Source organism: Phoca vitulina, unplaced genomic scaffold, assembly GCF_004348235.1.
Source record: "Phoca vitulina isolate PV1807 unplaced genomic scaffold, GSC_HSeal_1.0 scaffold4, whole genome shotgun sequence".
Taxonomy (NCBI): Eukaryota; Metazoa; Chordata; class Mammalia; order Carnivora; family Phocidae; genus Phoca; species Phoca vitulina.
Genome location: NW_022589707.1, coordinates 29238779 through 29382957, shown reverse-complemented (window position 1 = coordinate 29382957; position 144179 = coordinate 29238779). Strand labels below are relative to the sequence as shown.

Genomic DNA, 144179 nt, shown 5'->3' with positions numbered 1-144179 from the left:
CCCACACCAAGTAAAATAAAAATTTACCTTAACAAAAAACCCTATGAATGTTTCTAGCAACTTTTATAATCACCAAAAACTAATTTCAACATCCGTCAATTGAGAAATGAATAAACTGTGAAATACCCATACAACGGAATACTGCTCTGCAATACAGAGGAATAAACATATACACAACATAGACGAATCTATATGAATTATGCTAAGTGAAAGAAGCCAGATTCCAACAGCTATATAATGTACAATTTCATGTATATGACATTCTGCAAAAGGAAAGTGTCTACGGACAGAAAACAGATCAGTGGTTGCCAACTACTGGGGGTTGACTATAAAGGAGCAGGAGGGAACTCTGGGGGGTAATGGAACTGCTCTATATTTTGACTGGTAGTGGTAGTCACACAACTATATGTATTTGTCAATACTGCAAAATTACACACAAAAAATGGGTGAATATTACTATATGCAAATTTTTCCTTAATAAAAAAATTTATATATTAAGCTAAGTAAAACTAACAAAACCCAAAATTAACATGCAAATAAGCTTAATTTAAAAAAAAATTTAAAAAGCTTAAAATAAAAAGTGGCTAAGCCCATTTTTGGAAATTAAAGTCCAAGCTACAGTTGTGCTCCACGAGGCAGGTTAATCTCATGCTTTTGCTTGGTTTTACTCCTCTGGTAGTAAAATAATAGTACATTGGACTCTTTAAAAATATACTTAAAAAAAAAAATCTATAAAATTTGTTCATTCCAAATGCCTGCTAGGTCATTAACTCAATGAAATCCATCATCCTACATTCCCAAGTGCTCTCTTTATTCTTTCAACATTTTTTTTTTTTACATTTTAAGACTATCCACCACGTCAGAACATTATTCAACTTTACATTTCAACAACTTATTGCAAGTTCTCTTTATATTATACTTCTCAACAAGACCTTAGGGAAAAATTGCTGTGCTAAGGGTAAGACTATCACCTTAGTCCAGGTCCTTATCTTTGCTCCTAGCTACACTTGATTCCAGGCTATCTCCACTTTCACTGATCCTATCTTTGGCTGACTGATCTGCTCAAAAGGTTTAATTCTTTTTTTTTTTTTCCTGCCACACTGGGTCTGCCCCCACCAATCAGTGGAACTATTTTTCCAGTGGAAATCCATTAAAGCAAATTTTAATGAGACAATGGAAAATATCAGTTTACACTTGAATATTACTCTCACAGAAATGTGAAGAAATGGGTTTAGAATATATTGTTAAAAAGCTAATCAGTATCTATATCATTTAGGAATGTTAAACATTGTTCAATTTCTACAAAACAAAATCTAATTTAAAGAATTTGAGACAGGGCTTAGAATTTACTTGGATTAACAATGATGGTATGCCAAAAATAGTCCTGGCCTTACAAAACTCTTAATTTTTTGCCTTTCACTATATAATTTTCTGATGCTTTCATCAGCCAAAAGGGTTGGGACTTTATATAAATCCAGTGGAGTGTTTCCTAAATTATGTTTCATAGGGAGGTTAATAGGTGTGGTGGGAGGAGGTGGTTAACGAAAAGTATAGGCAAGAATTTCATGGTAAGTTTGGGAACATTTCTCTTTCTTTGACACTTTTTCTCTGAGTATACTCATTAACATCTCACCCAACACCGGGTAGAACACAGTTCGAGAAATCTTTAAACAGAAGATTAATTCAATTAAAATTAAGTTGAAAAAATTTCATTGCATCAAAGACCATGCCTGCACCATAGGCAGCAGTTACCAAATAGCAACTAACTGGGGAATGCAGACAAAACTCAGGTAGATGCATGTTAATCTTAAATAGCTAAAGTAATACCTTGTTACTCAATGGGTATACTTTTGACCAGGAGTTTCTGCATCACCTTTCACTGTTCAAGCTGTCTCCCAAAATCAATTTCAATCTTCAAAAATTTAACAACATCCCCACATGATTTCAATGCATGTTAAAGGTTGAGGAGCACTGGCCTACAACAGGAGTTCGCAAACTTTCTGTAAAGAGCCAGAGAGTTAATATTTTAGGTTTTGTGAGCCATGAGGTCTCTGTCATAACTACTCAACTAGGCTATTATAATGATAAAAAGGTCTATATATTAAGAAGGTACAGTAATTAAAGATGTATATATGTACTTGGAACAGAATACCAAAATACATTGAACAAGAAAATAACAGAATTCAAAGGACAAAACCACAATTTAGCAACTTATAATGAAGGTTTTTAATATCCCTCTCTCAGTCCTAATGGAAATAGAAAATCTGCAAGGATATAGATTTAGGAAGAAAACCCACCAGCTTGACCTAGCTGGTATTTATAGAACACTCTACCCAACAACAGCAGAATGCTCATTCTTTTCAAGTGCACATGGTGTTTTCTCTAGAATAAAACACATGGCAGGCCACAGAACAAGTCTTAATAAAAGACTAAAGTCATATAAAGTATGTTCTCCAATCACATGTAATTAGAAATCAGTAACAAGGAAATGTGGGAAATCCCTCAAATATCACGTTATCAGACAACCAATTTTTAAGTAACCCAAAGGTCAAAGAAGAAATTTCAAGGGTAATTAGAAAATATCTTGTGAGACAGCATAGTACTGGTATAAGGTCAGACATATAGCTCAACGGAACAAAAGAGAGCTCAGCAATAAACCCTTATATTTATATTTCACTGACTTTGGACAAAGGTATCAAGGCAATTCAACAGGGGAAAGGAAAGTCTTTTCCTGGAACAATTAGAAAGCCATATTTTGCAATAGTTAGATCCTTACATCATACTATAGACAAAAATTTTTTCAAAATAGATCATATACCTAAATGTAAAAGTTGCAATAAAACCACTAGAAGAAAACTACTATAGAAGAAAATCTTTGTGACCTAGGGTTAAGCAAAGACTTCTTAGATATACTAAAAACACAGTACATAAAGAGTAAGTTGATAAACTGGTCTTCATGAAATTAAAAACCTGTACTCTTCAAAATGTGTCATGAGGAAAAAAAGATAATTCACAGACTGGGAGAAAACATTTCCAAATCATCTAATAAAGGGCTTGTATCCAGAATATAAAAAGAACCCTTAAAACTCAATCATAAGAAGAGAAGTAACTCAATTTAACAACGGGCAAAAGATGTGAATAGATATTTCAAAAACAAAGATAAGTGAATGACTAATACACACATTAAATGATGCTCAACATCATTAGTCATTGGAGACATACAAATTAAAACCACAATGAGATAGCACTCCACACCTAAATTGAGAGGCATTCTCAAGTAGATCAACTTTAAAAAAAAAAGTTGAATGGAAGGACAGAATCTGGAAATTGGTATTCTTAAAATTATTTTTGCTGTTGGTATTCTTAAAATTATTTTTGCTGACCTATTCTTTGGAAAGCTTTTGTGTACCGCCAGTGGTGCACATATCATATTTGAAGACCACTGGTATAAGAAAACAAGAAAGAAAAAAAAAAAGAAAAAAAAAAACAAGAAAGAAAAAAAAAAGAAAACAAGAAAGATACGGTGGCTTAGACAATAACGCTTAACAGGATTTGATGATCTGGAAAGGTGTCAAGCATGAATGAGGCTGATGTTAGGGGGGCGGGGGAGTAGTTAGGGCTGGAAAAGGAGCTAATAGGAAAAAGGTGAGGGAAAGAAGCAGAACTCTTTTAAGAGTTTCTGACAACATCCTCCATCATCATCATCATCATGATTCTGATAGTCCCCAGCACTAGCAAGTAAAGTGAGGAAGATAGCCTCAGGCAACACGCACAATGTTTTTATCATTTACTTGACTCCCCCACAGGCTCCCTGCCCTAGCCCACACTGACAAAAAGGCACCATGCCCAGGCAAGTCTCTACATTTCCCTTCAAACACTCACATCTAGAAATCACTCTGTAGCAAGTAACTGGACCAAAGCAGAAAACTGTACCAAGCACAGGTGATCTTCCCTTTTCCCCTACATCCTAATCTGATGTACTCAAATTACAGTATTTCTCACACTGTAATAATTGTTTACATGCTTGCCTCTTCCCTAGCCCATTAGAGACTGTGACTTCAGACAGACACTTCTTACTCATCTTGCAAGCTTCAGCAGCCAGTACAGTATCTCACCTACCCTGCATCAATAAATGTTCAAAGAATGGAAGACTAGGCTTGTTAATACTATAAACTCCAACCATGCAATTTAAATATCTTTGCCTACAAAAGAACTTTTTAATTTTTTTAATATATCATGGGCAGCAAATGTATTTTAAAACCCAATTTTTCTTTCTTAGGAGAGCCACTAATCTATAATTAAGAACCTGATATGTTATATATCTAATCACCTTTTACATACATGGGAAGCGGCTATATAAAAGAAATGTGTTGTAGGGAAAAGACCAGCGGACTAGATAGAAGCTAGGGAACCTGGTTAGGGCTAGTACCAGACACTCTGTGTCTTCTCAGGCATTCAGTTTCCACCTGTGTGAAATGAAAGGCTTAATGTGCAATCTCTAAGCACCCTTCAAATGTTAATACTTAAGAATCTTTAATCTGAGTGTTTAATGAAGGCAGGAGGCATGTCAGTCGCTGAGTATTCCTAACATTTTGGTACCTCTTTGCTAGAGATCAAACTAAATGATACTGTCAATATTCATTCAGTACTTCAACTCCATGAACAAAAGTAAAAAGAATCTCCTTTTGAAATCAGGAACGTGACTTTTTGATTCTAATAATTTAACTCTTAAAGCAAGCATTAAATCACACATCATAGGCATTGACATAATAAACAAACTAGACGCTTACCTGCCAGGAAACTGCTCCTAAAATCGCTGTTGCAAGAAGACTAAAAAAAACTAACTGCTCTGAAATTAAGCAAAAGTGACGCATCCCTTTGGATGCCATGATTCTATCAAGGCTATTGTTATCTACCCTGTGGGTGAAATATACTTTATGGCAGTCATTTAATTTGGTATGGAATCCCCAAAGAGTTAAGAGAAAAATAATATGGCAAATCATCCAGAAAATTCCAAAAATGGAAAAGCCTGGTATTACAAAATACCAGAGGTGAGTATCTCTAAGTTTAAATGCTGAAAGAATAAAAAAGGTAAGCTCAATCATTCCTGTGAAAACGACTGAAAGTCTTCTGCATATTCTTCCACGGTACAAAAAGGGTTTCCACCTTTCAGTCACTGAAAGTCCACTAAAATAAATGTCAAGGAAAGGGTCAGTTATCAGGCAGATAAAAAAACATGCAAAAGCAACTGGATTTTTGGGAGTTTCCAATGAGGAGAAAAACAGCAAGACTGCAAAAATAACTAAGTTTGGAATAGCTAAGAAAGACTTCATTCTCAGGTCAATAATCAGCATGGCCAAAGCTACAACAAGTAAAATGACACTCAGAGACTTCTCCACCAACATAGTTGTGCTGGCAATAGCAAATCCAACAAGTTCCAGAAATTCAACTGTGGTTAGTAAAGTGGGTCGATGGCGGACATACCCAGAAATTCTCTCCACCAAAGCGCATAATATCCTTAGTACTATGGAAGTTAGAAGCAAATATTTGGTTGACTCTTCTTTCACATCATTTTTAAAGGATGAATTGTCAAGAAAACATAGGAGGCCAAGCAAGAATCCAAACCAAAGATTGGAAAGACTTAAACTTGCTGCTTCCATTGAAAAATAATAATAGAGTATGCTGGCAATTCCAAGAACGAAAAGACCAAGAATAAAAATTACCAAAATTAAGGAATTTGCTGTTTTTTCCCATCTTACATAAAGACCTAAGCATATAGCAACCAATAAATTGATTCTGGCTAAATAGCCAAGATAACGCACTGAAGAATGCATATTCACTTCTCTGTTGACTTCTTCCAGTCTTGTCATTGCTAAATACAGACAATGACTAAAGCAGTAACGCAGTGATTTACACATGTAATCTGGCAATTTGGGCTTTCTCCCCGTGGTACAAAAATTAACTGCTTGTTTTTCATCCAGCAAATCCAACGTATCTGTAACTCCTATTTCAGCATTTCCTCTGGTGGAATTTTTGTTTATCGTGATCTAAAAAGAAGAAAAAATAAGTCAGTGTTAATTTTATATAATTTATATTTTATCTCTCTCTTCTTTGTAGAAAATAATAAATGAGAAATAAAGTTTCTTTTGAAACTCAGTTTTAAATTTTACTTGCATGTATCTTAATGGCAATTGTTTCTGGTTTAAAAACTCAGTTTATCCATATAAAAATGACAGTGCTTTCTACTTAACATATGCTAAGAAGTATGACTAAATCACCACCAGTGAAACTGTTTTTCCAAAGACTAAGCCATTCTTACTTCAATGGTTAGTTTTTCAACTACAGTGTGTAAATGTGAGATATTCAACCTAGCTTAGATTGTAGAAGATGGATCTGGCACAATCAAAAACTACTCAGCAGCTAAACCGAATGATGGGCTTCATCATTACATCTAATTTGAAAAGCACTAGTATCCAGTAATAGCAACCGTTCCTACCTAAAATCCTCTCCATCTTTTTACAAGGCAGCTCTAACAGGCTATAAAATCTTAGTCTTTACATTGTTTAACTAATAAACTTACCAGAAGTAAAGTTTAACTGCATTAAAGTTAGTCCCTAAAGTTAACCCATAATTTTCCCTATACTTTGATCTCTACTAAATTACTTGGATTATCAAACCTCCTTTCTAGATCTAAATACTATCTCTGTAGCAAACCAATTCCTGAACTTTCTAGTCAAAATTCTGAAGTTAGAATGCTAACCAATATTTACTGTAAGTTAAACTTTATATATGTATTTTTAAAGATTTTATTTGACAGAGAGAGAGACAGCAAGAGAGGGAACACAAGCAGGGGGAGTGGGAGAGGGAGAAGAGGCTTCCTGCCGAGCAGGGAGCCCGATGCGAGGCTCGATCCCAGGACCCTGGGACCATGACCTGAGCCGAAGGCAGACGCTTAATGACTGACCCACCCAGGTGCCCCTAAACTTTATACTTTTACTTTTAAAAAGTTAACAATTATTCGTCAAAGAACCCGGATAATTATTTTAGTCTTTGAGTGCCCCCACAAATTGCACTTAAAACATGACAATGGCCAAAAAATGCTTTAACTATCTACCAGATAATTCTTCAAAGTTTATGTTATACTGTTTCAGAACTGATCCATTCAACAGCTCATGGTCACAATAAATATCCATGGAGAACTCAACCAGACAAAAATTTAAAAAAATGACTTGTTTGCGATGAGCTTATTTATACTTTCTTAACAGTAGGACACATGAGAGGCACCTGGGTGGCTCAGTCGGTTAAGCGTCTGTCTGCCTTCGGCTCAGGTCATGATCCTAGAGCACTGGGATTGAGTCCTGCATTGGGCTTCTTGCTCAGCGGGGAGCCTGCTTCTCCCTCTGCCTGCTGCTCCCCCTGCTTGTGTACACTCTCTCTCTGACAAATAAAACCTTTAAAGAAAAAAAAAAAATAGTAGGACACTAAAAGAAAGACCCGACAGAAACATGATAACCTGGAATTAACCCTTAATTACTCATTTGGCTGGAGAAGAATTTTACTGAGCGACAATCTTACAGTCTCCGGGATGTTCCAAGTACTATTACTAATTCTACTTTGCACTAATTCTACTTCAGCAAGTGTATTTTTTACAGATAAACCTATTTAAGTATTCTGATTTTCCTCAATTACATTTTCATCCCATCATTTCTTAAGATACCATACACCGCTAAAAAAATGTCTTCCTTTGGTATATTTTGCCTTTACCTTTTTGCTTATATGTAAGACATTGATAAAATCTAGAGTGCTTTGCATTTTTTTTTAACATCACTCCTGTAATATAATCGTTCAACAAATAGGTTGGAATACAGATCCTCAAAGGGTTGATGGTACAGTCTGGGCTTAGACAACTGAACGCTGCTGAAGAAAAAAACAATCACACACCAGGCTCAATGGTTGCCACGCAATTCACGAGACATCCTTCTGTTTCTTTGGTCAACACTCTCCCATTTTGTGACTATCCAACCTCTCTCCCTTAGCCTCAAATCTCTGACACCCACTTCCCACTCACTGCACTCTCACTAGATGACTGCCTCCAACAGAGTTGTCAGAAGAGAGCTTACCTGAGTTGCCGACATGACAAACCCACCTCTACCGACATCTCCGGATACGGAGGATACGAAGGATGTCCCTTCCCTGTCTAAGGCTGAATCTTTCAGACATACTGGCTATCTTTTCCCCTCTACCTCTTCCAGAACTTCACAATCTCTTCGCTCTTCAAACTCCCACTCTTCTCTTATCCATTAGCACTTAAACACTTGCAAAGCTCTTTTTAAAAACAATACCAAAAAAACCCAGAAACAAAAACAATCTTCACACATCCCCATCTTCTCTTCCAAGTTCAATCTTCTGTCCTCTTTTGACAGCTATTCTACGATTGCTTCACTTCTCACACCACTCAACAATGGTTCCTACCATATAACAAACTGCTCTGCCAAATTCTAAAGTGACCTATAAGCTCCTAAAACCAATGCGTACTTTTCATTTATTATCCTGCACTTTCTTCAAACAACCTTTGACATTGTTGACTCCTCTCAATTTCTGAAACCTGCCCTTCCTTTAGCTTTCAAAGACCAACCTCCAGATTTTCTTCTAACTCAGTGACCTCTCCTTCTCCATCTTCTTGCAGACTCTTGATTCTCAATCCATCCTTTGGATGTTCAATCCCAGGCCTAGGCTTTTCTCTCACTGTACACTTTCTATGAGCAATCTCAACTATTTCCATGTCTTCAATTATTCTCTCTCCCTAATTATATACATATATTAATCTGTCTGATAGAAATAAAAGCACCAACTCTCTTAGAGGTAAAACCCTAGAAAAAAGGTAAACAAGGGCGCCTGGGTGGCTCAGTCGGTTAAGTGGCTGCTTCAGCTCAGGTCATGATTTCGGGGTTCTGCAATCAAGCCCCACGTGCAGCTCCTTGATCAGCGGGGAGTCTGCTTCTCCCTCTCCCTCTACTCCCACTGTGCTCGCTCTCTCTCAAATAAATACTTAAAAAAAAAAAAAGAAAAAAGGTAAACATGTAAATTATACCCATAACATCCATATCATAGAATATATGCAACCACACTGTCAAAATCAACATGCAGAATATTTTTAAATGGCTAATTTACAAGTCTTTCCACATTCTGAACTTCTTCAAAGGACAAACTGGCTGCATCAGAGTAAGACAACAAAGCAACAGAATCTTTTCAACTGGTCTGCCATTACTTGATTCAATGAGAAATTACCTGTGAGACAGATAAAAATGGAGCACAGAAGAGTCAATCCGCATAGGGGAACTCCCAGAGTCTGTTTTATAAAGCCCCACATACTACTCTAACCCTCCTCTCCTTCACCACCTGTATTTAGTCCTCACCAAGTCCTGTCCACTCTTCTTCCTATACACATCTTAAATGTTTCTATTTTCCATCCCCAAAGTCAAAATCCCAGGTTTGGCCACCATCGTCTCATGCTTCAATGTCTCCCTATATCTACCTGTGCCCTCTCCAAGAAGTGTCCCTTTTAAAATAAAAAATTTGTTAGTCCACTCTGTTCTGTAAAAACCCTCAAATGGCTTCCGAGCATCTTAAGCAATAAAGTCTAAACTCCTTAAAACGCCTTATAAGGCTCTCCATACCAAATGTGAATAACTTTCCTGCCGCATCTATTTTCCTCTTTTCCGCCTGAACTTCGTATTCCAGCCATACTGACCTTTTCAATTCTGAAGTGCATCACTGCTATTCCCTCTCCAGGTACACTTGTTCCCTCTTCCTAGACCCATCCCAGTCCTCACACCTGGCTCACTCCTACTCTTCAGGTCTCACTTAAATCATTTTCTTGGTGAGATTACCCCTGACTCATTTATATGATCCCTGCACTTCTTCTATAATAGCAAAATGCTGATTGTCATTTGCTTAAGGTCTGCATTCCCTACTAGATCACAAGGTCTCTGAAAGTTTGTCTTTAATACTGTGTACCCGTGTCTTAGCAGAAAATCTGGCACCAAGTAGATATTCAACAAATACCTGTGAAAGAAATAGGGACTAATACAGAAATAATTATATTTAATAACAATGCCAGTTATTGGACACTTAGTAATACATGAAGAGACTAAAGTTGTATAATATCCCACAGCGCATAAGTAATAGAACTAAGGGACAGTCCATGAATGTTTGGTTTCTCTTTTCGCCTTACTTCAGCCTTCACTTAATTCATCCAAATTCCTCCAAACCAGTGCGTTCTCTTCCATGTCCTACCTCTAGGGCTCAATAGAGCCACTACAGACACACTCTATCACTTGCATCAGCTTTGGACTCAGACACTATTTCCGTCCCATCTAGAAGCGTCAAAAGCTGAAAGAACCAGACTGAGCACCTAAGGTCGGGGAATTCCCGTGCTTTGATTCAATGAATTCACGTTAACTCTTTGGGCCCACCACATACGAGGAGAATGGCAACTTAAATATCCAATCTCTTAGTACTGGGGCACAACAGCAATTCTTCCAGAAAGAGCCTGCCTGTTCTCTACCACCCCTCTACTTTGGGAGACGGCAACGACAACTGGGGGCCCAACTGCCTGGGGAACCGCGGGGGATGTGGAGCACCCCACCTTCAGCCTCCAACCCCCACCGTCAACTACTCTCGGGGCAGGTCTCGCAATCTCGGCCCCGGGTGACCGGCTGTGCGGAGCTAGGGGCTCGAACTACGCAGAGACCGGGGCGGTGTCTGTGCTCAGGTCTTGCCACCCCGCTGTTCACCCCGACCTCCCTACCTGACTCGGCCGCCGCCACCAACGCTCTCTCAACCCCGGAGTCGGCTCTGGGGCCAACACAGTAAAGGGAGGGCCCTTGGGGCTGAGCTTGCGACTCGGATCTGGGAGGCGGCACGCCGGAGGAGGGGGGGGGGGGTGTCGAGGGCCCGAGGCCACAGGCACTAACACAGGCCAGTCTCGTTGGAAACTTTCTCCGTTACCGGCCCGACCGCGGCCGCCATGTTCCTGCCGCCGGATCCGCGACGGTACGGAACGCCGCCGGGGTCAAACCGCGCAGCGCTTCCTCCCTGAGGCCCGGCCCCCTCCCCGCCCAAACTCCCCGTGCGGCCGCCGCCCCAGGTGTGCCCGGCGCTGCGACAGCACGCAGAGCACCCCCCCCCCTCTCCGACCTAGGGTGCCGGCTGAGTCCGGCCTCCGTCGCCTTCTGGGACCTAGGATCGGCGGCGAACAGGGAGCGGGAAGACCACGAAGGATCACGTAGACCGTGCCCATGAAGCCTTTAGGCCGCCGCCTCGGGCTGGACGGAAAGTGGGACAGGACGGGCGGGATGGTCCACACGTGGGCTGCAAATACCGCAGGAGGCGTTGCTGTTCTTTAGTATCTATGGCATAATGCATGGCTTTGTGTCCGCTGACCAGCAGAAGCCCAAGTTCCTTAGGCTCGCCTTCAAAGCCCTTCTCGCCGCCTTTTCTAATTAAGACTCGTTTTAAGTCACTGCCTGGGTCTTTACCCCACCGACAGCGCTGAGCTCCCCAGGCCTGGCCTGTTCCATTCCCCTTCTTCCACCTATCCCTTACACGTTCACCAGCCTTTCTTTTTTTTTTTTTTAATTAACATATAAAGTATTATTTGCTTCAGAGGTACAGGTCTGTGATTCATCAGTCGCCCAGGCCTGATTCTCATTTGTACACTGAACTCCTTGAATAAACGTAGGGGGAGGCAGCACTTCACAACAGCTGAGTCCGGTGGTTTTGGAGTTTGGAACCTGGTTGCTCCTCTTTTCTATGTGCAACCTGTGTTTCTCTGAAAAACAAAACAAAAACAAAAACTAAAACTTTCTTGCAAAGATATTGTGTAAACTATTTTTTTTCTGGCAGAAGGTAGGCCTTCAAAAAGTATGAATTCCTTTCCCCTCTCTAAGAGGCCCTCCCTTTCTGCCTGCTTTCTATCCCTCCCATCATTTTCTGCTCCTTGTAGCTCTTAGGTCAGTTAATCTCTCTGAACCCCAGTTTCCTCATGTGTTAATTGGATACTAATAACACCCACCTTACAGGGTTGTTGTAGGGATTAAGTGAGATCATGTACGTAAACAAATACCTTAAAAACTAGATGTTTTATCCCCTTTAAAGCCCAAAATCCTTCAAGAGGTATGGACAAGTTCTGTAGCCTGGCCCTTTTTTACCTCCAGCGTGATCTCCCACAACACTCCCCCAATTGTCTGCACCCCAGTCTGCTTTCATTTCCTCAAATGCCAGGACATGTCCAGTTTTGCTCACCATTAAATCAGCCTGGTGTAGTACCGTAGTTGGTACTTAAATATTTGTTAAATAAAGTAATAGTACACAACAGGCCTTCAACAATCACTAGTTCTCTCCCATTTTCTGTATCATCTATACTATTCCTATCTTTGCTGATAGAATGTGAATTTCCTCATTTTCATTTAATAGGTGTTGGGGGTTTGGGGTGTGCCGCAGATCAATAGTGATAAAGCACTCTCAGACTCAGATTCCTCCTATGTAAATAAAAAGTGTGAGATTCTGTCCAGACTCCTGTCTTAACTCTAGAAGCAGTCACTAGCCAACTCCCAAATCCGTAACTCTGGCTCTTTGGGGGAACACGTGTCACATTGCCAACTACCTGCTAGATGTTTCTACTTGAATTGCCATCACTTCTAATTCGACTTACCTTTAATGGACATTTATTTATACATATATATTTTGTTGGTTGGTTGGTTGGTTTTGTATTCCCACCATATGAACCATCATTCTGTGTTTGGAGAATTCCCCACGTTAGGAGTCTAGTGGCTGAATCTGAAATGCCACATACTTGTTCTACCAATCATGTTCACCAGCTGGGAGCTGTCGACTCAAAAAAGCAAACACAAGCAAACACAGAAAGCCATGCTTCCTGGGTAACTGTAGGAGTATAGCAAGGTAGGCTCCTGGGGCAATAGTAAGAGTGGTTCTAGTGGTTTGCATCCAGCATCCAGAATTCGTAGTGTCTGTGACTCAGTATGCTTGCGCATGCCTACAGCAACCCTAGAGCCCTCTCCCATCAGTTCAGTGTGTGTTGTTACCGGTTGTACTCTCTGACCACGCAAGTCCAAGCTCCGTTTCCAGCTGTCCTCTGAGCTACCCACTAGCCTCCAATAAATTTTTCTGCTTAAATCAGCCACAGCTGTTTCCTGTTCCTTAGCATGAAGGTCCCTCATTAAAACAGTGCTTTTTCATCTTCCTCAAACATGATCCACAGCCTTGTGACCTTGAAACTATCTTTGATGCTTGCTATCTTGTCAGTATACTTTAAAATACTGCAGTGAGATGTGTATGTGTTTGAGAGTTAACTTTCATCTGCACACTCCAGGGTGGATAATTAGCATTTGAAAGACTAATCAGGAATCTTCACTATAAAGTTGGGTGCACAAGTGTTTCCACTATCACTGTTAATCTGCACTAGAGGTATGTTAATTAACATAAAAGATGATAAATAATTTTTCATTGTGGAAATAACAGGTGTTCAAGATACATGGCTCGCTAGGATATTGTACAGGCACTTCTGTTCTTGCCTAAATGGAGTATGTGGAAGAAGCTTCAGATTATGGCATACTGACAGCCTTCAGAATGGCTCCCTGAATCTAGAACGCTGTTCAGTGCTTTGGCACCAAATATTTTTTGTGTAGTGTTTTTTTGTGCCTGCTTGTTGATAAATATTTATCTGTGTAGTTGCATGAAGTCTGAGACTTGCTTTCACTGTAGGGCACTACCTAGTAGTAAAGGGAGAGGGTAGCTCTCATCAATCTTTAGTTGTTGAAGGCTGTCAGTATTTACTAAAAGAACTGGACAATTGTGAAGTCCAAGTGTTCGTCTTCATTTACTCCATTTCTTGCATTTATCATTTCTTTTCAAATCCCATTGCCACTACCCAGGTTGAGGTCCTAACCCATGAATTACTTCAGTAACTTCTGTGGTTTGTCATTTTGATGTCAGCCTCACCCCCATCTAATCCATCACACTGACTGATATTCTCAGAACACCATTCTGTGTCACTTATTAAATTAAAACCAATGACTTCTACAGGCTACAGAATAAAGTGCAAACCCCTTAGCCTGGTACCTGAGGCCCTCCAGAGATGAACCAAACCCCCCTCTGCCCAGTAACATTAATCCTGAAATTAGAAGTATTAGGGTCAGTTCCTGACATCTGACACATCCTCAGCCAAACACCTGGATATAAAACAGCCACTTGGGAACCGCCTCAGTGACAGATTATAAGCTGCATTACCGATGGCAGTGTAATGATCCTAATAGCAGGAACATCCATTCTTTAACACTTGCTTCCCACGCAGGCAAGGTCTGTGTGCTCCAGACCAAACAGTTCACCCAGAGGAATTATTTCAGACTAGGAACACCTGTGGAAATACCATTTTTTTTTAAATCAAGGGAAGGAGGGAAGGCAGCACCTGTGGTAGGAGAAATGGAGGATCCTATCTATTTCAGGCCTCTGTAGCCGGGAGTCACAGAGGAGTCCTACATTATTTCTCCCATCTTCTCTCTTGTTTTTCCTCCTACTTCTTTCAATTCTTCAATCCTGTTCCAGAGCTGAATGGACTCAGGGTCTCCATAGATGATCTGCTGGGTCTACTCCCTTGTTATTTCTGTGTAATACTTTGAGATTACAAAGTGCTTTCACCTATGTCCTATCATTCAATCTCTACAAAACCTGATGATGTAAATATTATCATCATCATTTTACAGGTAAAATAACCAAGGTCCAGAGAAACGGCACTGTACTGAGCAGTGGCTTAAACCTCAGTCTTTTGGCTTGAAGTCCTAGGTCCTCAAGTGCAGCTTTCTAAATATCATTCCCCTCTGTGGGGCAACACAGGTATTTCTGTCTCATTGCTGTAAACAGTAAGCAGGAAAGGGTTACTGTATCCTGTCCTGGCGTACTCCTTATAATCATCTTGAAGATTTTTAACCTACATCCATACCCAGGCCCAGCACAGATCAATTAAATCAGTCTCCTCTGGAGTGAGTCCCAGGTAGATGGTGTGTTTTATTAAAGACTCTCCCTGAGCCCCTCCTAGCCTCCTCCCTCCCCCAGTGATTCTAATGTAAAGCAAGTGTTGACAACAACTGGGTTATTATCTCCATCAGTGCAGTGGTTCTACAAGTGTGGTCCCTAGACCAGAGGTATCAGCATCATCTGGGAACTAGTTAGAAATGCAAATTAGATTTCAAGAATCTGTGCAATGAAAATGCATTATTTTTAAAATGTTAAATATTAGCAAAAAATAAAAAAAATTTAAAGACAAAGCTTTCTGCTGCCAAAAATGTAATTAACAGCAGGACCACAGAATGGGTTCTTTCTGGTAAGAAAATCAGCAGTATTTTCCCCCAGCCCCACCCCCAGATAAACTGAATCAGAAACTCTAAGGGTAGAGCCCAGATCTTAGGATTAAGTGCAGGTGTGTATATCAAAAAGCTCAACAACCGAGGCTTAATACCAGTTTATTTCTCACATAAAAAGTCTAGAGGTAGGTATTCTAGAGCAGATGTGGTGCTTCTTAGTGTTAAAGATCCTGATTCCTTCTCTCTTTTTCCCCTTCCACTCAGAACATGGCTTCCTCTTCATGGTGCAAGATGTCTGCTTAATTTCCAGCCATCACTTCTGAATTCCAATCAAGAGAAAGGAGGAAGTACAAGAGGCAAATGTACTCTCCTCATCCCTATTTTAATGACACTTCTTGGAAGTTACATGAAACACTTTAGCTTATATCAATTTGACCGGTATTTAGTATTTATAGAATCTGGGGAAAGTGGTAAGTTTGGGGGTAGCTATATGCCCATCTAAAAATCAAAGTTCTTGGAGTGCCTGGGTGGCTCAGTCAGTTAAGCATCTGACTTCAGCTCAGGTCATGATCCCAGGGTTCTAGGATGGCTCTCTGCTAAGTGCTCAGCGGGGAGTCTGCTTGTCCCTCTCCTTTCACCCCTCCCCCCCACTCATGCTCTCTCTCTCTCTCAAATCAATAAATAAAATCTTTAAAAAATCAGAGTTCTCTTTCTGAGAAAGAAGGAAGAAGAAATAAGGATGGCAGCAAGCCATGTTTACCAGAGCTTAACTACACTTTTTCCTTACATCCCAAATTCTTAAGTCAGATAATAGATGTTATTATTGTTTCAACCACTTTTGACTTGCCCTTTCACCTAATGCATCTTATCTCATTAGCATTTACTCCGTATTAACAATGGCTAATATTGCATCATATGGCTCAGCCATGATTTAGTTAACCTGTTCCTTAATTTGGAAAATTTAGGATGTTTTTGATTTTTGTTCTCAAATTCTACAATTTTGGCTCATTGCACTTGTGATATGTTACATTTCTGATCATCCTTTTGGAAGAGATTCCTAATAGGTTAGAGAATATGAACATTTTTAAGGCTCTTTATACTGCTGATTTTCTTACCAGAAAGAAACCATTCTGTGGTCCTGCTGTCAATTAACTACATTTTTGGCAGCAGAAAGCTTTGTCTTTAAATTTTTTTTATTTTTTGCTAATATTTAACATTTTAAAAATAATGCATTTTCATTGCATAGATTCTTGAAATCTAAAGATGCCAGTAAAAACTTTGGTGCCAATCTGATTCCCATTCCTTTGTAGGTAATATGTCTTTTTCTCTCTCTTAGCTTTTAGAAAACTGTCTAAATCTTCTGAAATTTCGTATTTGTAAGTTTAGAAAAACTCCTTTTATTTAGTAATCCTTTTTTATTGAAGGATTTTAATCATTCTTAAATTCTGGGAAAATGTTGGCATTATTTTTTTCAGCATTTCCTTTCTTTTTTCTCTATTCTCTTATCTGGAACTCTGATTTCTAAGATATGTTGGAACTGTGTCTAATCTTCATGTTTCTTTCATATTTTTACCTCTTTGTGCTCTTTTCTGGAGGAATTCTTCAGTTTAATCTTATAGCCAGTAATTTATTTCTTAGGCTAATTAAAAATTTTTTTCCTAGGCTTCTACTTTCTTTTTTCTTTTCCTTCCTTCCTTCTTTCCTTCCTTCCTTCCTCTTGAAGTATCTGCTATCCTTTAATCATCTTTGTTATTTTATGGCATTTTCCTCCTTTGAGGATACTAAACATACATGTTTTAACTTGTGTTCTGTATGCTCCTTTTATTCCATTTCATCAGCTTCCAAGTGCTTCCATTTGTTGGCTTTGTCATCTTTCATGGTGGTGACTTTCTTCAGGTATTAGGAGCTTCTTGCTTTGCCACTGCGGCTTCCCGGCTGGGGTCCCTGAGTCTTCCTGTTTTAGTCTTTTGGACTGAAAAAGTGTTGCTTGCTTTCCGTTCTTAAAGAGGGCTCACAGTTCTCTGGAGACTTACCTTCTAATTTTCATTGCAGCTATGTTTATATCAAATGATTTAAAACATGCTCTCTATTATTTCTCTGGAGTCAGTATAGGAAGGAGCTATTATTGCATATGCTGATTTTGCCTTCTTGAATTTTGTTTTATATTTTCTGAGTATTACTTTATAGAAAATATATTACATTTTAAAACATTTGGCCATCTCACTAAATTTTTTAATATTAAGCACTTTTTTTCTAAAAATAATAATCACTTATTTGCTTTCCATTTGTTATGCCTCTTACTTTTTTAATCCAGATTTAAAGCATTGTTTAATAGTTTTTGTTCAAGTAAGCAGTGAAAGCAGGTCCTGGCGTGTTCCTGACATTAATGGAAACACTTCTAGTATTTTCATCATTAAACATAATCTTGATAGTTAATTTAAAGGGAATATTTAAAGAATGTATTTTTTCATTCTTAAGAAATTTTTCATTGCGTGTTTTGTTTCAGATACTGGTTTTGAATTCAAATTCTTTTTAAGGATCTTTTGAGATGTTCATATGGTTTTCCCTCACTGATGCACTGATAGGTTAACCTCTCATACTAACTATTACGATTGATCTATCCTCGAGATTCTGGAATAAATCCTCATTGGTCTTTTAGTGAATTGTTAAATTAAGTATTGAAGATTTTATTTTTGATATCGCTAAGTTTTTAAGTGAGAAGCGTACATGGTTTTATTTTCTAGTATTATCTTTTTAGGTTTTGGTATAAGTGGTGTATTTGTTCTTTTGAACAAATTGGATAGCTTTCCCCTTTTTTCTATTTTGTGCAACAGGTTATTTGGTATGGAAATCATCTTTTCTTTAAGTGTGAAGGAACTAAATCCTGAAGCATGTGGATCTAGAGGTGGTGTCTTTTTGAGAGGCAATTCTTTGTTACTATAACATACGCTATGCGCATTGGTCTTTCAGATTTTTATTCCTCCTTGAGTTTATTTTACTAATGGACATGTTTTCAGAATATTGACCATTTAATCAAGATTTCCTAATTTGGTAGTTTAAAAAGTATCCCCTATCACTTCACATATTTCATTTATAAATTTGATTTTTGAGAACTTATTTGATACCTTTTATTTCTCTGTTCCCCATATACTTCCCCAAAATATCTTGTCCCAAGTGTTGCACTGGCTTCTTGGCCTCTCAGCCTCACTCCTTGGCTCAGCTGTTCGGTATTTCTTATGAGAAGCAGTACAGGGTAGTGGTTAAAAGTGAGCATTCTGGAGCTAGACTGTCTGAATTTGATTCTGTTTGAAACTCTGACTAGCTCCATGTGTAAAATGAAAGAAGTATTTATTCATGGGGTTGCTGTGAGGATTAAATGACTTAATACATGTCAGGTATTTGGAACAATGCCTGACACTGAGTAGGGTCTCAGTCGCTGAGCCATTTTCATTTTCATACAGATCACTATAGCCTCTCAGGGCTCCACTTAGTTTTCCCCTTCTCTAATTTTTCAGATAAGCTGCTTAATTAATACCCCAAGCTCAGCATGAGGCCACAGACCTTGTTAGGACACAGGGGGAAGGGAGAAGGCTACAAATACTCAAAATATAATATCCTTTCTTTTATCTTTGTCACATCTAATTATAAAAACAAAGACAAAACAGTAACTTTTGACTTCTTTAAGTGAAGAAATTTAGCTCAGCTTTGTCTTTCTCCTCCAATTATTACTTTCCCACATATCCTAAGAATATAATAGTTTTCTTTGAAATGTGTAACAATTTTTATGGAAGTTATTTATGCTTTACTTATGTGGGTTAATTTGGTTTCAGTGTTCACTACCTTTCCTTTCATACTATAACCCAAATTATATCTGGTTTAATGGCCCCCCAAACTGTAAGGGAACTTTTTAAATACACAGACTTTGAGATGCCGCATAAAACCTACTGAATAATAAGTTGTAGAGTTGCTGCCTCCATCATAGTGCTCTTTAATTTAACGTCCTCATTCCCAGGTGATTCTCATTAACTGCTATGTTTGGGAACCACTTTTCTAGCCAATAGAAAAATGAAACTAAAATTTCCAGACCAGCGGCACCTGGGTGGCTCAGTCGGTTAAGAATCTGCCTTCAGATCGGGTCATGATCCTGGGGTGTTGGGATCGAGCCCCGCATTGGGCTCCCTCCTCAGCAAGGAGCTTTCTTCTCCCTCTCCCTCTGCCTGCCGCTCCCCCTTATTGTGCTCTCTCTTTGTCAAATAAATGAAATCTTAATAAAAAATAAATAAAATAAAATTTCCAGACCAGTGAGGGTAGTGGTGGAGACGTGGTGGTGTGCTTGACCAAGATCCATGTTCTACTTCTCATCCTACATCTCTGACTACTTTTTCTTTCCTTTGTTTGAATTGTTTTAAAAACTGGTCTACTACCTCCTGAGTAGATTTTTCTCGAAAATCCATTTTGGTCCTCTTTTCCTTTCTCTGCCCCCTTAGCTAGATCCTGATGTTAATTTTGACTTCTCTGCAGCTGATCCCCAAGCCTATCCTTAAGCTCTTCTGAAATCCGGCCACGTTTTATACTTCCCTAAATGCAGAACCTCCCAGAGCGAACTCCCCTCTCCTCACCTCTCCCTCGTGTATTCTCTACTCAGAGCCCTGCCTCCTTCTGCCTTTGTCTCCAAGTCTCTGCCACAATTCGTGCTCATTTCGTCTGCAAAGGACTATAGCCTCCAGCTTCCAGTTTCTGCCCTTCAGTGCATCCTGGTATCCAATGAACCTTCCTAGAATATTAGTCTATCACACGATTCTTAGGCTTGAAACTTTCAGTTATTTTTCACTATTTGTAGAGTCAAAATCTTTAGCCCAATAACCAAGATTCTCCAAAAATACTGCCTTAACTATGAAACTCTTAATTCCTAATAATTTCTCTTCAGTGCCCTAAATTCTATGAAATGGAAATATTCCCTAATTCAAGGTCTTTATTTCCTCTTTTGTGTTCTTATCTCACTCCTCTACCCTCAATTTTACTTGTTCTAATCTTAGCTTTTCCTTCAAAGCTCATTTTAAATGCCACTTCCTCTAGGAACTTTCCTTGATTGCCCAGGTGACGATATTTTCTTCCCTTGATTTCTCATAGATTTTATGTGAGGTGACTAAAGACACCTCACTTTCTTTTTTGTATTTTCCTTGTTTTTGTTTTAATTGCTTTAAAATGTACAAACTGGGGAACCTGGGTAGCACAGTCGGTTGAGCGACCGACTCTTGGTTTTGGCTCTCGAAGTGATCTCAGGGTCGTGAGATCTAGCCTGGCGGCGGGCTCTGTGTTCAGCGTGGAGACTGCTTAAGATTCTCTCTCTCCCTCTGTCCCTCCCACTCATGCTCTTTCTTTCTCTAAAATAAATCTTAAAAAAAAAAAAGTGCAAACAACTTAAACTATACAGAGTAGTATAGTTTAGAATTTCCCCTTCAGTCCTTTGCCAAAGCCACTCAGGAGCCTGCAGGTAAATCGTATTACTCCTTGATAAACTCTATCTCTCTAAGTTGGGATTTCTCAAGATGCTGGCCAGACTCTCTAACTGAAATCACGTGGGAGCTTGTTAAAGATGGAGGTCACTGTGCATCAGCCCAGACCTACTGAATCACAATCTCAGGAAGTGTCACCTAGGAAGCTGCCCTCTTAATCATACTAAGTTTTGTGAGTCATTGATCTTATCCTCTTTCCATGTGTCAATAGGAGTTCTTATACAAATGTATAATTTCGCTTTTTGTTTGGTTATGTTTCTTCTGTTATTCAACTTGTTTTTTTTGTTGTTGTTTTTAGCAATTATCTTGGAGATGTTCTCAAGATAGGACACAGAGATCCCTGTGGGGTTTGGTTTAAAAAAAATTTTTTTTTAGAAAGATTTTATTTATTTTTTTAGAGAGAGAGAGAGAGGCAGAGAGAGAGAGAGAGCATGAGCAGGAGGGAGGAGGGGCAGAGGCAGAAGCAGGCTCCCTGAGGTAGGGTTCCATCCCAGGACCCTGGGATCATGACCTGAGCTGAAGGCAGATGCTTAACCAACTGAGCCACCCAGGTGCCCTAAAAAAATTTTTAAACAACTGTATGGGATGAATGTACTAAATTTCATGTTAACTGTTTTTTCTTTTGAAGGATTTTTAGACTTCCCAGTTTTTTGTTACTAGATCTATGCTTCAGTGAATATGTAAAGTTTGCAAACATTGTGATATGTTTATGGATTAGAAATTGCTGGATTAAGTGCATACTCAGAATGTTGATATTGCTATATTGTTCACCAAAAAGACTTTTTGAATATAACAAATTTCTACCAATAGTGAAAGAGAATATTCTTATGCCCATACCTGTTATCAGTAGTGCGTATTATCATTTTTTATTTCTCTTAGGCTGATGGATGAAAAATAGTATTTATTGCTTTCATTTGTTCTTTTTACCATTACTAGTAAGTTGAGCCCCTTGTCATTTTATATTTTCTCTTATGTTAACTGTTGCTCTTTTTTGTTCATATTATCATTTATTGAATTGTCTATTACCAGCACAAGTGAATTGCCCTTTTTTCTCTGCTGATGTGAAATGTCACATTTGTCCTGTACTGAATACCTATATGTACACTGGCGAGTTTCTGGACTTTTTATCCTGCTCGGTCAATCCTTTTGCACCTATGCCTTACTGTTTATATTATTATAGGTTGTATGTTTTTATACCAATACCTTCTCTATTCTTTTTCTAAAATTTTCTTCCCCCTTTTTTGTTGCATATGAAATAATTTCAGCTTATAAAATCCATAAAAAGATCTTATTTGGAAATCGATTGAGATTGCAGTGGATTATTGATTAATTTGGGGGAGATTTGACATTTTCCAAATCTTGACATCTTCTCAAATCACAGACTTATCTCTGAAATTTAGTCTTCCCGTCAGAACCTGGCTGTGTCTATAGCTACTTAGTCTTATGTTCTTTGGTAAAGTTTTAGTATATTATTTATAAAGGTCTTAATATATCTTATGTTTAATTTATTGCTAAATATTTGTCATGGTTTTTTGTGCTGTTTATTTTTACAACCACGAATGGGGTATATATTATATTAAAGCTAACCTACCAAACTTTGGTATTAAGTCTAGTAGTTTTTTGGTCATTTCTCTTATACTTTTTAGTCAATGATAGGTGTAGATAATGAGCTTTATCTCTTCTTCTCCAGTATTATACCTCATTTATTTATCTCATTTTACTTCATCAAATCTGTACATTGAATAGTCATGGTGCAACATGGTGCATACATCATTGTTATTCTTTTTGCCCTTAATGAAAGGCTTCTAGTGTTTCTTCATTATGAGGTTTCCTATAGGTTTCCGGTAGACTCTTTTGTCATGTTAAGAAGACTTTCTTCAATTAATCTAAGAGCTTATTTATGAAGGGGTATTGGATTTAATAAATGCTTTTCTCAACATCCAGATAATCATAGGGTTTTTCTCTTTAATTGGTGGATAGAGTGACTTACATTATTCCTTGCCTGAATTCATTCTTGGAAGAAAAAGAGCTCTCTTTGATATTACTGAATTGTGTCAATATATGACTTTTAATTGTTTTTTTCCTCAGTATTTTATTTACTAGTTTTGCACCCATAGTTTTAGCTGAAATGGCCTGTGAGGTTGGTGGAATAATGGTCTTCCAAAGATTTCCCATTTCATGAAACCTTGTGAACAGACAACTTCACTTGGTAAAAGGAAATTTGCACAAGTGCTTCAGGTTAAAGACCTTCTGATAGGGTGATTATCCTGGATTATTCTCATTGGCCCAATCTAATCACGAGTCCTTAAAAGGGGAAAACCTTTTCCAGCTGCAGTTAGACACAGAGAGAGGTAAGCTGATGATGGAAGGAGGTTCAGAGCTATGATATGAGCAGGACTTAAGCTGACATTGCTGGTTCTAAAGATGCAAGATGAGAGCTTCGAGCCGAGGAATTCAGGTAGTCTCTAGTTGGAAATGGCAAGGAAATGGATTCTTCCTTGAAACCTTCAGAGGGAACACAATACCTTGACTTTTGTCCAGTGAGACCCATGTCAGAGTTCTGACCTACAAAACTGTAAGATAATGTATTTTTTTAAGGCAGTTTGTGGTAATTTGTTATAGCAGCAGTAGATAATTAGTATAAAATGTAATTTTGTCTGTGTGCTCTCTAAATTTGAATCAGTTGGGCGCCTGGGTGGCTCAGTTGGTTAATCGGCTGCCTTCGGCTCAGGTCATGATCCCGGGGTTCTGGGATCGAGTCCCGCATCGGGCTCCCTGCTCCACGGGGAGCCTGCTTCTCCCTCTCCCTCTGCCTGCCTCTGTGCCTACTTGTGCTCTCTATCTCTCTGTCAAATAAATAAATAAAATCTTTAAAATAAATAAATTTGAATCAGTTATGGCTCAAAGTACCCTTTTTCTTTATGAATTTTTTTTTCAATGCTTTAGAACCGATTTTAGGGAAAAAACCTCACAGAAGTTTGATAAAACTTACCTGTAATATTGTGGTTTTTATGCTTTTTAAAAAAAGATTTATTTGGCGGGGAGGGGCAGAGGGAGAGAATCCTCAAGCAGACTCCCTGCTGAGCATGGAGCCTGATGCGGGGCTCAGTCTCACGACCCCTGAGATCATGACCTGAGCTGAAACCAAGAGTTGGACGCTCAACGGAGTGAACCACCCAGGAACCCCTCTCATGCCCGCCCCCCCCTTTTTTTTTTTAAGATTTTATTTATTTGACAGAGACAGAGATAGCGAGAGCAGGAACACAAGCAGCGCGAGTGGGAGAGGGAGAAGCAGGCTTCCCACTGAGCAGGGTTCCCGATGTGGGACTCGATCCCAGCGTCCTGGGATCATGACCTGAGCAGAAGGCAGACGCTTAACGACTGAGCCACCCAGGCGCCCCTGCTCTTGTGCCTTTTTAAAGGAGGAAGTATTTGACTCCCTTTTCAATTTCTTTGTGACATTCCTTTTACTCCCTTGTATTATAATTTTCATGTATATATTTTGTCTTTCTTACTAGATGGAAGGAAGCTTCTTGAAGGTGTAATCTAATTTATCTGGGTATCAGAACTCATTATGTAACAGAATTTTGTGCCCATTGTTTATGAAACAAGTTTCAAATACATGTTCTCATTCAGACAGCCACATTGATTAGGCAACTCCAGTAATGTGGTGAATGAGCATAAGCTTTGAAGTCAGACCCAAGTTGTATAGTGGCTAAGCCACTTTTCTAACTCTGTAACTTTAGACAATTGCTTAACGTTTCAAAGACTTACTGTCCTCACCAGTACCATAGTGATAATAGTACTTTGTAGGCTTGTTGAGAGAAGGAAAATGAGGCATTGTTTGCAGAGTGCTTAGCATAATATCTAATACAAAATAGTTGCTTAATAAATGATGCTTGTTATTATCATGACCATTGAAAGGACTTTATTTAGAACTGAATGGTATTTTTCAAAATGTCTTTTCTGTTGGTCTTGTAATTTTCTAGGCTATTATGTATTTTCTAGGCTGTCATACTAAGTCTCCAATCTGTTCTGTTTAAGGCCTCTGTAGTGCCATACGTTGGTTGGTGGATTCAGACAAGTATTCCCATGGATGGGGTTATATTCATAACTTTGAATGTAATAAAAGCAATAGTGGATGTGCTTTTGTGGAGCTAGAGAAGTCAGTCCTTTAGAAACTGAACTATGTTTCAAGGGTTTTCTTCCCACTTAATGATGAAATAACCCTAATCTCTTCCTACTCTTAAATAAATTGGTTACATTCCTGTTGGGGAAGGTCATCGAAAAGATGTGACTGCCAGTTCACCTATGAGCTGGAGCTGGGGGATCAGAGGCTCCTCACACCCTCCCCTGGCCTTGGAATGTGGGTTCTGCTTACCTTTCCCACTCCTTCAGGCTGCTCCAAGGACATACCTTGAGATAATGATGTGGTGTTGAGAACACCTGAACGATATGCATGACTGAACCCAGTTAAGGCCTTTTTATAAGCTTTTAAGATTTCACGAGCAGGTGTAGGGATCCATTCGTTTTGCTGCTGCCCAAGAGAAGCCTTGTGTAATAAGTTCCCTTTGCTTATTTAAACTGCCACCTACCAGGTTGGAGTGGCTTCTTTCTTTGGTCTCTCCCTGCCCTTCACATCAGGGCCTGTTTCAGATTACATTCAGGAAGCTCTTGAGAGGGTTGTGAACCAACTACTTCATATTAACTGCTGTCCTTTATATTTATGGAAACTCTTTCATGATTAATAGATAGTTGAATCAAACATACTGAGGAAGTGGTTACCCATCTTTATGAATTCATCTTATAAAGAGACAAGACGATCTTGTGTTGAGGTTTTGTAGTTTCCATTGAAATCTTGCAGGGTAGGTGGTAGTAGATGGGGTATCTTTTGTCATCTTCTGGGAATTCATAGGGGAGAAAATTGAACACTGACTATTTAACTTGCTCAGTAAGATTCTAAGGAGTGGATATCAGATTTTGAATTGGTGGTGGATGGTGGAGATGAAATGGTCAATGTGCATGGAAGGCACAGAATAGTCAGGACTAAGAGAAGAAGAATAGGGCTATTAATGGCTATTTGCTAAAATAAATAATAGAAACTGTGCTGATCATACCATGTGACAAGTTGGTATTATTTGCTTTACAGAAACTTGGTAAACTTACCAGTAACCCTGTAAATGAATTTTGTGGATTAAGAAACAGGTCCTATGAAGAAATTTGCCCCGAATTTCACAGTGTTCAGTGGTAAAACGTATCTGCAAAGTGGTTGGCATAATGTATCCCTTACATGAATTAAGAAACTGCTGGAGCACTACTTCTCTTGTGGAACCAAAGAGGTCAACTAGCTGAATCTTCCTTAGATGTAGCGAAGTTAATGATTGTATACAAACTTCAATTCTTTATTGTCAATGAGAGGGAGGTAGGGATTGGATAGCATTGACAGAGACATGGTGAGAAAGTATTATCTGAGATTAAGATGGAACGAATTTAAATGGGTAGGAGTGAGTAGAGGGGAGAAAAATTATATGGCTCCAAATCACTTACTATTGATCTAAGTGACATTTTCTACAAACCAATTCAGACTTTTTCTGAGGTATAAATTGACCTATCTCCTAATTTTGAGAATATATTTATAAACTAACAAAACCAGACCACCCTGCAAGATTCATAAACTAAGTATCAGCCATGGTCCTGTGTCCTCTCAGTTGGATTTTATAAGGGCAGATGAATTTATTTATAATAAATATACATATATATAAATTTATTTATACTTATTGATCACCTGCTTTGTTGCAAGGCACTTTGCTAGGCTGAAGATACAGAATAGATGAGGGCCTTGGCCATACATATAGACAAGGAAAAAGATAAACTTAAGACAGTTAAGCGGAGACTTTTAATGGTGATGTGAAGACTACTTGATTATGTGGACTGGGAAGCACCCCCTAGGAGGTGACCTGTAAGCTAAGACCTGAATAACAAAAATGAACTACTCCTACAAATCCAAAGAGGAAGAAATTCTAGGCAGAGGGACTAGCTGGTGCAAAGGTGGGCACAGGCTTGTTCCCTCCCCCGTATCCCAGGACTTGATCATAGAAGGTTAAGGAGAGCATGCTGGAGGTTGACTTGGAGAGGTGGGAAGGGGCATTATTGACGTTTGGCACTTGCATGATGAGGGATATCCATATTTGAGTAAATTGCATCTAGATTCGTTATGAACATAATGCCAAAAGGTCACGTGGACAGATTTCATTGCTCTGTACCACCAGATGCTGCAGCGCAATACGCTGTTCTGCAATTTTAAAGTTTTTGTTGCCTCGTATTAAAACTAATGCATTTTTTTTTAAAGTTACACTGTCAGCCCTGGAAAGCACAGCAGACATCCATTCCTTATAGTACCTACTCCAGTGTAATTGTGCAGTAATTAGGTCTCAGCTTATGACTCAGTATTGAGTGAATGGTAAAAACAACTTTGCTTTTAATCATTGCCACAAACTGTATCCCTAACTTGAATTACCTATTTCACCAATAATCCTCATGATTATTTGGGGACCATAAGGCCTAGTTGATCAGTGAAAATGCATCATTACTCAAAAACAACTCCAAGTATATTTGTTAAGTTATACTATATACAATCTAAAATGACCTGTTACAAGATCTATACTTGCTCTCTTCTGAATTTCATGCTTCACATTCTTTGGAAGGTGAAATTAACCTATAAGGGGATAATAATACTTCTATATTTGTCTAGAATACTATCTCTACACGAATTATGTTAAAATGGTGTTGCTTCTTCACACTTGAGAACTTTTAGAAAGAAAAACATGTGTTCATTAAAAAGGACTTGTTTTGACTATTTGAAGTATAACATTGGTATTAGCAGTTTTTTTATGTGTCCAGTCACAAGCAAGACTAAAGAGATGATCTGTGACATCCTAACTCCCATTCCATAGCTCCTCATTCCAACCGGCACCGTTCTCCATGCCACTGGGGTCCCCTCTGTCTTGGTGATACTTACGGTTACACAAGCTCCAAACGATCACATTTCTTCTTGATCAAAATGTTTTCTTCTTACTTTAAAATTCCCAGGTCCTTACTGTTTGCACAGTAACCTCTCTGGGACATTAATTGGTGCTAATGCTTCAGTGAGTTTAGAAAACAAAGCTCTGTTTTTATAGTCAAGCCATAGCCCCTCTTTCTGTCTTAGGTCTGTTTCCTTAAGCATTTCTTCTTGCAGGGAGGCTCTGGGAATTTGGTCTGCCTCTCTTCTTGCCAGCAATCACCTTATCATATTTTATTAAATATATTATATATATATTAAATATATAATTATATATTATATTATATATCTACCTTATTTCCAGAGAATGGTTCATCCATGCTTGGTTTTGGGAAACATGTTAGTTCTTGGATTCCTAATGAAAAGGCCTGTGTTAATTAGGAGACTGTTTTTTATTGTTGTTGTTGACTTTATCTTTTCTACATCTAACCTGTGTCTGCAAACTCATCAAAACAAGGATGTGTTACAGAAAAAGAGTTTGAAGAACTAAATTAATACTGGCCATGGCCATGTTTGTATCTTTTCTTGGGTACAAGGCAATAGGCATAGCTAAAGCCTGGCATTAGTTAGCTGTAAAAAAGATTTGTAGGTGTAGGGAACAAATACAAAGGGCTTAAATGTGGACTCTACAATAGCTTCATATAGAATACCTCTGGGCCCACAAATAATTTTCTTCTAGATATGTTTTCCCCATGGCAGCTCAAAGAACTATAGAATGTTATCAGGACACTACTGAATGATTTACTTGGTTGTGGCTGCCTTTAGTAGGTGAGACATATATGCAATAAAAGTATGCAAGTATATTCTCTTGACTTTTCTCCTTAAAGAACTGCAAAAAGGCTTGGGTTTAGGAAAACTATTGGCATTGTTTTATATTTTGAGCAATGCTCCTTACCACTTTTATGGTTTACACGGGCATTCTAATCTGGTAATATTAACAAATTTGTTTTACAGACTTTGCATTATTTATGACAAATTCAAGAAGCAATGCTGCAGTCAATATCTATGACCTAATTCTTTGGGTTTTCCTTTAATTTAAAAAAACATAGAAATAGGTAACCATCTTGGTACTACTGATGGACCCAATCTAAGAAATTTTTAAAATCTATGATATAAAGTAGTTGTATTTCTGATTACTAAAACTATGCAGTGACATTAATCACAAATGTTTTATATGGCAAAAGATAGAACAGCTTTCTATTAATAGAACAAAAGTGTTATGGTTAAAAAAATTCAAAATAAGTTGAACACTGCTGCTGTTGACCAAAAGTTACCACTCAACAGTGCTAGATGTAACGAGATTCTTAGTTGAAAAATGCATACTAAACTACTGAACTCATTCTTAAATTTAGGATGATAAAACATTCAAATCTAAGTTTAAGACAGTCTTTCCAGTTGTTGGGATATGAATTTCTCTAATAAGAAAAATAGGGTTTAGAAAACCCAATACTTCCCTCCTTTTATAATATTTACAGGTCCTTAATGAAATTGTTAGCTATTGTAGCTTCTTTGTTTATTGAGTATTGCATAATATAGGCTACCGCTAATCTTGGGGAACTTTTTGTTGGCAGTGGATCACGGACATGAAATTTTTGTGAACCATTATGGAGATTACTCCAATTCAGTTTTTTTGGGAAAAATCAAATTTTTAAAATATATTCTTTGTAATAAATGTTTTTTGTAAGTAAGAAAAATTTGTCTTCCACCTTTGCTATTACCTACGAATTTGTAACACCAAAAGGGAACCAAATGTTAGTGTGTGGACTCTTGAAGAGGAATACCATTCTAGCACTGTGCTCAGAAAAACGTGGAGAAAATGGACTGACAGCTTGATTTCCCCACTTTTTTTTTTTTTTTTACCTGCCTTTTACAATCAGAGAATAGGTTCGTAGCTCTTTTCTAGAGAGATGAACAATACATCCTTCTTACCCACAATGTGTTCGTAATTTGTTGAACAGTTGTGTTTAAAACTTTTTTGCATTCTGTTTCATTTTTGGTAAACAAATTAAGGGACTTGAGCAGAGGCAAACGTGTAAGGATCAGTAGGCAATCATTCCTAGATAGAGACGTTAACTTTATGTAGGATGCTTGTCTTCTCCGTTAGATCATCAGCTCCATGAAAGCAGGGGACTATGACCACTCCAATCCTAATGTTTCCCCAGCATACTGTATACAGTAAAGTTCAAACATTCGTTCAATGGATAAAGAACTGTTCGATGTCATGAGAAAGCCATCTGCTGCCGTAAAATAACTAATACACTTAATTATCTCAGATGTAAGTAACTTTCAAGGAAAGTAGACCTACAATGAACTAGAATTTATGTGGGCTGTTGTCCCTGGTTCTTTGATAAACAGCATAACAATACATAACAATATGGTAGTCACTTGAGCTCTCTGTATTTTGGTGAATCAATTTCTGAAATGAAGGAATCTGGAGTGAACCTAGCTTGAAAATTCTGGATGTCAATCAAATTCTAAACTGCGTCCCAATTTTGTTTTTGTTGTTTTTTAAAGATTTATTTATTTGACAGAGAGACAGTGAGAGAAGGAACACAAGAAGGGGGAGTGGGAGAGGGAGAAGCAGGCTTCCCGCTGAGCAGGGAGCCCGATGCGAGGCTCGATCCCAGGACCCTGGGATCATGACCTGAGCCGAAGGCAGACGCTTAACGACTGAGCCACCCAGGCGCCCCTTGAAATCACTCAGTATAGAAGTCAAAGAGCACAGAACTTTCAGGTTTTAAGTAATAGACAATGAATATTAGAAAATTTAAAATTTTTAATAAATGTGCTTTGTTCACAAAATGTGAAAAAATACAACAAACACAAACATACATTTTCAGGTATGCTATCTCCCACCATTTGGCAACTATGATATAAACCATTTTTGATCTAGTCATGATCCTGAAGAATCTAATCAAATGATCATTTAGTTTTGAAACTCCAAATTATTTTGGAGAATCCTGTTGTGAGACAGGGAGACCCCTTAAAACTTATTTATATCCAAATGAAATCATTCTCAAGAGTACCCATTCAATATTAGAAGGCTTTGTTAACTTCTCTTGTCATTACATATGTAATCTGGCACCAAGCCAAAGGACTGCTTATATTTTAACACTTAAATGTTAAATTTGCTTTGGTGGATATGTATTAGTTTAAATCCTGTACCAACCTAATATGAAGCTGAATTTACGGTAACAAATGATATTTATAAATCCAAACAAATTTATACTAAGTGGGAGCAGGTTTTATAAAGAGAATTTTCTTTAAAGTACTACTTAAAATACATCATGCACACTTTGGAGCATAAGCAGAATCAACATCTGTAAACAATCAGAAGAATTTATAGCACCAACATGTTAGCTATAACACAAAGGCTGACTCCAAGGTCATACTTACACCAGCCTCTCAAAAGCATGGTTTTCATTTACTTTCAAAGCACTTTAATTAGATACATTGTTTTCTTTGCCCTTAAGATCGTATTTGGCCAAATCAAAGGAAATGGGCAGTATGGGTAAAAGAGGTACTACCAAAACACAGTTTTGTGTTACCTGAACACAGTGGGTTTTTTTTTTTTTTCCCTTCTTCTGGGGGAGATAAAGATGTGACCTGTAGTGCTTAATTGGAAAGAAAAGTCAATCTTAATTATTAAGGGCTCTGAAGCTATTGAAAGTAAATGAAACATTTCAAGCTACTTTTGGCATATTTGAGCAACCAAAATTTATTGCATTCATTCAACTGACTTTTTAGGTTAATTACAATCCTGTTACTTTGATTAATTTAGAACGTGAAATTTAATTTGAAATATTGGGTATATATATACCCAAACATTGATATCTTAAAGGGTAATTTTGTCTTTCTAAAGTTTGACATTCAAAGTTAACTACAACAACTCACAATAAGCACAAAAACATCAGTTTTACCAGAGTAAAGAAGTGCAGTTTATGAAATTTAGGATCAACTATCGAAAATGCAAGTTTCCTTTAAAAACACACACGCACACACACGCACACATTAACCATGAATTCTGAAACTGTGATATTTCAGTGCAAAAACCTCAGTATGAGGTAATTTTAATGTAATAACCACTTGAAAAAAAAAATCCACACAGTGGCACTCTTAAAAATGACAGTTTACGTGACAATTGCTGGCTGACAAGACAATGTGGACCAAATGTTCTTAGCTATTTAAACTAATCTTGTCTTGTTTGGACATATTTTTCTCCTTAATCATCTGCTTCTGATTCAGAAACACAAAGTCATTTATCAATGTGGAAAGGGAAAATTCCCACAGCCAACTAATGGTTTATATATTCAAAGAAAATTTTCTGCTTGAATTTTGATAGAAATTAGAATACCGAAAGGTCAAAACCATTTTATGAGATCGCTAGCAGAGGGTTAATTTAAAATTTTTCTATATAATTCCAGACTTGTAGTGCAGCACACCTCCTTAATGGAAAGGTGAGAACCCTAACAAGGTTGGTCTAGACAGAACATAAACTCTTACAAGTGCAAACCCTTTCACAAAGGTGTTTCAGGTCAGGATCGAGTATTGTTCCTTGCTTAAATAGAAAATTTTGTAAATGAAACCTAATTTAAAAAAGGTAAGAGTGAACTCTCACAGTTAAATATACTTAACACCAAGGCCTAAATCAATATGAAAGATATGAACATTCTACTTTGGCAATGGTGTTTATTGTACTGTACTAATGAAATTAGAATACATACTTGGGGGAAATCTTTCCCCAAATGTCCGATGCTGCCAAATGAGCAAAAAAGAAAAAAAAAAATCAATTCCAAAAAGTTGAGGAAATGCTGGATCATCAGACAAAACTGAACAGAAAATGGCTTTCTGTAACAGATAACAATTTAGCTAGAAAAGAATAAGTGCATCACAAAACAACTAAACCAATCTAGCTCTGTGTCACATTTAACTTGTGAGTCATCAAAGTGCAAGCTACAGCTTTCTACATATCTTTCTCATTGCAATGGTTTAAAGTCAACACTGAAAAGATTAAAAAAGGAAAATACATAGCAAGTTATGCTTCATTTTCACAATAGCACTAAAGAAAAAAAGGTACCTTTCTATGATATCTTAGTGCTAAATGCTAAAGTAACAGTGGTTTCTGCTATGACAGGAGTCACTCTGCATGAAACTTTAAGCTTTCTATATAAGAATAAATTTTAAAATCCAGAAGTAGAAAAAAATAGCAAACTCTGTAAACCTTTGCATTTCTTCTATGCAAACCAGGTTTTAAGTACTGAGTTCATGTTAGTATTTCTGATTAGTGTAAGCAATTAGTTTAGAAGTCTGGACTGAAAGGGCCTTTTACTTTGATATTAACTTAAAAGTAATATGGGATCTTCTAGCTCATAGAAAGGAATAGAGCTGGCTTGACTTTCTCCAGAATCTGAGTCGTATGGAGCATCAGGGAGCTCTGTGAAACCATATGCTAGTTGTTCATCTTCTATATCTGATCGAACGTAGCAGGAAGGGTTAGAATATTCCTCCTCTTCTATACTGTTGAAATCTTGAGGAATATATAACATCCCTGGGTAGTTCCTACTAACCAAGTCACTTGTGGTTTTTAGGGAGATTTTTCTAAATGCCATCAAATGCATATGTGAAAATTTTGAATACTTGAAACGTTTAAAGCCCAGGGACTCTATAGCAATCTTCCAGCTTTTCATCATCATAGCATGACGGTTCTGATGGGAGGAATCAGGTGTGATGATAAGCAATAAACCATTTAACACTAACAGTTCATGGGCTTTCTTGCAGCAAATCCATCGTTGGTAAGGTGATGGAAAATAAGAAAGGAGGAGAGAGAAAACCACCACATGGAAAAGTTCTCCAGGAAGAGAATCAATAGGGTTTTTCAGCTGCTTCAAAAAGGCATCTATAGCATCCTGTGCAAGCTGGAGTGGCTGCTGAAGCTGCAAGTTCAGGAAGTCACATTTATATACACTCTGCAGAAAGGGAAAAACAAGGCATATTAAGAATATGAAGATTACTTCCACCTTATTACACAGATTTTTACACCAAACTGTGGCATAGCATTTCTACATCATCCAAGCTTTAATTCTGAATCTTTCCCTTCTACATTATTCTGCTTGCACAAACATTCAAACTAAACTTTTACTCACTAAAATCTTGAAGAGTAATCAAGCCCATAGAATTTCTACTCATTTAAAAAAATATTTCTGCCTAACAATTTGAAATTTAACTTGGGTAAGAGTTTACAGGAAAGATTTATCTAAACTTTGTCATATTTACTTATTTACTTTCACTTCAACATTTACAGTTAACAAAGATGGGCCAATATAAAGACTTTAAATAAGAAATACCATGAAATAAAGACGAATCAAAGAATATAATGAAAGGGGCATTATAAATTTGTAAAAGCAGAGCACCAAAACTTTAAGGTTATGAAAAATGTCTTTAAACCATTAGCTTGAACCATCTTAAAAATAATTTTAGTATTACATTTATTCTATTAAAAAGTTAATACCTGATTTAAAACTATGTATTAAAGTTAACTTAGATGACATAGGAACTACCACGACAAAGTTATTACACAATTCTGCATAATTTGCTGAATATTACAACTCCATGGAAATGATCCAGAATAAAAGTTTTAGATAAAAATTAGTGCCCTTTAAATATAATAGTTATTAATTAACAACGATACGGGCTAATACTGTATTTCCTCATTCTTGCTAGTAGGTAGTCAAGCTGGCCACATAATCATATGGACTATCTATTAGGGAAAGTGATATGTAAAGTTCTATTACACAGAAAAAGATGTTTTTCTTTGTCCTTTTGCTTCCCCCCACCCTTTTTTTTTTTTTTTTTTTTTTAACGATTTGAGAATGAGAGAGTGTGTGCAAGTGGGAGGAGGGGTAGAGGGAAAGAATCTTCAAGCAGACTTCCTGCTGAGCAGGGAGCCCAACGCAGGGCTCAATCTCATGATCCATGAGATCATGACCTGAGCCGAAACCAAGAGTCAGACACTTAACTGACTGAGTCACCCAGGCACCCCCCCTTTTTCCTCTTAAGATAATTCTACTGAAATATACTGATGTACAAACAAGTATAACTGAAACAAAGTATATTTAAAGGGTAAGTTTTGTCATTTAAACATTTATGAAAGCATTCCCACAATCAATTTAATGATTAGATCTAACACCCCCCAAAGCTCCCTCCCTGAGCCTTTATAATCTCTTCCTTATACCTTTCCTGTTCTTCCTGGCCACCAGGCAATCATTCGTATGATTTCTATCATTACAGATTAGTTTTTATTTCATAGAATTTTATATGAATGGAATAAGACAGAATAACGTATTCTTAATTTGGCTTCTTTCACACAATACAATTATATTTTGAGATTCATCCACTCTTTTGCATCTATTGATAGTTTATTCCTTTTTAATTGCTGTAAGTTATCCGACTGTATTAACAGTTTATCACAGTTTATCCATACATCTGTTTATGAACATCTGGGCTGTTTCTAACTTTTGGCTATTTTAACAAGCTGCTACGAACATTCCTGTTTGACTTTCAGTGGACATGCTTTCATTTCTCTTGCGTAAATACCCAGGAAAGGGGCGGCTGGATCATATAGTAGGTGCATGTTTAACTTTTAAAGAAACTCCAAAACTGTTTTCAAAAGTGCTTATACAGTTTTACATTTCTACCACGAGTGTTTTAAGTATTCCAGTTTCTCCAAATCCCCATCAACACTTGGAGTAACCAGGCTTTTAAATTCTAGTCATTACAATATAGGAGTGGAGTGGTATACTATGGCTTTAATTTCCATTCTCCTAATGCGTCGTGATGTTTATCTTATTTACCTATATTTACTTGCTATTCGGATATCTTTTTGGTCAAGTGTTTAAATCTTTTGCTCATTTAAAAATAATTGGGTTGCTTTAGAAAAAAGTATTACTGAGTTTTGAGAATTCTTTATTCTGGATACAAATCCTTAATCAGATGTAGGACTTAAAAGTACTTCCAGATTCTGGCTTGTCTTTCTCTTAATAGTTTTTCATTTTGATGAAAGACCAATTAATCAATGTATTGCTTGATGGACTGCTTTTGGTGTCATACCTAAGAAATTTTTTCCTGACCCAATGTTATGAAGCTTTTCTTCAATGTTTTCTTCTAGAAGTTTTATAGCTTTGTTTTACATTTAGGTTTATAATTTGAGTTCATTTTTGTATACAGTGTGAGGTATGGACTGAAGTTTTTTTTCTTTTGTATATGGATATCCAATTGTTCCAACCACCGTGTGTTGAAAAGTCCATTTTTTCCATCTGGGTTGAAAATCAGTAGTCCATAAATTTGGCCCTTTTTGTGGACCCTCTCATATTTCATTGATACTCTTGACATCAATACTACAGTATTTTGATTACTGTAGCTTTAAAATACATTTTGAAATCAGGTAGTGTTACTCAAACACTGTCCTTTTAAATTTCCTCGCAAATTTTAGAGTAAGTTTTTCAACTTCTACAAAACTGCTAGGATTTTGACAGGATTGCATTGAATCTATAGATAAATTTTGGGAAATTGATGTTTAACAATACTGAGTTCCTCCATGAATAAACATGGTATATCTAATTATGTATCTAGGTCTTTAATTTCTGTTGATAATTTACAGTTTTCAGTATGCAGGCTTTCTCCCATCTTTTATCAGATTTATGTGAAATAGATATTTCATGTTTATATATTAAATATTTCATATTTTTGATGCTATTGTAAATGGTACTGTTTTTAATTTCTAATTGATTGTGGCTAGTGTATATATATACACACACACACATATATATATAAACCAGCTGACTCTTATATATTGATCTCATATCTTGCAACCCTGCTAAACTCATTTATTCTAGTAGCTTCTCTATAGATTCCAAGTAATAATCTAATGAATGATCAACATCCTGTGTGAATAAAGATAGTTCTAGTGCTTTCCAATCTTGATGCCTATTATTGCTTTTTTTCTGGCTCTATTGCACTGGCTAAGGCTTACAGGGAATGCTGAATAGAAGTGGTGAGAGGAGATACTCTCCTTCTAGTGGGGAAAACTTTTTTTTTTTTTTTTTAAGTATGATGTTAGCTTTAAGTTTTTCATTATAGCCTTTACCAGGTTGAAGAAATTCAGTTCAGTTCCTTCTGAGTGTTTTCATAAGGAAAGAATGGATTTTTATCAAATGTTTTTCCTATGCCTATTGAGAGATTACCCTTTTCAGTGTGCTAAGATAAAAAAAACTTTTCTGAAATTAAACCAATCTTGCAAACCAAACTTGGCCATGATGTATTACCTGTTTTAAAATATTATTGCATTCAGTATGCTCAAATTTTGTATAGAACATTTGCGTGTATGTTCATGAGGGAGATGGTATATAGTTCAGGAAGGTCTCTGGTTTGGTATCAGGTAACGGCCTAATAGAATAAGTTGGGTAGTATTCCATCCATTTCAATTTTATGAAAGAGTTTGTGTATAAATGGTATTATTTCTTCCTTAACAGTTTAGTCAATTTTCTTTTTTTAGATTTTATTTATTTGAGAGAGAGAGAGAGAAAGTGAGCGAGCGAGCATGAGTTGGGGGGGGGGAGGACCAGAGGGAGAGGGACAAGCAGACTCTACGCTGAGCATGGAGCCCATCCTGAGATCATGACCTGAGCTGAAATTAAGAGTCGGATGCTTAACTGACTGAGCCACCCAGGCACAACAGTTTAGTCAATTTTACCAATGAAGCCACCTGGGCCTGAAATTTTCTTTCTGGAAAAGTTTGTAACTCTCAATTCAAATTTCTATAATACATTTAGGGTCACTTAGGTTATCTATGAGTACCCTGTGGTGGTGTCCAAGGTATTTGTCCTTTTCATTTAAGTTGTGGAATTTATTGGCATAAATTTTTTTCACAATATTTCTTTTTTATCCTCTTAATATTGGTAAAATCAGTAATGATACCACTGCTTCCTCTCTTTCTTAATCAGTATGGCTAGTAGTTTATCAATTTTAACTTCTCAAAGAACTAGCTTTTGCTTTAATCAGTTTTCCAAGCTGTTTTTTCCTCAAAGTTTTCTATTTCATTGATTTCTACTCTGATACTTACTTTCTTGTACTTTGAATTTAGTGTGCCTTTTTGTCTGTTTGGAACTTTGTCATTGGTTTGAAATGGCATTGGTCTTGTTATTTTCTAATAAAGGGGGTCAGGGCTATAATTTTCCTCTAGCGATTTAGTGGCATCCTACACATTTCAGTCTCTTTTTATTTCTCTTCATTCCAAAATATGGTCTAACTTCCCTGATGAGTTCTTCTTTGACACTCTAATTGTTGTATCAATTATTGAGAGAGAGGTTTTAAAATCTCCAATTATAATTTTATAAATGTCAGAGCACCTGGGTGGCTCAGTTGGTTAAGTGCCTGCCTTAGGCTTAGGTCATGATCTCGGGATCCTGAGATCGAGCCCCGAACTGGGCTCCCTGCTCAGTGGGGAGTTTGCTTGTCCCTCTCTCTCTGCCCCTCCCTGTCCCTGCTCATGCTCTCTAATAAATAAAAAATATTTTAAAGAATTTTATAAATGTCTACTTCTCCTTGCTATTTTATCAGTGTTTGGTTTATGTATTTAAGCTGTTTATAGATGCATGAATGTTTAGGATTATTTTGTACTCTTGATAAATTGACCTTTTTATTATTTTGAAATAACCATCTTTTTGCTGATAATTTTCTTTGCTGCCATTTACTTTGTCTGATCATAATGTAGGCACACCAGCTTTCTTTTTGTCTAGCTTCTTGCTCTTAATCTATTTGTATGTTTATAACTGAAGTACATTTCTTAAAGGCAGCATATGTTTGGTGATTGTTATTTTTTCCCCCAATCTGACAACCACTGCCTTTTAAATAAATGGCTTACAATTCACCCATTTCTCTGCACTCCCTCTGACAACTATCAATCTGTTCTCTGTATTTGAGTTTGGTTTAAAAAAGATTTGATTATCTTTAGATGCTACATATAAAAGAGCATATTTGTCTTTCTCTGACTCATTTCATTTAGTATAATGCCCTCAAGATTCATCCATGTTGTCACACATGGCAAGATTTCATTTATTTTTATGGACAAATAATACTCCATTATATATGTACACACTACATCTTCTTTATCCATTCATTCATCAATGGACACATAGGTTGTTTCCAAATCTTGGTTACTGTAAACAATGTTGCAATGAACATGGGAGTGCATATCTTTTCAAATTAGTGTTTTCATTTTCTTTGGATAAATACCCAGATGTGGAATTGATGGATTGAATGGTAGTTTCATTTTTAATTTTTTGAGAAGACCCATTTTCATAATGGCTGCACTAAATTTACATTCCTACCTACAGTGCACAAGTGTTCCCTTTTTCTCCACATCCTCAGCAATACTTGCTATTTCTTGTCTTTGATAACTGCCATTTTGACAGGTATAAGGTGGTATCTTATTGTGGTTCTATTTGCATTTCCCTGATAATTAACTGTGTAGAGCATGTTTTCATGAACCTCTTTGGTCATCTGTATGTCGTCTTTGGAAAAAATGTCTATTCATATCTTCTGCCCAGTTTTTAATTAGACTGTAGGTTTCTTTGCTATTGAATTGTGAGTTTTAAAATATATTTTAGATAGTAGTCCCTTACCAGATGTAAAATGATTTGCAGATACTTTCTCTCATTTGGTAGGTTGCTGTTATTGGTTTCCCTTGCAGAAGCTTTTTAGTTTGATGTAGTCTCGCTTGTTAATTTTGCTTTTGTTGCCTTTGGTTTTGGTAGTCAGATTTAAAATAGCACCATAACTGATATCAAGTTGCTTACACTCTATGTTTTCTCACAGGAGTCTTATGGCTTCCGAGCCATGTTCAAGTCTTTAATCCATTTCTAGTTTTGGTGTGTAGTGGTCCAGTTTCATTCCTTTGTATGTGATGTCCAATTTTCCCAGCACCATTTATTGAAGAGACTGTCCTTTTCCCTCTGTATATTCCCTGCTCCTCTGTTGTAAATTAATTCACCATATATATGGTGAATTAATGGGTTTATTTCTAGGCTCTCTATTCTATTTGTTCTATGTGTAGGTTTTAATACTAGTATCATAGTATTTTAATTACTATAGCTCTGTAATATAGTTTGAAATCAGAGAGTGTGATGCTTTGAGTTTTATTTTCTTTCCCAAGACCGCTTTTAGGGTCTTTGATGATTCCAATTCAGTTTTAGGACTGTTCTGTTTCTGTGAAAAATGACGCTGCAACTGTGATAGGGATTGCACTGAATCTGTGTATTAGTTTGCGTAGTACGGATATTTAACAATAGTCTTTTAATCTATGAGCACAGATTATCTTGCCATTTATTTATATCTTCAGTTTCTTTTATTATTGTAGTTTTCAATATACAAGTCTTTCACCTCCTTGGTTAGATTTATTCCTGGGTACTTTATTCTTTTTGACACATTTGTAAATGGAATTGGTTTCTTAATTTCTCTTTCCAATATTCATTATTAGTGTATACAAATACAATGGACTTTTGTGTTGATTTTTTATCTTGCAACTTTACTGGATTTCTTTATTCTAACAGTTTCCTGATTTGAATCTTTAGGATTTTTATATATAGTATCATGTTATCTGCAAATAGTGCCAGCTTTACTTCTTTCTTTCCAATTTGGATGCTTCTTATTTCCTTTTCTTGCTTAACTGCTCTGGCCGTCCTTATCTAGTACTGAATAAAAGTGGAAAGAGTGGGCATCCTTGTCTTGTTCCTGATCTTAGCAGAAAAACTGAAAAGCTTTCCATAGTTGAATATGATGTTAGCTGTGGGCTTGTCATATTTAGCCTTTCTACTATGTTGAGGTACATTCCCTCCATAACCACTTTGATGAGAATTTTTATCATAAATGGATGTTGTATTTTGTGAAATGCTTTTCCACATCTGTCAAGATGATACGATTTTTATCCTTTATTTTGTTAATATGGTCTATCATATTGATTCATTTGTGGATGTTAAACCATCCTTGGAATAAATCCCACTTGATCATGGTGTATGATTATTTTAATGTACCACTGAATTCAGTTTGCTTATATTTTGCTGGAGATTTTTGTATCTATGTATTAGGGACACTGTTCCCATAATTTCTTTCTTTTCTTGTGGCATCCTTGTCTGGTTTTGGTATCAGGGTAATGCTTTCCTTATAAAATGAGTTTGGAAGAGTTTCCTCCGCTTCTTATTTTTTGGAAGAGTTTGAGGAGGATTTTTGTTTGTTGGAAGGTGGGTTTTTTTTTTTTTTAGTATTTTTTAAAATTTAAAATCAATTAACATATAGTTATAACTAGTATTAGTTTCAGAGGTAGAGTTTAGTGATTCATCAGTTGCATAGAACACCCACTGCTCATTATATCAAGTGTTGTCCTTAATGCCCATCACCCAGTTACCCCATCCTTCCACCCACCTCCCCTCCAGCAACCCTCACTTTGTTTCCTAGTTGACAGTCTCTTATGGTTCGTCTCCCTCTTTGATTTCATCTTATTTTACCTTCCCTTCCCCCATGTTCATCTGTTTTAGTTCTTAAATTCCACATGAGTGAAATCATACAATATTTGTCTTTCTCTGACTTATTTCACTTAGCATAATACCCTCTAGTTCCATCAACATCATTGTAAATGGCAAGATTTCATTCTTTTTGATGGCTAAGTAATATTCCATTGTTTATACCACATCTTCTTTATCCATTCATCTGTCGATGGACATCTGGGCTCTTCTCATAGTTTGGCTATTATAGACATTGCTGCTATATACATTGGGGTGCAGGTGCCCCTTCGAATCACTATGTTTGTATCCTTTGGCTAAGTACCTAGGAGAGCAATTACTGGGTCTTAGGGGAGCCCTATTTTTAACTTTCTGAGGAAACTTCATACTGCTTTCCAGAGTGGCTGTACCAGTTTGCATTCCCACCAACAGTTTAAGAAGGTTCCCCTTTCTCCGCATCCTCACCAATATCTGTTGTTGCCTGACTTCTTAATTTTAGCTATTCTGACTGGTGTGAAGTGGTATCTCATCAGTTTTGATTTGTATCTCCCTGATGCTGAGTGATGTTGAACATTTTTTCATGTGTTTGTTGGCCATTTATATGTCGTCTTTGGAGAAATGTCTGTTCATGTCTTCTGCCCTTATCTTGACTGGATTATTTATTTTTTGGGTGTTGAATTTGTTAAGTTCTTTATAGATTTTGGATACTAGCCCTTTATCAGATTAAGACATTTGCAAATATCTTCTCCTATTCTGTAGGTTGTCTTCTGGGTCTGCTGAGTGTTTCCTTTGCTGTGCAAAAGCTTTTTATCATGATCAAGTCCCAATAGTTCATTTTTGCTTTTGTTTCCCTTGCCTTTGAAAACGTGTCTACCAAGAAGTTGCTGCAGCTGAGGTCAAAGAGGTTGCTGCCTGTGTTGTTCTCTAGGATTCTGATGGATTCCTGTCTCACATTTAGGTCTTTCACGTTGGAGGGTTTTTGATTACTGATTCAGTCCACTTAGTAGTAGCCCGTCTGTTCAGATTTTCTATTTCATCTTAATTCAGTCTTGGTAGGTTGTATTGTTTCTAGGAATTTATTCATTTCTTGTAGGTTGTCCAATTTGTTAGCATACAATTGTTTATCATAGTCTCTTATGATCCTCTGTACTTCTGTGATATCAACTGTAACATCTGTTTCATTTTGGATTTTATTTGAACCCTCTCTTTTTTTCTTGGTGAGTATAGCTAAAGGTTTGTCAAGTTTGTCTATCTTTTCCAAAAAACCAGCTTTTAATTTCATTAATCTTTTCTATTTGTCTTTTTAGTCTCTATTTCATTTACGTCTGCCCTGATCTTTATTTCCTTCTTTCTATCTTTGGACAATTTTTGGACTTTACCTAGGTCCTTGAGGTGTACAGTTAGGTTGTTTGAAACTTTTCTTGTTTCTTGAAGTAGGCATTTATGGCTATGAACTTCCCTTTTAGAATTGCTTTCCTGCATCCCATAAATTTTGGTGTGTTCCATTTCTATTTTCATTTGTCTCAAATTATTTTTATTTCTCTTCTGATTTCTTTTTTGACCCACTGGTTGTTTAATAGCATGTTTAATCTTCACATGTGTAAATTTTCTAGTTTTGTGTAAATATCTCCTTTCATACCACTGTGGTTGGAAAAGGTGGTTGATATGATTTTAATCCTCTTAAATATGATATAATGCAAGTATTTCCAAGACATATGATCTGTCTTGGAAAATGCTGCACTTTCATTTGAGAAGAAGGTGCATTCTGTTGTTTTGAATGAAGTGTTCTGCAAATACCTATTAAGTCCATCTGGTATAATGTGTCATTTAAGACCAGTGGGCTATCTGTTGATGTAAGTAGGGTACTAAAGTCCCCTATTATTATTGTATTGCTATTTCTTCCTTTTGATCTAAATATATATTTCCCTTATACATATAGATGCTCTTATGTTGAACGCATTTACAAATGTTTTATTTTCTCACTGGATTGACTCATTTATCATTTTTGATAACCTTGTCTCTTATTACATTAAAGTCTGTTGTCTGATAAAAGTATAGCTATTCCAGCTTTCCTTTGGATTTCATTAGCATAGAATATCTTTTTCCAACCCTTCACTTTTTGTCTGTGTATTTCCCCTTACATCTAAAGTGAGTCTTTCAGGGGCGCCTGAGTGGCTCAGTCGTTAAGCGTCTGCCTTCGGCTCAGGTCATGATCCCAGGGTTCTGGGATCGAGCCCCGCATCGGGCTCCCTGCTCAGCGGGAAGCCTGCTTCTCCCTCTCCCACTCCCCCTGCTTGTGTTCCTGCTCCCACTATCTCTCTCTCTGTCAAATAAATAAATAAAATCTTAAAAAAATAAAATAAAAAAAAAGTGAGTCTTTCAGATGAGTCTTGTTTATTTTATCCATTCAACAGTTTTATTGAAAAAATTAATGCATTTATATTTAAAGCAATTTTTTTTTTTTTTAAGATTTTATTTATTTATTTGACAGAGAGAGAGTGACAGCAGGAACACAAGCAGGGGGGATTGGGAGAGGGAGAAGCAGGGCTTCCCACCGAGCAGGGAGCCTGATGCGAGGCTTGATCCCAGGACCCTGGGATCACGACCTGAGCCGAAGGCAGACCCTTAATGACTGAGCCACCCAGATGCCCCTATTTAAAGCAATTATATGTATGTGCTTATTTCCTTTTTGATAATTATTTTCTGGCTGTTTCTGTAGTTCCACTTTGTTCCTTTCTTTTCTCTTGCTCTCTTCCTTTGTGGTTTGATGACTTTCTTACTGGTATGCTTATATTCCTGTCTCTTTATCTTTTGTGTATTTACTATAAATTTTTGCTTTGTGGTCACTATGAGGCTTAGATAGAACTCAGATCTCTAACACTCTATTTAAATTGTTCACATTGTAAAGCTTAACATTATTACCCATCCCCATGTTTTATGTTTTTCACATCACATTTTGGATCTTTTAATCTTGTGTCCTTTAACTATTATAATCACTTATTTTTGCTACTTTTGTCTTTTAATCTTTATACTTTATAAGTGATTAATCCACTATATTTACCATATATTAACCTTTCTGGTGAGATGTATTCTTTCCTATTTTTTCTTAATACTAATTAGCGCCTTCTGTTTTCAGTTTAAAGAAGTTCCTTTAACATGTCTCCTAAGGCCAGTTAAGTGGTGATGAAATCCTTTAGCTTTTGCTTGTCTGGAAACTCTCTCTCTCCTCCACTTTTTCTTTTAAAAAGTCACACCTAAGACATTTACTGTTGGATTTTAAATAAGCAATACATACCAAATTTCCTCAATTATGCCCAAAATGATTTTCTTACCATGATGAGTGCACTCTTTAATCCCCACCATCTCTTGGACCTGTCGACCCACCTCCCCTCTGATAACTCAGTTTTTTCTCTATAGTTAAGAGTCTGTTTCTTGGTTTGTCTCTCTCCTTTTTTCCCCCTTTGCTCTTTTGTTTTGCTTAAATTCCATGTATGAGATCATACAGTATTTGTCTTTCTCTGACTTATTTCACTTTGCATTATATTATACTCTCTAGCTTCATCCATGTTGTTACAGATGGAAAGATTTTGTTCCTTTTTATGGCTGAGTAAGATTTATTTTCTCTCCCTCTCTCTTTGAGAGAGATATAGGTTCCACACCCATTGTGGAGCCCAACATGGGGCTTGAACTCATGACCCTAAGATCAAGACCTGAGCTGAAATCAAGTATCAGATGCTTAACCAAATGAGCCACCCAGGCACCCTTTGAATATTTCATTGCATATCTACCTATCTATCTACCTATCACTTATTCTTTATCCATTCATCTATTGATGGACACTTGGGCTGCTTCTATAGTTTGATATTATAAATAATGCTGCTATAAACAGGGGTGCATATAGCTGTTTGAATTAGTGGTTGTGTATTTTTTGGGTAAATAGCCAGTAGTGTGATTGCTGGATTGTAGGGCAGTTCTATTTTTAACTTTTTGAGGAACCTCCATACTGTCTTCCACATTGACTGCACCAGTTTGCATTCCCATCTGCATGGGGGTTCCTTTTTCTCCACATCCTTGCCTACCCTTGTTGTTTCTTTTGTTTTTGATTTTAGTCATTGTGACAGGTGTGAGGTGATATGTCATTGTAGTTTTGGTTTGCCTTTCCCTCATGAGTGATATTGAGCATGTTTTCATGTGTCTATTGGCCATCTGTTACGTCTTCTTTGGAGAAACGTCTATTCATGTCTTCTGCCCATTTTTAAATAAGATTATTTGTGGTTTTGGTGTTGAGTTGTAAGTTCTTTATATATTTTGGATACTAACCCTTCACTTGCAAATATCTTCCCATTCAGTAGCTTCTCTTTTTGTTTTGTTGATCATTTCTTTTGCTGTGCAGAAACTTCTTATTTTGATGTAGTCCCAATAGTTTCTTTTTTGCTTTTTTTCCCCCTTTGCCTTAGGAGACTTATCTAGAAAAATGTTGTCATGGCCCATGTCAGAGAAATGACTGCCTGTGCTCTTTTTCTAGGATTTTTATGGTTTCAGGTCTCACATTTAGGTCTTGAATCTATTTTAAGTTTATTTTTGTGTATGGTGTGAGAAAGTGGTCCAGTTTCATTCTTTTACATGTAGCTGCCCAGTTTTCCCAAGACCATTTATGGAAGAGACTTTTTCCTATTGTATATAAATTTCTCCTTTGTCAAAGATTAATTGACCATATAGTTGTGGGTTTATTTCTAGGTTCTCTATTCCATTCCATTGATCCATGTGTCTATATTTATGCCAGTACTCTACTGTTTGATTACCACAGCTTTGTATTATAACTTGGAAATCTGGAATTGTGATACCTCCAGTTTTATTTTTTAAGACTGCTTTGGCTATTTGGGGTCTTTTATGGTTCCATAAAAATTTAGGATTCTTCTAGTTTTGTGAAAAATGCTATTGGTATTTTGATAAGGATTTCATTAAATCTGTAGACTGCTTTGGGTAGTATAGAATTTTAACAGTATTTGTTCTCCCAATTCATGAACATGGAATATCTTTCCATTTCTTTGTGTCATCTTCATTTTCATCCATCTGTGTTTTATAGTTTCTCTGTCACTTCTGAATAACTTTGCCAGGTAGAGTATTCTTGGATGGCAGTATCTTTTCTTTCAGTCCTCTGAACATAAAATGCTATACCCTTCTTACCTGTAAAGTTTCTGCTGAAAAATCTGCTTATAGATTTATGGGAGTTCATTTGTATGCAGTAAGTTGTTTTTTGCTTGCTGCTTTTAATATTTTCTCCATTTTCCATTCTTTTTTGCTGCTCTGTGTTGTCTTCATGTTGACTGATGCTTCTGCTGCTTCTAGTCTCATGTTGAACTAGGCCTCTAGTGTATTTTTCAGTTCAGTTATATTTTTCAGCTCTGTGACTTCTACTTGGTACCTTCTCCTATTTTCCATCTCTTTGTTGAAGTTCTCACTGTGTTAATTCATTCCTCTCTCCAGTTTTGTAAGCATCTTCATGACCATTACTTTGAATTCTTTATTAGGTAAATCACTTATCTCCATTTCATTAATTTTTTTCCCTTTAAGTTTTATCTTTTTTTTTTTTTCCTTCCCATTTGGAACACATTCCCCTCTTTCTTCATTTTACTTGACTCTCTGTGTTGGTTTCTATATAGCAGATGACACCACAGCCTCTTCCAGTCTTGAAGGAGTGGCCTCGTGTAGGAGATGAAACTTGTTATTCAACTCTGTCTCAGTTCTTGTTTGTCTTTCAAACCTTTATGCTTGTCCAAGCAGCCTATTACATTTTTAAAAGCTTCCAGTAGTTGAGGATGTGCCAAGACCTGTCAGCGTCCTGGTGGGGGATGATTTCAGTACCTAGATTGAAGCTGACTGGAAGCCAGACCTCCAGGCATCAGCTTTTAAAAGTATGTAAATATATTACAGTCCTGTGGGACCACAAATGTAAGCCTCCACTGGCCATAAGAACCAGGCCATCTGGAGGTATCCCCTGGGTGGCAAAGTGATCAGGGCTCCAGACAAGTGTATAAGGTCTTTTTTGGGTGATGGTAATGAGGTGGAGCAAGGCAAACGGAGAATGCAAGATGGTGTCCTGAGCCTATGTTCCTTGAGAGCAGCTTTGTATGACACTAAATGTGTGCCAAAGCTGAAGGAGGTCACTAAGGCCAAAGCCCCAGACCAAGCAAAGATGCCTCCTTCACAGAAAGACTGGGGAGTGTGCCTCAGTCTTGTCTGTGCAGTGCCCTGGGGGTGGTAGCCTGCTGGTCTGCCAAGAAAAATCTCTCCAAGTGCCACAGTCCCATGGGGCCCAGGAATGCTAGTCCTCCACCCCCTATCCCAGCACCAGAGCCAGGTGATCAAGGGGTGTTCCCTGAAGGCACCTACAAAACTGGGACACCAGATGCATGTACAGCTCCCCTCCAGGCACTGGCACTTGGGAGCACAGCAGAGAGTGAGCTCAAAGATAGGGCCCACCCACAGAAGTCTCTGGAAAGGATTATAGTCAGACCCAAGATGTGTGTTTAATTAGAAGTCTGCCACTCAGGCTGTAGTCGTGATGATTAGCTAATAATCTTCCTTCACAGGAAGCCTGAGCTCCTAGGTCTGATGCCTCTTGCTGTGCCCTAGAGGGCAGAGCTGTTAAGGAACTTGCTTTATAGTTCTGTGGGACCCATGAGTGTAAGCCTTACTGGGCACCAGAGCCAGGGATGCAGTGATGTACCCAGGCAGCAGTTGCAAAAACTGAGATGCCAGACAGGGGGTTTGATCTGCTTTCTGGGTGACACTATTACAGTGCCATAGAACAAAGAATACATGGCTCCCTTGGCCTCCACAGCCAGGAGATCAAGACTGCAGCCTATTTAATGTAATTATTGATAGACTAAGGTTTAAATCTATACTTATTTTGTTTGTCCCATCTCTTCATTATAGCCTTTATCTTCTTTCTCCCATCTTTTGAATTAAATGAATTTATGATTTTATCTTATCGCCCCTATTGGCTTATTAGCCTTAACTCTTATTTCAGTGGTTGCTTTAGGATTTAATGTATATATCTTTAACTAATAGTCTACCTTCAAGTATTTCATTACTTCATATATAACATAATGCCCTTAAAATAGCATATATTTCCATTTCTCTAATTTCATCCTTTGTGCTATTACTGTCATATTTTTAACTTATAAACCACACTCCATATTATTCTTGTTTAAATGGATGTATTAGTTTGCTAAGACTGCTATAAGAGAATATTGCAAATTGGGTGGCTTAAACAGAATGTATTTTGTCACAGTTCTAGAGGCTAAAAGTCTGAGATCAAGGTGTCTACAGGGTTGGTCATTTTGAGGGCTGTGAAGGAAAATCTGTTCATGTCTTTATTCTAGCTACTGGTTGTTGGCAATCTTCATGGTCTTTGGCTTGTAGAACCATCACCCCTCTGCTTTCACATGACATTCTCCCTGCGTGTGTGTGTGTTTTTCTAAGCCAGGATTTCTTTTTATAAGAATATTACAATCATATTGAATAAGGACCCACCCTAATGACCTCATTTTAACTATTATCTCTGTAAAGACCCTATCTCCAAATAAAGTAACATACCAGAAGTCAGACTCCAACATATCTTTCCAAGGAGGAATAGGAAAGAATTCAACCCATAATAATGGTCAGTTGTCTTTTAGAGAGTTTAAATAATAAAGAAAAAAACTACATTTTTTTACAACTATGTATGTTCTTTATCATTTTGTGTAGATATGTATTTTCACCTGGTTGAAGCACTTCTTCCTTAACATTTCTTGAAATGTAAATTGGCAGATGTTGAATCCTTGAAGCTTTTGAATGTCTGAAAAATATTTTGTCTTTATTTTTGAAAGATAGTTTTGCTTGGTGACAAATTATCTTACAGTATTTTAACATGTCTTTTTAAAAAAATCTTGTTCCTTTTAAGAATTTCTCTTTATCACTGTGTTTTGATTTTGTGTATGTGTTGGGGGGGGGATTGATTACCATGTCCCTTGGTGTAATTTTGTTTCTTGAGCTTGTGGGTTTATTGAGCTTCTTGGACTTGTGAATTTATAGCTTTTATCAAATTTGGAAAATTTTAGGCCATTATTTCTTTAATCTCACTGCCTTGTGGGAGGGACTCCAATTATGCTTGTATCTGGCCACTTGATATTATCTCATTGCTCACTGATGTTCTTCCAACTTAAAAAATTATTTTCATATTTAATTTTGGATAGTTTCTATTGTCATGTCTTCAATTTAACTTTTCTTCTGCAATATCTAATGGGCTTAATTCCATCTAGTATGTGTTTCATATCCTACATGGTATTATCCATCCCTAGAAGTTAGATTTGGTATTTTTAAGTATGTTCTAGGTCTCTAAACTTTTTGTACATACAGAATACAGTCATACTGTGTCTATTTTATGTCCTTGTTTCCTAATTTTAACATCTATGTCAGTTCAGGGTTGGTCTTTGTTGATTATGGCTGGTTATTTCTTTATTGGATGTCTAACATGGATTTTTACCTTGTTGGGTGCTGGATGGCATTGTATTGCTATGAATATTCTTGAGCTTTGTTCTGGGATGTAGTTAAATTACCTGGAGACACTTTGATCTTTTTGGGTCTTCTAAGATTTGTTAGGTGGGACTGGACCACTGTTCAGTCTAAGGCTAAATATTTTCTAGTACTCAGGTAAGACTCTTCTGTGTACTCATACTTAATGCACTGTGATTGTTTAGGTTTCTAGTATGGCTGATGGGAACAGGTACTATTTTCACCCTATATAAGTGCCAGGCACTATAACCTCGACTCCTTTCTAGTGCAGTTCGAGTCTCATGTAGTTTTCTCACACATGTCATGTACTGACCAGTACTCAGCTGAGTACTAAAGGAGGACTCTGCCTCCGGCTATCACATAATTAGTACTCTGTTCTCTGAACCCTAGCTGCTTTGGTTTAGGACTCTCAGCTCTACCTCCACAACTCAGGGAATCAGCTGGGCTTTGCCTGTCATGTCCTAGAAACTCTTTGAAGGCCATATGCTGGTGCAAAAGTAGGGCTCAACTTATTTTAGTCTTTCAGTGATCATCATCCTTTATCACCCGATATTCAATGTCTTGTAAATTACTTATATTTTGTCCACTTTTTGTTGCTTTAGGTAGAGGAAAGATCAATCTGGTCCTTGTTACTCCATTTTGGCTGGAAGTGAAAGTCTCTTTGTTTTAAAATTAGTTATAGCATTCTGATTCTACTACTGAACTTATATAAAGAAGTGCTGTGGTCTTCCCCAATGACTTTACAGTTTAAAGTTTATGGCTCTCTATATAAACAAATTTAATATTTATTTGAGCCCAAAGTTTAGATCAAATGGTTATCTTATTTCAGCAGTCCCTAAAGGATATCTCTAATGTGTCCTGAGGAAAGAAGAAAATCCATGTACAAAGCCAAATGCATTTTAGAAGTATAGGTCCTGATGGCACAGGAATTCTTTGCAGTGATAAGCTAAGATCAGCTATTTTACCATAAAGCAAACATCTGTCCACCTTTCAGAAGTAGAGATAATGGTAATAGTTTGTTAGCATTTTTTCGTCAAAATTCAAAGGATTCATATGAAAGTTCAATCTCTGGAACTTTTCAGTAAGAACGGCAAACATTTCTTTAGCATTCACTATGTAATAGGCACTGTGGTAAAAGTGTTTTAAATACTTCTTAACTAGACATTACAACTGTCCTATGAAATATGGTCCATTACTAACCCAATCATACAGATAAGAGAACAGGCTCAGAGTTGCAACCCCAGGTTGAAATAAGATTCTATTCTTTTATTCACGATGTAGTTAATGAGTACTTCATGTACTAGGCACTCTTGGTGCTAGGAATATAGCAGCACAATGAAAAATTTACACTGTAACACATTCTCTTTCTTTATAACATTAAAAATGCAATTTGTAAAAAATTTTGGTGCCTAATGCCTTATCAAAAGTAGAATGGCAAACATGAATTTGTCATTAAGAAAAAAAATCTAATTTTAAAAGCAGGGGAAACATTTTAAGTAGTTTCACCTACTAAGTACAAATGGCTGGGATTTAATAAAGTTTTAACTGTCTCAAAAGCCCTTGCTCTTGACATTATTCCATAACGGCTCTACATCACAGTACACTTCAGAAAAAGATACCTCAAACAAACAAAAAGCCCAAACCTAACAGCTATCTGGAAATCTTTGCAATCTACTAAAGTCTCTTGATTACAACAATAGATAAACAGGAAACAAAATAAATAAAAACCCATATTATTTTGACCAGTACCAATTTGTCAACTAAATGCTCAAAAATTTAATGGAATATTTATTTGCTTTTGAATAGAAATTTCATACCAATTTGTTCAAAGAGAAAACACTTGCTATTTTAGGATTATAAAGACAATGCTTTTCCTTTTAAATATCTTCAAGTCTCAAAACAAAACAGAGCTATGCATACCTCTACAGCAGGTACAATGTCTATGCCAACAGTTAGAAATTCTTCAAACTTCAGAAATGGGTTAAAGCAGCTGCCAACATCAAGTAATCTGATCTTTCCTGAGGTCTGTAGCAACCTAAAAATAGATGATTTTCAGTTCACCTTTTACAGAATAAAACAAAGTATAAGACAAAAAGATCATAAAAATCATTGGCTAAATTTTTGGTTTCAAGATCCCTTTACACATTTAAAAATTACTGAAGGCCCTAAAGACCTTAGTACCATATTTGAAATTAAACTGAGTAGTGAAAAAACATTAATTCATTTATTTAACATGCTGCAATAGGCTTTTTTAAAAATGTAAATTATACTTTTAAGAGGCAAAGTCTAGATTAGAAAGATAATAAAAAGTGAGGTATTGCTTTACATTTTTTCAAGTGTCTTTAATGCCTGGTTTAATAGAGGACAGATGAATTCTCATATGGGCTTTTGTGTACAGGCTGTTGTAACATCACATGCCATGTAGTTTGGAAAACTCTACACTCATGAGAGAAAGAGTAATAAAGACAAATGACATCTTAGTATTATTAAAATAATTTTTCACCCACAGAGATCCTGGAAGGGTCTCAGATCCCCAGACCACACTTTGAAAACTGTCCTTGTAGATAAAAGAACGCATTCACAAATCAAATCTCATTAGTCAATATAACAATGTCCTTGGACTTCACTTCAATTTGTCTCAGTAATTTAAAGGAACCAACAGAACATCATAAATAGTATTCTTAAACTTATGAAAAATTTTTATTGTGTGCAAGAGCTTTTCTCATGTCCAAAAACAGTCATTTCTGGTTTTGTGTACCTTCTTTTTTCTACTATTGTATAAAGTTGGTCACCTACAACTATCAATCTATGTAGCAGCAAGTAAGGATAAAGGAAACTGGATTTTATTGGACCCAAGCCTGTTCAGATAGTAAAGCAATAATAAAATTAAAGTTCAGACATATTCCATTTCCTTTGATAATTTCCTTTAAAAAATTTATGAGAACATATTGGAAAAATAAAGGAAATAAAATATAGGCGAATAATTGGGTAAAAATAGAATCTTGGTTCTCTGAAGTATAAAGGGCAGAGAGAACCTTTCCAGCTTCTCTTCCTTACACTTTGGCTACCATTTTCCTTTGGATCCACTGGGAGATGTTAAACTACAGACAGAAGGTTAAGCTCCTGAAAAAGGCACTATAAATCAAAATAACAAAGTTGATATTTTTCAGAAAAGGAATGCAATAAATAGGGGTTGTATTTTTTATGAAGAGCATGATGCCTAACATTTTATAGAAATGACCACCATCACCATTTGAGAGTATATGGCAGGGTATAATATGATAAAAACAATATGAACTAATTAAGAACTCAACAAAAGGGACGCCTGGGTGGCTCAGTCGGTTAAGCGGCTGCCTTCGGCCCAGGTCATGATCCCGGGGTCCTGGGATCGAGTCCCGCATCGGGCTCCTTGCTCGGCAGGGAATCTGCTTCTCCCTCTCTCTCCCTCTGCTTGTACTCTCTCTGTCAAATAAATAAAATCATAAAAAAAAAAAAAAATGAAATAATTAAGAACTCAACAAAAGAGCTATGAGGGTATAAGGAAATAACTCAAGATGGCCTTCATTGTCCATATCTGTAAAAAGACTCAATACCTCTGACAATGACCTCTAGATGAATGTCGGTTCTTGAAAGGAATAGCTAGCAACTCTGTCAGTGAAAAGAGCCACTCCAAGAGGTAATTTCCAGTACTGCAGCCACCCAGGAAGCAGCTTAATATGTAATTTGGGTGAGGCATATAACAAAAAAAGATCTGTAAAGTTGAATTAAGTTTGGTGATACTTGAAATATCATAATACACTAGGTTCCAAGGAAGAAAGATGCCAGCAAACATATGTGACACAGGTTCCAAGCTGCTAAACAGAGCAAAAGATCCAGTAGACAGGGGCCATAGGAATGCCTGGCATTTAGCTGACATTTGCTGCTGAACACAAATTTGAATACCCAAATCATAACCAGTTAGAATAAATGAATATCTGTAACAATAATAACATATACACTATTAGATAACCCTAGCCTCAAGTAGGATTATAGGGACTAAGAACAAGAGTTCTGGAATCAGAGAGATGAGGATCAAAACCTGATTCTGTCCTTCACCTGTGTAATACGGGGACAATTATGGTGCCCACACTTATGAGTTGTTTCCAGGATTAAATGAGATAATGCATTTATAATGCTTAACCAATATTTGCTACATGGCAAGTGCTCAAAATTGTTAGCTGTTAATGTTATAGATGGAATTTTTTTGTGGTTAATCCAGTAATGATCTTTCTGAACATAGTAAAAGCAGAATTTGCCTCATTAAATTATATACTAGTAGATTCTGGTAAACTGGCTAGCTAATTCCTGAAAGTCTCTTAAAAAGTGCTTCTTGTAAATTTTTCTATCTGGATGGAGTATTCTAAATCATTCAAGTTAATTCAACATTATGATACAATCACCAATAACAATATCATGAATTTATTCTCAGTATGTACCTCAGTCCATTTCAAATTCTTTGGTTCAGCTCCTTAATTTATTTGCATCAAACACATATTTACAGTTTAAAGAATAATCATATAGTGAACATCCAAGTAATTACCATCCAGGTCAAGAAATGAAACACTGCCTACACCCTGGAAGCATGACCCTCCCTGATGACATCCTTCATCCCTTTGTGTAACTGTAGCCACTATCCTGATTTTCATGGTAATCATTCTCTTCATTGCCTTTTATTGTCTTACTACCTACCTATGACCACATGCCTAAACAATACAGTTTTTCTTTTTTTTTTTTTTGAGAGAGAGCGCATGAGAGTGGGCAAGGGAATAGATAAAAAATAAAGAAAATCAAGTGTAATACTATAGAAAGTCCTCAGTCACAAGAGAGCAAGAGAAGAAGGAACAGAGAAGAACTACAAAATACAGGAAAAAAATTAACAAAATGACAATAAGGACATACCTATCAATAATTACTTTAAATGTAAATGGTCTCAATGCACCAATTGAAAGATGAAGGCAGAATGGATGAGGAGACTCATTTCAGACTTACATACAGACTGAAAGTGAAAGGATGAGAAGAGGTATTCCATGCAAATGGAAGCGGGGATGGAAAAAGGTCAGGGTGGCAATACTTGTATCAGACAAAGTAGACCTTCAAACAGAGACTAACAAAACACAAAGAAGGGTACTACATAATGATAAAGGGGTCAATCCAACAAGAGGATATAAAAATTGTAAATATCTATGCACTCAACATTGGAGGACCTAAATACATAAAGCAAGTATCAAGACCTAAATGGAGAAACAGAGTAATACATAAACAGGACTTTAACAATACCCTACCTACATCAATGGATAGATTATACAGGCAGAAAATCAACAAGAAAACGGTCTGTGAGCAACACATTAGACCATCTTAAGATGGACTTAAGAGATATACACAGAACATTTCATTCCAAAACAAAAGAATACACATTCTTTTCAAGTGCATGGGAAACATTCTCCAGGACAGATCACGTGTTAGTCCACAAAACAAGTCTTAATAAATTTTAAGATTGAAATCCTATCACGCATCTTTTCTGACCACAACGGTATGAAACTAGAAATCAGTCACAAGGAAGAAACTGGAAAAAACACAAGTGGAGATTAAACAATAGGCTACTGAACAGCCAATGAGTTGATAAATCAAAGGTACATGGAGAAAAATGAAAACAAAACCACAGTGGCCCAAATAATCTTTGGAGTTCTAAAAGGGAAATTTATAGTAATACAGGCTTACCACAAGAAACAAGAAAAAGCTCAAACAATCTAACCTTAAACTAGAAAAAGAAGAACAAAGGTCAAGGTTAGTAGAAGAAAGGAAATAATAAAGACTGGAGCAAAAATAAATGAAAGAGACCTGACAAAGGTAAACACCAATAAAACGAAGAGCTGGTTCTTTGAAAAGGTAAGTCTGGCTAAAGATTTATCAATTTTATCAAGAAAGAAAAGAGGATTCAAATAAATAAAATCAGAAATGAAAGAGAAATAGATTATAAGACAATATTATAAAAAATTATAAGCTCAATACTGTACAACCTAGAAAAAATAAATTCCTAGAAATATACAATCTTCCAAACTGATTAAAACGTAGAAAATCTGCATATTGATTTTTTTAGTTATGAAATTCAATCAGCTATAAAAAACAACTCCCAACAAACAGAAGTCCAGGACTAGATGGATTCACAGGTGAATTCTAACATTTAAAGAAAAGTTAATACCTGTACCCTTCAAACTATTCCAAAAACTTGACTAGGAAGAAAGATTCCCAAATTCATTTTGCAAGGCCAAGATACATCAGCCTGATACCAAAACCAGACAAAGACACTACAAAAATAAAAAAACTATAGGCCAACATTGCTGATAAACATAGATGCAAATATCCTCAACAAAATATTAGCCAACCATGGCATTCAACAATCCATTGAAAAAAAGGATCATTCATCACGATCAAGTGGGAAGTATTTCAGGGATGCAAGGATGCTATAATATTTGCAAATCAATGTGATACAACACATCAACAAAAAGGATAAAAGTCTTAACAGATGCAGGAAAAGCGTCTGACAAAACTCAACATCTGTTTGTGATAAAAACTCAAAAAAGTCAGTTTAGGAGGGGAAAAACCTCAGTATAATAAAGGCCATATATGAAAAACCCACAGCTTACATCATACTCAATGGTGGAAAAACAAAGTTTTTCCTTTACGATCAGGAAGGAGCCAAGGATGTCTATTCTCACCACTTTTATTTAACATAGTACTGGAAATCCCAGCCACCACAATCACACGAGGAAAAGAAAAAGCATCCAACTTGGTAAGGAAGATGTATAAAACTCTCATTTGCAGATGCCATGATAGTATAAATAAAAAGCCCTAAAGATTATACCAAAAAAAACAAAAACAAAAACAAAAACCCTACCAGAATAAATGAATTCAGTAAAGTTTCATGATACAAAACTAATACACAGAAATTGGTTGTGTTTCTACACACTAATAACAAAGTAACAGAAAAAGAAATTAAGAAAATAATCCCATTTACCATCGCACCTAAAAGTATAAAATACCTAGGAATAAACTTAACCAAGGAGGGGAAAGACCTGTACTCTGAAAACTATAAAACACTGCTGAAAGAAAATGAAGACAACACAGACTAATGGAAAGATATTCCATACCCCTGGAAGAATTACTGCTGTTAAAATGTCCATACTACCCAAAGCAATTTATAGATTCAATGCAATCCCTGTCAAAATACCAACAACATTTTTCACAGAACTAGAACAAATAATACTAATATTTGTATGGAACCACAAAAGACCCTTAAGAATCTTGAGAAAGAAGGAAAAGCTGAAGATATCAGAATCCCAGATTTCAAGATATACTACTACAAAGCTGTACTACTCAAAACAGTATGGTACTGGCACAAAATCAGACACACAGATCAATAGAAAAGAGTTCAGAAACCAATGCAAGCCTAAATGGTCAATTAATCTACAACAAAGAAGGCAAAAAATACACAATGGAAAAAAGACCATCTCTTCAATAAATGGCAAAACTAGAAGCTACATGCAAAAGAATAGAACTGGACAACTTTCTTACACCATACACACAAAAAAACTCAAAACTGATTAAAGACCTAAATGTGAGACATGAAACCATAAAATTTCTAAAAGAAAACATGGGCAGTAATCTCTTTGACATGGGTCCTAGCAACATTTTTGTGTATCTGTCTCCTCAGGCATACATCTTAACACCAAAAAAACCAAACAATACAATTAAAAAATGGTTAGAGGACCAGAGTAAACATTTTTCCAAAGATGACATACAGGTGACCATACAGATACATAAAACATGTTCAATATCACTAATTCAGGAAATGCAAATCAAAACCACAGTGAGCTATTAACTTACATTTGCCAAAATGGCTAGAATCAAAAAGATAAGAAATGGTGTTGGCAAAGACGTGGAGAAAAAGGAACCCTTGTACACTGCTGATGGGAATGCAAACTGGGTCAGCCACTGTGGGAAAACAGTATGGAAATTCCTCAAAAATTTAAAAATAGAAATACCACATGACCCAGTAATTCCACTGCTGGGCATTTACTCAAAGAAAATGAAAACATTTGAAAAAATATATGCACCCCTATGTTTACTGCAGCATTATTTACAATAGCCATGATATGGAAGCAACCCAGTGTCCGTTGGCAGATGAACGGATAAAGATGTGGTGTGTGTGTGTGTATATATATATATATAGAGAGAGAGAGAGAAAGAGACACACAATCACAATGGAATACATATAGTATATATATTTTATATACATACAATGGTATATATGTGTGAGTGTGCACGCACACATGCACACACACACACAATGGAGTATTATTCAACCATAAAAAAGATTGAAATCTTGCCAACTGCAACAACATGGATAGACCTAGAGGATATTATGCCAAGTGAAGTAAGTCAGAAAGAGAAGGAAAAATTTCACAATTTCATTTACATGTGGAATCTAAAGAGCAAATGAATCAACAAACAAAAACCAGAAACAGACCCATAAACACAGAAAACAAACTGGTGGTTGCCAGAGAAGGGGGGGCAGCGTGCATAAAATGGGTGAAGCGGCAGTGGGAGATATAGGCTTCCAGTTATAGAATGAGTAAGTCATAGGGATAAAAGGTATAGCATAGGGAATATATAGTCAACAGTATTGTGCTAGCATTGTATGGTGACAGATGGTAGGCATACTTGTGGTGAGCACAGCCTAAGGTATGGAGTTGTCAAATCACTATGTTGTCCACCTGAAACTAATGTAACATTTGTGTGTCAACTATATTTCAATAAAAAAAATAGTGAATATACTCATGTGACTCTTACATTTGTTTTATACATTTTTTCTAAAGATTTTATTTATTTATTTGACAGAATGAGAGAGCACAAGCAGGGGGAACAGCAGAGGTAGAGGGAGAAGCAGGCTCCCCGCTGAGAAGGGAGCCCAATGAGGGGCTTGATCCCAGGACCTTGGGATCATGACCTGAGCCAAAGGCACATGCCCAACCATCTGAGCCACTCAGGCACCCGTTTTATACATTTTTATAAAACATTTTTATAAAAGTTACATGTATGGTTGAAATGAATATTACTTTGCAGTTTTGGCGTACCCTTTCTATTTTTAGCCATTAGGGCAGTTTGTTAATCATGTTGTTAAAATGCTCTATAGTCTTACTGCTTTTTAATGCTTGCTCTCTCAGTTCTTGAGAAGGTGTTAAAAGTCATCCATTTGTTTTTGAGGAAGCAGAAAAGAAAGATCTCTGTAAATTGATTTGAAAGGATATTATTTTTTTTCATTTTTGGAAAAAAAAAAGCCCTCAAGATGGAAAACCAGAATTAGTAAAACCTCAGAGGTTTTGGAAATGAGGTGGATGTTTTAAGGAAGGGACGGGACATCTAAGTACACCTTCCTTTGTATCCCTACTTTGTAGTTCAGACCTTTTAAAGTCAGTAATGTTTTACATATTAAAAAAATAAAATTAAATCACAGGGATAATTAAAAACACAAAATGAAAAGACGAGAAAGTAAGGAACCTAGTATGTATCAAGTAACAGGGAGGAAAAAAAATTCAGTAACTTCTGAACGTAGCATTCGGACTATAATAATCTTAATAGGTAATATTTTAAGGACAAAAGAAATGCAAAGAAATCCTGAATTTTACTTAGTATGTTGCTGTAGTACTGACCGGTAGAGTCAAAAAGAAAGTTGTTCTTTACAGAAGAGTAAGAATCAATAAATGTTTAAGCTAATAAGATACTGAAAAATTACCATTTTCTAACAACTACAATAAAACAAACTTGATATAAGCAAAATCATTAATGGATACTAAAGCCACTAGTGAAAATTATCAAGGAACAGGAAATACACTCAGTCTTCATGTATAACCCCACAGAATACAAAAACCTTTATAGTGAAGCAATCTGGTGGACACTTTAGTCAAATGATTGAACTTAACATCACTGAGAATGAGACAAAATGACATGTTCCTTCTTACACTGAGAACACAGTATAATCTGTGTAGTATGCCTATCAAATATGTTTTACACGAATCTATACCACAGGGAATGTTCTAGATTAATGAAGCCTAAGAGATAATTCAACTAAATATGTAATCTTTGGTTCTCATATCAAACAATCAATTACCAACGTTACAGCTGTAACAAACTGTAACTACAGTTACAAACATTGCAACAATCTGGAAAATTTGGATATGAACTCTTTTATATAACTATACTAATGTTAATTCCTGAGTGATGATAATTGTATTGTGGCTATGCAGGCAAATCTCCTTGATCTCTGGTGATACTTCAACCCTAACAACTTGAGCACGTAACTCAAATGAGCTCAGAAAAAAACAAAAGGAAAAATGTATCTACATACAGAGATATGAAACAAATGTAGCAAAATATTAATTATTAATGAATCTTAATGAATATAAAGGTATTATTTATAGTACTCATAATTTTCCTAAGAAGTTTGAAATTTATCAAACTATAATAATGGGAAAAATGACTAGATTTATCTGTCAATTTTTGCTTTATATTTATTAAAGCTACACTACTAGACATATACGAATTAAACATTGTTATATTTTCCTGTAAAATCACACCTATCATTTTGAAAAAATCTTTATCTATAGAAATAATGTTTACTCTATAAAGTCTTATGCTTTGGATAGGTCTCTCAAAAGCAGCATAATCTGGATTTTTAAATCCAGTCTGACAATCTTTTAACCAGAGTATTTAGATCATTTACATTTTGTTTAAAAAAAATTTGAGAGAGAGAGAGAGAGAATGCACACATGGGGGGAGGGACAGAGGGAGAGAGAAACTCAAACAGACTCTGCACTGAGCGTGGAGCCTGATGTACACTCTCTAATGAATAAATACATACATACATAAATTTATGTGCATGTATCCTCTCTCTCAAATAAATAAATTCAGTGGGAGGGGCAGACTCCAAGCAAAGCGCAGAGCACAACTAGAGGCTTGATCTCAGAACCCTGAGATCACGACCTGAGGCTAAACCAAGAGTCGGATGCTTAACAGACTGTGCCACCAAGTCACCCCTAGATTTTGATGTGATTTACTGAAATATATTGATTTATATCTATTATCTTACTTTATACTTTTCCATCTGTTCTACCTGTTCTGTTTCTTTTCACCCTGGGAACTTTAAAATCTCAGACATCCTGATTTAATTGGTGTAGGATGAAGTCTGGGCATTGGGATTTTTAATGGTTCCCCAAGTACATGCATTGTATAGCCAAGGTTAAGAACTGGTTTTAGATTTTTCCTTCAAAATTTTAACAATTTATATAGATATATTTTCATTTTGCTGATTTGAAAATTTTACAGTTTCTATTCTGTTAGGAAAATGTATATTTAACTACTGGAAAACCTTAACCTTCTCCTAGACCACACGAAGGCTTCAGGATACTTAAATCTGTTACACACAACTGATGTTAGTCTTTCGGTGTATTCTGTTTGATAAATGCCTATATTTACCAATATATTTACCAGTTTTTTGGTTCTTCATTCCTTCTTTCACCTCAGGCTTTCCATCTCGGTTCATTTTCCTTCTGCCTGAAATACATCTTTAGATTTCTTTTAGTAAGTGTTTGTATTCCCATTCTTTCCTCTCCTTCTGCAACTCTAATAAGAGGTTAGACTTTCTCATCATTTTATCTTGTGTCTTTAAGCATTTTAATTCTATTTTTTGAATACTGTCTGTACATGGCATTATGGATAATTTCACTTACTCTGTCTCACCCAACTGAATAATTTCCTCTTCAATTCATGCTCTATACTGAGTTATTTTAATTATTTTATTATTTCTACAAGTTCTATTTTTTAATTTTAGCTTTGCAAAAGGCTAACAAGTCCTTAACATTTCTAATCCCTGTAGAAATTTTCAAGCAATTTTTTTTTTTTTTTTTTAAGAGAGGGAGGGAAGAAGGGGAGAGGGATAGAGAGAATTCTAAGCAGGCTCCATGCCCAGTGAAGAGCCCAACTTGGGGCTCCATCTCACAACCCTGAGACAATGACCTGAGCAGAGATCAAGAGTCAGATGCTTAACCAACTAAGCCACCCAGGTGCCCCTCTTTTCTTTTTTAAATATAGTTTATTTTATAAAAAACGTTATAAATTCTAGTATCTGAGGCCTTTCTAGATCTGTTCTTGCTATCTGCTGGCTTTAGATCACGGCACTTGGTTCCCATATATACTTATTTACTCTGAGTGGTTTACTTTTCGTCAGGTAACCAGGGATACCACCAGTGTAGGACCACTTTATCTAAATAAATTCAGGGTCTGAATTTTTTTGAACAAGGCTGGTGATGTAAATTTGGACTATGAGTGTGCTTGGGATGTCCTGTAGTTTCAACTTGTCAGGGTCTGTCATGCTCTGGGTGAATGAGGTAGATTTACTCTGGTTCATTCTTAAACTGAGAAAGCAGTTCTTTGGAACTTCAACTCTGTAACAGTGGAATATGAAAACCAGAGTTCAAGTTTGCCACTTTGGATTCTGCTTTCTGTTCTGGGTTCCTGCCAGAATTTGCATTATGGCCTTATCAGTTCTTTGATTTTTTTAATACTTTAAAAAAAATTAACATATAATGTATTATTTGTGTCAGGGGTACAGGTCTGTGATTTATCAGACTTATCTAATACCCAGCGCTCACCACAACACATACCCTCCCCAGTGTCCATCACCGAGCCACCCCATCCCCCTACCCCCTCCCCTCCAGCAACCCTCAGTTTGTTTCCTAAGAGTAAGAGTCTCTTATGGTTTGTCTCCCTCTCTGATTTCGTCTTGTTTCATTTTTCCTCTCTTCCCCTATGATCCTCTGCCTTGTTTCTTAAATTCCGCGTTATCAGTGAGATTATACGATAATTGCCTTTCTCTGACTGACTTACTTCACTTAGTATACCTTCTAGTTCCATCCATGTTGTTGCAAATGACAAGATTTCATTTTTGATGGCTGTGTAACATTCCATTGTATATATCTATAACACAACTCCTCTATCCATTCATTTGTCAATGGACATCTGGCTCTTTCCATAGTTTGGCGATTATGGACATTGCTGCTATAAACATAGGGGTGCAGGTGCCCCTTTGGATCACATTTGTATCTTTGGGGTAAATACCCAGTATGCAATTGCTGGGTAGGGTATCTCTATTTTCCACTTTTTGAGGAACCTCCATACTGTTTTCCAGAGTGGCTGCACCAGCTTGCTTCCCATGAACAGTGTAGGAGAGTTCCCCCTTTCTCCCCATCCTCGCCAACATCTTTCGTTGCCTGCCTGGTTAATTTTAGCCATTCTGACTGGTGTGAGGTGGTATCTCATTGAGGTTTTGATTTGGATTTCCCTGATGCTGAGCGATGCTGAGAACTTTTTCATGTATCTGTTGGCCATTTGGATGTCTTCTTTGCAGAAGTGTCTGTTCATGTCTTCTGTCCATTTCTTGATTGGGTTATCTGTTCTTTGGGTGCTGAGTTTGGTAAGTTTTTTATACATTTTGGATACTAGCCCTTTATCTGATATGCCATTTGCAAATATCTTCTCCCATTCTGTAGGTTGTCTTTTGGTTTTGTTGACTGTTTCCTTTGCTGTGCAAAAGCTTTTGGTCGTGATGAAGTCCCAATAGTTCATTTTTGCCCTTGCTTCCCTTGCCTTTGGCGATGTTTCTAGGAAGCAGTGCTGCGGCTGAGGTCGAAGAGGTTGCTGCCTGTGTTCTCCTCAAGGATTTTGATGGATTCCTGTCTCACACTGAGGTCTTTCAACCATTTTGAGTCTATTTTTGTGTGTGGTGGAAGGAAATGGTCCAGTTTCATTCTTCTGCATGTGGCTGTCCAATTTTCCCAACACCATTTGTTGAAGAGACTGTCTTTTTTCCATTGGAAATTCTTGCCTCCTTTGTTGAAGATTAGTTGACCATAGAGTTGAGGGTCTGTTTCTGGGTTCTCTATTCTGTTCCATTAATCTAGATGTCTTTTTTTGTGCTAGTACCATACTGCCTTGATGATTATAGCTTTGTAATAGAGCTTACAGTCCAGAATTGTGATGCCACCAGCTTTGCTTTTCTTCTTCAACCTTCCTCTGGCTATTCGAGGTCTTTTCTGGTTCCATACAAATTTTAGGATTATTTGTTCCAGTTCTGTGAAAAAAACTGATGGTATTTTAATAGGGATTGCACTGAATGTGTAGACTGCTCTAGGGAGCATAGATATTTTCACAATATTTGTTCTTCCAATCCACGAGCATGGAACGTTTTTTCCATTTCTTTGTGTCTTCCTCAATTTCTTTCATGAGTGTTCCATAGTTTTCTGATTACAGATCCTTTGCCTCACTGGTTAGATTTATTCCTAGGTATCTTATGGTTTTGGGTGCAATTGTAAATGGGATTGACTCCTTAATTTCTCTTTCTTCTGTCTCATTGTTAGTGTATAGAAATGCAACTGACTTCTGTGCATTGATTTTATATCCTTCCACTTTACTGAATTCCTGTATGAATTCTAGCAATTTTGGGGGGAGCCTTTTGGGTTATCCACATAAAGTATCATGTCATCTGCAAAGAGTGAGAGTTTGACTTCTTTGCCGATTTGGATGCCTTTTATTTCTTTTTGTTGTCTGACTGCTGTGGCTAGGACTTCTAATACTATGTTGAATAGCAGTGGTGATAGTGGACATCCCTGCCGTGTTCCTGACCTTAGGGGAAAAGTTCTCAGTTTTTCCCCACTGAGAATGATATTCGCTGTGGGTTTTTCATAGATGGCTTTTATGATATTAAGGTATGTGCCCTCTATCCCTACACTGTGGAGAGTTTTAATCAAGAAAGGATGCTGTACTTTGTCAAATGCTTTTTCTGCATCTATTGAGAGGATCAAATGGTTCTTGTCCTTTCTTTTATTTATGAAGTGTATCACATTGATTGATTTGCAGATGTTGAACCAACCCTGCAGCCCAGGAATAAATCCCACTTGGTGGTGAATAATCCTTTAAATGTACTGTTGGATCCCACTGGCTAGTATTTTGGTGAGAATTTCTGCATCCATGTTCATCAGGGATATTATTCTGTAATTCTTTTTGGTGGGGTGTTTGGTTTTGTGATCAAGGTAATGGTGGCCTCATAAAATGAGTTTGGAAGTTTTCCTTCCACTTCTATTTTTTGCAACAGCTTCAGAAGAATAGGTATTAATTCTTTTATAAATGGTTGGTAGAATTCCCCTGGGAAGCCATCTGGCCCTGGGCTCTTGCTTGTTGGGAGATACTTGATGACTGCTTCAATTTCCTTGCTGGTTATGGGTCTATTCAGGTTTTCTATTTCTTCCCTGGTTCAGTTGTGGTAGTTCATAAGTCTCTAGGAATGCATCCATTTCTTCCAGATTGTCTACTTTGTTGGCATATAGTTGCTCATAAAATGTTCTTATAATTGTTTGTATTTCTTCAGTGTTGGTTGTGATCTCTCCTCTTTCATTCATGATTTTATTTGGGTCCTTTCTCTTTTCTTTTTGATAAGTCTGGCCAGGGGTTTATCAGTCTTACTAATTCTTTCAAAGAACCAGCTCCTAGTTTCGTTGATCTGTTCTACTGTTCTTTTGGTTTCTCTTTCATTGATTCCTGCTCTGATCATTATTATTTCTCTTCTCCTGCTGGGTTTAGGCTTTATTTGCTGTTCTTTCTCCAGCTCCTTTAGGTGTAGGTTTAGGTTGTGTATTTGAGACCTTTCTTGTTTCTTGAGAAAGGCTTGTGTTGCTATATACTTTCCTCTTAGTACCGCCTTTGCTGCATCCCAAAGGTTTTGAACAGCAGTGTTTTCATTTTAATTTGTTTCCATGACAATTTTTTAAATTCTTCTTTAATTTCCTGATTGACCCATTCATTCTTTAGTAGGATGCTCTTTAGCCTCCATGTATTTGAGTTCTTTCTCACTTTCCTCTTGTGATTGAGTTCCAGTTTCAAAGCACTGTGGTCCGAAACTATGCAAGGAATGATCCCAATCTTTTGGTACTGCTTGAGACCTGATTTGTGACCCAGTATGTGATCTATTCTGGAGAATGTTCCATGGGCACTTGAGAAGAATGTGTATTCTGTTGCTTTGGGATAGAATGTTCTGAATACATCTGTGAAGTCCATCTGGTGAAGTGTGTCATTCAAAGCCCTTATTTCCTTGTTGATATTCTGCTTAGATGATCTGTCCATTGCAGTGAGTGGGGTGTTAAAGTTCCCTACTATTATTGTATTATTGTCGGTGTGTTTCTTTGATTTTGTTATTAATTGGCTTATATAATTGGCTGCTCCCATTTTAGGGGCATAAATATTTACAATTGTTAGATCTTCTTGTTGGATAGACCCTTTAATTATGATATAGTGTCCTCCCTCATCTCTTATTACAGTCTTTGGTTTAAAATCTAATATAAGGATTGCCACTCCAGCTTTCTTTTGACGTCCACTGACGTGATAAATGGTTTTCCACCCTCTCACTGTCAATCTGGAGGTGTCTTTGGGTCTAAAATGAGTCTCTTGCAGACAGCATATTGATGGGTCTTGCTTTTTTATCCAATCTGATACCCTGTGTCTTTTGATTGGAGCATTTAGTCCATTTACATTCAGGGTAACTACTGAAAGATATGAATTTAGTGCCATTGTATTGCCTGTAAGGTGACAGTTACTGTATATTGTCTGTGTTCCTTTCTGGTCTATGTTACTTTTGGACTCTCTCTTTGCTTAGAGGACCTCTTTCAATATTTCTTGTAGGGGTGGTCTGGTGATCACAAATTCTTTTAGTTTCTGTTTGTCCTGGAAGCTTTTTATCACTCCTCCTATTTTGAATGATATCCTAATGGGATAAAGTATTCTTGGCTGCATATTTTTCTCGTTTAGTGCTCTGAATACATCATGCCCAGTCCTCTCTGGCCTGCCAGGTCTCCGTGGATAGGTCTGCTGCCAATCTAATGTTTCTACCATTGTAGGTTACAGACCTCTTGTCCCGAGCTGCTTGCAGGATTTTTTCGTTGTCTCTAAGATTTGTAAGTTTTACTATTAGATGTCAGGGTGTTGATCTATTTTTATTGATTTTTTTTTTTTTTAAAGATTTTATTTATTTATTCATGAGAGACAGAGAGAGAGAGGCAGAGGGAGAAGCAGGCTCCCAAGGAGCAGGGAGCCCGATGTGGGACTCGATCCCAGGACCCTGGGATCATGACCCGAGCCGAAGGCAGATGCTCAACCATCTGAGCCACCCAGGTGCCCCTATTTTTATTGATTTTGAGGGGGGTTCTCTGTGCCTCCTGGATTTTGATGCCTGTTTCCTTCCCCAAATTAGGGAAGTTCTCTGCTATAATTTGCTCCAATATACCTTCTGCCCCTCTCTCTCTTTCTTCTTCTTCTGGGATCCCAATTATTCTAATATTGTTTCGTCTTATGGTATCACTTATCTCTCGAATTCTGCCTTCATGATCCAGTAGTTGTTTATCTCTCTTTTTCTCAGCTTCTTTATTTTCCATCATTTGGTCTTCTATCTCACTGATTCTTTCTTCTGACTCATTTATCCTAGCAGTTAGAACCTCCATTTTTTATTGCATCTCATTAACAGCCTTTTTGATTTTGACTTGGTTAGATTTTAGTTCTTTTATTTCTCCAGAAAGGGATTCTCTGTGTCTTCTATGCTTCTATGCTTCTATGCTTTTTTCAAGCCCAGCTAGTATCTTTATAATTGTTATTCTGAGCCACCCAGGCACCCCAGCCATACTCTAGTTTAACTTTTAAAGTAGAATATAAGAACTGAAAAAATTAACTTAGTATAAGTGGTTGGCATAAAATCAGTTTGTGAGAGCCAATGATTATAAAAAGATATTTAAATGAACACAAGTAGTATTTTATTATTGTTAACAGCTATGAAAATACTATAGGGGTGCCTGGGTGGCTCAGTCGTTAAGCGTCTGCCTTCGGCTCGGGTCATGATCCCAGGGTCCTGGGATCGAGCCCCGCATCGGGCTCCCTGCTCTGCGGGAGGCCTGCTTCTCCCTCTCCCACTCCCCCTGCTTGTGTTCCCTCTCTTGCTGTGTCTCTCTCTGTCAAATAAATAAATAAAATCTTTAAAAAAAAAAAAAAAAGAAAATACTATAAAATGTGAAATCAGGTGTGCTAAATGCAAAAGCAGGCTCTGAATAATCTCTTAAATGACTAAAGTTTCTTCATCAAAAAAAGTCTAGAGAGCCAACCTCAGTGATCTTAACTGACAGACTTATATGTTACTATATACAATACATATAACATGGCAACTTTAGAGTCAACTGTTCATTAAAAAATTAAAAACTGGGGTGCCTGGGTGGCTCAGTCATTAAGCATCTGCTATGGGATCACTAATGGTCTAAAATAAATCAATCTTATACCAAATGAACCACTCTCCCTCACTGCAGCTGAAGGATCTGGAAATTCCAGTATCTTGGCATTCAAACCATATTTTGGAGTACCTTTTACTCACAGAATATAAAAAACAAACAAAATTTTGCCAGATCATATGTTCTAGTTTTTGATGTGGAAATATGGGGGCTGTCAACCTAAAAGCTCAAGTTTTAAAGTCAGAAATAAGATTAAATTTTGGAAGGCAATTTTAAAAAGTTTGTATTAGAAAGCCATAATCATATATAGTGAAGACTATTTACTATTAGTTTAGAAGTCATTTGAAATTACTTATCTAAATAGATTTCAAATCTTTCACAAAAAAATCCAAGGACCTTTAGTATCATTTAAAAAATAGCTTTAAATGTGTACATATCTAAAATATGACAAACATTTAATGAATATCTATTGTACCTATCTGTGTTCGGTTAGGAGCGTGCTACAACAAGTTGAGTAAGAGTCCTGACACCCAAGGAATTCAGTGCAATGGAGAAGATACACATGCAAATATGTGACATGAATAGAATGCAATAACTGCATTCTAGAGGAGCGTACAAAATGTTACAGGAGTAAAAGAACACTGGTGGAAGACATATAGATGACCAACAGATACATGCAAAGATGCTCAACATCACTTATCAGGAAAATGCATATCAAAACTATAAGGAGGGGCACCTGGGTGGCTCAGTTGCTTAAACGACTGCCTTCAGCTCAGGTCATGATCCCAGGGTCCTGGGGTTGAGCCCCACATCGGGCTCCCTGCTCAGTGGGAAGCCTGCTTCTCCCTCTCCCACTCCCCCTGCTTGTGTTCCCTCTCTGTCTCTGTCAAATAAATAAATCTTAAAAAAAAAAAAAAAGAAAACTACCAGGAGGTGTCACCTCATACCTGTCAGAATGCCTAAAATAAACACAAAAAAACAAGTTTTGGAGAGGATGTGGAGAAAAAGGAACCCTTGTCACTGTTGGTGGGAATGCAAACTGATATAACCACTGTAGAAAATAGTATGGAGGTTCCGAAAAGATTAAAAAGTAGAACTACCATACAATCCAATAATTCCACTACTAGGTATTTACCCAAAGAATATGACAACCCAATTTAAAAAGACATATGCACCCCTATGTTTAATGCAACATTATTTACAATAGCCAAGATATGAAAGCAACCGAAGTGCCCATAATAGAGGAATGCATAAAGAAGATGTGCTTTATAGAGAATGCAATATTACTCAGGTATAAAAAAAAAGAATGAAATATTGCCATTTATGACAATATGGATGAATCTAGAGAGTATAATGCTAAGCGAAATAAGTCAGGGAAAGTCAAATAACCATATGATTTCACTCATTTTAAGAAACAAAACAAATGAACAATGAAAAAAGAGAAACCTACAGATTCTTAACTATAAACAAGCTGATGGTTACCAGAGGGGAGGTGGATGGGAAGATGGGTGAAACAGGTGAAGGAAACTAAGAGTATACATCATGATGAGCACTGAGTAATGTACAGAATTGTTGAATCACTATATTATACACCTGAAACTAATATAATACTGTATGTTAACTATACCTGAATTAAAAGTAAAAAAAAAAAAAACAAAAAAAACCGTATCAAAAGTCTGATACAATAAAAAAGGCTCTGCAGACAGATAATCAACAGAATTCCATCTTTACTCATACTTTACTAACAAGTGGCCTTAAAAATTTTAGTTATTTTTTTTGCATCTCAGTTCCCTCATCAATAAAACAAAAGGTTGGAGAAGATGACCTCCAAAGGCCATTCTGAATTTCAGATCAGTTTTTTTTTTTTAAAAGATTTTATTTATTTATTTGAGAGAGAGAGAGCTCATGAGGGGGGGAGGGTCAGAGGGAGAAGCAGACTCTCTGTTGAGCAGGGAGCCCGATGTGGGACTCGATCCCGGGACTCCAGGATCATGACCTGAGCCAAAGGCAGTTGCTTAACCAACTGAGCCACCCAGGCGCCCTCAGATCAGTTCTTTAGAGAATAAAATAGCACTCCTTTGCCTGATTCAAATTTGTCCTTATCAATTTCCAGCTGGAAATACTTAAATTAACAAAAATTAAGACTTCTTAGGAAAAAAATTACAACCTACTGTATTTAAGGGCCAAATTTTATAAACACCTCTCAGATTATATATCTAATAGCAGCAGAGCTCTAACGGGCTCCCTTTTCCATATGCCATATATAGGATATAAAGTTGCATAACTATGGCACTGTGAGATCCAAATATAATAAACCAAAGGTTGCCTCTGCTTCAAGATGGAGACAGAATAGAAGGAGACTCTGTCACTGGGGAAGGAGGGGCCACGATGCTCTCTACCAGTAGTTCTTTATCTTTTTGGGTTAGAGACTCCTCTGAGCATCTGAAGAAATCTATGGCTCTCTCCACCACTACAAACAATGCACATATGACACACAAATCACATTTTGATACAATTCGGAGTGGTTCACAGACTCCCACTTGCATCATCTGAATTTCCATGCATAGGCAGTGATGATGAAGACAAGGGTTTACAGAATCATTGTCTTGATCTGCTTTAGTTTAGCTGCAAGAACAGAAAACCACTAAACTAGCTTAAGCAAAATGAGGATTTATTTTAAATATGTAAGAATTCAATTTTAAGAAGCACAGGTGGTCTTCATGAGAACGGAGAAGTTACTAGGCAGAAACTTTTCTGTCTCCCTCCCTTTCAGAAAGCTGCTTCAGTTGCCTACAAAAAAATTTCTGGACTCCAATGACTAGAGTAGACACAGCCCTGTATCCCTGGATATTATTAAAGTATAATAAGTTATTACTTCAGTTTAGAGTACTTAGTATTTACATATAGCCAAAATACAAACTAGGAATATTAAGTGACCCCATCAAATTAATCACAAATATTAATATTTGTGATCCCATCTCTGAATTCATGTTTAGCATTGTTAGGATATGCTCCTTAAATTCCCTTCCAAGACACCTCTTACCCTCAGATGGCTCTTCTCAGGTTACACCTTCCATACTCTTCACATAGCAATCTATGACCCATCACAGCCATGTAATTTTCTGAAACATCTCTACAAAATTAACACCAAATTCAACCACAACAGACAATTTACCAAAATTAAGAATGTTCAAAAGGAATGTGGTGTAGGTATGGTAACATTATTAAATAGTTTTAATAAATTTTGTGGTATATGACAGTACTGTAGAAATATGCTTATGTTCTCTGGATAGTACTCCGGAGGTATTTGGACACATTTTTCTAAATGTACTGTATATAAAGCTATTTTTTCCACATGCAAAATGTGATTGTGGATAGACTGAGCAATTAAAAAAATATCTATTATCATACCTTAAGAGAAACACAACAAAAAGGAATTGCTGCATTTATTAATGATGGTAAGGCAAATATGTGGAAAAATTAGCTTGTTCTAGTAAGAAAAATCTATATAAACAGGTCAAGAGGTTATTAGGAAGCAAATGACTTACTGAAGGACAACTTTTTCAACAAGTGAAATACTGTTAGACTGGTTTCTATTTTCAGCATATCTATATTACCTCTCCTCATTTACATTCTGTCAGGTGATAAAACACACTTAGAAAACATAATTTGGTGGGGCGCCTGGGTGGCTCAGTTGGTTAAATATCCGACTCTTGGTTTCAGCTCAGGTCTTGATCTCATGGTTGTGGGATCGAGCCCTATCAGGCTCTATGCTGAGCGTGGAGTTGGCTTAAGATTCCTTCTCCCTTCCCCTCTGCTCCTCCCCCAACTCACTTACACTCTCTCTCTCAAAAAAATTAAAAAATAAAATCTATTAAAAAAAAACACAAAAAAACAAAATTTGGCTAAAAAATTTATCCTTTATGCTTCCTTTATATCTAAATGCCTCTTTCAAATGTTCATTTACATTCCTCAGTAAATTTTCATTTTTTGGTTCTTTATAAAAATTCATACAGGGAATCTTAAAATTTCATTATTAGAAAACATTCTTAAAACTCAAGAATTCATCATAGTGTAACTTCATTTGATAGTTCTTCATTCTTTACACAATAGAAGTGTTAAGAAAAACCCTTATTATATGCAGAAATGTATAGCTTGTTCAAATAACCTTCTATTTAAATTTCCTATGTTGTTTTTTATTCAATCTGTCTTTGTTCTCTTTTCCAAAAGCAGTTATAAGATCATATTTCTCTACTCTTTTCCCCTCAATTCCCACCCTGCTTGGTTAAATAGTTTAATAAGGAAATACAGGATTTTATTTCCTACATAATTTTCTCTCTGGCATGCTGCCAGTGTCAACAATAGCATCTTAAATTTCTCAAGATATATTGAGAGAGAGATGTATACTCTATGCATAATTTCTTACTCATTACATAAGAGAAGCTGGTCAGATTTACCCAAGTGTATAGTTTACAACAGTGGTTTTCTTCAAAGTGTTTTCTACAGAGCTGTAGGTATTTTCTAGAGTCCAATCAAGGGCCAACAAAGGCAGACATGGGAGATACTGAGAGGCTACAACTTCTATACCCTTTGACCAGACCATAATCTGTTTCTTCTAAAAAAAAAAAAAAGTTTCTATGGTTAAAATGGTCGAAATCAATGCTGTAGGCCTTATTTATTAACCCTGCTGGTTTGAAGTAGGGGAAAGGAAAAAATAGGTTTCTCTCTCATATCTTTTTGAGGGAAAAACACAAGATGAAAATACATTTTTAGAGTCAATGTATAAATAGCATTATCACTTCTTGAATCCATGAGTCAAATATACATGAGAGAATTTTCTAAAGCCAACTTTTAGAGCTTATAGATGACAAGTAGGTAAAAATTACTAGATACTGTGGATCCCATAAGAACCATTAATTCCAACTGTCCTTTGTCTCAATCATTTCTTCAAGAAATAGCAGAAAAATAGGTAAAATAAACAGCTTCTAACTCTGATCAAGATTATCATTTATTTAGCAACACATTCTCATCACCACAAAGAATGTACAGGAGGGAGATGAGGTGTGGTGAGTAATGGTTATGATTATATATATATTATATATATTAATTGTATTATATATGTAATATATAATAATTATGATCTAAATAATCTGCACTAAGTAGATGAAGTCAAGTTTTAACAAGGGAAGAGAAGACAAGCGTTGCTGGCTACCCAAGTAGATTTCATGAAACAGTCTTATAACATGCACCTTTGTCAATATATTAGTGAGTGTAGGAAATATATTCTCTTTTTAAAGAACTATAGAAACTTAACTATATAATTAACTCTATAACAAAGAAACTCAATTTTTTTAGTTCAGTGTTTTCCCAAATTTATTCTGCTGACAAACTGCCTTTTCAATTATTACCTATTTTACAGAACTTCTCTGGGAAACTTTAGAGATTGGAGATAGGAAAACAGAATTTTCAAGAGAATGGCATGGAGATCTAGTTTCTAAGCAAAACATCTGAAAAAAACTGAACAGATAACCCAGAAACTCCATATACAGAGGTCAGAGAGGGGTATAAAGAATTAAGTGAAAAGATCTCAGCCATGTTTTCACAGGAATACCAAGATTCTTGCTCTTACTGACAACCTTCTTTGTGTTGCCATCATGGTGATCATCGTAAGCATATAACAATGGCCACTACTCATCAGTGAAGTTCTTATGAGTAGGTATATTTAGATATAAATGGGAAAATGATGTAAAGGAATGAGGGAAATGCTAAAAGTAACTAAAACTAAATAATACTAATCCACACTAGCAATCAAAAAAACAAACAAAAATATACACCTAAAGTTGCAGACTGTAAAAATTATAAAAATATTTTGTTCTTACTGAGGTCAAAGTGAAGTTTATATACATGACTGTCACACTAATGACAATGGAAAATGATAAAATTCCTGAGCTGTGCTGATCCATATGGTGTCTTTGTGATTTACAGAAAAGATAACCTTCCTTCAAATAAAAAAAAAATTAAGATAGTATATTACTGCGCAAATTAATTGAATGCAGCCTGGCTCTGCCCAGAGAGGCTTTCCAGAGCCCAAGAGAAGCAACCAGGCTGTGCAGATATGTGCAAGCACACCCCACACTGTGAAGTGCACACACTTCTAGCGACCCATTATAACCTCTACGGCACCTTCAGTGAGATGAGCTTGTCAGTGTCAGAGTGGTAGCTGAGCAAACACTGGGCCTCCAGACAGCAAGCAGGAGAGAGCGGTAACCCCTGGGATGCCTGGTATGGGTGGGATAAAACAGGCAATGTTATGTGTGAGGGTATTATTTTATGAATAATAGTGTTCTCTTTTGCTGCTCCAAGCTAAGACAGGAGGTAACAACACCACCCACTCTCACTTAATTTAGTGTATATGCAAACCATGTGAATGACTCCCTCCTGCGATGTGATGTGTTTTTATAGTGCACAACCTGAATATTACTTGTAGCAACCTTTTATAACTTTTTGTAAAACAAAACGGAAATATTTAGCAAGAACACTGAAATATTCATCTTTTAACTTGTACTATTATCACTATAAATTTTACGGACAACATGACAGAAGATATCAAACATGAATTTGATGAATTAAAATACAACTATTAAATACAAACACCATAGCAGACACCTATGTTTACCCAGCCAGTGAAAATAGAATAGACATACATATATACTTTGAGAGCACCAATGTAAAAACATACATGCAAATGAAAGGTACAGTAATTCTGAGATGGTGCTATCATTAAAGAATGTTTTTTAAATGTCTATAATGACTTTTTTTGAAGTCTGAAGTTCCCATTCTTAAATGTTTAAATATCCCAACTGTAATACTTACATTAATTTGTTTAAAAATCCCAGTGACAGCAAAGATAAATTTTTCATGAGATATTAATAATCATGAATTTAAAATTAATGAGGCTTTATTATATGTCAGAGATTTACTTCTGAAAGCCCATATACTTAATGAAACATTCATAAGTATTTTCTTTGAGTGTTAACAATTAAGGCTATTTGTAAAGGACACCCACTACAGTGTTCCTAAAAGTAGAGAAAATATAAAAACCATCTGTCAGTATAGGAAGCCAATAACAGAACTTCTATTTATCTGTGATTTTTATTTCTATATTAAGAAATTAAGCTTTACTGGTACATGAATTGACACTGACATTCTGTGATGGTTATTTTTATGTGTTATATTGACTAGGCGACAGTAACCAGGTATTTGGTCAAACACCAGTCTAGATGTCATTGTGAAGGTATTTTTAAAGATGAGATTAACATTTAAATTGGCAGACTGAGTAAAGCAAATTACCCTCTATCATGTAAATTGCAGGCCTTAATAGAAAAAGACGGAGGTTATCTGAGGAAGAGGAAATTCTGCCTCCAGACTGCCTGTAGATGCAAGATGCAACATCACCTCTTGCCTGGTCTCCAGCCTCCCAGCCTACCCTGTAGACTTTGGACTTGCCAGCCGCCACAATCATGGGAGCCATTTCCTTAAAATAAATTCTGTCTCTATCTATATACATACTCACACAGACTGTTCCTTTGGAGAACTCTAATACACAGCCCACAGAGTCTCTGTGTTTAGTGATCAAGCTTCCTATTGTTGTGTAGGGTTACTTGGGGGATGAGGAGGAGTTCCAAAACATGGAGGAATGACATTGGTATATCACTACTATTTGTTCACTAGCAGCAAAGCATACATCCTGAGTTTCCTTGCTCCCAGGTGAGTGAATAGATAGACTGAATTACTAGTTTTAAACTAAGCCTCATGAAAGAATAGCTTATTAAGATTCCTGGCAAAGAAACTCAAGATTGAAGATAATGGAGAAATGCAAATACAATGGAATTACAAAAAAAAAAAAATCCCAACAGATCTGACATTTCTATTCCTAGTAAAAACATTTTTTAGCTATACTAAAGCAAAAAATGACTATATCAGATCTGGCAAAAGTCGGAAAAATTCAGGATTATAATGTTAACTGACATGCAGATTTATACTCAATAATGATCTTGTCCTAAGTGACTGTGTCTTAAGATATCACTTAACATGACAGGGAAGCTATTATAATTAATAAGGTATTTCTAAATACTGTTTATTTCAACTATTTCATCTTATTATTTATGACAAACAACTTACTGACAACCTACACTTCAGTACTTTTTAAAAAAATTTTTTATTTAAATTCAATTAATTAACATATATGTATTATTTGTTTCAGGGGTACAGGTCTGTGACTCCTCAGTCTTATCTAATACCCAGTGCTCATTACAACACATACCCTCCCCAATGTCCATCACCCAGTTACCCCATCCCTCCACTCCTCTCCCCTCCAGCAACTCTCAGTTTGTTTCCTACGATTAAGAGCCTCTTATGATTTGTCTCCCCCTCTGATTTCATCATTTCATTTTTTCCTCTCTTCCCCTATGATCCTCTGCCTTGTTTCTTAAATTCCGCATATCAGTGAGATCATATAATTGTCTTTCTCTGATTGACATATTTTGCTTGGCATAATACCCTCTAGTTATATTCATGTTGTTGCAAATGGCAAGGTTTCATTTTTTGATGGCTGTGTAATATTCCATTGTGTATATATCCACCACATCTTCTTTATCACTTCAGTACTTTTTAACAACTCACAATTTTGTGATTCTTTAAGAGCAAAGATCTAGTGCTTGAGTGAGAATGTATTTTTTTTGTAATGGAAATTTTTTTTTTTTAAGATTTATTGATTTAATTTTAGAAAGAGAGCATGCACATGTGAGCACGTGGAACAGGGAGAGGGGCAGAAGGAGAAGGAGAGGGAGAGAATCTCAAGCAGACTCCCTGCTGAGCATGGAGCCCAACTCAGGGCTTGATCTCATAACCCTGAGATCATGACCTGAGCCGAAATTAAGAGTTGCACGCTTAACCTGCTGAGTTACCCAGGTGCCCCTGTAATGGAAATCTTTTAAGAGTTGTTACAGACTACCTGTCTTCTTAAAAAATGACTTAGTGAACACTATCTTTTCTTGACAATAGGGTCATTCATCATAATCATTAATAATTTCCATAGATGTATAAGACTGTCCCTACAATAAATATGCCTACGTTTCTGGAGTCATTTGTCGCTTTTTACTTGGTCTTTTCTCTTTCACATTGTGTAGTTATACATTTGACCCTTCTGTCTTCTTATTTAAAGTCTCTAATCTGTTATGCTTTGAAAAATTCTCCCCTTCCCTTTTTGTTTCTTCCTCTTCACTGTTGTGTATGAGGCCCTAGTTCCCTAGCAATTACTTGAACTGATCTCATCTTTATTCAAGATGTTTAAATACAAGTTGGCTGAAACTGGATATACTGTTTTATATTAACAAGGGTAAGAAGTCAAGTGGTACAGAGGTATTAGATCACCAGTGTATTCTGAAGACAGAAAGCGCCCCCCCAATCCCCTTTTTAAAACCTCAGTCTACTTCTAACATTTTAATTCTTTGTTTTTCTTCTTGGGATCACCTATAATCTGATGCATTTAGGGATCCATACTACTCTAAAATACTTTGGGCCAACATTATCTTATGCAATATTCAGAACTGAAAAAATATTCTAGGGATGAAAACAAAGGAAATGAAACACAGTACTGTTGAGCCCAGAGTAACATGGGGGTTAAAGTTGCCAACCCCCCTGCAAATTGAAAATCCACATACAACTTCGGATTCCCCCAAAACTTAATTACTAATAGCCTACTGTTGACCAGAAGCCTTACTGATAACATAGTTAACATGTATTTTGTATATGTATTATATACTGTATTCTTACAATAAAGTAAGCTAAAGAAAAGAAAATGTAATTAAGAAATTCATAAGAAAGAGCACATACATTTATAGTACTTTTTTTATTAAAAAAAATCTGCGGGCGCCTGGGTGGCTCAGATGGTTAAGCGTCTGCCTTCGGCTCAGGTCATGATCCCAGTGTCCTGGGATCGAGTCCCGCATCGGGCTCCCTGCTCCTTGGGAACCTGCTTCTCCCTCTGCCTCTCTCTCTCTCTCTCTGTCTCTCATGAATAAATAAATAAAATCTTTAAAAAAAAAAAAAATCTGCATGTAAGTGGACCGATGCAGTTCAAACTCATGTTGTTTAAGGGTCAACTGTATTATTAGTTCTCCATTTCTAACCTTCATTATCTATTTCAATTAAGTCATCTCTATGTTCTAAAGTCAGAGTTCTGTTAATCATGAGATTGGTACTATTGGAGAATTTTGCTTAAAATTAATTCTGCAGTCCCTTCTAACAGAGAATTCATTCATTCACTCCTTTACTAGGTTCCTTTATATGTAAGGCTACTGTGCTAGGCCCCAGAATTATAGCAGAGAATAAAACAGGTGCAGTATCTGTGCTCATGGAGTTTTATACACTAGGATAATGGTTTGTAAAATTACAGTGGTGAGGAAGATTATGATGCTCCTTGGGCCAGTAACTAAGTAAACAACTTAATGCTTTTAGAATTTTCCAATACTTTAAGTTCTCAACTACTATTCGGGCCTTAAGAAAACCTGACACAGATTGTGTCTCCAGACACAGGTTCTCTTGTGACTTTATGACAGAGTGGATTAATTTACTTGAATACTGTGAATTCTGTCAAATTACAGACTTTTTTCCACGTTTTGAAAATTGTTTCTACCTCTGAGAATATGTATTCAACCTAGAGTTAATCCAATCTTGGGAGAAACAGGCTTTTCCTCTTAAATGGTTCTTAAAGCAAATAAACATTGCCTAAAGGCTTAGAGATTGAATTAGGTAGACAATGTCATTCTGAAATACTTGACTACTCTATGCTTACATTTATAGCTTAAAAGTTTTGTGCTATGACCTCAATCACTGCTGCTTTAGATAAAAACGCATGTCTAAAAACGACTTCTTTAGAAAACTGAGGTGGGAAAGAATCCAAGGTTCTTTGACAACTTACATATTTCAAAGAAGGCTTCTACTTGAAGTTATATTTTATCTGTTAAGTTCTTAAGGCCATGTTCTTAATTTTAAAACATTCTCTAGAAGTAAAGCAATTATCCCCCAACATTCTATATTAGATTATTCAACAGTTTTCGTTTTTTTTTTAATTTATTCAAATATATACTGTGTATTTATGTGCCAAGTATTCCATGGGTGTCAGTGATAAACAAGCCAAAGTTATTATCCTTAAATTTACACAGCCAGAATATAATTTAGTAATTGCTATATAATTAAAATGTATTATGAATTATTTTCACGTCTTTCTATAACTGACAACTTTAGAATGGGAAATATACCCAATAAAATAAAAATATATAGTACTACATGAAGAATACTACTTCAAAAAAAATCAGAAATAATATGATTTGAGGAATGAAGTATTCATTTTGGCCTCCATGCAGTTACCTAGTATGATGAATTTGGCTACTGTCAGTATAATAAGAATAAACTTAGTACATAATGTGTTATTAAATTTGGTGCAGGGAAACCATTTCGGAATTCTGTTCAACACTGTGGCTAATCTAAAGAAGCCAGCTCTGACTTTGGCAGATCCAAAGGCAAATTAGTCTCCTAGGGCCAACTGAAGCACGGAGAATGGAGAGAGCCAGAGACGGAAGGGAATGAGATCCAGTGGTCGACCACCTGTGGCTACAACAGCTGCTGCCTGGTGAAACAGAAGAGGTCAGGTAAGGAGTAGGCTGAAACTCAAGAAGGCGGCTCTTTGCTGATTAGAGTTTCAGCTCCAATTGTATCTCTTTAAATAGCAGCTTCCCCATAAACTTCAAGGTAGAAAGTTCAGAAAGCCAAAAACACTAACCTTATTCTTTCCTCTAGGTCTCAAACAATAGATCCTGTCCAGGCCCGAGTACTAGATCTCAAAAGAGTTTTAAAATTCCCTTCTTTGTTTTACAATTAACAGCAATCTTCAAATTTATCCATACTTTCCCTCCACCTCCAAACCACGGCTTTCAAACGTTACAATTATACTTTACAAAAGAATGAGACTGTAAGCAAAGTAAGGAGACTGTTAAATAACACCAGGTGAAGGTATTTAAAAATGGGTTCATGTTTTCCCCTAAATATGCCATGGTCAATTAAACATAATTTATTGCACTGTCCAGTATTTCACGCAAATGACAGAAGAATTAAAATGCTAGTGACATGACAAGGAACTAAGTTATCAGTCTTAGCGAATTTTTAACTTCTAATTTTATACCCACTGGATATATAATTGAAAAGTTTAAATTAAACTGTTTATTTGATTTTATAATTATTAAAGAACAGGTATACTGGAAATATATTGTCACTAATTCTGTTAAAGCATGAGGTATAATTTAGAATTTTACTTTATTTTTTAGGGGAATGGGAATAAAAGACCTTTTATAACTATCCACCTTTTATATGAATTCATTGGACTCATTTAAATATTTTTCAGGAATTCTTCATGAATGAAAAAGAATTACATGTACACAGAGAGGTTATAGGTCTACAGGCATAATGCCACTTAGTACACTAGAGTCTAACTAAAATTAACTTGTTCCACATCTTTTTCTTTGCTACTGTAATATGATTTGCATGTATCAACACTTTTTTTGAGTAATACTCCTGGATGGATAAATTATAAAACAAGACATAATGATTCCCAAAAGCACAAGATCTTTTTTCCTATACTCAGAACTTTGTTTAAATTAAAATGCAAACAAGTCCATTAGTTTGACTACTCAGTATTATTAATATTTAAAAGGAAAACATGGAAAATAATGGCTTTGCTCTAGGAACACCTTACACTTGCAAACTACTGCATTTGCTATTAAGCAACCAAGAGTAACAAATACAGAAATATATAATTGAATAATTAAATGTAAACTAAGCCACCTAGTACTTTTACATATTTATCTTAGTATTATGCTATGTTTTTAAAAAAATCTTACATTTCTTTTTCTATTTTCCATTGTTACCTAGCACAGAGAGCTAGAAATAAATAGCATTCAGCAAATACTTTCTTGGATGACTGAAAATATACCTGCCCAGGTATTCTGATTGCTGAGGCCACATGATGCCTCACTCTACTGGTCACCAGTATTTCTGCCTTTTAATTATAGATTTTCAGACTGAATGTCTGTTTTCAATTCCATTAGTCTTTACCTTTTCTGTTCGCTTGCTCTTCTAAGCCATGAAAAAAATTACCCAGTTCTTACTGGTTGGGAGAAGTGAAGTCATCAGCTAAGTCATGATGTCTGTTTACTTATCTCTTTTGTCTGCTCTCTAAATCTATTCCTTCTTACTGTATATTTCTTTCTTTTATTTAAATTCAATTAGCCAATTTATAGTACATCATTATTTTCAATACTTTAGTGTTCAATGTAGTGTTCAAGACTATCAGTTTCATATAACACCCAGTGTTCATCACATCACATGCCCTCCTTATTGTATATTTCTATATAAGCTATGGTTATATTATCAGTTCCTTGTTTTATACGTAGGATCACGATATAGTTTATAGTCCAAACTTGGACACTTCTGAAAATAAAAGGAAACACTATTAACAAGCATAAAGCAGCACTGTACAAGACAAACCAGGGCATATGGTCACCTATTTATAATAGGCAGTATAACAAAATAAAAATTATAGTACAAATTGATGGTTAAGCATTCCACCAGGTTAAATTTGTCCTGTCTTTCCCTTTTAATAACGGAGTATGATTCTTCATTGTCTTGGTTAGACATATCCAACTATGTTCAGTATACTCTAGCATGAAATGTATCCAGATTTATCTAAAATCTCTGAAAATTGGTATTATAGGTATGGCATCACTAGTAAAAATCTGCACAGGACTATCCTTAATCATGACAGTTGCCACAGCAATATTTTGACACTTTCATAACAAAACGCTGTGATAAGGAATGAGTTACATTTATCAAAATGCAAGTAATTTAGAAAAAAAATGGCAAGACATAAGTAGCATCACTCTCCAATATCCCATATAAAATTAGTAAATGTTTTCTGAGGTTTAATACCAAGAAATCAAGTTATCCCAATTACCTAGGCAGGATAGCATGAACTAATGGAAAATCCATTCTCTGAGTATAGTAATTTTAAGAAATTAAAGAAAAAATTAAGGACCAGAAAGACCTATCTACAAATGATGGGAAGTAAGAGCAGAGCTTTTAGGTAAAGTACTTCTTTTGGAGAAGCACTAAATAGGAAGTTTTTTATTAAGAAAGTGATCCTCCTGGGCGCCTGGGTGGCTCAGTTGGTTAAGCGACTGCCTTTGGCTCAGGTCATGATCCTGGAGTCCCGGGATCGAGTCCCGCATCGGGCTCCCTGCTCGGCAGGGAGTCTGCTTCTCCCTCTGACCCTCTCATGCTCTATCTCATTCTCTCTCTCAAATAAATAAATAAAATCTTTAAAAAAAAAAAAAAAAAAAAAGTGATCCTCCTAAGGATAAGGAGGTGATGATTAAAGTTGTAGCACTAAAAACAGGATTTATTCTTCAACCCACCCAACTCTATACGTGTGTGTGTGTGTGTGCGTGTGCACACACACACACACACACGTATCTTCTCTTCCTTGGCTTTAGCCAAGTGCTACTCTCTTTTCCACTCCCTAATTTTGTTAATGCTGTTGTATTTGCATTAAAAATAAATTCAGTTAAATTCTTATTTCAGGGATTCAAGATAATAAAAAAATTTACTCTATAGATTTGGGTAGAACTGATCTGAATTTCCCCAAGGACTTATCCTATCTTAACCTTTCTACTCACTTCCACACTTAAGAGTATAAACTTCCAATGAACGATCCTCTTAATCTGTATCCTACTGTTGATTACCCTTGTGAACTCTTATGTTCACTGTAACTTCCTTTTCATTCCTGTTATACGTAAGCATTCCCTCAAGTTCCATAATTAATGTTTTTCTCTCTCCTCTTTTTACTCTACCATCTTTCTCCAGACTGATTGTGGTGATATTCTGTATATCCAGATAGTATCATGTCATTCTATCAATCAAAAAAAATCCCCAAATGTAGATGAGACTTCTATATCTATTTTCTGATTTTTGAATTCCTTTCTTACTTCAGACTCATTTTCAACAATATGCAAGATAATAATCAACATATGCTTGTTGAATTCATTATTTTAATGAGTACTTATTGGGGGCCTAATATGTGTTGACCCTATGCTAGGAGCTGAGTTACCCATAAAGCAACGTGGATGTTATCTTCACAGAAAGACAAACCATGAACAGAATCAGGGAAATACGATGTGTTAGAGGAGGGGTTTTCCAACTTTAGTCTCAGAATCCCTTTGTACTCTTAAAAATCACTGAAGACCCCAAAGAACTGTTGTTTATGTGGGTTGTATTTATTGATATTAACTGTATTGGAAATTATAGCTAAGGGGTGTATAGCTAAGGGGTGCCCGGCTGGCTCAGATGGTTGAGCTCCTGACTTTTGGTTTTAGCTAAGGGCATGATCTCATGGGTCCTGAGACTGAGCTCCATAACAGCCTCCAAGTTCAGTGGGGAGTCTCCTTGAAGATTCTCTCCCTCTGCCCCTCCCCCCACTCACAAGCACACTTGCATGCTCTCTAATTAATCTTTAAAAAAAAGAAATTATAGTCGAGAATTTTTAGATTTACTCATAAAAATAGCAACAATAAAATCATATATACATTAAAAAAACCCACTATTTTCCAAAAGTAGTGAGAAGAATCATTTACCCTTTTCCCCCCCTTTTTGCAAATTTCTGAAGTTTGGCTAAACAGAAATAGCTGGATAATCATCACGACATCATGGCTTTATTTTAGTATGCAGCAGAAGCACTTTTTGTTTACTTCACATCATATGGCATGTTAAAAAGACGATTGCTAAGGAGTTCAGTTTAATAAAATTTTATCTTTCACTGCTTCATCAATGACATTCTTAAGTGAAACTGGGCTTTTTTGAAAATTCTGAGGGCACGGTAAAGAACACAATGACTATTAACATATTTTGGTTCCACTGCTTAATTTGTGCTGAGATGCAAGCAATTTTATCCACCATTACTTTTGAACTATGAGTACAAATGACCACACAGTAAAAAAGGTAAATATCTTAACATGGAAATATTTTGAATTCACAGCTCTTCCCAAAGAGCCTCAGAGACTCCTAGAGATCCATGGACCACACTTTGAGATCTGCTGTGTTAGAGGAGTATGTTGTCCTTGTTAATGATACCAAGTCTAGGAGTAAAGGAAGTTCTTCCTGAGAAGGTTAATGTTTAAGACTGTGTGTAAGGATAAACAGCAAATCTTCAGGTGATGGGTCGTGAGAGAATGTTCTAGGCAGAAGGAGTAACACCAGGAAGGAGCTGGAACTCTACATGAATAAAAAGGAGATCAACATTATTGAGCTGTATAATTAAAAAGAAAAAGTACTGAGAAATGAGGGAGACAAAAGTCAATCATGGAGGATTTTTTATGTTATGTTAGCAGTTCGGATTTTGTCTCAAGGGAAAAGGGAAATCACTGAAAAATTTTAAGTGAGAGAGTTGGTATTATCAGGTTTGTGTTTCAGAAAAAGTTCTCAAGTTGTACTGTGGAGAATGGATTGGAGAAAAACTGGAAGCAGGAGACTACTGCAATAGCCCTTGTAAGAGATGAGAGTAGAGATAGGAGATAGACTGAAGCATACTGAGAACTTAGAACTGATAGTAAGACTTGGTGACTATCTATATGTTGGAAGTTAGATAGGGGAAGAGTTAAGAATAAATCTTAAAAGTTTCTGGCTTGGGCATACAGATAACATTTAATGAAACAGGGAAAATTGGAAGAAGAACAGATTTGGGTGGTTCATAGAGCAGGAAAGGGGAGAAAATTAGCTCAGTCATGATATCTCACAGGCACAAACAGAGATGTCTAATATGCTACTAGATATATGAAGTTCAGGTAAGAGATCTGAACAGATTTGGAATCACTGGCATACATGTGTTAACCAAAACTATGGGAATAAATTAAGCTGTCATGGGAGGATATGCAAAGGGTGAAGAGTAGAGAGCTCCAGGACCAGCATTTAAGAGAGAGAAAGGGAATGTATTGCTATTAGGAAGGCATAAGTAAATGGACTGATAAAAGGACACATTCTTACAGCACATGAATTAAGATGAAGACATTTTTTAAAGACAACACTGCAGTGATAAGGAGAAGTATATGGAAGAGGTTGATTGTTAATGACCACCAAATTACCATTAAGACTACTAAGATAGTACATAATGATAGCACATGCCTCTGACACTCCCACAAAATGAGTAATATTCATTGATACTTGTTTCGGGAAGGGTTTTAGGTGATTCATTAGAAAATAGTAATTTGCTAGTTAAAACAAAAAATGAAGACTTGCGGTTTCCTAAATTATCTTTCTATAATTTCCCATATAAGTCTCATTAGCTTTATATATTTTTATTAGATCAAATTTAATTCAATTCTAGTTACTAAAATAATAAACAATCTGGTGAATAAACGATGCTAAATGTTTAAATGTTCAATAGTTGAGTACACAGTACACAGAACTACATTAAGAATCTTATAAACTTAGGTTAACAGAAATAATTTTTTTTTTGAATGCTGTATGTTTTGTTTTTAAAGATTTATTTATTTATTTGACAGAGCGAGCAGGAGAGCACAAGCAGGGGATGAGGCAGAGGGAGAGGGAGAAGCAGGCTCCTGGCTGAGCAGGGAGCCCGATGTGGGGCTCAAACCCAGGACCCTGGGATCATGACCTAAGCCTAAGGCAGACACTTAACCAACTGAGCCACCCAGGTGCCCTGTGAATGCTGTGTTTTACTAAGGAAGCACGTTTACTTAAAGAATCTCTCCAGACAGAATTTCTTTTGGTAGAAAACATTTTGTAGTCACCATTTTACTTTATATGCAATCAGGTTACAGAATTCTAGATCATGGTATTGTCATGATGATTTGCCAATTGAGCTGTTATCCAAATTATGTTTTGAACCTATATAATCCTCACTACTTTCATTCTCAACATCTAGTACTTTGGGTGATTACCTGAAAACTCAGAGCTTTGGGGTTTTTACACATAGTTCTTCCCATTTTTTTTTTTTAAATAGCGATAAGCCTATACAGTATTATTTTATTTTTATAAAGAAAAGGAGACTTAGGAATGTTAGATATTTCCCCCAGGTTATTCTCTGAGCCAATGCTAAAATTGGGAAAGGAATTATCTTTCTTTTTAGAAAGGAGCAACTGATAAGCATGGATTATTTGCAGTCAGCTTTTTCATAATTTTCAATATACATATTTTAAACCAAGAAAATTTATGGAGGAAAACTTTATAATATGGAATTGGTAATATACATTGTTTCTATAGAAACAGCTTTAAAACATTATAATATACATGGCTTTAAATGGGACCTAATATTTTGATAATATTACTAAAATTCCAGATGTGTTATGTGTAATTGTAATTTACTCTATTAACATTTCAGTAAAATAAATGAAGAATTTTAGTTTCCGGTTCAAATTTGTATTTGTACATATACTTTGATTAATATGTAATACATTTCAAAGTAAAGGCAAAACGCTATTGAAAGCCACAACTGAAAAAATTTTTAATTTATTTACTGAATTATGTTCAAAAGACATTTAACTTCCTCCTTTACCACTGTAACACCTTTTACTTACTAGAATAACCTTCAATATTAAAAAGCCCAATAAAATAAAATCAATGAATGCTAAAATTGAATAGAAACTAAACTAAAACTTAAGGAAAAAAGAGAATATTAAAATGGTATTCAAAATCACTGTTACAAACTGAACCTCCAAACTGGCATTAATATGTCTAATTAGGTCTTCTTTAGTATTATATTCCCTCCGTCACAAACCTTATATGGCCAATATCTTACATTCTAAGGCAGAATGGAGATAAGGCCTATCATAAGATTCTTGGTTCAGCAGAGACCATCTAATTAATAGTCTTTATTATTTTTGGAAAGTATAATGACAGCATGTGTGCCATGTTTCAATGCCATGTCAAGTACTAGAACTTCATAGAATGAATTTTATTTTCCTGATTTAATATGATTTTCCTTTCTTTTATAAATTTCCTTTTCCTTGTTTTATTTTATGTATCTGTTAGAAGTGCCTATTAACCCAGGATGCCATTTTATTCCATCACATTAATAAAGAGTAAAAAAAAAAAAAAAAAAAAAAAAAGAAATACTCAGTGCTCATGAGTTTTGGCAAAGTGGGCACTTATGCTTCTAGAAGTAATGGATTTAGTATCATTTTTCTGGAAATTCATTCAGTATTATGTACAAGTGCCCTGAGTCACTCAAACTCTTCAACCCAGAAATCTGCTTCTGGAAATCCACCCCAAGAACATAAAAATTTAAGCAAAAAGAGATGCTTAATTCTGAGATGAAACAACTGTGAGAAAGAAAAGAACCTACATGTCCAAACTTAAAAAGAATATATATACAAAGCAAGATCTTTCCACCATATTATCCTTCAAAAAGAGGGCATTATATTTGAGTCCTTATAAAGTCTACATTATCGAGCCCTCTCAATTTCTTTACTTTGACCAATAAAGTACTTGAGAAAAACTAACATTAGCCCAAAATGACTTCACACAATGTAGCTTGGTTGCTCACTTATTGAAAAGCCACTTGATGAACTTGACCAAAAAGGGGGCGGGGGGTGGGGAGCAAAAAATTTAGTACAGATTTAGTAATTATATGCAGAAGTACAGTTTTACAATTTTAATTGGTAGATGTTTTCTTATAAAGATCATATTAAAAAGAAACATCATGAGACAACTAGATGAATTCTCCAGTCTCTTTCTCACCTTAGATTTGTTCCCATCACAAGCAATTAAAGCCTAACTTAACCCCCAAATACAGATAATAATACAGTCATTATCTAATCATGTTTATACAGTCAGTCAGGAACACGTCAATTTTATTTCAGAATAGGTTATGGGGAAGACTGGCTCAGCATCTTAAACTACATTCTGCTGGCCTCACAGCACGAATCAGGAAGTATTCTTTGATTCTATCTTCTGGAACAGACTGCAGAGAACTGGTATCAGTTCTTCCCTTAAGTGTTTGGTAGATTTCATCAGTGAAACCAACTGGGCCTTGTGCTTTGTGTTTTGGAAGACTATTCATTATTGACTCAACTTCCTTAATATGTATAGACCTATTCTGATTATCTTTTTCCCCTTGGGTGAGTTTTGGTAGATTATGTCTTTAAAGGAATTGGTCCATTTCATCTAAGTTATCAAATTTGTGGGCATAATATTCCTACAGTATCCTTTTACTGTCCATGAGATCAGTAGTGATGGCGGCTCTTTCATTTCTGGTATCAGTAATTTGTGTTCTTCTTTCTTGTTTTTCTTGGTTAGCACGGTCTGAGGTTTATCAGTTTAATGTCCTAAGAAACCAGCTTTCAGTTTCACTGCTTTTCTCTACTCTTTTCCTGTTTTCAATTTCATTGACTTCTGCTGTAATTTTTATTATTTCTTTTCTTCTGCTTACCCTGGATCTATTTTGCTCTTGTTTTCCTAGTTTCCTAAGGTAGGAGCTTATAGTACTGATTTTAATCTTTCTTCTTTTTTAACATATGCACTGAATACTATAAATTTCCCTCCAAGTACTGTTTTCATTACATCCCATAAATTTGGTAAGATACATTTTCATTTAGTGCAAAATATTTTGAAATTTCTTAAGATGACTTCTTTGACCTGTGTGTTAATTAGAAGTGTGCTGCTTATCAATATTTTGGGATTTTCCAGCTCTCTTTCTGCTACTGAGTTCTACTTTTATTCTACTATGGTCTGAGAAAATACTTTGATCTACCTTTTAAAATTTGTTAAGGTATCTTATGGCCCAGAATATGGTCATTTGAATGTTTGCAAAAAATACAGTATTTTTAAAAGGCAGCGGAATAAGTAATTTTGTATCAATTACAAGTATATATGTACAAGATGAAAGAGGGTTGGGACACAGGTACCTTAATGTTAGGAGGAATGGGTAGTAACTGGGACCTGGGCTAAAATTTCCAGCAATCACATTATATCCAGATTCAAAAAGTATCACATCTCAATTCTGAGATATAGATGACTTAAAAAGTGACTCTAGCAATAACAAACATTTGGTGTTAAATTTGCTTTTCATGAAATATAAGTCCAAAAATGAGGTATTTTTGCTATGTGAGTCCTTGTTACCTGCACCCAGAAATCAGAATGACTTGAATACATATTTTGAGATAAGACTGGGAAAAAGAGAACCCTTGCTATCTAAACTTGTTATCCAAAGTCAGAAGCCAAGTAGATTTGGATGGTAAGGGATATGTATCTTCCCATATAATAACTATAAATAAATAAACGTCTGACTCTTGGTTATTTCATCTACCTGTCTGAGAGAGAGGAGATGGCAATTCTCTCTGGGCAAACTGAGTATTACTTTGTATTCAGAACCACTTTATAGTCAGACACATACACTGGTAGGTTTTTGTGATGAACTATAATGCAGAATGAGTGTTTTTATAGCATAGGAAGAGCAGTTTACAAAATTCTTTATACTACATGGTCTCTATTGTGTAAAAAACAATGCCCATTAAAAAGACTGGAAAGAAATGTGTCTAAATTTAACTGGGACTGAACAGTAATTTTTCTACATCCACAGTCTTCTTTACGTGCAAATTTTTTACACTGTGATCTTATTTCATTTGTAGTCAGAAAAACATTCAATAGTGGTTTTAATACAATATTACAAATACTATAATAGAATTATTTATAAAAAGGTTTAATATTGGTATCAAAGAGTATCAATTCTTTTGGGAAGTTCAAGTTAAATTCTGGAAAGGGAGATGCTTCAAATACAGCCTAATATAATACAGCAATAGTTTATCAGAAAGAGGACATGTTGTACTTACAACTGCCAGAAAGTGAGACCAAGCATGTACCACTAGGGGAATTTAAATAGTTCCATATGACTAGAATAAAGGCTGCAAAAACGGCAGGAAAAGCAGGAGGAATAATGTCTACATACATGTGTTGGGGCCAGATGGTATATGAAGGAGTCTAGAGTTTTTAGAATGAAGAAAATCTAAACCTAGCCATGTTGGATAACTCATTTCAATGTTTAATTTCAATACTAAGTAAATCCTGACCTATAACAATCATATTTGGATATTTTCTTTTAAATACTTAAAACCAAACTAATTTTTCTCCTTTAAAACTAAACTGAAGGAGCACCTGGGTGGCTCAGTCATTGAGCGGCTGCCTTCGGCTCAGGTCATGATTCCAGGGTCCTGGGATCGAGCCCCGCATCGGGCTCCCTGCTCCACGGGAAGCCTGCTTCTCCCTCTCCCACTCCCCCTGCTTGTGTTCCCTCTCTCGCTGTGTCTCTCTCTGCCAAATAAATAAAATGTTTAAAAAATAATAAAATAAAACTAAACCGGAGGGGTGGCTGGGTGACACAGTCAGTTAAGCAGCAAACTCTTGGTTTCTGCTCAGGTGATGATCTCAGGGTCTTGAGATTAAGCCCCGGTTTGGGCTCTGCACTCAGCATGGAGTCTGCCTGAGATTCTCTTTTCTTGACTCTGGCAGGGTAGGGTTGGCAAATGCACTTCTTAAGAAACAACTATGAAACTGGGCACAATCAGCAAAAACCACCATTTTGGAACTCAAACAAAGGCAAACAATTTGAGAAGAGTTTATTCATGAAAACAAGCTGGTCCTAAGTTAAGAACAGTGAGGATCTATTTGCCTAAAGCCACTCTTACCACCCCCCACCCCTTGCTCAGTTGGTATGGAAGTTCTTCAAAGACAGGGATGGCTATGAAAAACAGCAGCTTCACTGCTAGAAGGGGCTAACTTGATTTGGAGCAAAGGGTAAAAAACCCACATAGAGCATTATCAGTAAAAGCAGAAAACAAGAGAAAGTCAGCAGCTATGCTACCCTGAGGTTGCAGCTTTGATTGGGCTGAGCTGCAGACTGGAGAATTAGCAAGAAATTTAACCAGAAAAATCCTGGAAATGAGAAAGCCCCTTATAGGGGCTACGTAAGGTCTCCACATAGTCTTGAATGATGTGGAGGCTAAGTGAACATGCAGAGGAGCTCCAAGAGGGTCTGGTGAAAAGTAGATGGTGAGGCAGACTGGAAAACTGCCTAAGTTTTAAAAGCACTCCCAAATCAACACACACCCACTGGCAGAGGGTGGAAGTCTATCTGGCTTGAGATATTTGAGAACAACCTGTGCTATCACTGACCACTAAGCTATGCAGACAGACTCTAGAAAAACAAACCTAAAAAATAAAAATAACAATACCATACAAACTGCAAGGAAGGCAAATCCCACAGATTAAGCCCAAGCAAATTACTAAAAAACCACCACCACCATCCTCCTTGGGGAAAAATCCAAAATGAGAGTTTCCACAATATGTTATCAAAAATATATTAGGTGGCTTTTAACAAAAAAATTAGACATAAAAACAAAAACAGGAAAGTGTGGTCCATACTCAAGAAAAACAGCAGTAAATAAAAAATGACCGAGAGAGCTCAAAGGTTGGATTTAACAAAGACTTCAAATTAGCTATTATATAAAAATGTTCCAAGAATTAAAAGAAAACATGTTCAGAGAATTAAAGGAAAATATGATGACAATGATTCAACAAATAAGGTAATCTTAACAATAGAGACTATAAAAAAGAACTATATAGAAATACGAGGTAATCTCAACAATAGAAACTATATAAAAGAACTACATGATATTTTCCATATGTATCTGTCTTTGATAGCAGTGTAACTATATTTTTATATTGTCATCATTTAAAAAATACTCAAGAATGTTCATAACACCTGAGTTACAGGATGTTCAGTAAGTCACTATGCTTTGTAAGCTTTGTAGTAACCTTTGAATAAAGGTAAAGAAAGATGCCTTATCCTTTACTACTGAACTAATCAAAGGTATGTCAATTAATTTTTAAATGAAATTACTTACAACTGATTAGATAGTATTTTCAACATGGTGTAAAATCAAAGTAACCAGAGGTAATGCTATGTTCAATATCTACAAATTTAAATTGTTAAGAGGCTAATAAATTTTATTTTCATGTTTAGCTTTCAGTGTCTATTAAGAATGTTTCTAGAATTATTCAAGTTTAGCATTTTCAAGAGATTAATAAAGTATTACTTGATACTACAAATCTATTCTGGTACTAATGTATATACAAAATGTTAATACTACTATTCATTAGATTATAATATTTACTTACATGCTTATATATACATATATATATATATATATACACACACACACACACACACACACACAACGAAATACTATTCATCCATAAAAAAGAATGAAATCCTGCCATTTGTTATAACATGCATGGACCTTGAGGCCATTATGCTAAGTGAAATAAGTCAGAGAAAGACAATCTAAGACAAATACTTATAAATGGAATCTAAGAAAAACTAAACTCATAGAAACAGAGATGTGACTGTGGTTGCCAGAGGTGGTGGTAGGGCTGGAATACAGAAATTGGGTGAAAGATACAAACTTCCAGTTAGAAGATAAGTTAAGGGGATGAAAGGTACACCATGATGACTTTAGTTAACAACAATTGTATATTTCAAAGTTGCTGAAAGAATGGATCTTGAAAGTTCTCACCACAAGAAAAAAATGATAACTGTGAGGTGATGGATGTTAACCAAACTTGTAATCATTTCACAATATTTACATATATCAAGTCATGTTGTATACCTTAAACTTACACAGTGTTGTATCTCAATAAAACTGGAAAAATATCCATGTGCTTACTAAATAAATAAAATTTGTGCCTATGCATACATATATTACTAGTAGGCAGATTTTCATATCAACAATAAAATAATGGCAATTGGCTCCATTAATAATCTTCCATTATTCCTTGTGATTTTTTAATTAGTGGATACCAACTTTAAACAGTTTAAAATGGACTTTGTTATTTTGATTCTTTGTATTCCCATAAGAGTAATTATTACAACATTTAAGAAACAATTCTTTCTCATTTTTCCTGAACACAATCTATTATAGAACCATTAGTTTTCCAGATATCCTTTAAAATTTCATGCTAGTTTTCTACCTGGTAATACTATAAATCTGTGTTTTTCAGCCTAATCTATTATCAGGGGAGCAAGCAAACGACCCACTACTTGTGGTAAATCATTACACTATTTTACATTATTAATACAGCTATCTAGGATGATGTTAATAATTGGATTAGAAAAAGTATACTTACTCAGTTATAAATTCAGGGTTTGTAAAGCTGAGGTTGGTTAAATGACCTTCAAGTTTAGAAGACTCGTGGGTATTTAAGGCTGGAGTGGTCTTAGTGGCGAGTACAGCTCTTTTTTCATCTTTTTCAAGTGCTTTTCTCTTCCCACCATTTTGGAAATATTCTCTGCATACACTACAAGGCAAAATGAAATTATATTTTAAAACACTAGGTAACATATAAAATAAAGTGGAAAAACATTAGCCTTTATTAATCAAAATGGGAAACTTTCAATTATAGATTCTTACTTTGAAAATGTTACATAGAGGTAGGTTTGGGCACCCTGTAGCACTTTTAACTACCATACAACAAAGCATAATCATAGATTATATTTAATAAATAAAAAGTATGTTGGAGCACCTGGGTGGCACTGTTGGTTCAGTGTCTGACTTGGTTTTAGCTCAGGTGGTGATCTTAGGGTTGTGAGATCGGCCCTGTGTCAGGCTCCACGCTCAGCCCAGAGTCTGCTTTGGATTCTCTCTCTCTCTCTCCCTCTCCCTCTGTCCCTCCCACTTGTGTGCTCTCTTTCTTAAAAAAAAAAAAAAGTATGTTTTCAGGAATACAGATGTGCCTGTATGTTTTACTGAACTGTATTCTTAACTAAAACGTAAGTTCCTCCAGAAAAGTTTAGATAACTCTGCTATTCAGTGACAGCATGAAAAAAGAACAGTCCCCATTACAGTTAATTCTGAGCCAGCTTAGCTGGTGGTAGACAGATATCCTAATAGTTGTTTCTTAGATCCCTGCTGGTTTATGAAAACAAAGTCAGGATGTCAACATATTAAGAATCATTAATCTTCTTATTTGATCAGAGAGAAGAGAATAAAAATCTAGTTCAGCGAAAAACGGTACTGTATCATACAGGTAAACGTCCAAAGAACAAAAGTTTGAAATGTAACAGTGGTTTTTTAACACCTGGAAATTATTCTTATCCATCAAGAGATCATTCCTGCTTGTCCCAATTCTTACACTATTAAAATGAAGATTTTTTTGAAGATGTATCATTTTAAGCTCATATAGTTTAGAACACATCAGGTCGCTATCCAGAATCAGAAACTGATGATTGACATAACTTTATAAACAATTTTCTTCATACCTAATACAATTTGAGACTGAATATAGTAGGGTACCATGCCTGGGTATATAATAGGACAACAAACATGAACCATAGAATCGACTCAAATATTTATTAGCTATTAAAGAAAGGAATCTTAAGGTAAAAAAAAGACTAATGAGACCTAGCTCTGGCCCTTGAGCTTACACTGTGATAGGAGATACACATGTGAAAACAACTGATATAATTATCAAAGCTACTTAAAGTGTAGGAGAATGGAATCTAAACAAACTTTCTTTTTAGATCCTTAAAACACATTATTAGTACGTAGAGCTCATATTTTGAACAAAGCTAGACTATTTTTCTCCATAGACAAGGCTTGGTGAATTTCCAGAAACACATGGCAAGAGAAGAATTGGAGCATTAACTTAAAACTGGTTTCTGCAAGCAGAACTATGGTCTAAGGGAACAATGCCCATCTCTCCTCACACTTATAGGATGGTATTTGTTCAACTTTAGTTTTTCTTTTTTTTTTTTAATTTTTTTGTTATGTTAATCACCATACATTACATCATTAGTTTTAGATGTAGTGTTCCATGATTCATTGTTTGTGCATAACACCCAGTGCTCCATGCAGAACATGCCCTCCTTAATACCCATCACCAGGCTAACCCATCCTCCCACTCCCCTCCCCTCTAGAACCCTCAGTTTGTTTTTCAGAGTCCATCGTCTCTCATGGTTCGTTTCCCCCTCCGATTTCCCGCCCTTCATTCTTCCCCTCCTGCTATCTTCTTCTTCTTTTTTTTTTCCTTAACATATATTGCATTATTTGTTTCAGAGGTACAGATCTGAGATTCAACAGTCTTGCACAATTCACAGCGCTTACCAGAGCCAACTTTAGTTTTTCTAAGTAACTACTATTAAGACTTCTTTAAAAAAAAAAAAGACTTCTTTAATTTTTCCTATGTAGGCTTAGTTTTAATTCTTGTATATAGGAGGTGAAACCCATTCATCATAAATCAAATATTTATTAAGTATTAAGAATAGAGAGCCCCCATGTGCCAGGCACATCTGTGATGTGAAAACAAATTCAAGAAGTCATTGCTGTCCTCAAGGAGTTCAGACTAGTGAAAGACACAATTATACAACAATAAAGAAAATAAAATTGATAAAGATAAAATACAATTGATAAACAACCCAAACAGTAATATATGCTAACTTTAAAAATATGACTAGGAATAAACCAGGCAAGGAAGAATGTTAGTTTGGGAGGTAAGTGCTTTCCTAGCAGAGAGAATAGCATGAGTAAAGGCGCAGAAAATAAAAAGCATCATGGATCCTGCAGAGATGGACATCCATTCAAGGTTATGTGAAATGTAAAGTGCTGAGCAGAAAACGGATGGATGGACTCACAAGTAAAAACGCCCTGAGGCCAACACAAATACAGTGTGTGTGGGGGGGGTAGGTAACTAGATGACACTGGAGTGATAAGCAAGCTTCAGATCTGGCAAGACTCAAAGGCTGATTTAAAGATGTAGTCCTTAGACATCTAATCTAATGACAGAAAGCCACTTACAGATTTCCTGGGGTGGGGCTAATTTCAAAAGTGCAGAATGGAGCTTTTTAATGTGATGGAAATATTCTGTATCTTGACAGTGGTGGTGGTTACAGAAGTGTAAACAATTGTCTATATCCACTGAATTGTACACTAGAATGGGTGCATTTTATTGTATATAACTAAACCTCAGTAAAGCTGATAAAAAATGTAGCTTTTATAACCTTAGAATGAATACTAAAAATAATGCCTCTACAATACATAACACTTCACTAAGGCATGAAACACAACAGTAAAGAGCTTGCTTATCTTTCTATTGGGTAGCACTATATACAATTGCTGATATTCAAGAATCCTTGAATTACAAAAATTGCAATTTTATATGGTTCAACATCATAGTTATCTAGAAACTTGGCAGCAAAATGCTTAAAGGGCTAGAATTTCAGATTCTCATAAAATAGCAGCCATCTAAATTCCAATCTCCCTACACATCTTCCACAGAATATACAGATCTTTCAGTGGAGCAAATAAAAGCACATACAGTTCATACCTATGGTATAACTAGGAACCAGAATAGCACTTCATTTTACATGTAATTGGAAAATAAAAATCAGAGGCCAACTGAATTGGCTTTGGAGTCCCCCAAAGTAGAGCAGATGAGGACTCTATAAAAGAGGGTAAGATATGATGGGGTCTTAAAAGTGGCAAAAAACAGATTAACACCAGCTAAGATATACCATCCAAGAGAGGGGTCCAACTCTGGGTGGGGAAATTTTAAGAAAAGATTTGTGACGTTGTGAACCAGAGCATTAACCACTGGAAGGTCAAAACGACATTATACACAGACATATACAAGAAGCATATGTCACCAAAAAGGAGAGCCTTGAAAAGACTGCTTCTGGGGTAGAAAAGAGGCACCTTGAAAAAAGGAGTTATCTCTGGAGGCTTGGTGATAAAGGAAAAAAAATGAAGCAATTAAGGATAATGAGATGTTATAATCTACACATAGTAAAAAATCGTATGTCAGACCAAAAGAGGACAATATTTATTAAGGGAACCATACTTTTGTATTTGTAGCAATCAAGCAAGGTTCTTTGGAATTAAAGAACAAAGTAAGCCACCCAAACCCCTATCTACCCATCTACAGACACTCCAACATAATAGACAAATACATAAAAGAAATGCTCAATGAACCTAGAAACCAGACAAGGTTCTATTAGAGGGAAAGAGAAAAATAATCAAAACTTTTCAGTGAATGAAAATTCTCAGAAACACAGAACCAAAAACAGCCATAAGAGAAAAAAACTAGCATTTCAATATTAATTACATATAATTAAGTAAGCATCTGCAGATATGAGAGAACATTTCAAATTTGAAATAAAACTGAGAACAAAAAGGAATAAATAATGGAGAGATATTCCATGAATATGGATAGGAAGATACAATACAGTCACAACGTCAGTTCTTCCCAAATTGATCTACTGATTCAATACAATCCCAATCAACATCAGAGCAAATTATTCTGTGGATACCAACAAACCAATTTTAAAGTTTATATGGAGAGGCAAAAGACCCAGAATAGCCAATACAATAGTGAAGGAGAACAACAAAGTTGGAGGACTGACGACTATCTGACTTCCTATAACTTACTATAAGTTATAGTGATCAGAACAGTGTGGTATTGGTGAAAGAATGGGCAACTAGACCTATGGAACAAAAAAGCTCAGCAACAGACCCACACAAATATACTCAAGTGAGGATGCCTGGGTGGGCTCAGTCGGTTAATGTGGCTGGCTCCCCGCTCAGTGGGGAGTCTGCTTTTCTCTCTTTCTGCCCCTCACCCCACTCATGCTCGCTGTCTCAAATAAATAAAATCTTAAAAAAAAAAATGGGCATCTAGGTGGTTCATTCCGTTAAGCAGTCGACTCTTGATTTCTGCTCAGGTCCTGGGATAAAGCCCAGTGCCCCTGGAAGCTGGCTTCAGGATTCTCTCTCTCCTTCTGCTCCCCTCCCCAGCTCACACATTCTCTCTCTCAAATAAATAAATAAATCTTTATGGGGTGCTTGGGTGGCTCAGTTGGTTAAGCGCCTGCCTTCGGCTCAGGTCATGATCTTGGGGTCCTGGGACTGAGCCCCGTGTCGGGCTCTCTGCTCAGTGGGGAGTTGGCTTCTCCCTCTCCCTCTGTGTACTCTCTCTCACTCTTGCTCTCTCTCAAGTAAATAAATATTTAAAATTTTTTTTAAATAAATGTTTTAAAAAACCTATACTCTAAATGAATGAATGAATGAATGAATGAATGAATGAATAAATAAAATGAGTGATGGGTATTAAGGAGGGCACCTGTTGTGAGGAGCACTGGGTGTTAAATTTAAGTGATGAATCACTAAATTCTACTCCTGCAACTAATATTACACTACATGTTAACTAACTAGAATTTAAATAAAAACTTGAAACAAAAGAAAGGAGAGAGAGAGAAAGAGGGAGAGGGAAGCTAGAGAATCTGCCTCAACTAAGTGCAATGATACACCTTAAATACTCAGGAATGGAAGTCTTGTGATTTCTGCAACTGACTCCCAAATAGTTCAGCAGAGAGTGAAGGGAAAAGGAGGAGGGGGTGGGGAGAAAATGGAAAGAGGATACAAAATAAGATTAAAGTAGAGAAACATTAGTTTCAGAAGCTGAAGGAAAGAAAGTGTGAGTCAAGGATTTTTATCTAGCTAAGCTATGCATTTTGTAACAAAACTATAGAAAAACAGCTTTTGGTATGTAAGAACTCAGGAAACATCATAGTTGCAAGCTGTTCTTAAAGCATTTACTGGAAGATGAATTTCATCCATGAGATGATTGAGAAATGTTGATGAAGAGACTGGTAATGAATAAAAAAGGGAAAGTTTATAATGGTGAAGGCCACAATTTCCAAAGAAGATGTAATAGTTATGAATATTTATGTGCCATTTATCATAGCAGCCATCTTCACAAAGCAGAAACTCCATGAGATGCATGGGGAAACAGACATAACTAACAATAGGGAACCTTAAAACACGATTCAATCAAGTGAATGAGTATTAGGCAAGATTACAGAAGCCTGAAAGAGCAGAATAAAGTTTATCTTATCTACGTAACAAACTTTGCTCTCTAATAGAAAGTATAGCTTCTTTTCAAGCATGCGTGGAATATTCATAAAAGTTACCATATACATGTATTATGTCATGAAGAAAACCACAGTAAGAGCCACAGAAAAAACAACACAGATGAAATCATCCAATCACAATGCAATAAAAGTATTCAGAAAACCTTAAAATACTATTGAACAACTCAAAAACAGACTGGAACAAATGGAAAGGTATATACCTTTTTCATGGACATGATGACTCAACATTACAAATATGTCAGTTTTCTCCAGTTATTAAAAAATTTAATGTAAACCCAATAAAAATACAAACTTTTACAAATTTAGTTAGAACAGTTGGTTCTAAAATACATTAAAAAAAAGAAAAAAGGAGAGAAGAGGAAGAACCAAGAAAACCCTGAGAAAGAAGAGCAGGTGGTGGGGGTAGGGGGAAGATGTTATAGAATAACATGGATTAAATGATAGAGACAATGAAACGTAACAAAGTCCTAAAACAGAATCAACTACAGCATATAGTTGGCCAACTTGGCATATAAATGTCATGCCAAATCACTGCAGAAAAGGGGGACTTTTTCATAAATAATGTTTGGGAAATGGATAATTACTTGGGGGAAAAAGTTAGATCTATACTTCCCAACAAATACCAGAATGAATTCCAAACAGGTCAGAGATCTAAATGTAAAAAATGATATCATCCAAGTACTAGAAGAAAACTACCGAGTAAATGAGTAAACTGCTATTAGGAATTCTTATAGTCTGGGAATCAGGACAGCTTTTTTAAGACAACTGAATTCTAGAAGCAATGAAAGAGGTACATATCTCATTATGTAAAAACAATTCTTCTACATGGCAAAACAAAAACCTGTATGGCAAAAGATATAGACAGTCAAAGAAAAAGGGCATGTATCTGTAAATCATATAAAAAACTATGAAAAAAATCAAGAGAAAGGAACCAAAAAGCAATGGGAAAAAAGTATCCAAAACATAAACACATAATTCACAAAAAAAGGGCAAATAATTTTTAAATATACGAAAACAGACTAACCTTACTCACAAGAGAAAATAAAACCACACAGATACCAGTTCCTACCTATCAAACTGGCAAACCTTTAAAAAGTAGGCGAGACTGTGAAGAAATAGGTATTCTTGTTTTTTGCTGTTAGAACTGCAAAATGATTTAACCTTATCTAAGGCTATCTCAGGTGATTTGACAATATCTAACAAAATCACAGATACATTTACTCTTTTACCCTGCAATTCCACATCCAGGAATCTACAAAGATACAATGCCAAAAATTCAAAATGAATATGCACAAGGTTATCCACTACAGCACTATTTGTAACAGGAAAAACTTGTAAATAACTGACTAAAATGAGGAAGATTATCTATATACTTGTAATTGGTTAATTTATGTTGTCAACTTGACTGGGCTAAGGGGTACCTGGGTATCTGGTCAAACATTCTAAGTGTTTCTGTGAGGATGTTTCTGAATGAGATTAACATTTAAATTAGTAAACTGAGTAAAGCAGACAGTCCTTCATAACAGGGGTGGGCCTCATCCAATCACTTTAAGGTCTCCATAGAACAAAAGGCTGACCCTCCCCAGAGTATGAAAGACTCCTGCCTGACTGCCTTAGCACGGAGACACTGAATTTTTCCTGCCTTCAGATCAAACTGAAACATCCACTCTTCCTAGGCCTCAAGGCTGCCAGCTTCAGGACTAGAACTACACCACTGGTTCTCCTGGGTCTCCAGCATGTCAACTCATCCTGCAGATCTTGGGATTTGTCAGCCTCCATAAACACGGGAGCCAATTCCCTGGAGAACCCTGACCAATACAATACCAAATAACGATCTCCATAAGATATTATTAAGTAAAATAGAAAGGTATAAAGTGGAGTATATAACTTGTCCCACTTGAATACAAAGAACTGGTGGATATATGTGTATGTGAATTTGGTTAATTCTGAAAACAAAAAAACAAAAAACAAAAAAACCCCCCAAAAAACAGGATAAAACAAATGAAGAAAAAGGATGGGAGCCTTTTCTGAATACAACTTTTTATAAAGTTTTGAGTTTTGAACCATGTAAGTGTTTTATATTCCCACAAATTAAAATAGGGGAAAAAACCCATAAAAATGAAAGTAAAGTGAACACAATCATATACAAAAGAACTGTTTCATGTAACTTTTAAACACAGGATCCTGATGTTTAGTGGGATATGTTCTAAAGACAAAAGAACTGCAAAGAAATTTTAAACTTCATCCAGTTTATTGTTAAAAGTAAAACTGGCACTGTAATTTTCAAACTACTTTATGTAAACTGTAGGACAAAGCAAATGTATTAATATTATTCAGAACTAAGTCCTTCAGCAGCAAATCTAGTACCCAGATCTTAATTTAATTTCTAAATGCCACTTTCCACTAAAAAAAAGTAGGGCCCTATGAAGAAATAGTTTGATTCTAAGTCTTGGACAGCAGAAGTAAAGGCTCATTTTGTACTAGATAGTAAGAAAGTGCTCACAGGTGATGTTAGAACACAGAAGCCAGCTTTGAAGGGGCTCCCACCAGCTACATATGGAATAATTTGAACATCTTCCCCCTCAAAAAAAAAAAAAGACTGATGGAAAGACTGAATAAATAACAATGTAAGAGGCTACAGTGATATTCCAAAAATATAAAAAAATCCCAAAACCAAAAAACTTACTCATCACAATTGGAACTATTACACCAATTTCTTATTGAGAAAACTGCTAATTAAACAGAAAGAATTAGGTATCCGTGTATGTTTATTTTTACCTAGCCTTTCTAGAGAACATGTAGTCATTCCCTGTTCATAAAGAAAAGCTTTTATTTACAGAAAGCCAAAAAATGCATAGAACATTAGAATTCGAAAAATCATTTTGCAACCCCAAATGAAACAGTTTATTTAATAAACGAAATAAACCTGTTAGCTGAAAGATTGTCAGGAGACAGGACTGATCCACAAGCCAAAATGTCACTCTGCATATTACTTGCTAATTGCATAGGGAAAATATAAGGTTACAATGGAAGGATCAACCTAAACCAAATAGCAAAATTTAGTATCTCTCCTAGTAGAATAACCTGACGATAAGAACCTACTAATGTAATACAACAAGAAGTGTGCAGTTTTACCTAACAGATATCTTGGTAAAAATAATATAACCTGAATCAATAGTTTAGATCCAAATTTCAGATTATAAGAAATAAAGGAGATTGAAAAAGTAGTTAAATGGCTCCATGAGAAAACAATCAAATAAATCCAAAATATAGTACACAAAGCTAATTTTGGATTAGGATACAAACACAACAAGCCCCTGGTTATGCTGTTACTAGGGGGAAAAAGAACTATACAATCTAAAAAACAATGCACTAAGAAGAAATCAAGAGAGCTGAAGATACAAAAGATCTAAAGGAACTATAAAGAAAGGCCTAGATGAGAAGAGATCACAGGCACTTTGTTGAAAAGGTACATGGGCAGCAAAGGATCGTCTTCCATAATAGAGGGATTTTGTTTGATTAAAGGGAAACCAGCTGAGCTTTTAATGGTTGCTTAGAATGGTGTGACTGACTGGAATCTTTAAGAAACCCAAATGCAGAGATTGTTCTCCCTGTTCTATTCCTGCATCCTCCCCACCCCCCATAGGTCTTGATTTTCGAATATGAAAAAGGCAGTGGGGCAGCACTAGAGGCATGGAGTGGGACTAAAAAGCACAGAAAATTCTTTGCAGTCTTCTGTAGGCTAAGGTCCCAGAGTCTCGCTAGAGGAATGTGCCTGTAATATACATTAAAACAGGACTCACCCTGAAAGCATTTGAAGCCAGAGATGAAATGAAACTATGTAATCCAGCTTCAACTCAGCTTAACCCCTGATGGATCAAAGTGTAAGTCTCTCATCCTACCAGCCTGTCAAAGAGAGAGAGGAAAAAAAAAAAAAAAAAGCATGCCCTCTCTAGGGAAAACTAATATTTATGCCAGTCTCTTCAAAACACAATGTTAGTATATATATATTTTTAAAAATTACCAGACATATAATGAAGCAGGAAAATGATCCATAATAACCAAAAGAAAAAACAGCCAAAAGAAGCAGATCTAGATAAAACATATATTGGAATAAGCAGACAAGGGTTTTAAAATAATTATTATAATTCTTTTTAATTCAGAAAAAGGTTAACTGAATAGAACTTCAAAAGAAAAGTTAAATCTCTAAAAGATAAGCCAAATAATTATTATACAAAAATTGAGAAAAATGGTATCTTGAAAATCTCTCTCTTGGTAACAGAACAAAAAGCCAAAAAAAAAAAAAATCCCTAAGGACATACAGATATTTTGAACAGTGCTATCAACCATCTTGAAACCAAGAACCACAAAACAGAGAATGTGGGATATTTTACAAATAAACTGGTATTTCTCTAAAAACTCAATTATTATGGAAAACAAAAACAAGAACCTAAAGAAATGTAACCACCAAATGCCATGCATGAGCCCTGATGGGATTTAGGAAAAGAAATTATATGGACATTTTGGGGACAATAAAAAAAAAAAATCTGAATTTTTGAACTAAAAATTTTAGGAAATGAGAAAATTACTGTTAATTATCTTAATGTGATGATGATATTGTGGTTATGCAGAAGAATGTCCTTATTCTTAGGAGATGTGTGGGGATGAAAGTCATGTTATCTGCAATTTACTTGCAAATGGTTCAGGAAACAATGTGTTTCTCTGTATGTACAATGAGTTAGAAAAAGCAAATACCTTTGTATTGTGTTTTGTTTCTAGTTTTTAGTATTTCACACTATAAATCAAATTTTATTATTTTTTTGAAGGAAATCATATGTAGAATTCTTCAAGCTAAACAGCCAATAAAATCTTAGAATGGTAATGTCAGTAAGGCTTATCTCATATACCAAATTCCTATAACATTTTAAGTATAATTAACTGGAAAGATACTTGTCAAACCCTTTTTAAAACCCACTTTAGCTTTCAAATTACCACTGCTTTCGTAGAATTATCAACAGAGAAAGGAATTATATATAACACAAGTTAAAATTACAGATAAATCAAGTTTCAAAATTCAATATTGTTTTGAAGCCTCTTCCCTCAAGCTAGTTTTAAGTTTAAAGACATTATAAAACTCCTTGTGGATTACTTCCCATAGTAAGATTAGTTTACGGTATTTTGCCACTGTTCTTTTTCGGCAGTTTGACCTAAATTCTTATGAATGTTCCTTTTCAGCGGTTTGACCTAAAAATGACCTCTTTCAGAACACGTGTAGATACAATAACTATTGATAAAAACTACAAATCTAAGGAAAAAAGAGAGTGAAGTGTGAGGCAGATTCATTATTCAAAGAAGGTACAAGCAAAAGCTCCTATGAGAACGCCACCTATCAAAGTCCATTTAAGAAATAAAGTCTGAGAAGCTTGCTTGGTGAATTTGAATACTAATTTTAAAAGCAGTGCTGCTAAAAGCCAAGAATGGTGGTCTTCAATAGTGATGGTGCTGATTTCCTGACTGGATTACATTTATTACTCTGTGTTATAAGGGAAATATTTAGTTCCGTAGTATATCTCATTTTGCATTTCTTAGGTTGAGGGACGAAATGTATTTTTTGTGTAAGTCAGATTTAAAACCATTTTCTCTCTAGAACCAAACAAAAAAAACACCAAACATTTTAATTCCAAGCATCCTATTTCCTACTATTCTGACTCCTTTCTTTAGTTCTCCAACTCCACAATTCTTGGGGTCCACAATCCATTGGTGGGTGATACCACCTTTTCACTCCCCCTCATCCAACTCATATTTATATATTATAATCACCACAATATACACACCATCATTTCCCTTCCCCCTCTCTTGAGTCATTATACTCATTTGAGCATTAATCTTACTATACTAATGTTCTGTCCATTCACTTTCTCACTCTCTAAAAAAATTGTTTCCTTTTAATTTTATACCTCGATTATTACATTAGCTTCCTAACTGATTTCCTTACTTACACCCTCCCCTTCCTATAGTCTATCTTAACACAGCCATTAATTCTTAAGAATTCCTGACACATTATAAAAGGTTAATAAAATCCTGTTAATTTTCTTAAAACACCCAATGACTCATTCACACAGAATAAAAGCCAATGTCTTTACAATGGTTACAAGACCCTACAAAATCTAGCTGTTCATTATCTTATTCTCTACCACTCCTCTTCCCCTATTTTGCTCTAGCCACGCTGGTCTCCTTACTGTTTCAGAAACATCCCAGCATAATCTGTACCTAAAGGCCTTCGGACTTCTTAGGCCTTTTCTCTCACTTTTTTTTCGCATTTTTTATACATATTACTTCAGTGAGGCCTATCCTGTCTACCCTACTTAAAATCGTTTTATTTTTCCTTGCTTCATTTTTCTCATGGCACTTACTATATCTGACCTAGTATATATTTAACTTATATATTGTTTCTTGCCTCTAACCCCCACTAGCATGTAAGCTCAAAGAGAGCAAGGATTCTGGTTGATTACTGTATTCCCAGTGCCTATGATGTGATTAGTACACAGTAGACAATCATTAAAAATTATTTATTAAATGAATAAAATAACTAAATTAAATACATTTTTTTTCTCTGGATTATTTGTTGAATGAGTGAAATATGCATTATTACATAACTTTTAAATGATATTAAAACAGAAATTGTGGATAAAGTAACTACAATGAAATATAAATCAGAAGTTATAACTTTATTATCCACACAGAAAGATAGTACTTTGTTTTCTGGGAATTCATTTTTATTAATTTTTTATTTATTTACTTTTTTAGAGAGAGAGAGAGAGAATGAGAGAGAGAGAGGAGGCGCAAAGGCAGAAGGAGAGAGAGAATCCTAAGCAGACTCCATGCCCAGTGCAGAGCCCCAGGACTCTCTCTCACAACCCTGAGGTCATGACCTGAGCCCAAATCAAAAGTCCATTGCTTAAGGGACTGAGCCACCCAGCCACCCCTGGGAATTCATTTTTAAATTCAGTCAATATACATATCCATTCTTCTCATTTTACCACCTTGAGAGAACTGACCAGCAGTATTTCATTTTCTGGTATCTTAAATGTTAGAATTTGTACTATGAATTTATACTATGATAAAATAAACATTATCCAAAATAAATTTAAGTGCTGCAGTACTCTGAGTTATACATCCAAAATTCAGGATTTTAACACTTTTAAGATGTTTTCAAATTTTACATTGTAGAAACGTATTCACTTTTACTTGAATCCAAATATGGATAACTATGAAATGAAATTTCTATAACTTTTTAATGAAGAGTTAAAACTCATATTTTAAATGTATTGGTGTTTAAATATATTAAATGCATTTAAAGCTATACTTTTATTTATTTTTAAAGCTATACTTTTAAAAAGTTGAAACAAAATTTAGTTATGTCCAAGAAAAACATTTGATTAAAAAGAGATGAATGATATAAACCTAGTGGAAAGTGAAGCAAGGGGGAAAAGTTATTTAAAAGACATAATCTGTTTTAAAACAGTCCTATTTTGGTACAGTGAATTATACAAAGCATTATTTGGATTTCAGAGTTTAAACAATACATTAGAAACCAAAAATGTTAGTTCATAAAAACACTCACCTACAACACCATTCAATACGACCTTCGCCCTCACAAGTTTTTGCCCAATGGTTATCTGCCAAATTTTTCATTGCAACAGCATATTCACAAAGTGTTTCCTCATCCTCACAATGTTCTCGCCAGATCTTATCAAAATCTCCCACTAAAAGCAAGGGAAAAAAATGAATTAAGTTAACTTCACTTAAAAATGGCTTTTAAAAGTTTATTTCTGCATAACCTAAAATTACTTAAAAATGAGAAAAGCAAAATCAAATTTCATGAAGCTTAAATTTTTTTAATTTTAAAAGCTCCTTTATGCAAATGATGCATCATTTTAACTATGATGATTTGATAATCAAATAAATTTCACCATTTTAAACAGATGGATTTGTGAAGCTGAATGGAACTAATAAACATAAGTAGACATAAGTGTGAGTTATCAGTTTATAAACCAAAAACACACAGATAAAGAACAATTATGGCTGGGCATTCAAGCATTAATTATCCTGCTACCTTTGGGCAATATGACCTTGCAGCAGAGAGTAAAGTTACTTAAGCCTGCTTCTTGCCTATTATTTTCTTGGATCTCTACATACAGTTTCCTATATTAAAAAGGGGTTGATAGGTGAGATGGTAACATAAATTAGCAAGCAAGCTAAATATTTTTATTTACTCATTGGACATGCTCTCGGCATACTGTACTTGAAAAAATTATAATCCTAGGGCAAAAATACTGCTAGAGAAATTACTTTGGAAGCCTCTCCAAACTTTTAAGTCTTTATAAAATGTTCTGAATAAAAATTATAAGCTGACTATATTATCTGGCCACGACATTTTTAAAAACATTAAATCAGTCACCACTTTTAGTATGAAATCTGAAAGAGCGAGGTGCGTTCTGATAAAGAATGGAATGAGAATGCTATGGCCAAATAAATGACATTAACATAATTGTAATGGTAAAAGAATAAACAAAAGGATAAACAAAAATTATCATGGTAGCTTCACTCAATGTCCTAAATCATAAGATTAGGTTTTCTTGCCTTATGTTCAAATGTAGGCAATTGTTTGGTAACAGAATAAACTTAAAAACATAAAATAAAACAGAAATTCTCTCCCCAGGTGAGACTATTAGATTCTAGCATTTAAGAGGTGTATTTGGTTTTGTTTTTTTTTTAACACAGAAAAAGAATTATAACAGTTCAAATTATCAAGACTTACTTATTCAAAATTTGAAAAACCTTATTATTGTAGGCACAGAGTCCAACAAGGACTGTGTTGAAAATCAGAATACTAGCCCTTTAGTCTGACTAAATTAAGAAACAGCAATAAAGGTACATACATGCCCTCACACACAGTAGATATCACAGTCTCAATCTTGGCTTGAATACTGACTGTAAACCCAAAAGGGATGAAGGGTTCTCTTTTGGGGGGTTATGTATTTATACAACAATATTTTCATTAACCAGTAATATTTGTGTAGTGACAGAGCTCTCAATTTGTTATAGAGTGGACTGCAAAAACCATCCACTAAAACAACCAGGCAAATGTATTTCCTAAATTCTCAAAGAAAAACTCCTCAGTTTTAGCAACATCTTTCAGATATAGTTATTTACCAAATCTCTAAATAGAACTACAGGAAGTAAAGTCTTTGAAAAAAATATTTTGATTAATGATACATTAATAAACCTATGTGTTCCTAACACTCTTCCTGACTATTCATCAGACTTGGTATCAAAGGGTTCATTAAGGTATAGTACCATTTTATTATTTTTTATTTTTTAAAGATTTTATTTATTTATTTGACAGAGAGAGACACAGCGAGAGAGGGAACACAAGCAGGGGGAGTGGGAGAGGGAGAAGCAGGCTTCCCGCAGAGCAGGGAGCCTGATGTGGGACTTGATCCCAGGACCCTGGGATCATGACCTGAGCCGAAGGCAGTCGCTTAACCGACTGAGCCACCCAGGCGCCCAAGGTATAGTATCATTTTAAAGGTGCTTTATCTTTTATTAAGATGGATATCTTCAATTCTAAAAGGCCTTTTGTTTGAACTTCTAAGTTTCACTGTCCTATATAATATGTAAAATAAATACATAAAATTACTACATCTGTTGGTAATAAGAATCATTCAAACAAAAGCTGTATGGGAAAAGCTATGTTTAACATATTTAAACAGATTTCCTTTCTGTAAGGCATTTTAGCTTAGATTCTACAGAAGATACAACATAAGACAAAGACCTGGGTATAAGTAGTTTGTTTGGGAGCGAATCCTAGGAAACAGGAGTGAGGGAGTGGGGAGAATGAGCCAAGGCAGGAAAAAATGCTAATACAAAGGTGCACTATTGAGTTTGCTGCTGTGGGCGAGAGAAGCGTATGAATGCCTCTGGAATTGTGCACCTAAAAAACAGGAGGCTGGAACATTTTATGCATCAGCTACAATCCCCAATTAACTGAGAGTTGTTGAGAACCTGTACTTCTAGTTTGCACTTAGACACTGAGTAAGGGACATCCTTAGCGGGCTCCAGCAGTGCTGAAGAACAGTGGAAAGCAGAAAAGAAAGCAGCACTCATTTAAAGTGTGACTTTGTTAGGGCTGGGTGCCTCTGAGCTCACAGTGTTTGTCCACCACAGCTGAAGACCAAGGGTAAGTTATGTGGGGCACCAAATACATCTACTACAACTCTATCACTGTATACTGTGAAATTCAATTTACTCTAGAATTAACTAGAGTTGCAAAGGCAATTGTATATATACAAAGATAACTGTATATATACAGAAACCTACTGCCCTTCAGCTTTTAAGAAGACCTGTAGTTTTTCACATTCAACAAAATTTTGTGTACATACTATCAATTTCTTGTAGAGTTTTAAAGCTTACTATCTGCTCCACTGAAGTTTTGAGGAAGGATTCAAATTTTGTCGGTAAAGCCTATTTAACTCAAACTGTTTGCAGAAAACTTCCAACTTAATATCTTCGCTAACATTTAAGTCTCGAAACTCTCCCCAGGTATGCTGATACTGAAACTGGTGTGTGATTAGTAAAGTGTAGTACACTTATAATAGAGACTAAACAATGTAACTGTATATATCTTTCATTCTTTCAATGGATTTGCTGGGGGGGGGGAAAAATACTCTATGTCAAATGCTACCCAGAATAACAAAGTTAATGAGCTAGCACTGGCATCAAAGAAAGGGAAGAAGATATGTCATAAAATGTGGTGGATGCTATAAGGTATGAACCTGATTATGTTCCCTATGTCCTCTATAAGGCATCCTGGACCCAGAACTTTTAAATCATATACAACAAGAATGTATCAAACCCTGTCTGCTAAGAATACACTATGTTAAATGGTGGTTACAAAGTTGAACAAAAAACACAGTCTCCAGTTATAAAAAAAATTCCACGTTCTAGAATACCCTTGAAAGCTTACTATTTTTTAAATAAAGTTATTAAACAAAAATAGAATGGGCAAATTCAGTTTTTTTCCATAATAGTCCATTCTTTGTTTTTACAGTATTCAAAATAATGGTATTTATCCTTCAAGCAAAGTATTTTCAAAATAATTTATGATTTGGGTTCTAAAAGCCAAAACCAGTTAAGGTTGACAAGTGCCCAGTAAACATAATGAAAACCCCTCTGCTAACTTGGTCAAAATGCATACACAAAAAATATGTTAAAACTTGATTCTAAGAATTTTTAGTTATCATTTAGTAATTAGGTCAACCAACATCTAAAAGATTTAATTATTTAAAAGAATAATACTTTTTCATTACCAAACAGCAAATCAGGAACTAAGAACTTCTGAGGTCTGCATCAAAGATCTAGTCAACAGAACCAGAAATGCTTAAGTATTTAAGCTCAGAGTTCTCAATGAATTAGTGATCAGTCATATGATTTTACAATGATATTGGCATTTGTGATGACTCAAAATCACTGTGATTAATATCTATTTTCTTGCCCACTTCTTACGGACATCCTCTAAAAGTATGAATGGATCTTTAAAAAAAAAGAGAGAAAGAGAAAGAAAGAGGAAGAAGGGAGGGAAAGGTAAATCTCCAATAAATACATACATTTCATTTTGTCCGAATACAGAGAATTCAAAAATTATGTTTAGAAAGCACAATTAAAAATATATGCCCTCCAGCCGAACTTGAAATTAATAATTAGTGAATATTTTATGGTCAAACTAAAATAATAAACATAGAGAAGAAATCAGTAATCATTTGTTCAAATACATAGTTTTAAAGATCAAGGTAAACCTCTGCTTAGTCTAAAAGATAAAGTCACCAATTTGCCTAATAAGATTCTAGAACTAAGTTAACATGACTTCTATTTATTATATTCTTCTTATATTTAAAATTTTAAAACAGTAATTTAAAAAAAACTAATAATTTAAAACACAACTAATGCCAATTCAAGTTGTCAAACTAAGTTCAATAACAGAAATCAATGAACCAAGTTATTTTGAAGATTGGTCCTAATATCAAGAAAATATCTTTTTTTTTTTTTGTAAAGATTTTATTTATTTATCTGAGAGAGAGAGAGTACAAGGAGCCCGATGTGGGCCTCGATCCCAGAACCCTGGGATCATGACCTGAGCCAAAGGCAGAGGCTTAACCGACTGAGCCACCCAGGTGCCCCTCAAGACAATATCATAATTATTGATTAAATTCACCTCCACAAACATTTTGTGTGACAACTAAAAGAAAAAAATATGAACTACTACTTCCTATGAAAAGGCAGTACCAACTAACTAGGAAAAAATTAATAGCACATTAATTCATTAATTCAAAAGACAAAGTTCCATGGAATCTAAAACAAAAACAAAAAAACAAGCTCGTCGATACAGAGAGCAGATTGGTGGTCGCTAGAAATATGGGGTGGGGTGTGGGAGAAATGGGTGAACGGGGTCAAAAGATACAAACTTCCAGTTATAAAATAAATAAGTCATGAGGATGTAAGAAAAAAAAGTTCCATTTTTAATAATTTTGTGATTAGTTTAAGATATTATTAGTTTGAGTGCAACTGTCTTTTAAGAACCAAGTACAATGGAGTTAAGGAGTTACTCATTTTTGCTCTTCTAAATAACCTCAAGAACAGGTCCAAACTCAAGTGAACCAATGGAATCCTCTATTTAAAAGTTGATACTATTCTTCCTTTTTGAATTAACCTCTCTCCTGCCATTTGTTATAAGCAAATTTCTTTCCTTCAAACAATAACTGAATTCACATATTCAAAAAGGTTTATCTGCTTCTTACCTGATCATCTTAAAATTCCTTCCTGTATGTATCTGCAATCCTTACAGTACTTTGTCACTTGTTTATGTATATTGTCTATTAAAACCATAAGATGGTAATTTTCCCATTAGAAAGTATAAATTGAAAGGCAAAGACTATTTTGATTTATAACTTGTATAAGCTATAGGAGTTAGTGATGGTGCCCCATTAATGGGGGAAAAATGTTTTACATTTTTGCCATACTGAAAAAATACACAAAACCCCAAAATTATAAAATAAATTCGGTGCTAGAGTAAAATTCAAACTATAGTTGACAACTGTCAATGGGTAATAGTGATGAAAAAGCAAAATGTGAATACTTCAAAATAGTGTTCTCAAAATACGAGTTACAAGAGGCTTAGAAAAAGAGTAGATTCAAAATCAATTTTCTGGAAACTTCACTGTTTTATGCTGATTTATATATTTTTTACTTTATGTTACTGTCAAAAGAAAAACTTGCAGCTGGAAATGCAGTTGTATCCATTAAGTTCTTTGATAACAGTACATACATCTAAATAAAAATGTGAAAAAACAAAATTCAAATGGCATTTTCTACTGAAATAGAAAAAAACCCAACAGTACATATATCTTGTAGGAAAAGCTATAAGCTTAAGGAGAAATTATTGGCAAAAACACCATTTAAATAGATGAGCTATTTTTATGGAGGAAAAAAAGATATATGGTGCTAAAGTACATGCATTTTTATATGCCAGGACCATCTGATGTTTATAAGTATGTTAGAAATAATATTATTTTCTCAATAACTCCTAATTTTCACTCCTAAATTTATACAAGTTCCACTTTAAAAATATAAAGCACAGAAGATAAGAAATTTTGTTAAGTGTAAATCTGAGGCTAATTTTAGATAAGAATAGCATGTCATTATTCTTAGTGGTTTACCCTTGTTGAGTCATGATATCAAAGATCAACACTGCACTGTTGTGGTTCTTACATGGTATACAATACAAAAGAAATCACATGATTCCATATTCACAAAACTCTAAAAAAGAAGACAAATTTATAGTGAGAAGGGATCGGTGGACATGGGAGTACAGAGTGAGAGAGGCGTGACTACAAAGGAACATGAGGAAATTTGGGAAACAAAAGAAATGTTCTGTATTTTTAGTGTAGTAATGCTTCATAGGTGTATACATCTATCAAAACCAATCCCTATCAAAATACCATCAACTTTTTTCAAAGAAATGGAACAAATAATCCTAAAATTTGTATGGAACCAGAAAAGACCCCAAATAGCCAGAGGAATGTTGAAAAAGAAAAGCAAAGCTGGGCATCACAATTCCGGACTTCAAGCTCTATTACAAAGCTGTAATCATCAAGACAGTATGGTACTGGCAAAAAAACAGACACATGGATCAATGGAACAGAATAGAGAGCCCAGAAATGGACCCTCAACTCTATGGTCAACTCATCTTCGACAAAGCAGGAAAGAATGTCCAATGGAAAAAAGACAGTCTCTTCAACAAATGGTGTTGGGAAAATTGGATAGCCACATGCAGAAGAATGAAACTGGACCATCACACCTTACACCACACACAAAATAGACTCAAAATGGTTGAAAGACCTCAATGTGAGACAGGAGTCCATCAAAATCCTAGAGGAGAACACAGGCAGCAACCTCTTCGACCTCAGCTGCAGCAACTTCTTCCTAGAAACATCGCCAAAGGCAAGGGAAGCAAGGGCAAAAATGAACTACTGGGACTTCATCAAGATAAAAAGCTTTTGCAAAGCAAAGGAAACAGTCAACAAAACCAAAAGACAACCGACAGAATGGGAGAAGATATTTGCAAATGACATATCAGATAAAGGGCTAGTATCCAAAATCTATAAAGAACTTCTTAAACTCAACACCCAAAGAACAAATAATCCAATCAAGAAATGGGCAGAAGACATGAACAGACATTTTTCCAAAGAAGACATCCAAATGGCCAACAGATATATGAAAAAGTGCTCAACATCGCTCGGCATCAGGGAAATCCAAATCAAAACCTCAATGAGATACCACCTCACACCAGTCAGAACGGCTAAAATTAACAAGTCAGGAAATGACAGATGTTGGCAAGGATACAGAGAAAGGGGAACCCTTCTACACTGTTGGTGAGAATGCAAGCTGGTGCAGCCACTCTGGAAAACAGTATGGAGGTTCCTCAAAAAGTTGAAAGTAGAGCTACCCTATTATCCAGCAATTGCACTACTGGGTGTTTACCCCAAAGATACAAATGTAGTGATCCGAAGGGGTATGTTCACCCCAATGTTTATAGCAGCAATGTCCACAACAGCCAAACTATGGAAAGAGCTAAGATGTCCATCAACAGATGAATGGATAAAGAAGATGTGATATATATGTACAATGGAATATTATGCAGCCATCAAAAAACCCCCAAAATCTTGCCATTTGCAATGACGTGGATGTAACTAGAGGGTACTGTGCTAAGCGAAATAAGTCAATCAGAGAAAGACATGTATCATATGACCTCACTGATATGAGGAATTCTTAATCTCAGGAAACAAACTGAGGGTTGCTGGAGTGGAGGGGGGTGGGAGGGATGGGGTGACTGGGTGAAAGACATTGGGGAGGGTATGTGCTATGGTGAGTGCTGTGAATTGTGTAAGACTGATGAATCACAGACCTGTACCTCTGAAACAAATAATACATTATATGTTTAAAAAAAAGAAAAAGAAGATAGTAGGAAGGGAAAAATAAGGGGGGGGGGGAATCGGAAGGGGAGACGAATCATGAGAGACTGTGGACTCTGAGAAACAAACTAAGGGTTCTAGAGGGGAGAGGGTGGGGGGATGGGTTAGCCTGGTGATGGGTATTAAAGAGGGCACGTATTGAATGGAGCACTGGGTGTTATACGCAAACAATGAATCATGGAACACTACATCAAAAACTAATGATGTATGGTGATTAATGTAACATAATAAATTTTTTTTAAAAAACCATTGAATTATACACTTTAAATAGGTTCACTTTACTGTACATAAATTGTACCTCAATAAATTTCATTTAAAAATATTAAGTGCCATAAGCAAAGTAAAAGTTACAAAATAAAAAAAATTGTATTTCATGAAATTTGAGGGTCATCATCTTCTCTAAAAAGAACAAAAACCGATCACAAACAAATCTTGAACTTGTAGAAATTCAGAACTAAAAATTTATTTAATTTTTACTTAGGTATATTATCAAATATGGGCAGTAAGATATATTACCTACAGATGACCAGATTACCAAATTCACATTTCAAGAACCTTTAAAGATCATTTCCTCTAATATGAGGTAAGCAGATAAACTCATGACCAAGTGGAAACAAGTTCAACAGCCATTCTATGGCATTAAAGTGTTCAGGACCAGAGTGTCTCACCAATACAGTTAAACCAGGCTTCTCAGAATTCCTGAGCACCTGATATAGTGGACACACCTAAAGGGGAAAAAACATCCAAGGTGTGTGGTGTAGAAGCAGCTCCTCAGATTCAAACACAAGAACACCTGAAAACCTGCATCTTATACCCAACATGCCATGACTAGTCATTTCTCTGATGAGGGAAAAAACCCAATATTGTAATGTACTAAGAAGGTCAGACCTTTCTTATAAAAACAGAAATATAAGAAGAAAGGGGGGGGGGCAAAAAAAACCTGTTACAGGGCGCCTGGGTGGCTCAGTCGATTAAGTGGATGCCTTCGGCTCAGGTCATGATCCCAGGGTCTTGGGATCGAGCCCCGCATCGGGCTCCCTGCTCAGCGGAGAGCCTGTTTCTCCCTCTCCCTCTGCCTGCCTTTCTGCCTACTTGTGCTCTCTCTCTGTCAAATAAATAAATAAAATCTTTTTAAAAGGGGCGCCTGGATGGCTCAGTCGTTAAGCGTCTGCCTTCGGCTCAGGTCATGATCCCAGGGTTCTGGGATCGAGCCCCACATCAGGCTCCCTGCTCCGCGGGAAGCCTGCTTCTCCCTCTCCCATTCCCCCTGCTTGTGTTCCCTCTCTCGCTGTGTCTCTCTCTGTCAAATAAATAAATAAAATCTTTAAAAAAAAAAAATCTTTTTAAAAAATGTTTAAAAGAAAAAAAAAGCCTGTTCAGCCATTCTAATACTGAAGAAGAGAGACTACAGAGCAGTCTCGGTAGAAATTCCAGGAACCAGCCAATCTTCAATGTTATAGCCCTTAAAAGCACCCAGGCAGTACAGCTAATGATATACCTCTATTATTTCTTAAACCATGTATTTAACAAATTTAATGTTTCCTATGTTGCAAATACTGTTTTAAATACTTCACAAATATTAACTCATTTAATTCTAATACACCCATTGAGGCAGATATTTTACTTTACAGATAAGGAAACTGAAGTACAGAGAGATTAAGTAAACTTCTCAAGGGTACACATCAGACCTAGTAGTCAACTGCCAAAGTCCACACTTCTAACCACCACACCATCTTGCCTCTCTTTACAAGTTTTTAATTTATGAACGTTCACAGATATGAACAAAGCTTTGCACCAGAACAAAGTACACTGACTCTACTTGCCACAAACAAATGGTCTTTTGTCAGTCAAATGCAGTTATTTAGTCTCTGCAACTGCATTAATTGTTAGATTTCTGGCAATGGTTTCAACTCTGGCTGCAAACTGGAATCACCCAGAAGTTTCATTTAATTGATCAGGAGTGGGAACAGGTTATTTATTTTAATGCTCCCCAGATGAAGCCACTGTGCAGTGATGGCTCAAAACCACAGGTCTATGGTAAGACAGTAAACTCAAATGCCTCTTGAAATATACAGATCAGTGAGACTTGGGGCATCCTGAAGAGTCAAATTTAATTAAAAAACAAAACACTGCATGGATGAAACTCTGTATCTACAAACACAATTTAGCCCACAGTCTACCTTGTGTTTGGAGCATTCTCTTTTTATAAACATTTATGATAAAAATAATTCAAAATGTAAAACTGAGTATTTCCTATACTTGAGATGGAAAGAATTAAGAACAGTCAGAATCAACGACATCAACATCTGTTATTCCCTTATGAAGCAACTTTACTGATATGTGTACAACCACAGAGATCACTTGCTTAGTGTAAACAAAGGACTTATGAACAACCTTCTGATAATTAATTTCTGTATAAGTGGGACTAGGAATTTCTATATTAAGTAGAGAAATTTCTTTATAAATGAGAAAAGGGGATATTCAGATGCCCCTCTAAAGGAATGGTGATTAGCCATCTATTCTAAAATAACCCTTGCAATGGGCATCAACATACCTATACTTAGAGCACAATAAATTAGTATAGTTTATATCAGTGGTTCTCAGATGTTTTCATTTTGCAACTAATACAAATTTCACTCCCAGAATTTAGGAGATTGATATTGGGGTTGTACAATTTTTATCTCTGAAGTTACAATATATAAGTAAATATACACTCATACACAAAATTATTACCATCTTCTAACACACAGACATACAATACAATATCCTTGTTAGTTCTCATTTTTCTGTTTGGACAAAATTTTTTTTTTTTTTTTTAAATCTTTGGTTAACACTGGTATGTAGGAACCAATGGGTAGGGAAAGAGGAGTAGCAGATAAGAAAGAAGAGAAATTCACAGTACACAGTAAATTAAGGCAAGTTGATTCAAGAAACATGTACCAAATGTTATGGACAAGGCACTTTACAGTATCTATATTCTCCACTATTTACTGTTTTACTTATAGAGAAACAGTATGATGTTTATATTGATAATTTCAACCATTTTTAAAAGAGTAAAATTAATCTAACTATTCAATATAAGAAGCCATGACCATAAATTCTTTACAAAAAAATTGTACCCAAAATTTACAATTTATAAATACAAATGAATATAAAAAATTAAACTCTACCACCTGGAAATATCTATATTAACTTCTTTCTTTTTGTGTGTGTCTTAAATTTATAAGGCATGATGCTACATACTAGGGATATAAAAACAAAAGGCAGAGTCCTACTCCAGGAACTAAATTTAGTGGGAAACACAGGTAAACGAACTGGTAAGGGATAAATACAATAAAGGCAAGCACAACTGTGGTATGGAAACATAAGACAGAAAGAGGGGCACTAATGTAAAATTGGACACTACTGGTGTCTTCCAAGGATCTGTACTCAATTATACATTATCATCACTCCGTGGGGCAGTTCATCTGGCCTCAAACTTCCACAGACAGGGCTTCCAATCCTACACTTCCAAAGGATATATTCCAAACTAAACAATTACACCATCCCTATGACAAATCAACCTGTTTACTCTGTTCTCCCTGGTCCCATCCCAACACACACACATTTCCAAAATGGATGAAAATGGGTACTTACATCTTCCCAGACAACAAAGCTGGACATCATCTCTGACTCTTCCCCTTTACTTTTACTGAAACTACTCACTCTGACCTTCAAAAAGTCTTTGGTATATCTTTCTCTATTTTCATGATCACTGTTGTTATTGATGCTATCATTAACTCTAAGTGAGATTAGAATAAGTCTCCTAGGTGATCTCTTTTCTTCTAGGTTCCTTCCTATTCTATAGTACTTTTTAGCTCAGTGTCCCTTAACTCCTCTGTCCAGTATATAACCTATGGAGTTTTTACATACATATGCCTACGTTCCACAAAGTTCCACAGATGATACTGATGTGGAACCAAGGCTAAGATCCACTGCATTTATTGTTTTTTCCCCCTACAAAACAATCAAAAGGATCTACATCAATCAAAAGGATCTACTTAATTTTTATTGTACCTTTTGAAATGTAAAAAAAAACCAAACCCTACAAAGATGACTAAAAATAACAAAATCAAATAGCTAATATACCATGTGCCTCTCACTGAAATGACTGTTTATCAGTCAATGTTCTCTTTTAGTGTTACTATTTTTTTTTTTTTTAAAGATTTTATTTATTTATTTGAGAGAGAGAGAATGAGAGACAGAGAGCACGAGAGGGAAGAGGGCAGAGGGAGAAGCAGACCCCCTGCTGAGCAGGGAGCCCGATGTGGGACTCCATCCCGGGACTCCAGGATCATGACCTGAGCCGAAGGCAGTCGCTTAACCAACTGAGCCACCCAGGCGCCCTAGTGTTACTAATTATTAAACCTTTCATTTTTTTCTCCCTGCTAGAACGGCAGTTCCAACTCTCCTTGCGCAAAGTTAACAAAGCCCTTCTGTGGACAGTCTTCACCTTACTTATTCTGCTGACTAAATAAAGATGCTATCACAAAGCAACACTTTCTGATTCTATATCAGAATGAGCGTGACTAAAAAAAAAAAAGTAAAGAAAACAGAATAAAACCTCACTTTAAAAAATGTAAAAAAAAGAAAACCTGTTCTAAGTTTCTTGGGGTCATGGAGTTGGTTAGTACTTTGAAGTAGTGTTGAAGGCCATAGAAGGAAAAAAAAAGTTAGGAAATTTCAATTAAAAAGTCTGTTATCCTAATTTTAAAAACAATTTCAAAACTTTGTTTCAGGAAAAACACGAACATTACATTCATTCTTTCATTTTTAGACCTTCTGGTGTTAGTTTAAAATTATTTCTAATTCAACATTTTCCCTCCCTGCCAATTCTCTTGTTTGAGGTGTTTGCAAAAGAATAACAATCACAAACGTATTTTTCAGCCTATCCAAAACTGTTATTCTAGCTCACCCTTTGTCTCAAACTATGAAGAATTTGAATAATCAATAAGAATTAAACATCTCAACTAGACTATTTAGTAGTTGCTTCTTAATATGCTGCTCACAACTCTTTATCTTTGAAACATAATTAGTCTACAGAACCAACACAGCCTGTGTTCTCCTTTTGTGCTTCAGTATCAGTCATCTGTCTTAACTGCTTTTATAATATCATCATTGCTATTACTAACATTGATTTTAATATAGGATACTACAATAAAGATCACCCATAATCCCATGACCTTGAGAATATCACTGTTAACAGGTTATTATGCATTTTTACTTTTCTCTGATTGATTTATAAGCTGCATGGGTTTATGTGATGAACTGTTTTAATTTGTTTTGGCATAGAGAATAAATTCAGTGAATAAATTGATGAAATTTACTAAAGACATCCACAGATGGGTTAAAAAATCAAAACTAAATGGAATGGAAATCACACTTTTATTTCTAACAACTGTAGCCTTTACATTTTCTCAGAATTTTTACATCATTGAAAACTTTAAGTCTGGGAAAAGAGATGCCAAGCATAATAATAATCATTATAAGAACAGGATTATGTGACTAGGATTATGGAAAAAAACATACAAAGACACTTAAAATACACATGGCTCTACTTCAGTTTTCAATTAGATATGTACTCATCAGGCAGATCGGATTAAACAATGAAGTCCCTGTTTGGAAAGCAAAACTAGCTGTTTCTCATTAAAAAGCTGTCTACAACTCATGATACATTTAAAATGTTTCTGGCCTCCCATCCAAGTACTAACCAGGATGGGAGGCCAGAAACATTTTAAATGTATCATGAGTTGTAGACAGCTTTTTGTGGTGTTATTTTTAAAATTCTGAATAGCAAAGACAGAAAACACCTGTATCTGCAAGCATATTTCCATTTATATAAACTCAATCTAAAAGACTGTCCCTTAGCTATAAATGGCTGACACTACAAACACCTCTTCTCACCACTGCTAGACATTTCTCTGCCATTTCCTCTTGGTAACTACTTAAGATAAATCAGCACTGCCTACAACACTGACCATTATCTCCAATTCTCACTTTATACAAATTGGCAAAGGATCTTTAAGTGGTGACAGAGAACAGGTAGTAAATAGAGTAGAGAGGGAAAAAAGTGGTAAAAGAAGGAGTGCACTAAATCCACCTGCTCGTCTTTACCATTCTATCCACTACCCCTCCCAACCCCAAACCTGCTCATCCCCATCAACAAGCATCAGTTGGACAAATGGACTGGGAAGGATGGAGAGAAATCTTTTTCTACCACAGCAGGAAAATCTTATTTTCATTGTTATTCCTGCTTCATTTTCAATTTCAGTACCAGATATAAGGGAAGGGAAAACTACATTATCTAACTCTATACTCATTATCCAGTGCTCACTCCTGTCCTTATTATCCAGTGAACATTCTTCATTCTACCCTAATTTATTTCCTTTCCTGCCATTTCTCACACAAAAACCCGTACCTCATATAGTCCCAACTCAACTAATCATACCTATCCCATGGACTACCCCATTCTCATCAATTTACATCTTTACACCCAACACAAACTTCTGCTTCCCATTTTCCCTCCTATTCCACCAACATGTGGAGTCACCATTAGGTGTGCAATTGGGAAGAAAAACCATTATGCCCATAAAATATGTACAGTGCTAATGATGAACTATCCAAACTTTAAGCAAGTTGTTTCAGCATTTTGGGGATTTGGCACACTCACGTGTAAAAGGAACGAACTAGTTTAAATCCCCATTTCAAAAACTGGCTGACAAATTTCCAGGCCCCAGTGACAAGGATTCTAAAACTATATACCTAAGGTAGAGACAGGAATTTTCTAAATGGCACCCAGATGAGTCTACTGATCAGTCATATTTGGGAATCAATGATAAATGCTAAGGCTCCTTCTAGTCTAACATTCCAATATTCTAAGCTGGAATTTTCACTGCATTTTCTGATAGGAATACTGTTATAAAAGGTGTGTAGTTTATATCATTGATGGTCTTACAGGTACTGTTTAAATAGGCCTGTATAACCTGACCTAGCACCTAAGCTCCATTTACATCATTATTTTATGACCGCAGGTGACTTGCAAATGAACTTCTATGTTTGCAGACTGTGGACCACCAGTATTATAATACTAAAACCTCAGAGGAAAACACTAAAAATTATTTTCTTCGGATTATGTGCATAATTAGACTTTTCCACAGATGGCCTTTTCACCTTTTCACAGATTTCTGCCCAATCACAATTAAGATTTGACCTACAAGTCAGAAATAAAAGTAGGAAGGGCATGCTCTTTAGGATCTTTTACTTTGCTAGTTCACTGATGGGGCTTTGTGTATCACTGAAATAAAGCCTAGAGAAATCTAGATCATTGATGGAATTCAGGGCATTAAAATGCCTAATGAACAGTCTCACTCAAATGTTTACAGACTGCCAGGACTTTACCTGCCCAGAAGCACACTAGATCATTCATTTATGAACCACATGTATCTATTCTAGCTCTAGTAACTTCCAACTACCAATTCTCATTATAAACAAAGGTTCCCTTGGTTAATATTCAAGTTGAAAGACATGTTTCAACATGTGAGAACTAATCAAGTAAAAACAGCACTTGAAGACATGATGACACATTAGTAGTGTGTTGATTTAAGTGGAACCTCTTCATTTATGAATAAATTAATAATATTATTATAAAAAGGTAAAAATGGAAACCATTATATGCTAGTCAGCTTTTTCTTTAAAAAGATGTACTTGCTTAGAGTTTTACAAAATAGCATGATAAATTAAAGGAAATTGTGTCCATTTATTTCTTCATTTCTCCAGTGGATTTCTCCAATCTACAGTGAATGCCATTATGTAAGTGCATTCTCTGAATATCAAGAATGATGCAATGGTTGCCATAACAACTACTCATTTTATTGAATAAATTGTGGGTTGGGGGTTAAAGCGTTCTTTTAAAAAACAAATGTCAACATCTTAACTATGCCTGATAAGTCTCTTTCTATTGCTACCTATTAAACAGTAACTATAGGCCATCTTTGAGGATGACTATTTAAACAGCTATTTAAAAAGCTAGGCTTGAGTTGCCAAAGGAGAACTTTGAATTTAAAGTTTGAAAAATGAAACACATCAACTACATTCAAAGGAACAAAAGATACTTCTTTTTAATTTTCTACAGTAACTGAAAAGTGTTTGTAAATCAAAAGTAACATGATATTACATGTCACTGTAACAAATTTTGCTTCTAATCCTAAATTTAACTCACTATAAGACTAACACTAGAAGACTGCCGACTTTTCAGTTTGCAATTAAGCTAAAGTGAGAACAAGTAGAAGGTTATCCCTCATTTTGATACTCAAGAAATTTCTCCTGAGTGTGTGAAAAAACTGGGAATTTTCAATGTCAAGTGACCTATAAAATAGCTCTGTAAAGAAGCCTATATTTAAAAACACCAAGGATAACTGTAGACCCCAACTATAAACGCTCCTCAGGCGAAGCAAAAGCTACTAAAGGCTTCTTCCTTTGCTTAAGATCTTCCATAGGACAGGTTCCCAGCGATGGCCAGCTTCACTGGCATCTGTGTCCTTAGGAGGCTTGGTGGTTACACAGACTATTCAAAGCTAAACAGTATTTTGAGAACCTGCCCCAGATCTTTTCCTTCCCCACCGAAATAAACAGTAAGATCAAGGTTTTGAAGAATGGCGGGTGGGGGGTATGGATGGCGCCCCTCCCCCCTTTAACAAGGTGAAGTCCAGTCAGCTAGAAGGCCTGCTGACTTCGCAGCCCTGGAAACCAATGCGAGGAAGCTCCAGCACTGCCTGGCTAAACCCACAGGCAAGGGGTCTGTCGGGGCAGCAAATCAAACAGCCTGGTCAAGCGCAAGGGAGAGAGTGGCAACTCAGGCTTCTTTCAATCTGTCTTTCACAAATGGCTTTTACCTGCCTTCGTGTTTTACCTTCACGTCTCTCGCGACAAGCGACCGCCGCCTCTTCTGGGAGGTGCGTTTGTTTGTGTGTGTAGTGACAACAATCTCAGCACCCCGACTGGGGACAGGGGATTGGAAGGGGTGGGGACTCAGTTCCTCCACAGCCCTGGAACTCTCCTGAAGGGCCCTCGAAGAAAAGGGGGCGGGAGAGCGCGCCTGACGCCGACTGAGGACTCGACCAAGAAGGGGGCGTCCGGGCCTGGGAAAGCGGCACTGGCAGGGGCTGACGTGCAGCTCCTTCAGGTTGTAATGGTGGCCCCTTGGGGGAGGGGAGAGGTGACAAGGGGCTGGGGGCGATGAGGCCTCCCCTCCCCCCTCGCTCAAGCTCGCTGTTTACCTTCCCGGTACTTCTTGCGGAGCCGCCGGTGGACGCTCTTCACCACCCCGGAGAGCTTCTCCTGCTCCAGCTTCCGCTCCTGCTCCCGAGGCGGCGGAGTGCTCGGGGGCCCAGCCCCGTGCCTGCGAGCACTGCTTCGGCCGCCGGCCTCCGGCTCCATATCGCTGCCGCCGCTGCCGCCGCCGCTGCCGCCGCCGCCCCTCGGGCCCCCGCAGACGCCTGCCTGACGGAGGAGGTGGGGAAGGAGGAGGCAGCAGCGGAGGCAGCAGCCGGGGGAGGCAGAGGAGCCGAAGCGTCGGCCTCGGAGGTGGCCCCTTACCCAAACGCTCAAGCTGATTGGTGGACTGTGGAGGGCTGGGCGGAAACGGAAAAGGCTAAGGGCCAATGGACGGAGAGCGCCGGCGGCGCACCCGGTTGTTTGGGACCGCGAGCAGCTGGAGGAGGCGGGGCTTGCGGGCTAAGGGGAGCTGAGGCATTGGGAGCGCTGGGCCCAAAAGCTCCTTTCTGTTCCCCGTCCCTCGCCAGATTCTGTGCGCCGGCGCTGTGAACCGCGCGCTTGCGCGTCTGAGTTTGCTTCGTTGGGGCTCGGTTCTACTGCCCATCCTGTTCACGTCTTCCAGCCATTCCATCCCCTGAGTCCTCTACCTGAACCCCTGCTGTGCTTTGTCACTTATAGGTTCTCTTTAGCTGCATAGCGCGGGGAAGCGCTTTTGAGATGAATCGACGCACAGGAATTTTACATTTCAAGGGACCCAAGCAGAGATGCTTTCATTGGCGCGAGGAGAGGTCTGACTACCAAGTGGTGACTTAATTCACGGGCCGGCAGTGGTTATGCCTTCAGTGCCAGAGCTGGGCGAAGGACATAGGAAATGGGAAACGGAGAAGGCCAAGAAAAGCAGTAGAAGATGATAGTGGAGAGAAAAGGAAAAATGGAGAACCCTCAACACATGCCCTCAAGAACTTTTGTGGTGGCCCGGGTGTCACAGGGAGCGTGCCCTGATTAAATTTGCGTCAGAACTGAGTGCTTTTAAAAATTGGCTTGAGTGTCCACCTGTCCTTTAATTTGGTGGGTTAGTCTATGTGAAGTGTACCTAAGTGGGTTTGGCAACCTGTACCATCACCTGCACCCCTCGTCGCCCTTCTCTCTGGAAATTCCCGGGGAGTGTGGTTGTTGATATCCGTCCCTGCTCCCCAGAGAGATGTAGACTGTATTAGTTCTTGAAGTGGTGTTGAGGCTGCTCAACAAAAGGCTGAGAGCTCTTAAAGGATTGTGTTAGGTTGTAGAGTACCCCCGAACTGCAGTTGTTGGTTACATGATGTTGTTTGTAAAGTGTTGCAAAAACTTTTTAACCAATGATTTTACGAATATAAATAAAGCTTGCGTTATGTAACTTTTATATGCCACCTTCTCAATAATGAAGACTCTAAAGAGCAAAGCACCGTACACACTCTCTAGAACATAGGAAGAACAGGAGGGGGGAAATGAAGGGAGAAGACTGGTGGAATATAAAGATGGAAGATGTATTCCTACCTGCACAGTGTAGAGGCAGATCAAATACAGATAAACTTCAAAAGAACTAATTATAATGAAGTTACACACACATGTGTAATAAATTGAGGCTATGGTGGTCTTATTTGGGAGCTTTTCATTAGAGAAGAAAGAGAAGCTTTAATGACACAGTTGTTCAGGCTCTTTCCATATATATTTTAATATGTATGGGAGGTGAAAAGAGGTGCAAATATTTGGAAGTTACAACCATTGTAAAGAGGGCATTAAATTTCATTTGTACTGAATTGTACTAAAAAAACAAACTCTCCCTGCTACTACTTGCAAATGAATTTTAAAGTCCTTTTTATTTCTTTTTAAAGATTTTATTTATTTGAGAGACAGAGTGATCGAGAAAGAGAGAGAGAGAACGCACACGAACAGAGGGAGAGGGAGAAGCAGGCTCCCCGTTGAGCAGGACCCTGGGATCATGACCTGAGCCAAAGGCAGATGCTTAACCGAAAGTCCTTTTTAAAAGTAAAGATGTTTACTGAAGGAAATTTGGAAAATACAGATGGGAGTAAAATAAAATTGCTGTGGGGCGCCTGAGTGGCTCAGTCGTTAAGCGTCTGCCTTCGGCTCAGGTCATGATCCCGGCATCCTGGGATCGAGCCCCGCATCGGGCTCCCTGCTCTGTGGGAAACCTGCTTCTCCCTCCCTCTCCCACTCCCCCTGCTTGTGTTCCCTTTCTCGCTGTGTCTGTCAAATAAATAAATAAAAATCTTTAAAAAATAAAAATAAAAAAAAATTGCTGAGAGAGAAGATCTTAAGTGTTCTCATCACAAAGAAGAAATGGTAAATATATGATGGGATGGAGGTGGTAGCTAATTTGATAGTGGTAATCATTTTGCATTTTATAAAATATCAAGTCAAGATGTTGTACACCTTATACTCACAATGTTAGGTGTCAATTATATCTCAGGAAAGCTGAGGGGAAAAGTAAAAGTCACCTGGAAACCCACCACTTGGAGATAACAACTGTTAACATTTTTTTTCTTTGCATATATATCTTTATTTCAAATGGTATATTTTTGATGGACATAAGGTAATCTGTTATATGAATAGCCTTTCACTTTAGTAACCAATTCCCAACTATAGTATATTTATGGTGTTTCCAGTTTTTTGGTGTTCCAAATAATGCTGTGATGAACACCCTTGTACACAAATGTTTATCTATTTAATTACACATTTTACTAGGCTAAATTTCTAAAAGTCAAATTTTTTAATCAAAGGGTCAAAATTTTAACTAAAACATGAGTCATATTTTTAACTAAAACATGTTAAAGTTTTTAATATATATTGTCAAATGCCTTGTCTGAAAGGGTGGCAGTTTATGTCACCTGAAGCAGTATATATGAATGTCTATTTCACTGCACCCTTATCAAATATAAGTATTACAATTGACAAAACCATTAATGAGATTTTTTAAAGGTCTTTGTTTTTAAGAAACATGTGGGACTTTTCTGCTGTTTTTTAACTAGCTATTCTAGTTGGTATAATATTAACATTGAATATTAATATAAGACCAAATAAAAAGAACTTATTCAAGACTCTCTAGTTGTCATTTTTTCAAGCAAATTAAAGAGCTTCATTTTTTAAATGTGTTTTTGGTTTCATACTTCCTTGAGAAGGGAATTGGAAAGCTGGATTTTATTCTGAATTTGCATGAATTCAAATAGGGTAAAGGCCAATATAACCAATACTGACTTTTCTTAGGAGGATTATGGCAACTGGCCGTAGACCACAGTTTAAAAGGAAGTTTATAACCTTCCTCTTGTGTGATTAGAAATATTGGAAAAAGCTTTCTATCTGTTAAGGTAGCAGAAGAATAGTAATAGGATTTTCCATTTAGTAAAATATTTGTCCCAGTTGCTGCTAAGAGGGGTTCTCTGCAGGAAGTATGTTCAGTGCCATAGTCAACAAGCATATCCTATGTGCAGGAAAATATCAACACCTTTGCCTCCCATGTGATGACAGGATTTCATTTACTGTAAATATCTTATTTTTAAAAAATTCTCCCATTATTTTATTTTATTTTTTTAAGATTTTATTTATTTATTTAAGAGAGGGAGAGATAGAGAGTGAAAGCAGCGGGTAGCAGCAGAGAGAGAGAGGGAGAAGCAGGCTCCCCCTGAGCAGGGAGCCCGATGCGGGGCTCGATCCCAGAATTCTAGGATCATGATCTGAGCGAAAGGCAGATGTTTTACCGACTGAGCCACCTAGGCACCCTCTCATTATTATTTTAAACGGCTGGTGGAAAAGGGGATGTTGGAATAAAACAGTATTCACTGAGCAGGATAAACCAGTCTGGGAGGAGGAGGCATTTTTTCTAATGACTGCACTAAACCCCAGATAACTAAATTTCTCATCCTCATTCTTTGCCTTACCTGACCAACTCTTGCACTCTTCCCCATGCACATTTGGTGTGTCATAGTAAGTTTCTCTGTCAAAGAACTACTCAGTATAGGAAAAATGTCCTTGGCAAGAAAAACACCTGTCTTCTTTGTTTGCAGTTATATTCTTTATAAGGGAAACAAATTCCCATAGACAATAAGGATCAACATGTAAAAATAAGGTGCATTCTATTCTCAGTGAGAGTTCAGAAAATATTAGTGATGAAAAGTAAAATTTTAAAATCCATATCAAAATCTGGGTGATGGCACTGAGTTAGTGAATAGAAAGATTCTGGGTACACTTTGCATAAGTGTACTTTCCATTATTTATTGAGTATTCCTGTAGGTGGGATAAGACTACACGGTAGGAATTGGAGTTCTTTCGATGGTCTAAAGCATTAATCATTTATTTTTATTCTCCACTATGTTTTCATTTATTCCTCTTTGACCCTTTTTATTATCAAAGTCTTAAAAACAATTAGGTTTTATTTTTCCAGTCCTCATTTTAACTGAATTTCTGAAAATTATATTTCTAAATAGCCATGAGCCAAAGATTTGGCCAGCTTGGAATATATCTCTATCTTCCATAATAAAAAGGGACATCAAGTCTTTTTATACTATTGAGGTACACCATTGTACATTTTATAAATGTAAGTTTAATATTAATACCTCTATTAATTAAAATAATAGTGGAGAACTAGCAAGAAAAGACATATTTTCAGTGATATGTTTCATTCAGTATGGTGGATTACAACTTTAAAATTCCTTCTATTTATTGAAAATAGAATTATTTTCTTAAAGAATTTATCTATAACTACTATCCAGTGTCTCCCCTGCAGTTCTTAACATATCTGCCAACATAAAAATCTTTAAAATAGCACAGTTTACCTCTCTTTCCAGAATATGCAGAATCGTGTTAAGACCAGTATTAACTAGAGCAAGTGAAAACCATTAATTAGTGCCTAACTCCAAATGCAATGATAAAATTTACAATATTTTTTTAATATATTAATTAATGAAATTCATTTAATTTTCACAACAGGACTAACATAGGAAGATATCTACATAGAAAATGTGAAGTATTCTTCCAGGTGATAGATGATGTTCTTATAATGGAGCATAGGACTAAGAGATTTTCTGCATCCTGATTTCAGCTTTTCATTAACCACCAGGGCATTAATCACTTGATTTCTCTAAGCTTTATTTTTCCTTCTTTATATGTTAAATGAAGAGGTTAGATTTGACTTGTGTTTTTCAATATTCTTTTTTACCATGACACACAGTAAGAAATACATTTTTTTAAGTAATACATTTTACTTGTTTATCCTGAAAGACATACAAATGGGCAACAGATACATGAGAAGGTGCTCAACATCATTAATCATCAGAAAAATTAAAATCAAAACCATAATATTATTAAAGGATATTAGGTGGCCCCCAATCTCCAGAAAGACCAAAGTGGCAGACTTGGAGACTACCCAGCTTGGATCAACACCTAAGTCAGACCCAGCGCCCTCTATCCGGTCAAACCCCACTGGCTCTGTTTCTTGGCATACAGGGCAAATGTTGGACATTGAATGATGGAACTTCAGTCACTGTAATACTAAAATACCCACACCTCCACGGTCTCCCTTAACAGACCAAAAGATTCCCTGCAGCTTCTGCTTCTTGTTTTGCACTTTTCTGAATAGACAGTTCACTCCAGAGAATATGGTTAGCAGAGTCTAAGTCTCTTATCTGGGCCTGCATTCATGCCAGAGGAAATCTCCCGGATGTAAAAATGGTGTTCAAAAGGAGCTGAGTAACCTCTATATGGCAAGGTACATCTCACAAAGTGTTCTGAAAATTAAAGTGAGTCACAGAATTATAGCGGTTTGGAGGGTGAAAGGGATCTTTTAAATTGGTCATGTTTTCCAAATTTTAGGCCAATACTCAATAGTGGACCATAAAATCAATGTAGTGTGCTCCCCAGTTTTAAAAACTAAAATAGAATTGAAAATACCACCATGTATTATTGCACTTAATGAAAGTAAGTATTGTCTGGTGGAACTTTTGTCCTAATTACATATAAGTGTCTATATTTATATATGTATAGTATATGTTTAAGTGTCCTGAGCCCCAATGTAAAATGTAAAGATAAACAAGTAGATCAATGGAACAGGAGAGACGTTCAGGAATAGACCCACACTTGTATAGACAACCGATTTTTTTCACAAAGTTGCAAAGACATTTAGCGGAGAAAGGACAGTCTTTTCAATAAATGATGCTGAAACAATTGGACATTTATATGCAAAAAAAAAAGAACTTCAGCCCAAGTCTCATGCCATATATGAAAATTAACTCAAAATGGAACACGGACCTAAATATAAAACCTAAAACTGTAAAAGTTCTGGAAGAAAACCTTTTTGACCTTGGGTTAGGCACATATCTTTTAGAGATGACATAAAGTACAACCCACAAGAGAGAAAATTAATAACTTGGACTTCACAAAAACTAAAATTGGCTCCTCTTCAAAAGACACTGCTAAGGGAATCAAAAGACAAGCCACTGAGTGGGAGAAAACATTCGAAATCATATGTCTCATAAAGGGCTTATATCCAGAATGTGCAAAGAACTCTCAAAACTGCATAATAAGAAAACAAATAACTTCCTTCCTTCACAAAGGGGAAGAAGATATGAAACACTTCCCTAAAGATGATGTACAGATAGCAAAAAGCACATGAAAAAGTTTTTAGTCATTAGGAAATTAGTTATTAGGAAAAAAATTAAAAGCACATGAGATACCCACCTATTTGACTGTCTAAATTAAAAAGACTGACCATACAAAGTACTGGCTGGAACACAGAGGTAGGGGAACTCTCATACAGTTGAGGTGCAAATGTTAAATGGTACAACCATTTTGGAAAACAGTTTGGCAGTCTCTCAAAAAGTTAAACATACACCTACCATATGATTCAGTCATCACACTCCTAAGTATTTACACAAGAGTAATGAAACTATATATATATACATTTTATATATGTGTGTGTGTGTGTGTGTGTGTGTGTGTGTGTATATAAACGTTTACAGTAGCTATATCTGTAACAGCCCCAAACTGAAAACAACCCAAATGTCTATCAACAGATGGGAATGATAAACTGTGGCATAGCTATACAATAGAATAGTAGTCAGCAATAATAAGAAATAAACTGTTGATTCATATGACAACATGAATTAATCTCAAATAATTAATGCTGAATGTCAGAAGTCAGACAAAAAACAATAATATACTGTATGGTACTTACCTATATAAAACTTTAGAAAATGCAAATTAGTCTATAGTGGCAAAATGTACATAAGTAGGTTATGGAGGTGGGGTAAGAAGAAGTGGGTAGGAGGGATTAAAAAGGGGCATGAGGAAACTTTTGAGTATAACGGATATGTTTTTATCTTGGTTTTGGTAATGGTTTTTTGAGTCTAAATTTATCAAATGGTACACTTTATATGTATACATTTTATTATATATTTATTATACCTCAATAAAGCTGTTAAAAATAATAAATTTAGCATCTATTATATGCCAGACCTTCTGCTAGGTATTGTGGCTTCAGTGAAAAAAAAAAAGACATTAAATATATATATATTTTAAAGATTTTATTTTATTTATTTGACAGAGAGAGCGAGGACAAGCATGGAGAGTGGGAGAGGGAGAAGCGGGCTCCCCATGGAGCAGGGAGCCCGATGCGGGGCTGGAACCCAGGACCCTGGGATCATAACCTGAGCCGAAGTAGGACGCTTAACAGACTGAGCCACCCAGGTGCCCCGACATTGTTTATATTTTTATAAAGTTGACAGTTACTAGTAAGAGGACACAGATCAAATTCTATTTTTTTACTATTTATAAAAGAAAGTAAGTGGAAATTTGGTACAGACTGGTTACCTCTTTTGCTATCTAAATCAGCCAAGTGATCAACTTAGTGTGAAAATAACAAGGACTCTCTGGTAACTGAGAAGATATGTAAAAATAAAAGAGATAACAAATAATTTTTGAGTATTAGTCTCTTACCAATGCCTTTGACTCTGAAACAGAAAATGATAAGCAAAGTTTTAAATTCTTAATGTGTTCTAACTCCAAATAGTTGATAGTTATAGGAACTGCAAATATTACTTAGATTTTTGTGCTAGATTAAAATATGTTACTTGGGCGCCTAGGTGGCTCAGTTGGTTAAGCGACTGCCTTCGGCTCAGGTCATGGTCCCAGGGTCCTGGGATCGAGTCCCATATCAGGCTCCCTGCTCAGCAGGAAGCCTGCTTCTCCCTCTCCCACTCCCCCTGCTTGTGTTCCCTCTCTCGCTGTGTCTCTCTCTGTCAAATAAATAAACAAAATCTTTTAAAAAAATAAAATATATTACTTAATTGTAGGAGAATATGTTTTTTAAAGAAAATTTCCCATTGAGGTTTCATACCAGTTAAAGAGAACTAGTGGTAGACTGGTTGAAGAGAAATATATTTTTTGTTTTATTCTCTGATTCACTTTATATGTTTGAGGAAAAGCATCAGATGGAGAAAGGCATTTGTTAGTTATTTAGAAATAGTTATCTGCCAAGTTGATCTTAGCCTATAATAAACTGGCATATGAGATAGTGATTAACTTTTATCAATTGAAAGAAACTACCTGGAGCACCTGGCTGGCTCAGTCAGTAGCACATGCGACTCTTGATCTCAGTATTGTAGGTTCAAGTCCCATGCTGAATGTAAAGATTACTTAAAAATAAAATCTTAAAAATAAAAACAAACAAAAAAACCCCACTACAATAAGTGACATGGTACTTTTAAGTAGAGAAAGTAAGCAAGGAAAAATTGTGAGCTAGGTAACTTGCAGGAATATAGCTTAAATGGGGTGTTATAGGTTCCTATATGGTGATTTTACACATTTTTTTCTTTCTTCTTTATTACATACCGACCCCTACTCCCCATTCTTTCAGCACTTGCATCTTAAAGATATTCCTATCTTACTTTGTTAAAAGATTAATAACATTAAAAGGGACACTTTGAACTTTTTATAAAAAATAAGTTAACCAGTCATTATACGACATGGATTTTAAGGATAAATACTTATGGTAAAGTGGAAGAGAAGACAAAGTTGGGAATGTAAATAATAGTGAAGCAAGATGTCCTCACGGATAAACTTTGCTTATGTCACACTTTTAACCCAGCTGAAGAAAAAAGGCAGTTATTCACACCAAAATTTTGTGATTTAAAACAGTATCAATCATTTATTTGCTCAAATTTCTGAAATTTAGGCAGGGCTCGGTAATGGTATCAGGTGGGTAACTCAACCAGTCCTAGAAGACCACTTCCAAGATGGTCTCACTCACATTGCTGGCACGTTGGTGCCTTCCTATTTCAGTCAAATAGCCTCAGCTCTCTACCTCACCTCTCCACATAGGCTCCTTAGGTTGGGCTTCTTACAGCATGGAATGTTCACTTACAGCGTGAAAGTTCACTAACTTCCCCCAGAGCGCAAGACACTTCTGGCCTTTTTGTGGCCAGACTCGCCTAACAAATCTAAGCAGTTCTACCACTCCTTTGGTTCATCAAAATTGTCTCCTCTACCTCTACTCTCTTCCCCAGGCCTTTTTGCTAACCCACCTCTTATACTTCCTCCACGATCCAGCACAAGGAGCACTTCCTTCATGAAACCTTTTTTAATTATTCCATATTGATATGGTAGCTCTTTCCTTTTGAAACCCGATAGCTCTTAGTATCTGCACTACTCATTTCTCACTGAAAATGTGCTATTTTATATTATCATTTACTTGCCTACGAATGGCCTGTCCTATGTCCTCAACCCATGGTATGGTTCTTGAGGACACAAACCACGGTCTGTATCTCTGTGCCAGCGCCCACCATCTAGTATGTGCTAATTAAATGCTGATAGGGAAGGCAGGTGTACACTAGGGCATTTTAGTTCTTTTTTAGAAGATATTATTCCATTTGAAGTGATGCATATCTTGAACTTACATAGATGCTTTTAAAAGTGTATTTGAGAAGAGTTTACCTATACTACCAAAGAAGAATTTAAATTATTCTAGGTATAATGAATTCAGATCATTTATTTTATTATATTTTTTTAAATCTTTTTTTTTTTTCGCTTCATATCTCTTGATCTTTTTTCATTGATCCAAAGAAGTAAAGGCTTTTTAGGATGTTCAGCATCAGTGAGGTAAGTCTAGAAAATGCAAAGATAAAACTAGTTAGCATGGAAATAATGAGTATAAATGTTTATAAACTTAATTATCTTCGACTGGAGAGAGAACTAGAGGAACTTTAATAGTATTCCTTTTCTGAACTACATTAGCTCTATCAACACAGCTATTAACTCATTTCATACTCTACTGCTCTGTATGTTTGCCACTGTTGTGACTCGGAGAGTAATAAATGTACCATTGCAATGAGAGAGGAAAACAGGTGCAAACAGAAACTTGAAATGGAATATGTCGAATTTATGAAACATTAATTTAAATAAATCCAAATTTAAATCCAAAAAATGTCTCCACTTACAGACACATCAGCATCTTCAAAGTAGTTTTCTTTTCAGGACACTGCAGTGATTTAAGTTTGAAGAAGTTTCTGAACTTTTAACTTAAGGTAATGAGCCAGTTAATAGGAGACTGGGTTTTGTGTAGGAAGCAATTATCCCAGTAGATGGGAAACTTGAGAAAATAAGCAAAGCATTAATGAGATTGGCAAAAAGGTCATGTATCTGAGAGCTGAGATGGAGTAAAAAGGAATGATGGTGGAAGAAATCATTAAAGACAGTGCCATGAAAACCAATGAAAATAAAGATGAGATACAATATCATTGGATCTACCTCTCTAACATGCCACAGAATTATCTCACCTAAAAATAAGGTGATCTCTAGATATCTGAGAGTTAGGAATCCATGCTTCATTCAGGAGCTTTGTCAATAATTTTGTTTTAGTCCAACCCAACACTGTGATAAAATAAGTTTTAATAGCATAAGTCATTATACACTGATATGTATACGAGTTTATACACAACTTTTGGGAATAGCAGGTCATAAGTACTGCTTCTACTTCCTCTTCTCTCAGTGGCTTCTCAATCCACCACAATCTGGCCTCCAACTCCACTCTGCTGAAATTGCTCTGAGAAGGTCAGCAATGATATGATTGTCAAGTACACTAGCCTCTTTTCGCCTCTCAGCCTACTTTTCCTCTTAACAAAATTTGATATTGATGATTGTTTCCTCCTTGTAAAGCTCTTTCTTGACTTCAAAGCCATGCTTATCTCTTATTCTTCCTATATGGCCCTGATCACTCTTCATATTTTTTCCTTGTTCCAACTCAGCTGCTGGAGTTTTCCAAGGGAATCACCTCACATCATCTTCCCAAATGACTGCCTGCAATCCTAAAGTCCTATTACCTATATTCTTCTCAAACACCGATTTCTCAACTGTTTCTTGAGGTTTCAATCTGTCTTTGGATTTACAGTAACTGCTCATGCTTGATATTTCCCCCTCAAAACTTTTTTGTTTGTTTCTTTTCCTGTTTTCCATTATCAGCAATCCTATTTACTCTATTGTAATCTATTGAAATCTTGGAATAATCTTTTCTTTTTCACCTTTCCTCACTCCCTGTGTTTAAGTCTGGTCCATTCAACCTCTGAAGTGTGTCTGGTATCTGTCTATGCTTTTCCATGACTGCTATTGCTGTCCCAATCCAGGTTCTTATTGTTTTTTACTTGCAATTTTTCTTAGTGGTTTCCTAAATGGACTTACCTCTCTGAATCTGATAGTCTCTATTCCCTATCTATTCTTTATGTTGCTGCTGGAGTTACTTTTTAAATGATGAGTTTGATCATATTACTTCAATGTTTTTTTTAAAAATCTTCCTGTGTCTTCATGGTTTGAGAGCTGCCTGCTTAACTTCTAAAAAAATTATCTTTTATGAGTTTGAATGCTGATCCACAGAAGTGGATCCCCGTGATAAGAAAAATTTTTGGTTTTCTGAGTTTTTGAAACTTCTGAAAAACAACTTTTTTTTTCTGAGTGGCTGCCTTGGCATTTTACAGAATGACAACCCTCCTCACACCCAGAGTCTGGACATTTAAATAGGATGTGAGTTTAGGATTTCTGCTGAAAGTTCTTGCTTTGCTTTCCTGTTGTACCATTTAGAGGAAAGCCCCCCAGAAGTTAGTGATCTCCACCCCAAATACCTTGTAAGTAATAGATGTTTGCTACCCTGCTCTCTACCTCTTTCTCACTCATGACCTGGAATGGAGGTCTGCCCTTCCCCCCATCATGGCAGCCCCCCCCCCCCCATTTCTGGAATTTGTAAAAAACAAATCTTGTGACTTTACTTCTTATGTTTCTTATGTGTGGGTGTACTGAAACTTTGCTTTCAATCAAAACAAGCCCAGGTTTTGCACTTTCCCAAAGTAGGAGTTTGGATGCTGAGGAAGCTACCAGCCAACTCTGTGTGGGTGGTTTGTGCCTCCTCATTCAGCAGGTCACAGACTACATATTCTTACTTTAATACACCAGCTTTGGCTTCTAGCCTTCGGAAGCCATATTTATTCCAAATGACTCCCCACTCTCCAGGCACATTTGATTGAAACAGGAACAGACACCTGAACTGGGCCAATCACTCTCCCTCCTATAAAAAGTATACTTATGAGCTATGGGGTCACTATATTTTAATATTGGGAAATGAAGAAGAAGTAAACAGGCTGAGAAATCTATTTTACATTTAGAAAAAGGAATAATCATATATATTTTTATGCATATATATATAATCATGCCATTTTTTTGATGAAAATCATTTAATAGATTCATATTGCACTTAGAATAAAATCCAAACTCTCTACCATAGGCTACCAGGCTGTGAATTTAATACTTCTTACTGAATTATTCCTATTTTTTCCACTTTCAACTTGTTCTACTTTCTATTTATGCTCCAGCCATTGGATTCTTTTGGGCTCTTGACCATGCCAAATTTTTCCAACCTTGAGTATTTTGAACATGTTATTTCCTCTGCTAGAAACCTTTTATGCTCTTTGCATTCTTGCCTTCTTCTCATCAGTAAAGTCTTAACACAAATATTTTCTCCCTAAAGAGGTATTTTATGACCATTCAATACGAAATAGTGCCCTCCATCTGACCAAAATTCTTTATCACAACATTATAATAATTTCCTTCATAATATTTATCACAAATTATTTCTTTGTTTATTATCTTTCTCCCTCACTAGACAGTACGCTCCTTGAGGACAGGTATCACATTTGCCATATTTGCCACTACATACGCTTGCACATATGTGCATGGCACACAGTAAGAGTTTAAGGAATGGATGTTGAATTAATGAATAAGTTAATGAATGTTTACTTGCTAGACTTTCTCTTCACCACTAATCCCTAATAGATTGGGAGCTTCTCAAATGCAGGACCGTGTTTTATTCACACTTATATACCATACTCTGAGCATAATTCCTGACCCATAGGAAATGCATGATAAATACTTAATAATTTTTAGCTAAAATTAATGCAAATCATCAAACATTTTTTGGTAAAATAACTGCTTTGCACTGCTGTGCTGTGCATCATCTAGAGGAATTCTGCCATTATATACAAGACCAAAATTGTTCCTTGACTTGTAATAACTAATTTGTCATTCATTCATTCATTCATCAAATTTTGAGAGCCTATTATGTGCCAGGCACTTTTCTGAGCTCTGGCGATATAAGAATGAACAAAGTAGAAAAAAGAAACCTGTCTTCATGAAGTTCATATTTCAGTGAGAATAGTACCTCAAATATTCTGCTTTAGTTAATGAGGCTTGGTATACAGTATTTAAAAATCTGCCTAGCTAATTCCAATGTAATGTACAGCTAGGGTTGAGGACCATTGTTTTAGGATGACACATCCTTTTTTTTTTTTTAACCATGCATCTCTAGTGACAACTTTTCCTATCAGTGTGTGTTAGTTCTCAGTGTGTCACTACAGTATTTGCTTTTTAACTTAGAAGATTTTAGGATAAATGAATATGTAATAAAATATGCATAAAATGCCAAGTTATAGGGATTTATTCTGCCTCACTAGGCACAGAATCCATTCCAAAGGAGTGGACAAATTTGAATTCTCTTCCACTTAGAATGTAAATTTGGGTCTTGAAGGCAAAAAGAATTTTTAACAAGGAACAGAAAATATCTTTGGTAGTTTCCTTTTCCCAAGTAAACACTGTTTTGTAAGATTGGAAAATTTCTCGTTCCTTTTTTTTTTTGTATTGTCATTGTTTTCTATATTTAGTATTTATATTTTATTGCATGGAGAACTATATATAGTGATAAATTTTCATGGAGAATAAATATATGCAATTGGTCCATATTCTCTAATGGTGTTGAAAAATTTAAATTTTATAAGGGATCTATAGATACTTTCTGATACCATTTTTTTTTTTGAGGTAAAATATATTTACAATCTGGTGAGTTACAACAGATGAATACATTCATGTAAGCATTAATTCAAACAAGATAGGGAACATTTTCATCACTCTAGAAAGCTACATTTTGCCCCTTCTAGTTAGTCTCCACTTAGCCGCATGTAATTGATGTTTTGATTGTATCACTATAGTGATATTTTTCCTGTTCTTGAGCTTCATATGAAAGGAATCATGCAATAGGTGCTCCTTTGTGTTTGGCTTCTTTCAAATGACATAACATCTTTCATATTTATTCATGTTATACAATAGTATATTATTTTCCTATTGTTGAGTAGTATTCTATTGTGTAAATAGATCATACTTAGTTTATTCACCCAATGATGGTCATTTGAGTTGTTTCTGCTATTAACAATTTTTTTGTTTTGTTTTGTTTTTAAGATTTTATTTATTTGTCAGAGAGAGAGCACAAGCAGGGGGAGTGGCAGGCAGAGGGAGAAGCAGGCTCCCTGCTGAGCAAGGGGCCCTATGCGGACTTGATACCACGACCTTGAGACCCTGACTGAGCCGAAGGCAGACACTTAACAACTGAGCCACCCAGGTGTCCCTAATATTTGTTTTCAAGTATTTTTGTATACATATGTTTTAATTTCTCTTGAATAAATACCTAGGAATGGAAATGCTAGGCCATAAGATAGGTATACATTTTACTTTATAAAAAACTGCCAAAACTTTTTTCCAAAGTGGCTGCATCATTGTATACTCCTACTGGCAATATCTGAAAGTTCCAGTTGCTCTATATCCTTGCCAATATTTGATATTGTCATCTTTTAAATTTTGGATATTTCTAAGGCTGTGAAATAGTATTTCATTGTGTTTGAAATTTGCATTTTCCTGATTACTAATAGAGCTGAATGTTTTTTCATATGCTTATTGAACTTTTCTGTTCTAAAATTTTCAGGGGCACCTGGTGGCTCAGTCAGTTAAGCAACCGACCCTTGATTTCAGCTCAGGTCATGATCTTAGGGCCGTGAGATGGAGACCCACGTCAGGCTCCGCGCTCAACAAGGAGTCTGCTTGGGATTCTCTCTCTCCCTCTCCCTCTATCCCTGTACACCCTGCCCCTGTGCTTTCTGTCTCTTTCTATAACAAATAAATAAATCTTTAAAAAATTGAAAAATAAATAAATAAAATTTTCATTTGGTTCTTTTATATTGTTTCCTTTCTTTGATGAGATTTGTCTATTGTTGACTCATTTTGATCATCTTTTTCTTAAGTCATGAACATCTTCATAATTATTTCTTTTAAGTCCTTGTCTGCTCATTTTAACATCTTAGGTCAACTTGGGATCTCTTTCTATTAAGTCTTTTTTCTTTTGACTAAGGATTATACTCTTGTTTCTTGGCATGTCTAGTACTTTATGATTGCACACTGGATATTGCAAATGATGCATTGTAAAGACTCTTGATTTCATTATAGTTCTCAGGGAAATGTTTATTTTTGTGTGACCAGGCAATTTAGTTACTGGCTGATCACCATGATCTTGTGGAGGCTTGGTTTTTATACTTTGTTAGGGAAGGTTTTGCCAATAATATCAGGGATTAGTTTTGCCCTTAGTCTTAGGATATACAATTTATTCCTAGAAAGTAGTCTTTTTATCAACAATCATGATTGTTCTGGGATTTCACTGGAAAGCTTGAGTGTTTATATAGCATTTCACTTTGACTTGACTCAAACTCCAAAGTCCATTTTTCATGAGGTAGTCAACAGCTGGATTCCTTGCTCACTTTGTTTCACTTTTTTCTTTTAACCTTCTAGCTGTTGTTTTTTCCTGGTCTCCTTGTATCTGTCCTAAATATATGCAATCTGGGGGCTCCCCAAGGGTTTGAAGGTAGTTTGCATCAAGATTTTGGAGCTTGGACCTCTATGGCCTTTTCTTTTCTGGATTTATCCCCTAAATTTTCAGTTACTTTGGGAGCCCCAAATTCTGCCTTCTGATACTTAAGGAAGTAAGACTATGGCTTTCTCTTTATGTTCTAATTGCTTCATATCCTCACAGGGGGAAATGTATAAATATGGATCTCATCGAGTGCCAGTTCCTTCTTCTTTCAAGTGTTGAATTCTTCCCTAGTTCCTGCTTGCATTTGATCACTATAACTTGCCTTCAAATAGTGTGTGTGTGTGTGTGTGTGTGTGTGTGTGTGTGTGTGTGTGTATTTTCAGGGTTTGTAATAAATATCTATAAGAGATTTAGTTTGGTACTAGCTACTCTGATACTACAGTACTGTTACCATTATTATAAGGACAAATTTCCCTATCAATGCTATCTTTTTATAATCCTTCTTCATGAAAAAACAAGAATTATGGAAGGCATGGTCATAGCAGAGGGAACTGAGATTATTTAAAAAAGGGAGTAGCCAAATTCTCATTTCAATATAAATTTGCCAATTTGCTTATGTTATAATGTTCCTATATTGTCTTTCCTGGAGATAAAGGATAAAATCATAATATAAGACTGTGGAGATGTTCCTGCTGATTAAGAATAAACTTGTGGTTGTCATAATTAATGAACATCTTATGCCAATTATTTCTAACTTGATCTAAAGTAGAGAAACCAATATTTTGAGGGATTTACAATGGATATCAAGTATTATGGACTGAATTTTGTCCCCACAAAATTCTTGTGTTCAATCCCTAGCCCCCAACTGTAGTTGAAGATAGGGCCTTTGAAAAAGTAATTAAGTAAATGAAATCGTAGGGGTGGGGCCTTAATCCGGTAGGACTGGTGTCCTCCCATCCAAGTGTCCTTACAAGAAGGGGAAGAAACACCAGAGCCCTCTGTCTCTGTCTTACTCTCTCTTGTCTCTCAATCTCCACCCACACAGAGGAAAGACCCTGTGAAGACACAGAGAGAATGTGGTTCTTTGCAAGCCAGGAATAGAGCTCTTACCAGAAACTGAATTTGCCAGCACCTTGATCATGGAATTCTGTGAGAAAATTAATTTCTGTTGTTTAAGCCATGCCATCTGTGGTACTCTGTTATGGCAGCTTGAGCAGTCTAATGCATCAAATTTGAAATCTTCTTGAGTATTCATTATTCAACCTTTGATGTTAATTACTAAGGTTTATAACTAATAGCTATTTAGAACTCTTTGACCAGAGAATACTATTTTTTCCTTAAATTTTCTCTTCCTCTCCCACTTCTTTATATTTTGAGATCATTCATATTTACAAGTAAGATAGGACTTGATTTTTAAGATTTCTTGAATGATTCAGAAATTCTCAAGAAATGTGGAAAACCTGAGAGCGAAAAGCAGTATCTCAGTCATCGTATTTCAAAATGTGCCAGCAGGGCGCCTGGATGACTCAGTGGGTTAAGCGGCTGCCTTCGGCTCAGGTCATGATCCCAGCGTCCTGGGATCGAGCCCAGTATTGGGCTCCCTGCTAAGTGGGGAGTCTCATCTCCTTCTCCCTCTGCCGCTTTCTCTGTCTTTCTCTCTCTCTCTGTCAAATAAATAAATAAAATCTTAAAAACAAAACAAAACAAAATGTGCCATCAAATTTACTTTGGCTTCATATAATGTCAAATGTGCCACTCAAGTTTCTCTTCAAAGTAGGTATCACTGAACTCCAGACATTAGACAGAGTAAGGAATCTTTCACTATCGTTCCTGTGTTTACTTTTGACAACGGGGGACGTTTTTAGTTTTTCCAGTTTAGTTCCCGTGGCTATATTGCTAATGTTGCTAACTAAACAAACAAGCCAAAAAACAAAACAAAACAAAACAAAAGTCCCATTCTATCACTAGACTCTATAACCCAACATTATAATTGATTTTATAGAATTCTATAATAGCATAATAGCAAGGTATGATATTGTACTTACTCAGTGCTTTATTATATGGTGTAGCATAATGCTGACTTATTGTCCGTTTTTAACGCAGTTATAGCAACACAAAGGAAATAGTTTTAAATCTAAGGGGAAAGGGGGGAAATTTGAATGTATTAGACAACTGCAGCTTCATAGAATGGTTATCTTATTTCATCTTTAAAATCCTAAATGTTTTCTAGTAAGTTGATTGGGTTCACCACAATGTCCATGTATCACGTGTTGTGATTTTATAATTAAAGAGACCATGGCTTCATTTCTTCAGTAGCCCTGCCACCCTAGTGGAAAAAAATCTCATAACTAGGCCTTTATAGGCCTATAGGAAGTGATGTTCATTGAAAACCTGAGTTTAGGTATGCAGGGTGAAAGGGGAGATGCATTTGCTGGCTAACAAGTTGCTAGGCCACATTATTATCTGATAATATGACCATGGAATGCCATAAATGGGTACTTAAATCTTAGGTTTTAGATTATATACTTTAGCATCCCTGTTTTATTTTTATTTTTTTAAAGATTTTATTTATTTATTTATTTGAGAGAGAGAGAGAGAGGGAAAGCACAGAGGGAGAAGTAGACTCCCCACTGAGCAAGGAGTCCAATGCATGACTCGATCCCAAGACCCTGGGATCATGACCTGAGCCAAAGGCAAACACTTAACTGCCTACCCAAGCGCCCCAGCACCCCTATTTTATAGATGAAGAAAGGTTCATAGAAGCTGATTACAGAGATTCCCCAAAGAAGTGATAAAACATTTTAAATCATCTTTTATTTCCCCATATCTCAATTCAGAGGTAAACATGCCTCTTTGGTAATCATTTCTCTAAGCATAGCATGTCCCATGTATGTAGAAACTCAGAAAGAGCCCTCTGTTTGCAAATGGTAAATGTTTGTTTCTGGTACTTGAATTAAAAAAAAACTACACTATGAGAGTACAAAATGAGAGCTAAGAGTGAGAAATGGGATTTCATTGACAGTGCAGATTGGATAGCAGAAATACCTTGAGTTTTAGAGAGGGATACTAAAAAGCTCCATACAAAACATATGGGCAAAGAAAACAAAACAAAAAAAAATGCCAAGCTAAATCTTTTAAAATTTAATCAGCAACATTCAACAATATTTAGACTTTTCTAAGTTATTGTATAACTTAACTAAGTTATTTTGCACCTTGCATGGCTCTAACAGATGTTAGATTTCATACATAATTTGGTAGATATAAAACCCTTGCTTTTGCTGGGTAACATACATCATACTATCACCATACTTTCTGATCCTATGGAGTCAGCTATTCATTTGGATGCAGTACTCTTCAGGTTCTTTGGCAATTACCAGAAAGTATTGAGCGTACCAAACTGAAAAATTATCTTGGTTTTGAGATGGAAGAATCCACTTTATGGTCTCACTTATTTATGGACCTGTTTGTTCTTCCATAATTCATG

At 36.1% G+C, this 144179-nt stretch overlaps 2 protein-coding genes across 5 annotated transcripts in view; both read right to left on the bottom strand.

Annotated features, from left to right (window-relative positions):
* Positions 1 to 11402, bottom strand: part of TMEM168 (transmembrane protein 168) — a 31027-nt gene extending 19625 nt beyond the window's left edge. For 2 of the 4 annotated variants that reach the window (XM_032401740.1, XM_032401743.1), the window contains exons 1-2: positions 10811 to 11048; positions 4791 to 6047 (exon numbers count right to left, since the gene is read on the bottom strand). In XM_032401740.1, coding sequence (XP_032257631.1) covers positions 4791 to 5918 — 1128 coding nt within the window. In that variant the 5' untranslated portion in view covers positions 5919 to 6047; positions 10811 to 11048. Of the gene's footprint in view, positions 1 to 4790; positions 6048 to 7284; positions 7305 to 10810; positions 11049 to 11199 lie in introns of those variants that run through there. The other 2 variants (XM_032401741.1, XM_032401742.1) reach the window with 2 other exon arrangements.
* A 19307-nt stretch (positions 11403 to 30709) lies between these two features.
* Positions 30710 to 124796, bottom strand: BMT2 (base methyltransferase of 25S rRNA 2 homolog). The gene is made up of 5 exons (XM_032401739.1): positions 124482 to 124796; positions 107202 to 107343; positions 93781 to 93951; positions 51986 to 52100; positions 30710 to 33922 (listed from the first exon to the last, which is right to left on the bottom strand). The coding sequence occupies exons 1-5, from the start codon at positions 124639 to 124641 to the stop codon at positions 33293 to 33295; spliced, it is 1218 nt and encodes a 405-aa protein (XP_032257630.1). The 5' UTR covers positions 124642 to 124796; the 3' UTR covers positions 30710 to 33292.
* Positions 124797 to 144179: the final 19383 nt, after the last annotated feature.

Coding starts and splice junctions, on each gene's coding strand:
- BMT2 (XM_032401739.1), bottom strand. CDS start 124,641: ATGGAGCCGGAGGCCGGCGGCCGAAGCAGTGCTCGCAGGCACGGGGCT. Junction 107,344..124,481: donor CCGCAAGAAGTACCGGGAAG/GTAAACAGCGAG, acceptor CCTTGCTTTTAG/TGGGAGATTTTGATAAGATC. Junction 93,952..107,201: donor CGTATTGAATGGTGTTGTAG/GTGAGTGTTTTT, acceptor TTTGCCTTGTAG/TGTATGCAGAGAATATTTCC.